The sequence below is a fragment of the Pleurodeles waltl genome, chromosome 12 (genome assembly GCF_031143425.1).
Source record: "Pleurodeles waltl isolate 20211129_DDA chromosome 12, aPleWal1.hap1.20221129, whole genome shotgun sequence".
Classification (NCBI taxonomy): Eukaryota; Metazoa; Chordata; class Amphibia; order Caudata; family Salamandridae; genus Pleurodeles; species Pleurodeles waltl.
This window is the reverse complement of record NC_090451.1, coordinates 630,179,743-630,323,921: the sequence shown is the minus strand read 5'-3', so window position 1 is coordinate 630,323,921 and position 144,179 is coordinate 630,179,743. Positions and strand designations below refer to the sequence as shown.

The window sequence follows — 144,179 nt, the reverse complement described above, 5'->3', positions numbered from 1 at the left end:
TCTTGGATGTTCTTCAGTTGCACTGATTCTCTCCAATCCCCTGGTTCTTTTTGTAAGTCATCCCAGGTTTGTTCCACAGTTTTCTTAAAGTTGCATCCTCTACACCTGAGATTTTGTTTAATGCCTTTCATTTCATCTTCGTTCAGGGCACCTCTGTGATCTCTAACATGACCTCCCTTTTCATCGACCCTTTGGTGTGGAAAGACCCCAATCACTTCAACCCCCAGAACTTCCTAAACGAGCAAGGACAATTTGAGAAGCCAGAATCTATGATCCCTTTTTCTGCAGGTGAGTCAACTCTGGAAGTTTTTGGGTGGGAATTTTATTTTGTAGGCTTCCAGCCTCAGACATTATGTGCTTTAGGTGACTAGGGAACCTAACTGGTTGATGTTGAATGGGAGCATGGACAGTCTACCTATAAGATGTGGGGCATTCTGTACAAATTTAGAGGTGCCTTACGAGGTAGCAAGATCCTCATATGTCCACATTGATAACTTTACCTGCTTCAAGTGCTACACACTTGCAGCAGATCATCTTAGGATTTTTGGCGTTTCTCTTTGTTAAAGCATCTGAGATTTTCTACGTTTCACCTATGCCCTTTTTATTTCTGTGACTGAATTTATTGTTATGCTCATCCACTGCCTCTGTATTTGCTTTCCCTTGTGTAATGTCTGAAATTCTGAATTATTTGTACCTGTCTGCATCTCTTTCTCTGGGGATCTGCATCCTGTATCCTGCTGCCCACATTTGTCTGTAAGGTTTTTAAGATTTCAGAAATATCTTCAGTGACAAAGAATATAGTACATTTTGCTCCACAAAATATTGCCTGATTTAGGTACCCAGGCAGATGAAAGATGCCACCTTTGCTTCACAACTGAACAAGGTTTTGAAGTCCACATATAGCCATATTCTAAGACATTGTGTGCCAGAGTGATAGGTTGAACTGCCTTGGGTCTGGGTATCTCGTGTGGCCTTGAATCTGTGTGAGATCCGTTCTGAGAATAAATGTGCTTGTGGGGGATGATGAACATCTCCAGAAACATGGAGTACCAGGATTGTCAGGCCCTCCTGAGGCCACTAGGATGAGTGTCAGAGATGTTTGTAGCATTTTATGACCACATATGAGAGGAGTGGGAGAGGCTGAAAACTGCAGGCAAAGATCTCTGACCAATTTATTCATAGTACATTGCACATGGACTCTGGGTGTGAGCACCTAGAGGCAAAGTTTGATCATTTTGTGTTTTTGGGGGTGTCTGTTTACGGGTTTCCCCACCACTGGAAGTACACCTTTGCAGAACTTGAGGGCAGAGTTCTCTCTAGTGGACATGTTGATACATCCTGCTGAGCGGGTCTGCAAAAGTTGTTGTCCTCTTCTAGGAATATGTCTTGGCAGATCACACAAAGCCACATCCTCTGTGCTAGTGATGAGAACGGGGAAGGGTGTGTGCCACCCTTCTTCTGTTGGTAGAACATGTCTGTCATGTTGTCCGTCTTGATGAGGACTACATTCCATCTAATGACATAGAAGAAGTCATTGAGGGCTATTTGTATGGTTAGCACTTCTAGCTAATTGATGTGGTAGCTGTATTGTTGAGGAAGCCACATTCCCTGTAGTCATGTCCTCAAGATGTGTTCCCAAGGTTTTGAGAGATGTGTCTGTGGTTGTGGTCACATGTGAAATGATGTATGAGCCAAGGTCTGCCCAGCAACAATTTGTTATTGTTCCCCATTGCAGCACATTGTGAGTGTTGGCCTTTATTAGCACCAGATTTCCCCAGTGACCCTCTGCTTGTGACCACTGAGCCGCAAAGCAGTCTTGTAGGAGGCTCCGAGAGAGCCTTGAATATGGGGTACAATAACGATACATAAGGCCATCATCCCTAGGAGGTACATCATAGTTCAGACAGCGCATCGATGATTGAGCTGGTGAAGAGTCAGCAGCTTCTGAAATGCCAAGAATCTTTGTTGTTTGGGGGTGGACTTTCCCCTGTAACTGTGGTTACCAGATCCCTAGAAGTGTTGAATCTGTTGAGGTTGTAGGTGGAACTTGGTGGCATTTATGATAAACTGCAAGCAGGGAAATTGCTGCCGGAGGGCAGCCTTGGCAGTGCTGCCTGCTGCCGCTCTTGATCAGCCAGTCATTTAGATATGGGAGGATGTGAGTGGCCCATTTTGTAGATGTGCAGCCACCACTGCCAGGCACTTTGAAATACCCATAGCACTGCAGTGACCCAAAAATGGAGCACTTTGAATTGAAAATGATGTCTACTTAACTGAAAGTGAAGATATCACCAATGACAGTGTGAATGGCTATGTGAAAGTAGGCATTTTTGTGGTCAAGCACTGTCATGTAGTTATCCAGTTGGATCAATGGAGAGACATCCTAGAGAGTTGTCATACGCAGGTGTTGCCAAAGTATTTGTTTGTTTAGAGGCCTGAGGTCTAGAATAAGCCCAAAGGAGCACTCCTTTTTGGGAATAAGGAAGTATAGGTGGGGGCACGGTCTCTGCAGCGCTCGTAGCTCTTCCTCTGGGAGGACATGCTGAAGACGTGTGTGGCTATTATTTTGGGAGGGGTAGTGACAGCTACTAGGCTGTAGCTGGAACCTTCTGTGTGATCTGATCTCCTCCCAACTTTGGAGGAAAACTTTTATTCTGCCTCCAACACATGATGTGTGATCAGGAGGATGAAATAAGGCAACTCACTGCAGTGGAAGATATTTACTGGAGCCACCTCTGCCCTCACCTTTGATGTTGATCCTATAGACAACCCTGGTGTAGCCCATACCAGCCTGCAGGTAGAAAGCCTGCTGCTGTCTTTGATAGGATTACTGCTTGTTAGGTGAGGTGGATTTAGCTCTGCCCCTGAGCTGTTGCTTCCAAAGGGAGCCCTTAAGCGGAGGAATTTTCGAGGCATCCATGGATTTTGAAATGTGTCTGTCCTTATTTATCTTTCCAAGCTTCTCATCAACGTTGGGACCAAAGGGATGCTCGCTGTCATATGAGATGTTGAGGAGATGGTGCTGGATTTCAGGTTTGAACCCAGAGATTCAGGAACCAGGTGTATCACCTGAGTATGTCACTGGTATTAATGCCTCAAGAAGCTGTGCTCGCAGTGTCCGAGATGTCCTTGCCCTCAGCACTGATTCTTCCCCCTTCTCCTATAATCTTCTGCGAGATGTTTGGCAAGTTCCTGCATCACCGCTCATTGGGACCTGTGCTATCTGGAGAGGGGTCCAGCAAATTTGCCTACACGTCAGTACATTGCTGCCTGCTATGCAATTACTCTCTTCCTCACAAATTCAAACATTTTGTCTGTCAGTGATGCATGCGTTTAGCATTCAAGTGCAGACCACAGCCACCTAGCTCTGTAAAAAGAAACACAAAGAAACAAATAATATGCTATTTCTTGTTTCTTTTTGCTCGGTGTTATTCCTTATAGACATCTTGTTCTGTTTTCCCTACTCATGCCCTGCTCCTGGTGTCCTTGTTTCTTGGGTTCTGTTGTGAGATGAGATTTTGTATCTGGAATTCTTCTCATGCCCAGTTTCTTGTTGTAGGTCAGCGGGTGTGCCCAGGGGAGCAGCTCGCCCGGATGGAACTCTTCATGTTCTTCACCAGCCTACTCCAGAATCTGGACATCTTTCTTGATGACAAAGAGCACTGTCCTGATTTCTCTTACACAAGCTGCCTGGTGCGTGCCCCCCATCCCTACAAGCTGAGCTGTCGGACACGGCCACAGTCATTTATGCAAAATGCAGAGAAGTAATCCCTTAGCGTGATACCTCAATCTGGCCATCCCAGTTATACAAGAACGTAACTGTAAATATATTTCTAGCGCCAATTGCTTCTCCTTTGCCTCAAGTGTCCTTTGCAGGAATAATTTCCAACATAACTCTAGACCTATCAGTAGCTGAGACACATCTAGGGCCAAGAAGGCCGTATCTGCAAGGCACAATGTATAACCCAGCTGGATGTTATAGAAAAAAGGCAATAGACTGAAAGTCTTGAAAGAAATATTCAAATTGTAACAATAAAAGAAACTAGAAATCATTAAGACCAAGTATATGATGTGATCTTAGGAATACATTAATGACACAGAACTGAGGGACTTGTGCATTACTGGTCAGGGCGCAATGGAGTTGGCGTTTCTGCGCTCTGACTGAACTGCAATATGGCCTTCATTTGCAATGCATATCATGTCCTGATCAGCATCATCTCAAAATATGGAATCCCAGAGGTCAAAAAGCCTCCTACTTAATAAGTAGGAGACAGCAGGCACTTGTGGCACATGATGAATGCTTGTGAATGCTGGAATGAAGGTCTGCAAGCAGCAGCAGTTCTGTATTTCAAGCGTTTCTAGTCATGGTCTAGAGGTGCAGGGATCCCAAGGGGATGGCTTTCCCTTTGCTAACCAGTTATCACCCCAACTCAGAGGCAGGTAACAGACTGGTTTGTGACCACAGTTGACTCATAAAGAGAAGGGCAACGTCTCTTATCTCTTAAAGCATCACTGTGTGTCCCTTGTCTTACCTCATCCCTACAATTTGGTGAAGAGTGTCTCTAAGTATGGTGGAAAAACTTCCAAATGGGTCAGCAGAGAAGACTGTGGCAAGTGCACACAAATTGCAGACCAACCTGTGTATATGACCAAGTACTTCATTGGGCAATGATTAGGTAGTGGCAATTATTGGAGGAACTAGAAGATGGATCTACAATGCATTGCGTGATGACACAGGAGCCATCTAATGCAGTTTAGTAAATACAATTCCAAATACGTGTCGCAGGAAGAAACACTTAAAAGGACGGAGATCACACCAAGAAAAAATAATTTTGGGCGCTGCAGAGAATGGCATTTTTGGAAAGAACAATGATAGTTGAATTCTTTATGTAAATGCCACAAGCTCTACAGAAGCATTTTTAGGTGTGTCAACTCATCATCCAGAAACCTGCAATTTGTCAAATTTACTTTGCATTAGTGATGCAGGGCATCAACAAATGATCACATATTGCATTGTACTGGGGTGGATCTTGGGCAAATCCCACAAAGAGTTGATGTAAGTGGAAACGGTGAGTGAATTTCCACTTCTGGCAATGGTGGATATGGCACAGATACTCTATATGTATTTAGAAATATCTACAAATGGCTGACGATCCCATGATTCCCAAGGGACCTGATCCCAGTAAGGATTGGGTAGGCAGCGGTGACGCGCTCATCCAATCAATTGTTTTTCACTTGAAAATCCACAGAGTGTTCCTGTAGTTGTTCTGGCTCACAAAGGGCCTTATTACGATTTTGGCAGACGGAAAAGCCTGTCCGCCTAAATCCCGACCGGGAGGTTGCCGCCATTGTGGCTGCCTCCCGCCGGGCCCATTACGAGTTTCCAACTGGGTCAGCAGGAAAGGGCCTACAGCATTGTCTCAGGCTCGTAATCGACATAAATAACACCTTAAACTCACATTTCTCATACAACACGCAAAGATGCTATGTGAAGATAGCCCTATCTCTCTCCTGATCACCACACTACACTCAATCCATACTTTACATCTATGAAGGTAACAGCATCCCTCAGGTCATTACTCATGACACCAAAACTCTCCTTTTATAGTCCACACAATATCCTACACCCTTCCCACCAAACATGCCCAAAGGAGCAGTAAGCTACCCTTCTAAGAAAGCTCTTTGTATTGTAAAATACTAATGACCCCGCAGTAGAGAGATTATTATCTCTGTTGCGGTACCATAGATCTGTCTCCTTTGTCAATGCCTAAGGTAACGAGCACACTAAGGACTCAGACACCCCCTCTGTCGCTGTTCCCTTTGAAGGCAAGGTTGCTACTTCCTAATTAAAGGTTATACCTCTTTATGCCATTTACTTGGACATTTCCACCCACAATAGTAATAAATAACACAAGTGTGTGGGGTGGAGCAACTCAAAGAAAAGTGAAAAACTCTGGGCCTTATTGAGATATTGGTAGACGAGTTGCTCCATCACAACGGTGATGGATATCCCATCCGCCCTAAATCTAAATCCCATAGGATTTAAAGGGGTTTAGATTTGGGTGGACTGGATATGAGTCACCGTTGTGACAGAGTAACTTATCCACCAATGTCTAAATCAGGCCCTTTGTTTCTTAAATATCTAGAATACAGGATTTTTCACTGGTAGAGAGGCTAAAAACGTATACAACCGAACCAGCAGAAGGGCGAGCCTTACTTCAAAAAGGTCACAAGAAAAGAGCCAATCAATCTACAAACTATGTACAATTGTATCCATCCTTTGAGATAAACATCCACTTCATGACCTCCCCATCCATCAAAAAGAAATGGAGCAGATTGGAAAAATGCTGCAGTGCGCAGTGTGCACCAGCATCCTTGCAATGTTCACTGTCTGCAAAGCAGACAGTGAACACTGTGACGTTGCTGGCCAGGGGGGCTCCCTACACCCATTCTCCGCCCGCCTTTTCATGGCGGTGCTACCCCCAAGAAATCGCTGGTGGAGAAAGAAGTCGTAATCCCCTGGGCAGCGCTGCCCTGGCAGATTAAGACTGCTTGGACCACCAGACTGCCGGGATGACTAATCCTGGCAGTCCGACCGTGTTGCAACTGCCGTAGTCGTAATGTGGCGGTGGACCGCCGCATTGGTAGCAATCCCACCACCACCGCAAACCTTTGTAATCAGGCCCAAAGTGTTTTGTCTATGTGTGTATGTCCTACCTGTTTACTGGTTTTTACATTGGTGTTGACACTGATCTTTGGATCAGGGTCTTTATTTGGAATGACAGAATTATGATCTTGAGATGTATCAAGGATGTTTTTACAGACATTTTGTCTAAATGTTTATATTTTAGGCCTGGTCTAGGGTGAGAAATCTTCCTACAACATGTAACAGGTATAATTTTATAACTGAGTGCTCTCTGTGTGGGGACACTTTATGGATTTAGCATAGCACCCCACTACTTGTAGATTAGGTTGATCTATCCCTGAAGAATTGTCATAGATCTTTTAAGGCTAATCAGGCAAGAAACATGTCGACCTTTTAGGTGAACATAGGGGGACAATATTTCCCAACATATTCCCGCTTTGTCTTTTATTTTTAACAGGGACCCTCCCAGTAAAGTATCCTCAGAGGGATACCCCAGGCAATTTTATCCTCTTGTTTACCAATCAATGGATTCAGTCAATATTGACTTTCTGATGGATACCTCAGACTCTTGATGGCACACACAGAAAGAAAAGCTTTAAGGCAACAAGCGCCTGTAAAGGGCCCTGCGGGGCATTGCAGTGCCGGCCCAGCGGGGAGCTAGCCCAGTGATAAAGCATGCCACCGCTTTGCGTGGGTGGGTGAGGGCTTTTCCTCCGAAAATGGTGTTACCTGAATCATTTTTAGGAACAGCACACTGTTTTTTTATATTATATGTTTGGAGAGTGTGTGCTGGACTTTAATTACTCCCAGTCCCCCTATTTTATGTTTATGACAACAAAAAGAAATGCCTGAAAATAAGGTTTGCAGTGTCCTCACTAGTCCTTTCATATTGACAGCTTCTAGCAAAATTAAAACAAGCATACTGAACATAGGGTTATGCAACTCTTGCATTTGTACCCTGACAACATATCAAGAAAGTTTAAAGTGGTTTCGTTTTCTCAGTGAATATTACGAACCGCTACAGTGAGTGCTAATAGCTCAATTAATGAAACAACATAAGTCGTCTGCCTTGATTCTGGCCAGGAATAAATTGTTCATCCTTATTTGAGTGTGTACTAAATGTTTTCTACAGCAACAAACTAAGGATTATACTGTTTCAAAGGTCAGAAGGACAACCACCTATTTTGCCTCCCAAAGCTTTATAAGCAGTGTCAAGTCCCATTCAGAAGGCTTCAGGGCTAGCAGGGGCTTCTGAGCCACAGCCAGGGGAGTTTAAGCCTCTTACCACTGCTGTCCTCTGGTGAGCCCTACTGTGGCTCTGCAAACTGGGCGCAGCACAACGGTTTCAGCAACTGACTCTCTGTAGTAGCGCAGGCGAGCAGTCACAGACTTCTCAGGGATGTTAGTGTGGGAGTACTCAGACTCAGAAATCAATATTACCCACCCAGCAGCGCAGTGAAGTTAATGCGCAGCCCAGGGCTTCTCTTTGTTGAAAGTACTTTATTATTTTAAAAAACTGAATTCCTCTACACGTTTAATCATGCATGAATACCCGATTCACGGATACAAGTCTTTGTGCTCTCTGTCTGCTGAGTAGGCCTTTATCTGGCTCTATTGGGACCCTCCCCTCACACTGGGATCCTCCCTGTTGTAGGTTTGGAATCTAACGGTCAGCTATATGGGCACAGCCCATGCCCTCTTTGTTATTAGCAGCACTCCAGTAGTATTCCCTCAGGTCTAGGCCCCTTTCATTTCTCAACTAATTCGTGGTTGCATGGTGGACCTGCTTTCGGGTGTCCTGCAGCAGCAGAATCTCACTAGCAGCAGGTGTGAGTCTTCAAGCAGCACATGGTAGTCCAGCAGCAGTGTGGGAGAAGCTCAGTCCACCTGCGGCAGCAGGATCTTCAGCAGGCAAGCACGAGCCTCCACACGGTACACAACAATCATCCCAGGAGTACGTGTCAGCTACAGCTCAGCACATCGGTCACAGAGGGTAGAGGCAGGTGCTGAGGCATCTGTTGGTGGCCCTCTTCTGGGCGGCTGCACTCTCAGGATACCTTGCTGAATACTAAGGGGGTCATTACGACCTCGGCGGTCTTTTTGCAAGACCGCCGAGGTACCGCCGTGCTGAAGACCGCCAGTGGTGGCGGTCTTCCGCTCGGCGTATTATGACCGTTGGCTGCTCACCGTCCTTGTTCCGACGGAGAGCCGCCAACAGCCATACTGGCGGGAGGCGGGGAAGTGGAGGTTGCTCCACCTCCACCGCCACGCCAACAGAACACCGCCCAGCGAATCACGACCTGTGAGTCACCGTGGCGGTGTTCTGTTGGCGGTGTGGTGTCGGCGGAGCTGTCCCCATGGCTCCTGTCCCCACCCGGAGGATCGTCGGACCAGGTAAGACGATCGTCTGTGAGGGGAGGGGGTGTTGTGTGTTGTGTGGGTGCATGGGGGTGTGTGCGTCTGTGTATGTAGAGGGGGTGTGTGAGTGCATGTATACCTGCGGGTATGTCTGTATGGATGTATGCGTGTATGTGTGTGTGTGTGTATCACTGTGTGTGTGGATGTCGGCGTGTGTGCGTGTAAGTATGTAGGTGGTGTCTGCGTGCGTGTCGTGTGGGTATGGGTGCAGTGATGTTGGGGGTCGGGTGGGGAGGGGGGCCCTGCCACCTTTGGGGGGTGGCAGGGGTGGTGGGGGTGTAGGGGAGGGAGTCGGGGGAGACCCCTATCAGTGCCAGGGAAGGAATTCCCTGACACTGATAGTGCTTACCGCCATGGTTTTCATGGCGGTTCAGAACGCTGGAAAACAGCAGCGGTAAGCCGGGTCCAAATACCGCTGGCGGTATAGTGACGGACGCAGGGCTGGAGACCCAGGTCTCCAGCCCGGCAGGCGAAACAGAAAACCGGCGGATGACCATGGCGGTAACCGCCATGGTCATAATACAGAAAAAAAGACCACCAGTTCTCTGCCTTCCGCCAGGGTCGTAATGACCCCCTAAGTCTTCAGTTCTGATGTATACTTCTCATCGTAGATTTCTCACCTTGTGAATAATCCCCATGCATCACACTGTATTTTAAAACTTGTAGAGCAGTTCCCCTGCACATCGTTAGACGGAGGTGTCTGGCTTCACACCAATGTCATTCCACTCCAGAAGTGAGCTGAGCTGCATATAAGCACCACCCATGCACACTCATGTCTGTTCCTTACTTTCTGTGCCTTTCTGCATGGTCAGACACTGATCTGGAGTTTCTCCCTGGTATTTGAACAGATTAATCAAATAAATTTCCTCCAGTGGGCAAGAAAAATGTCACAACCTAAAACCATAGGGTTTAAACCGTGCAGAGACTGTCAGATGTATCTGGCAGACCCCCATGAAGTGTGTGTGTTTGTGGTGTCTGGGGTCGGACCACGACTCCAAAGTCTATAGCTAATGCTTCCAGATGAACCGGAAAGCCATACAAAAATGTGCAGCCAAACTCTATAATGTCAAACACAATAAGGATCTGCACAGTGCCCTGTTGAATTCAAAAGGAAGATCCTATTCTAGCTCCGTAAGTCATTCCTGTGGCAGATTGTTGTCTCGGTCGAAGGCTTCAGGTAAGTAAAACAACAAAAAAACAGAATCGGCCTCTTTCTGCCACTCTCAAACTCCAGAGAGGGTACAAGGGTGTCACTATGCCTCCAGGTCTTGCTCCTGATCTACATTGGAGCGATTCCTAGGATGGTCATCATGTGTTTCTAGGTCTGTCGGGGACATCGCAACAAGTAGTTTTCAGGGAGGCTAAACTGTGTTTTCTCAAGACTTTATTCGCTCCTTCTGGCATTCCTTCAGGTTTCAAGGATCCACATGGACCTTCAGTCGGACTTCCACTGGAGGATCTGCCCTCGGTGCCATCTGTGCCCTTTGGACCAGTTTCCAAATCAGCACTGGCTCTGGTGCCTGCTTTGGCTCATGTGCCATCTGCTGCTCCAGTCCTACTCGCATCAACACTACTGACACCGGATGAGGATATACACCCTCTTGTGCTAGCTGAAATGAATCGTCCATGACCTCAACCAACATAGCTCTCAGGCTGACCTACAATTGCCAACCATGGAAGTGAAAACTAGTGTATTGACTGAAGTATTTCAACTTGGGCAGGTTCACACTGAGCCATTGTTACCATTTAATAAGGCAATTACTGACATCCTTTTGGGCCCATATGCTAAGCCCTGTTCAGGGCCACTGGTTAAATGAACAGAATGCATGTCGCCATCGCCCTGCACCTGGTGATCCTGCTTTCCTAAGAAGGCCTCCAACTCCAGAAAGTCTAGTGATACAAGCGTCCACCAGCAGGGTCAACACTAATGCCCTCCCAACCGCCCCTCACAATTATTAGTACCAACGAATAGAGACATTTACATGAGAATTTTTTTTCTCCACAAAATTCGTGCTGAGATCCGTAAATGGCAACTGTCTCCTTGGCCATTATGCCGATGCCCTTTGGGATACAGTGGCTCAAGTTTTACCAGCTGTTCCATATGATCTTCGGGTGTCTCTTACACATTTGATTGAGGCAGTCGCAATATGGCAAAATCTGTGATATGCTCAGGAGTGGATGTGACTGATTGTAATGTGTCATGAGTGCCAGTGAGGCCCATTCAGTACCATCCCTGAATGAGGTCTGTGGACTTCTGTGGGGGCGTCCAGGCAACTCTAATGGGTATGCCCTTTGAGGCCTCTAACCTTTTTGGTGACAGAGCAGACTTGGTCTTGCAGCGTTTCATGGAGAGTAGAGCCATGGCAAGTATTGTGGGCCTTTCTTCTCCCACTAGTTAATTCCGTGGCTACAGTAAAGTATTCTTCATCTGTTAACGCTTGACTCCTCCTCCAGACCAACAGCCTTTTCAATTGTTCCATGGAAGACGCTCTCAAAGACAACAGGTACAGCAAGGACAATGCGTTAATCACGCATCCAGAAGCCCCAACCCCAAACCCTCTTTAGTATGTTCTTGCCAGCACAAAGCAACCATGTTGGAGGCAGGACCCAATATGCAGGCCATCACGGCAGGCAAGTGGTTCCTCCAACTGTCCGTTGGTGCTATTCTTTTCTTCCCAGACATGCCTTCTACCATCTTCAAAGCGGCTGACTGAGGAATATATGTCCATCTTATGACAGGAAAGCAGGCCCTTTTGGCCAAAGTGACCATAGAGAAGGTTCCAGCCTCAGAAGTAGAAAGTTACTTTTGCTAATTAATTGTGCCAAAGAAAGACAGAGGCCATTGTCCTGTTTTAGCTCTTCACCCTCACAATTCATCCCTGTGGAAGAACAAATCAAGATGCTTACCCTAGCCCAGGTCCTGTCTACCCTATACCTTGGAGGCTGGATGGTGGCTTTTGGACCTGCAGGACTTTAATTTTCACATCCTCGTTCTGCGGGCCCACAGACACCACCTGCGGTTCATGGTAGGCCAGGAGCATTTTCAGTGTGCAGTGTTCCCCTTAGGCCTCACCAGTGCCCTATAGTGATGGCTGTGGTTTCAGCACACCTTCGGAGGTTAAGGGTACCAGTCTTCCCAGCCTCAATGACTAGCTGGTTAAGGCAAGATGGCCCCAGACAGTCATCAAACACCGCCAGATGGCTGCAAACCTTCTCACATGCTTGGGGTTCATTATCAAGATGTGGTTGTCCTACTCAAGCCCTTTGCAGATGCTGTCATTTATCATAGCTTTTCTATATATCATGGAGCTTCGTGCCTTTCCCCAGGAATGAAGAGCTCTGGACATTGAAGCTATGATTCTGATGTTCTGTGAAGCCCTGGTAAAAAAACGTGTTTGAACGGTGCCGATACAATGGCGCAATTGGCAGTGCTGCGGTCACAAGTGCACTTACAGGACACATGGGGAACCAGCAGGTGCTTATACGAGCTTCAGTCATGTCCACTGTAGGAAGCTGGCCTGGTGTGTGGTACTTACACCTTATAGCAGGTCCAGGAATCCCCTATTAGTGTATTGTAGGCAGTTTAGAAGCCAGGCTCTCTAGAGGTAGCTGTGGATGAGCAGCCAAGGCTTATCTAGGAGAAATGCAAAGCTCATGCATACCACTGTAGTCACACATCACTAACGCACATGAAAGAAAACACTCATTGTTCCAAAAATAAAGTTACTTTATTTTAGTGACACAATTACCAAAATGTACTAGAGAGGCAACCCTCCAATAGGAGGTAAGTAATACACCAGGTATGTACACTAGTAATCAGCAATAGGCATAAAAAGTGATAGAAAACAGTGCAAATGCAAATGGTCAATAGTGACCCTAGGGGGACCCCAAACCATATACTAAAAAAAATGGAATGCGAATGAAGGACTCCCACCTAGGTAAGTGGAATGTGTAGAGGGGAGCTGGGGGAAACTAGGAAACCCAAAGGTAAGTACCACAGTGGCCCCCAGCAACCAGGAAGAAAGGAGTACGTTACTGGATTTTCCCCAAAACACCCAAAAGGAAAGAAAATGCAACACCCAGACAAGACTGCAAGAAACCAGCGGTGGATTCCTGAAGAGGAAGACCTGTGGAACAAGGGGACCAAGTCCAGAAGTCACAGAAGAGTCCAGTGGGGGCAGGAGCCACTACCCACCCAACTGTGGTTGCAGGAGTTGGTTGACGGTAGGACCAAGACAGTCAAGAACCGAGCCCTGGAGCAGATGAAGAGTTCCTGGAGGATGCAGTCGGGGTCCCACACCAGATGGATGATTGCAGGTGGTCAGTGGCGTGCAAAAACCACCAACAAGCCTTGGCAAAGGCAGAAGCCGCGATGAAGCAAAAGTGGAGCTGCCGGGGACCAGCAAGGTACAGGAGGACTCAACCCAAGGGGGGAGTCCTAGAGGGACCCTCAGCAAGGCAGAGAATCCACAGAAGAAGAGGCAGCCCCCAAAAGAAAGAGACCCGCTGGAAGAGGAACCAGGAGTCGCAGAGGAACCCACGCAGCACAACTGGAGAAGGGTCCCACGCCGCAGGAGAAGCATGCAGAGGGCTTTGTGTCGCAGGAAAGAGTTCTGGGGTCTAGGGCTACACAGAACCCGAAGATCCCTTGGGGGAGATGCCAACAAGCCTTTGTAGCTGCAAGAGACATGGCGCACGGGGGTACTGTCCTGCATGGGAAGGCAAGGGCTCAACCAAAGTTGGACAGCTGGCAGAGAGGAGCAAGAGGACTACTCAGGACCACCACCGATGATGCAGGATCCACACAGCTCAGGATGAGAAGAGATCCACGCAGCCCATCGTCATTGCAGTTGGTTCCTGCAGATGCAGGGGAGTGACTCCTTCACTCCAAGGGAGATTCCTTCTTCCTTCTCGTGCAGACTGAAGACTTGCTGTCCTCAAAGGATGCACAGCTGGGGAAAAGTTGCAGAAGCTGGAAGAAACTGTAGAAACAAGGTTGCAAGCAGAGTTTTCGTTGTGGATGCAGATTGTCGGTTCCTGGAGGGTCCAGTCGCGGTTCAAGTGGCTAGAAGTCCACGTAGAGGTTGCAGAAGAGTCCTGCTGGAATCTTGCTAGCCGAATCTGAGGACCCACCCAAGAGGGAGACCCTAAATAGCCCTGAAAGGGGGATAGGTCACCTAGCCAGGTGACCACCTATCAGGAGGGGGCTCTGACGTCACCTGCCTGACCTGGCCACTCTGATGCTCCCAGAGGTCCCTGCCCACCTTGGATATAAGATGGCAGGTCCCAGCGAACTTCTGGAGGAGCTCTGGGCACCACCCCTGGGGCGGTGGTGGACGGGGGAGTGATCACTTTCTTTCCATTGTGCAGTTTCACGCCAGAGTAGGGACTGGGGGTCCCTGAACTGATGTAGACTGGTTTATGCACGGAGGGCACCAAATGTGCCCTGCAAAGCATACCACTGTCTTGGGGTGGCTACCCTTCCCAAGCCATGGAAAACCTATTTCCAAAGGAAGAGGGTGTTACCCCCCTCTCCCACAGGAAATCATTTATTCTGTCTGTCTGTCTGGGCTTGAGCTGTTCAAGCAGCAGGAGGACAGAAATATGTCTGAGGGGTGGCAGCAGCTTGGGCTGCCTAGAAAACCCCAGAAGGCTGGTAGGAGCAATGCTGGCGGTCCCGTAAGGAGCCCCCTGAGTGCACATAATATACTTCCAGTACTGGCAACAGTATTGGGGTATGATTCAGACAACTTTGATACCAAACATGCCCAGGTACGGAGTTAACATTATGTAGCTGGACAGAGGTAGTGACCTATGTCCAGTACACGCATAAAATGGCGTCCCCGCACTCACAAAGTCCAGAAAAATGGAACTGGAGTTCGTGGGGGCACCTCTGCTAGTGCAGGGTGCCCTCACACACAGGTACTTGAGGGCCTGTCATATGGGTGACTTACAGTGACCTGGTGCATTGACCTGAAGTGAAAAGGGTGCATGCACCCTTCCACGCAGGCTGCAATGGCAGGCCTGCAGATACACTTTGCATAGGCTCCCCCAGGGGGGACATAATACATGCTGCAGCCCATAGGGATCCCCTGGTACCCCAATGCCCTGGGTACCATATACTAGGGATGTATATGGGGGCACCAATATGCCAAATGTGGGGTGTATGTGGTTCAAGTAACCAAGTTTAAAGGGAGAGAGCATAGCCAATGAGATCCTGGTTAGCAGGATCCCAGTGAACACAGTCAAATACACTGGCAAAAAGGCAAAAAGTGGGGTTAACCATACTAAAAAGAGGCTACTTTCCTACATCGCCCGCATGGGCATACCACTCCAAGGGCTTAGCAGCTTTAATGGGGCTATTCCAGGAATGCCACAATGCCTGACTTGGCAGTACAGTGATTCGTTTGGTGCACTTACAGAGTCTCTGTCAGACAGACCATACACCAAGGTCAATTACAGCAGTCTCTCCCATGATCGGCTTCTCCTGCAACACTGGCACTTCCTTCCTTTGCTCCAAAGCAGGATATCTTGGCACCCAGGACATTCCTGTAATTCCTCATTCAGCTTGTACTCCAGGTAATGTTCCTTCGCTTCTTGGGGCAGTGACTGTCAGTGGAGCACAAACCCTTGGCTGCGTAGCATTCCCTGAATACTTTCCAGAGTACCCCCCTCTTCCGTGGAATAGACCACTGCAATGAACAACAATGGGTCTCCAGCCACCATCTTTATACAAATTTCACAGACGGTAGCTGTGTATTCCATCACTGCTTCCTTGGAGCCAGTGTGGGTCAGTTCACCTTTCATCTGACTTGACCAGTCCACCTTCCAGGCCTCTCCCTTGTCTGCAAGTGTGTTCTGTCCAGTTGGACGGTCTCTAGGTTGAATGCCCACTACAGAAGTACAAAGAGATGAGAGGAGGCTGCACCCAGCTTTTTATGATGCCTCCTTACAGAGATCAGGAAAATAGACCAGAATCTGTGCCCTTTCAGTGGTCTCCTTTCCATAACAACAGATTCTGCTGGCCTAAGCTTGTACCCCCTGCCGTCTACCTAATCGCAGCTGCAATCAGCCATTAACAGCTTCATGTAGTAGGAAGGGTCCTGGCACAACTAAGTAAAACCTGTCTTCTTTTTCCTTACCATAGCATCTGGTGCTCCCCCTTCCATGTAGGAGATGCCTCCTCTGCTCCATCTTGTTCTCTGGTCCAGGCTGTGGGCTTCCAAAATAGAACACACAAGCCTGTGTCTTTTGGGCACATCATATTACTAACCCTAGCACACATACAGCACGTGGGGTGTCACATTCCATGCTCTAGTTCCATCATGAGAAGCAAAATGTTTTAGATGAATGTGCCAGTTGGCCCGCATTCATGTCTCCTGTGTAAAAAAGCCTGTCACTATAATTCTTTAATACGGTATGCAAAAAATGCGACAAGGACTATAGTTGCTGTCAATATCACAGTGTGCTTGGTGCATGTTAGACCTGCCATCTTTTGGCGTGTTTCCCCTGTCTTTTTGCCTTCTGACCTCCTGTTTTTTTTGGTATGCTGGACTGTGTTTTGGCTGGTTTATTGTCTGCGCACTTTACCAAAGCTGATCAGTGCTAAAGTGAGAGTGCTCCCTATGTAAATTGTAATGGTGATTGGTTACCCATGATTAGCATATGTGATTTACTGATAAGTCCCTAGTAATGTGCACCAGAGGTGCCCAGGGCCTGTAAGTCAAATGCTACTAGTGGGCCTACAGCATTGGTTGTACCACCCAAATGAGTAGCCCTGTAAACATGTCTCAGACCTGCCACTGCAGTGTCTGTGTGTGCAGTTTTAAACTGCCAATTCGACCGGGCAAGTGTACCCACTTGCCAGGCCAAACCTTCCCTTTTAATACATGAAGGCACCCCTAAGGTAGGCCATAAGTAGCACCATGGGCAGGGTACAGTGTATTTAGAAGGTAGGACATGTACTGTTGTGTTTTACATGTCCTAACAGTGAAATACTGCCAAATTCGGTTATCTCTGTTGCAAGGCCTATCTCTCTCTTAGGTTAACATGGGGGCTGCCTTTAAATAATATTTAAGTGCAGTTTCCCTTTGGGAGCAGATAGAGATCTGGAGTTTGGGGTCTCTAAACTCACAATCTAAAAACACATACTTTTTGGAGCAGTACTGCCTCTTTGCTTTGTGTGCTTTGCTGGGTTGGCTTGCAGTTGCTGCTTCTGCCTTAAAGAGAGCAAAGACTGGACTTTGCTGTGTATCCTGCTTGTGAGGTTTCTCCTAAGGCTTGGAGTAGTGCTTGCCTTCTGTTGGAAGTCTCAGGGATATCAAAGACTTCACCTTCATCTGCCTAGAGCACTTGGAACTGTGTGTTCTGTACTGCAACAGAAGAAAAACCACCATGACGCGGTCAACAATGCCGCTGACTGCACCGTGACCTGACAACATCACACGGAGCTGTGCCCCACCTCGAACCACAACCCCGGTCTCACCGACGCCACCACCTGATGCTGTCACTGAGCTGCTGCTAGCAACATGACCTGGGGGCCCGCACTCCGCATCGCCTTGCTCACACCGCAGCCTTGGCCTCCCCGATGCCGCCGCTACTCGCTGACACTGAGGCACATGAAGCACCGTCCCGTTCTGCACCGCAGCCCCGGTCCGCCGAAGCCAGCGACTCCAGTGTTGTCAACAGACGTCCCTGTGTGCACCGTGACTCATGGGTGCCGCACGGAGCCCACACTGCCAACTTGGACCTACTGATGACAACGCTTCAGCAACGACCACATCGCTGCCTGCACCATGACCTGAAGACACCTCACGTCGCACTGCCTCGCTTCACATCGCAGTCCTGGTCTCACTGATGCCATAGGACGCCGTCACCGAGCCGCTGCCTGCACCATGACATGTGGGCACTGCACACCTCACAGTCCCGCTTTGCACTGCAGCCCTGACGCTATCAACGCATCGCTCCTGACTTCGTCATCAGCCCAGAGTTCGATCTGCAACGTGTGTGACTTCAAGGGCCAGATGACCCCTGCACCGACCTTCGGAACTGACACTTGCGACACCAGTGATGCCGCAGTCCAGACCTCATTTCTAGGATCATGCCGCCCTGCATTTCCAAGGCATTGTTTGCAGGTCTTCGTGAAAACCATAGCTAACCCTCGACACCGCAGCTGTCTTGAACTGTTGGATTTGTTCTTCACGAAGCCGTGAGAGCCCCAAACGGAGCTATCGACTTCAAGGAACTGGATTTTTAAGTTAATTCTTGCAAAATTCATATCGTTATTACTGTATGTTGGATTTTTCTTGTTTTGGACTCGTTTAACACAGATAAATATTGGCTATATTTCTAAAACTGGTGTGGTGTCCTTTTGTAGTGTTTTCACTGTATTACTGTGTGTTATGTGCAAATGCTTTACACATTGCTTCTGAGATACGCCTGACAGCTCGTGCCAAGCTACCAAGCGGGTGAGCAGGGTTTATCTGAGCTGGGCATCTCCCTTATCCTGACTAGAGTGAGGGTCCCTACTTGGACAGGGTGCAAACTGACTGCTAACTAGAGACCCCATTTCTAACAGTGCAGCCCTCTTGACTGAGGGCTAGGCTCAGAACGTGACCGGGCCATGGTCTGTGCACACACAGGATTAGTGTGTGGTATGAACAAAAATAAAAAAAACAGGATCATAGGTATCCAGTTCGAGCACACAGGGCAAGGGGCAAGACTGTATATCTTCAGGGGACATTCCTGTACCAATAAGCAGGATTTTACGTGCCCACAGACACCTGGCTGAACAAAGCACACTGATTTTGCTCTGCTTAGCTGTAAAGTTTCTCCTCTCTAGCAATATTCCAGTGGTAAAGCAGTGTTTTACATCAAGATAAGTAGAAATGGCTATTTATAATCGATTTTTTATATATCCCTGTTGGCTAATACAAACACATTTAATAGACAAAACTTTAAAAAGGTAAATAAAAAGGGAAGGTAATTAAGGCCAATTATTTTAATAGCAGTGTTGGGAGTAGAATGTAACATTCATATTAAGAGAAATGGCGGTATAAACCATTAACTGTCTTGGGGTACCAATATAATAAAGAGTATTGCCTGATAAAGGGGAATGAAAATACCTATCTGCAAAAGTATAGGGCATTGTAATATAAATTCATAGTAAGTTACATTTTATTTCAAACCGAACATATCTCCAAATATGTAGACAACAGTTGTCCAGTGTGGCTATACCCCCACATTTTTAGAATGCCATTGGATAACATCAAAGGAAAAATATAGGGGGTTATTACAACTTAGGAGGAGGTGTTAATCCGTCCCAAAAGGGACGGTAAGGTGACGGATATACCACCAGCCGTATTACGAGTTCCATAGGATATAATGGACTCGTAATACGGCTGGTGGTATATCAGTCACTTTTGGGACGGATTAACACCTCCTCCAAAGTTGTAATAACCCCCATAGTCTTAAATTATTTAGAGGTTTAGATACTTGATGTAACAAGACTAGTTAATCAGGGTACTAGGCACAGAGAAAAAAAAGTATTTTCATTTTCTAGGGAAGGAAAGAGATGAAATCAGTAATAGACTCAACATGTATTTGATGAGACATGCAGAGATTAGAAATACACAATAAGAAAGGTGTTAATTTAAAATTCTACAGTAGACCACAAAGACTAGATCATTGCTTAATTTGTACCTGCACCTAAAGAATTTGTTGCATTGTTTGAGTTTGGAGAGTTAACAGAGCATGTAGTCAACTGTACAGTACTGTAATGAAAAAATACAAGATCGGCTACGAGTAAGACGCCACTGGGCCGTGATTATAACCAAACTACAAAATAAATTGAGCAATGCATTAAAGGGACAACAAAAGTGGGAGGTGAAAAACCAGATGGAAATATATTTACTAATTAAAGGAATGATGAGAGAATTAGGAGTAACCAGGAACATAATGTGATTTATTAAATTGCTGTTTGTGTGGCAATAGAAAATACCTTGTATACAGCAAGCCATGTACAGGAATAGAAGAAAATGAGTTACTTACCTGTAACTGTAGTTCTCCAGTATTGTAATCTTTCATAGTTTCACATGCTTGAATCATTCCCCGTCGTCGAAGTGGGAGTCCCCAGTATGGGTGCAAGTTTCTTTGATAGCATCAGATACAAAAACGTTTCCATTTTAGCTAATATGATTTATTGGTGGACTCTGCTCTAGCCTTGGCTAGAATCTCTGTACAATCAGGTGGAATGTCTAGGTCTTTAAATTCATGGTGTTCAGGAGCCATGCTTCGGACTGGGATGCAAGATCTGGCCTTTGTTCATTGTTAGCATTGCCTGACTGGGCAGTAACTGTACGTGCAGCTTTTCCGATAGCAGCAGAAGGTCTGTGTACCAGAACTTCCTGGGCCATTTGGGAGCTATGAGGATGATCCTGCATGGTTCTGTCTTCATTTTGCGAAGTATCCGTGGGATTAGAGGAATCAGGGGAAAAGCTTAGGCAAATATTTTCGACCATCTTATCGAAAAATGCATTTTCCAATGACACTTTTTGATGATGCCAACTTGTGTTGTACTGGCATTTCCTGTTGTTCCTGGTGGCACAGAGGTCTAGTTTTGGCATGCCCCATCAGATGAATATGTTCTGCTGGTCTAACTCCCATTCATGGCAGGTTGAAGTCGATCTGCTCAGAGTGTCTGCCAGCACATTTGATGCTCCTGGCAAATGTTCCGCTCTCAGAGATATTTTGTTCTGTATTTTCCAGTTCCAGATTTCCTGCGCTTCATGCGACAAGGCTTCAGACCTTGTTCCCCCCTGCTTGTTTGGGTACTGTATGCATGATGAGCGTGGATCATTTATTGATTTTGGGAAGGAACAAACGGAGCGCAAGAGCTATGGCTTTGAGTTTGAGATAGTTGATGTGCATTTTCTTGTCGAGATTGGTCCATTTCCCACTGATGGAAAGATCTTGCAAGTTCACGCCCCAACATTGTAGTGACGCATCTGTCGTTATTACGTAATCTGTCACTGGGGACAGAAAAGTTAATCCCTCTGCCAAATTATTTTTCTGCATCCACCACTGCACGGAGGATCTCATTACGTGGGTTATTTGTAAGGTGTTGTCGAAAGAGCCTTGAGATTGTTTACACTACTTGTCTAGCTCCTCTTGCAGTGGCCTCATGTGAAGTCTGCAGTTCGGAATTAAAGAAATGCAAGAAGAAAGCATTCCTAGGAACGATTTGTACATCCAAACTGAAACAGACCTTCTTTTGATTAGATTGCGAGCTAATTGTTGTATTCTTATCTGTCTGTCCAAAGATGCCATAGCTTTGTCAGTGATGGGGTTGATAAATGCACCGAGGAATGCAATTTTTGGTTTTGGAGTGAGAGAAGACTTCTGAAGATCTGCTGTGAGACCCAAGGTTTTGAACAGTTGTAGACACATGTTTGTGTGGGCTGTGTTTGCTTGCAGTGAAGGATATTTGATCAACCAATCGTCCAAGTATGGGACTACTTTAACTTCTTTTTGCCTCAGACGTGATGCTACTGGGGCTAGCATCGTTGTAAATATTCGAGGGGCTGATTTTAAACCGAAGGGGAGCACTTTGAACTGAAAATGAGCGCCGGCTACCTGGAATCATAGGTATTTTCGATGATTTAGATGAATGGGTGTGTGGAAATACGGATCTTTGAGGTCTATAAATGTCATATAGTTGCAGTGGTTTAGAAGTTGTAGAATGTACTGTAAGGTGACCATACGAAAAGATTGTTTTTTCAGATATTTGTTTAGTTTACGAAGATCTTATATCGGACGCCAATCTCCTGATTTATTTCTTGATGAGAAAGAAACAGGAATAAAACCCATTCCCTTTTGAGTAAATGGTACTCTTTCTATTGCTACTTTTGATATCATGAGGGAAATTTCCTTTAGTAGCTGCTTTAGACGTGGAGGAGGTGGACCCTTGGGAGGGCAATTTGGAGGTTTGTTGATAAATTTGCGGGTGTGTCTTCGAGATATGACATCTATGACCCATTTGTCAGTTGTTATAGTGGGCCATTGGTGGAAAAATTGGGAGAAACAACCTCCTAATTTGTGTACTAACTGGGAATGTAGGGTAGCCTGTGCAGATGTTAGGTAATTGCTTCCTTGATGAGTCTCTACCTCTGGTGGGTTGTTTTCCCCTAGCTGGCTGCTTGTAGGCTGCCGTAGGCAGTTGTCTATACTGCTGAGTGTATTGAGAATGGTACTGTCCTTGGAAGGGTTGATATTGCTGTCTATAAGGTTGAAAACCTCCACGAAAGGTAAAAGTACTCCTGCCTCTGGCTCCCCGAAAGGGTTGCCTTTTCGACCTCAACGCACCCAATAATCTGGCAGTGTCAGTATCAGCCTTAATAGTCTGTAATGCTTCGTCTATGTGTTTTCCGAATAGTGATTCGCCATCATAAGGCATGTCCAAAATTTTAAAGAATGTGGCCTCTAACCATGCTTGTCTTCTGAGCACAGCTGCTCCTGCTAGTTGCCGAAAACCTGTTGCAGAGATATCAATAGCGCAGTCTATGATTTCTGAAGACGCCTTCTGATCCTCAAGAAGAATTTTTCTGGCTTCTTCTCTAGGCTCCTCTGGAAGGAGATCCATGTATTGCGACATATCCAACCACATTTGCCTGTCGAACCTTGCCAGAATCACAAGAGAATTAGCTGCACGAACTGTGTCAGCCCTGCCATACTCGAGAATTGTTTTCCGATAGAATCGAGCCGGCGCCCATCTCTATCCGGTGGTGTTGTAATGGGTGCTGATGGGTTTTGGAACACCGCTGGGCAGCTTGACTTATCGCAGAGTCTGGTTTCGGATATCCTAATAAACAAGCTGGTGCATTGTCTGGAAATGTCTATTTTTTAACCAGTCTTGGCATGACTGCTGCAATAGTGGCTGGATTCTTCATAGTACGAATACCCTCTTGCCAGATTCAATCTTTTATGGGTATTGCTTACATTGACTTCTCTCTGGGTTCCTTAAAATCGTACAAAAAACAATCTGTTTAGAGGTTAGACGTACCTGAAACCTATTTGCTGCATGCTCCATTATACTATGAAAACCACCAATGTCGTCCGGTGGAGAGTCAACTGGAGGCAGCTGTGGTGGTGATGGTGGTTGTATGACGTAGTTGTCCCATTCTGAAGACATGGAGGCTTGATCCCTTATTTCCCCTTCTTCTTCCCATTTGTCCTGCAATGTATGTTGATCGTCTGACAGTGGATCTGCTAATGGCATTGTAGACAGCGGAATCCCTGAAAAGGTCAGCGAAGAAGGGTGAGTAGGCGGCATTTGTAGAGGTGATCTTGCTGGTGTTTGAAGCTGCGATGGAGATGCAGATTGTGCAGGTTCGGGAAAGCGTTTATAGTAATCCTGCAGCATTGCTTGCAAGTTAAAAATCAAGTCCTGTGGCATCTGGACTGTTTGATCCTGTATTGGTGTGCTAGGCTTTTAGGTGTGTTGTACATTCTCAGTGAGGTAAACGTTGGAAAGATAGTACTGTTCATCATCCTGGCACTTCACCCGCAATTCGAATGGTCTGTGCGCTACACCAAAAGGTCCTTCATCCTCTGACTCATTGTCAGATTAATGATACAGTGGAAATGGCGTGACTTTACATAGGGATGTGTGCTCCGGACATAATAGTTGGTCTGCAGGGGACAGGCCAGTTACAGGCATCAAGGTTGTTGAAGGCAACATGGTTGTTGGAGGTAACTTCGTAGATGGTGACGACAATAGTATCGTCGATGATGATGTTGTAGACAGGGGCTTCATAGACGATGAGGTTTTCAGCGGTCGTTTCGTCAGTGAAAATGATCTTTTGATAACCCTCGTCAACGGAGGTATCATCGACGGCAGGGGCATTACTGCCATTGTAGTGCTCGTCGACAGTAATACCTTCGTCGACGGAGGTCTCGTTGTAATCCTGCAAGATACAATGGTCTTCGATGACAATGGAGAAGAGGACCTTATCATAGGCGATGTCGCTGTTGGGAAAGTCGGTGTTATGGTCATAGATGTCGTCGAAAAGACTGTCATCGACGGTGAAGGAATTTTTGAAGTTTTTAATTTTTATCAGGAATTATTTTTGCTGTAGAAGGAAGCAATTTCGACATTTTTCTGACAGAACTTTCTTTGGTAGCCGGTGTTGAAGGCTCAGAAGAGACTTTTGAGGAAGATTTCTTATGTGGCACCATCTCTTTTCCATGAGATTTTTTAAGTGCTTTTTTGTGCGGGCCTTGGAGGCTCCGCTTCCAAAGATCTTTCTCTCTTGTGGGATTTCTCAGTTTGCACAGAGTCATCACTCTCTTCGCCAGAGAATGTATGTTCTTTTGATTTACATTTTTGCAACCACAAGAGGAGCCTTCCTTCTCTGTCTTTTAGGGTTTTCTGTGAGAAAGTTCTACAGATTTTGCATTCCACAACCTTATGCTCTGGATAGAGACAATAAATACACTCACTGTGGGGGTCTTCTGAGTAAAGTCTCTTTTTGCCACAGGTGTTACATGGCTTAAAAAGGCCTTTCCTTGGAGATCCTGACATGGTGGGAATGTCCCAGGCTCTAATAAAATATACATTTTTAAAGCTGACCTGAGAAGTATTCAGTTGAAGTAACTTCTGAAGAGAAAAGCTGAGCAGAGCTCAGGGAAACTTCTATCACTTGACGTGCAGTAGAAAATCTGAGGAACTGGAGCCTCTGTGCTGAGGGTTCTAGAGGGGGCTGACGCCTGATTGGTCAATGGATAACTTTGGTGCTTTTTTAAGAAAGGATATAGATAGGCTATTAAATTGAGCTTTGCTTTCCTTTTAAAGCTTAATATTATATTGTACACTACTTATTATGATACCGGGGACTCCCACTATGACGACGGGGAATGATTCAAGCATGTGAATCTATGAAAGATTACAATACTAGAGAACTATAGTTACAGGTGAGTAACTCATTTTCTTCTAGTCCTGTACATGGCTTGCTGATTCAATACTGGATAAATAAAATATGACTTGTGACAGTTGTGGACAGTTTCCAAAAGTTTGCTGAGCTAAAACACAAGAGGTTCTGGAGCAGTGTCTTATGTAAGCAATGATGTATAAGAAATAACCCACGGTTTAAATATTGTGACGGTCTGTGAGGATAATGTGTATGAGGGACAGCAGGAGGAAAATACCAAGATCAGGACAGCTTAACCTCACCCTATGCAGGAAATTGAAGGATTGTTAGTAAATGTAGATTCAGGACTCATATACACAATTCCACTTGGAAAACTAGGAAATTAATGAGTTATTAAATAAATATTTGAAGATAGATGGGTACCATGAAGGATTCATCGAGCTTAAAGTATCCTAGCAGGCAGACATTGCCTTTAATGTAAGAAAATGCATACACAGAATATATGTACCAGATACAGGGCCCTGAATATTGAAGATACAAAAATGATAAGGACATGATGGTAATACGGGTGATTGAGAGAATGTTTTATTTTTGGATGCTGGGCCACATAAAATCTTAAAGTATGAAAAAGTATCACACTGTATTGTTGTTGAAATGTGTCCAAGAAAACACAATTCCAGTTCAACACCCTATGCCATCTGTTCCACTCATGATTAGTCCATAAGTAAAGAAAAACAATGGATGGAATCTTGAATGACAAGGTTGGCTTTCCCCAGTCTTGATTTCACATTACATGGATGTTCAACTAAGATTTTGTGTTGACTTATCTAGTTTGAACACAAATTAATTAATAGTTTTCCACTGCTGACATTTGGGAAAATGTTACTTTTGTTCAATGCAGCTTATCACCAGATCAACTTGCTTTCAACTTCAAAAGTTTTAACAGTGTTTATCACAATGAATAAGGTGCTTCATTTAAAATAAATTCCTTTTGGTTTGGTGTTAGCAGCATCCCTTTTTCATAGAGTGATTGTAGGCAACTGGCTCTATGGGCAGTGTACCTCATTTTGGTATGCTATATAAAGAGTCCAGGGGTTCCCTTACCAGTGGACAGGGTCTTGCTCTAGCAATCCCTTGGTGCTCTCTTAGGGGGTGGTGTGGTTGAACAGCCTTATGCTTATCAGAGAGGAGTGTTAGACATTTACTTTAAGCCCACAGTCAATAACTGAGACCCACAATTCAATAAGGAGATCCACACCAATTTACAAAAATAACAAGCATCTTTATATATATTAAGGCACCAGAATCAATTCAATCAGGTAAGGAAGTTTTGCAAGAGAAATACTTTCACGTTTCAAAAGTCGACAGAACATTTTTCAGAAGTGGCAATGTTATCCTATAGAGGAAAAACAAATACTGCATACAAGTATAGTATAGCAACTTACGGGACCAATCTCCTGGACTTAAGGTAAGTATGGGGCAAGGTCGAAGGCCATACCAACAGGTCACTCAGGGCGTCACTGGGGAGGCTGGATGCAGAATTGCAGTACAGCATCGGGAACCCAATGTTAGTCTGTGTGGATCGGTCCAATTAAAGAGAGGCTGCAGGTTTGGACTGGGAGGCTAACTGGGCTGAATCAGCAAGTGGGTTCAGCTCTCACGATGCTCAGGGACGTGGGGACGCCTTAGGTCCTCTTCTCCATGGGACTGGGGTGACGGGTGCGGAGGTGTCTTGAGGGGTCGGGTTTTCTCCACCAGGAGTACTCGCGGTTGAGGGGGCCTGCAAACAGAGGCTGCAGGTGGCGTTGGTGAGTCCACAGTGGGCAAGTCCAAGGTGGACTTTGTCTCTAGAGGGCCGGGGGAATCATGCCAGCACTGTTGGCCCACTTCAGCTCGGGTAGGCGGCATGGTTGCAGTGGTGCTTTTCATTGTCAGGTTTTGGCAGTCCAGAGTCTTCTCAGGTCTCTTCTAGTGCCTGTAGGATGCAGGGAGCCAGCACTGCTGCTCCACAGGAGTTCCTGGGTCTTTGTTAATGATAGGCAGTCCTTCCAGGCTTTTGGAGGCACGACTGCTTGCAGGACAAGAAGACTTTGGCGCAATTCAGCGGGAACAGCAGACAGGCCGGCAGGGTTGGTGCCAAGTCAATTGCTTTTTCCTCAGTCGTTGCTTTCGTGGCTCTTGAGTGCCCCTTTTTATAGGTCAGCAGGAATCTGATTTCCTGGTGCCAGGGGCTCCCTTAAATACTGAATTTATGGGCATTAGGGAAGTGTAGGGTAGTAATGAATGGGCTACTTATGCCTGGGGTCACTACGCCCTCTGTATGACTACTTGGGCATAACCCTGTCCCAGAGTTCCTAGTTCCGCCACCACCAAAATGGTTGTTTCCATATCAGGCAGCTTGCCATAGTGGTGGGACTGACCTGAGAGGTGGACACACCTCTCTGACTACCAATTTTCCCACCTGTCCTGGACTCGGGGGGAGGGGGGCGGGGGTTGCATCCTCTCCTTTGAGGGAAACCAGATCTACATACCAAGGGCGGTGGGCTTCTATGAAGCCCCCTGCCTTGGAATGCAGATTTGCAGGTCATTTTTTTAGGAGGAGTGTGCTAACACCTCTTCCAGAGCAGGCTTTGTTCCTGTCCATCCAAGAGCAAACACTCACACTTGGGAGTCAGAAACTTGTCTGGTGGTGCCAGGCTAGTTAGAACTAGTCGTCGAGCGCACTGGTAAATGGTAGGTTTTTCAAGTGGCACCTCTAAGGTGTACCAAGTGGGTGCATGCATTAATAGATCCATTACTGGAATCAGTGAGGGCTTATTAAAACAAGATGTTTGATACCAAACATTACTATTTTCAATGAAGACATAATTTAGCTGGAGAACTCATTCTGACAAGTGTCCAGCAAATGTGCCAGGTGAGGCGTCCCTAAGAGTGATAAAATACCTTTAGCAGCCCTTGGAGATCCTCTTTGGCACCCATGCCCTAGGTACCAGGAGTACCATTTACTATGGACTTCTGGGGGGGCAGCAAAGGTACTTCCAATTGGGGAATAACTGCACTGCTTTGGGGAAGAGATCTGGCACTGGGGACCTGAACAGCAGGAATCCAGTGCGTGTTCAGTCAACACTGCATCAATTGCCAGGCAAAAAGTGGGGGTGACCATGTCAAAAAGGGGCAATTTCCTACAGTGATTATTAAATAATTTCTTGTGTTTTAGAAAGAACGTCGAAGAACACAAAAAAGAGTTATACAAAGTTTTAGATACATTGTTAAAGTCTAGCCTAATTCTGTAGAATTTCATAGAAATAGAAAAATAATCCTCGGGCAACTTTATTTTAGAGAACGGCATAAGTTCAAAATTATTTTTAAATAAACATCAAGAATCCACATATCATCACTTCTTTATAGTGTTTGTAGCACATTATGTCAAGTGCATAGCACATTTCAGTAACTTAACTGAACTGTCAGTGAAGTTACTTTAGAAGGGAACAACTTCTAAATGGAAGGAACAAGGTCTAGCTTTATATCCTTTAAGTACAAGTTACTTACCTTCGGTAACAATATATCTGGTAGAGACATATTCTAGTTGCAGGTTCCTTACCTTAGAATGTTCCCCCAGGCATCAGACTAGATCCGGAGATTTTTTCTCCGAGCAGTACCCTTGCGCGTCAGTAGGTGGCGTCGGTCGACTCCGTGGGTGTTGCTAGCGTCGTAGTCGCCGTGATTATGTCGAAAGTAGTACATAGACGCTGCCTCAGCGCAGTGACGTCAGTTTCTTTTCACACAAAGAGCCGCGAAGAACACTGAGATTGGTGTGCCAGAGCTAAGGCCCTGAATGGGGAAGCCCTGTCCCTAGAAACCAGTTTGCAAGCGGGGAGGATGGGTGGGTCGGTAAGGAATCTGCAACTAGAATATGTCTCTACCAGATATATCGTTACCAAAGGTAAGTCATTTGTACATCTGATAGAGACTTCTAGTTGCAGATTCCTTACCTTAGAATAGATACCCAAGCAATGCCATCCTCGGAGGTGGGCTGTGACCAAGATCATACTTGAAAGTCCTGCAGGACCGAACAACCAAAGTAGCTGTCCTGACGGATCTGACTGTCCAGGCAGTAATGTTTAGTAAACGTGTGGAAGGATGCCCACGTAGCTGCCTGGCAGATATCCTGGACAGGAACTCTGTGTGCTAATGCAGTGGAAGCAACAGTCTCTCTGGTGGAATGAGCGTGCAAGCCCTCAGGGGGTTGCTTCGTGGCCAAAGCATAGCACATCTTAATGCAAAGATGTATCCATCGAGAGATGGTATGTTTTTGCACCGCCTTCCCTTTCTTCACACCCACATATTCAACAAAGAGTTGATCGTCCACCCAGAAATCTTTAGTACAATTGAGGTAAAACGCCAATGCTCTTTTTGGTTCCAGACGGTGGAGTCTCTCCTCATGAGATGGATGTGGAGGTGCGTAAAAAGTCGGCAAGGTGCTGGACTGGCCTACATTAACAGGTGTAAGGACCTTGAGAAGGAAGCCTTAGTGCATAACACCACTTTGTCAGGGTGCACAGACAAGTATGGTGGCTTTGAAGAAAGCGCCTGAAGCTCACTCACTCTGCGACAGAAGTGATGACAACAAGAAAAACAGTTTTGAAAGTAAAGAGTCATAATGGACAATTGCGCATCAGTTCAAAGGGAGTACACATTAAGAAAGTAAGTACAAGATTGAGGTCCCACTGAGGCATGATAAATGGAGTGGGAGGAAACCAATGGGTGAGACCCTTAAGTAAGCGATTGACAATAGGAGACTTAAAGAGTGAAGGCTGATCAGGCAACCTAAGAAAGGCCAAAATAACCAATAAGTAACCTTTAATGGTGCCCAAAGCAGAGCCCTGGTGGGCTAAAGAAAGAATGAACAAAAGAACCTCACAAAGAGGAGCAGAGAGGGTGTCAACAGATTTGTTGGCACACCATGCCACAAATTTATGCCTATAACAGGCGCATACTGTTTTTTTGGAGGGACGCCTGGCTACCAAGATAACGTCACAGACTTAGGGTGGAAGGTCAAAAGTCGTCAATTGCTGCCGTTCAATCTCAGAGCATGAAGGCAGAGATTGGACAGGTTCGGGTGAAGAACCGTCCCCAGCTGCTGCGACAGAAGATCCTCCAGAGGAGGCAGTCTGAGTGGAGGATCGATGGCCATGCTCAAAAGCTCTGGGTACAATACTCTCTGTGCCCAGTCCAGAGCCACCAAGATAACTTGCGCCCGGTCGTTTCTGATCTTCTTGAGAACTCTGGGCAGAAGTGGTATAGGCGGAAAGGAGGCCGGAGTTCCAGCCGAGACGAAAAGTGTCTCTGAGCGAGTGCCGCCTTGGAAACTCCAACACGCAAAACAGCTGACATTGAGCGTTCTCTGCAGAGGCAAACAGATCTAACCAAGGCTCTACCTACTGCTGAAAGAGACCTTGTGCCACCTACAGATGGAGATGCCATTTGTGATCGGCTATGCATTGACGGCTGAGTTTGTCTGCTCTGGCATTCAGAGAACCTGCCAGATGTTGAACCACCTGGGTAATGTCCTGATGTGCCAGCCATGTCCAGAGGCACAGTGCCTCCTGACAAAGGGTCCAGGACGCAACCCCATCCTATTTATTGCAGTACCACATGGAGGAAGTGTTGTCCATGAACACTTGCACTACTTTCCCTTTGAGAGAGGGAAGAAATGCTTTCAACGCAATCCTGATTGCCCGAAGCTCCAGAAGATTGATATGGAGCCCAGACTCCGCTGGAGACCAGAGGCCTCTGATCTCCACCGCTCCCATGTGGCCACCCCATCCCAGAAGTAACGCATCCGTCACTATGGAAAAATCTGGCTGGTGAAGGGAGAGGGAGGTGCTCTTGACCCAATGTGGATTTGAAAGCCACCACTGCAGGTCTTTCACAGTCCCCTCCGAGATCTGGACCATGTTGGAGAGATTTCTCTGATGTTGCGCCCACTAGAACTTCAAGTCCCACTACAGAGCCCGCATATGCCATCTGGCATGGGTTACTAGCAGGAGGCAGGAGGCCATCAGGCCCAGCAGCCTCAGAGTCCGCCTCACCTAAACCCAAGACAGAGGCTGAAAGATCAGAATCATCACCTGAATATTTTGGACTTGCTTTATGGGAGGATAGGCCCGAAACTGCACTGTGTCCAGAACAGCTCTGATAAAAGGGAGCATCTGAGAGGGAGTCAGGTGTGACTTTGGCACGTTTATACTGAGCCCCAGTGTGTGCAGGAGGTTCACCCTATTGAGAATAAGGGAGGGATCAGGAGGAATTATGGTCCAGTGTATATCCTCCTTAAGTGAATATAGAAAATCAGCGATACACTGTTCCAAAGAAAACAAAAAAAGAGACAAAAAAAAAATATATATATAGTGACCAGGGTCCTAAATTCTAGGAGCAAGAGGCCTCACACACCCATAGGGTGTCATGCTTCATCATAGGCGCTGCTCCTCGTCAGACTGGCGCTGCAATGTCTGACGGGCACCACCCCTGATGGGGGGGCTCTTTGCCGGAGATCTTAATATATGGTGGTGCCGTGACCCCAAAGGTGACTAAAGAATCAACGGAGATCAGAAAAAAAATTGTGTGGTTAAAATTGACTCTCAAAAACGCCACTGGGACTGTAGATTTTATTGGACCCAATGAGCGGTCAGGGCCAAGATTAAAAATTAGAAACAGAAGAGTGAATCAAGAAGTTAAGATCAATCACTCTTGTAAATTAGAACATATCAAGGAGAGGAGTCTGGGAATTCTCCAAAAACTACCCCCTCATGGGTCAACATGTTTCGCATCCTGGTGGTCCAAACGGATCCAGTGATGCTTCATCAGGACCTTATGTGACTATATGTATCTCCTGAGTAATGAGGGTCACATATATTTGCAAGGAAGTAAATACAGATACCTCTCAACCAACAATTAGTGGGGAGGCGTAATAATCACTTACATGAATATGGAATAAATAATTCCTAACTCGTGCCCGTCCTAAAATTGAAGGCGAGCATCTTAGGAATACACGGACCAATAGTCCAGCGCTAAACAACGTTTGTTGCAGCAATGCTGGCCAGGCAGAGACCTACCCCGGTCCGTGGTTCCGGAAGAATAGAGGTTCACCCTAGTCTGAAGGTGGGAGACGACTTTCTGGGGTGAGTCCGCCTTCAACAGCCAGTCGTCGAGATAGGGGAAGACTGAAACCCCCAACCTGCACAGATGAGCTGCAACCACTGCCATCACTTTCATGAACACCCGAGGGGCCCTGGTAAGGCCGAAGGGGAGCACAGTAAATTGAAAGTGCTTGTGACCTACCACGAATCGTAGGTAATGTCTGGGGGCCGTCAGGTTTGGAATATGGAAATAAGCGTCCTGCAATTCCAACGCTACCATCCAGTCTCCTGGGTCCAAGGCAGACAGGGCCTGAGCCAGGGTGAGCATTTTGAATTTCTCCTTCTTGAGGAAGAGATTGAGGTCCAGAGGATCTAGAAGAGGACATAAGCCCTTGTCTTTATTGGGCACCAGAAAGTAGTGGGAATAACAACCACGGCCTACTTCTGGTGCAGGGACTCTCGCTATAGCTGCCTTGGCCATGAGAGCCACAACTTCCTGGTGGAGAAGTGCCAAATGATCCTCCAGAATACGGCTGACTGATGGAGGAATGGCTGGTGGGGCAGATTGGAAGGGGAGGGAGTAGCCCCTTCGAAAGATCTGTAAAACCCACCTGTCCGTAGTGATGGATTCCCAGTGGGGCAGGTGCTGGCGAATCCTGCTGCCAACTGGACTGGAGTGAGGGGACAGACTAGGAAGGTTTGGAGGCTGCATCAGGGCAAGGGGTGGACTGGGCAGACCTCTGGTTCCCTGTCCCACGCCCATGTGGGATTCCCTGGCCATGCAGCGGCTGAACAGCATGGGTGGCGCGGTGGCTGAGTTGCAGACGCGACAGGGAGGCCCTTCCGTGGCCACGAAAGGGGTGAAAGGTGGACTTTTGGGGGCGAGCGGCAGTAGAAAGGCCGAGGGGCTGAGCCGTAGCCCGGGAGTCCTTGAACCTCTCCAAAGCTGAGTCCGCCTTGTCTCCAAAGAGACGAGGACTGTAGGAAAATGGCTCCCTGTTGCAGTTACCCCCCAGTTTGTGCCTGATATTGATGCTGACTTGACTGAGAAGTGTGCTGGGATCCTGCTTACCAGGCCCCAGCACCAGTGTTCTTTCACTAAAAATGAACCATTGTTTCCACAATTGGCACACCCCTGGCACACAGATAAGTCCCTTGTAAAAGGTACCAGTGGTACCAAAGGCCCTGTGACCAGGGAAGGTCCCTAAGGTTCTGCAGCATGTGTTGTGCCACCCTTAGGGATGCCTCACCTAACACATGCACACTGCCATTGCAGACTATGGTGGTCATTACAACCCTGTCGGACGGTGTTAAGGCGGCGGTAAGACCGCCAACACGCCGGCGGTAAAAAATTTGCAATTACGACCGTGGCGGAAACTGCCAACAAAGACAGCCACTTTAACAATCTGACCACCACGGCAGTACAAACAAACAGCGCAGCGGTCACCACCAACAGACAGGCGGAGGACAATGTACCTCCCACACTATTACAACCCACCAATCCGCCACCTTTTCCGGGGCGGATTCACCGCGGATAAAAACACAGCGGAAACAGGATTCCAAAGGGAAAACGCTCACCTCTACACACCCCACGAGGAACCAGGACACCATGGACCCGGAACTCCAAATTCTCCCTGCGATAGTCTTCCTGCTCCTCTACCAGGAACACGAACGCCAGCGGCGAAGAACACGGTGAGTACTGCACCTACGATACAGGGAAAAAACAGGGACACGCAACACGCAACACCCCCACCCTCACCCACTACAACACACATGCTAATCACAGTTACCCCCCCAACCCCCCTAGAAGAATGCAAAGACAACAAAAAATGAGTGCAACAAGTGTAATATATTCAAATCAAGTACGCAAAAATATATATATACACCATGTACAAAATATTTACCAAGCATAGTAGTCCAGGTAGTGCTCCAATTAAGTCCGTGGAACACTGGGCCCACACGGTATGGGCGAGGCCCACACAAGATCCCCAACTATGACGGAGAGAACACTGCAGGGGCATCAGAGAGCAAGAAAACAGGCACCTCAGGGGGAGGGAAAGGGGGGGCACCTCAGCCGGTTGAGTGCACAACGCCAAATCCACAAGAGGGCCACATGCCCACTTTCAATCCTGCGGAGTGAAAAGCCACAGTCTCTCAAGTCTCTACAGTGGGTGGGTTGCCCACTGTTTTATCCTGGGGAGTGCAAAGCCACAGTGTCTCAAGTCTATACAGTGGGTGGTTTGCCCACTGTTCCATTCCAACCTGGGGAGTGCAAAGCCACAGTCTCTCAAGTCTATACAGTGGGTGGTTTGCCCACTGTTCCATCCTGGGGAGTGCAAAGCCACAGTCTCTCAAGTCTATACAGTGGGTGGTTTGCCCACTGTTCCATCCTGGGGAGTGCCAAGCCACAGTCTCTCTAGTCTATACAGTGGGTGGGTTGCCCACTGCCTTATCCTGGGGAGTGCAAAGCCACAGTCTCTCTAGTCTCTACAGTGGGTGGGTTGCCCACTGCCTTATCCTGGGGAGTGCAAAGCCACAGTCTCTCAAGTGGATAACAGTCTCCACTGGTTCTGGAGGGGGCATGGTGCCCAGAGTGCTTCATCCTGCTGAGGACAGAGAAAGTGGATGGATCTCTCCACTGGTTCTGGAGGGGGCATGGTGCCCAGAGTGCTTCATCCTGCTAAGGACAGAGGTAGTGGATGGATCTCTCCACTGGTTCTGGAGGGGGCATGGTGCCCAGAGTGCTTCATCCTGCCTGTGACGGACTCAGTAGCGTCAGTGTCCTTGGCGCTCATGGGCCAGCGTTGCTTGAGGTGGCGGTGCCCTGTTCAGCGGTTCTTGAGGCGGCGGTGCCCTGTTCATGAGACGGCGGTGCCCTGTTCAGCGATTCGTGAGGCGGCGGTGCCCTGTTCAGCGGTTCTTGAGGCGGCGGTGCCCTGTTCAGCGGTGCTTGGAGCGGCGGTCTCCATTGCAGTGACTCAGCTGCTGGCGGTCCTTCATGTCCCTGCGGGGCTTTTGCTGGCGGTGGCCTCCTGGGCAGCTGGGCTTTTGTTGGCGGTGGCCTCCTGGGCAGCTGGGCTTGGGCAGCTGGGCTTGTGCTGGTGGTGGCCTCCTGGGCAGCTGGGCTTTTGTTGGAGGTGGCCTCCTGGGCAGCTGGGCTTGTGCTGGCTGTGGCCTCCTTGGCAGCTAGGCTTGTGCTGGCGGTGGCCTCCTGGGCAGCTGGGATGATGACGGTCTTCTCCGCTGTGCTGCTCTTCCCAGACTTGCTGACTTTCTTGTGCCCCTTCCCCACCTTGGAAGGTGTCGCAGCTGACTCTACACTCCCACCTGTACCCCTGGAAGCGGCTTTGGTGGCTGGAGTCTTCCCCCTCTCCCGCTGGGCACTGGCCAACTTCTGATGCTTGACAGGTGGGGGACTGTCTGTGCTGTGGCTCCGTGCCACAATGGCTGCCCTGGTGGCCGGTGCACTCCAGATTCCGGTGACTACAGGCACCACTGGTCCCGGAGATGTTGTGGCTGAGGTGCTAGTTCGGGACCTAGGAGACGGACGGGGTGGGGGAGGTGTGGGAAAGAGGTCAAGGTTGGACAGGAAAAGTTTTTTTGACACAATGGGACTGGTAGCTGGAGGGGGTTTGGGAGTGGAGGAAGACGTTGCGGTTGTGGGAGGTGTTCGTTTGCTGACTTTGGGTGCATGCGCTGGAGGCTGTCGTGAGGTGGATGGCTGTTGGGTCGGTGTGTGCCTTCGTTTGTGTATCTTGGGAGGGGGTGTCACAGACACACTGGGAGAGGACACAGGGGACGTGTGAATGGTAGTGGGGGTGTGACTGCGCGTGAGCAGGGTGTGCTGGTTGGTGTGCTGGTGATGGTAGTAGTGGCTGTAGAGGTAGTGCATGCAGGTGTGAGTGTAGATGAGGCTGGGAGGGAGGAGGGAGAGGAGGAGGAGGGGGACACAGTGGAGGCAGTGGATGTTGGTGTGTCTGCATGTGTGTGATGCTTGCGTGAGTGCCTGTGGGATGTGTGGTGCTTATGTTTGCCTGAGCTTCCCTTGTGTGTTGACGTGTGTGTATGCTGGTCTGTAGGTGTGCTTGGGATAGGCTGAGGTACAGGGGATTGGGCCTGGGTGGAGGAAGTTGGAGGGGGGAGGCTAGACACAGGGACAATGGCTGCCATCAGTGCTGAGGCAAGAGTCTGAAAAGCTCGCTGAAGGGCCGCCTGACCAGAATGAATGCCCTCCAGGAATGCATTTGTATGTTGCAACTGCCTTTCTACACCCTGGATGGCATTCAAAATGGTAGACTGCCCAACAGTGAGGTACCTGAGGAGGTCAATGGCCTCCTCACTGAGGGCAGCAGGGGTGACTGGGGCAGGGCCTGAGGTGCCTGGAGCGAAGGTGATGCCCACCCTCCCGGGTGAGCGGGCACGGGGCGAAGGCTGAGGGGCTGCTGGGAGGCCGGTGCTTGTAGGGAGCTCCCATCAGAGGACGAGTCTGTGTCGCTGGTCTCAGCTCCTGTCCCCGCCGTGGAGCTCCCCTCGCCCTCCGTCCCACTGGTGAAGTCCCATTCCATAGTGTCGCCCTCCATGGCCATGTGGGATGCAGCCCCCTCGTGCTCTGGTGCCACTGCTCCTCTGTCTGATGATGCTAATGCACACAAGAACAGGGAAACCACAAAAAGGGGGGGGACAGCAGAAGAAAGACGTGTTGAGTGCATGCATTACCGCTACCGTTGGCGGACACGACAGACACAGAAGTCCCCTGCACTATGCCACGCCCTTGGGCTCCACTGTTCAATTCCTGGGAAATGGCCTACTAGGCTATGGACGACATCTGCACACATGGATGACACAGGGGCATGACTAGGTGTAGTTGGCACTCTACAGAGGTGCGGTGGGGTGCCACATGGCCTGCCTTACGGAGGGACCTTGCCTACGGAACTCCCCCTGGCTTAGGGGAATCCACAGCCCACCTTCCCCACCCAGACACCTCCACTGCACGCTAAATCAGCAGAATGCGAGTGTACTCACCCCCTTGTGGCTGCTGTGATGCCCTCAAGCACCCATCCAACTCTGGGTACGCCACCGCCAGGATCCTGAACATCGGGGGTCATGGTGCGACGGGCACCCCTCCCACGTTGGGAGGCCATCCCCAGTTGAGCCTCTGCCGTCTTCTTGCTCCAGCGGCGAATGTCCTCCCATCTTTTCCGGCAGTGGGTGCTCCGTCTGTGGTAGACCCCCAGGGTCCGGACGTCCTTGGCGATGGCATGCCAAATATGTTTTTTCTGGTGGGCGCTGACCTACATGATTTGTAAAGGGGGAAGAGAAAGTTATTACCAACTGCACCGTCAAAGTGATTGGCCCCCATCCCTACCCTTGCCATGTGGCACATGCACTCACCGTCGTTTCATGCACACCGCACTCTCCCCCCTTCCTTCTTACACCCGCCCCTCTCAACACAGGCATAGCCCATACAGCATGCTCCCAGTGTACTTACCTGTTTGTCTGGAGGACCGTAGAGTAGCGTGTACTGGGGGAGGACCCCATCCACGAGTTTCTCCAACTCCTCCGATGTGAAGGCAGGGGCCCTTTCCCCAGATACTCGAGCCATTGTCTCTTCCAGACCGAGGTCACAGCAGCGCTTGTAGTGTAGGTCCTCTCCTGTCAAAGATCAGGTATTGAGTGATTGAACAGATAGAAAATGGCGGCCACATCCACGGTGGTGCGTACCGTCACCGCCGGCGCACATCGTCACTGGTTAACATTGGACCCATAGGGTCCAATGTTAACCAATGCAGCATTGCACCGCAGTCTTCGACCGCCTACTGCGACGGTGTACAACACCAGCGCAGTTACCTCACATCCCATTGTCCCACTTTTCAGGTCAGGCAGCCGACATTTCAGGGGCCCACATGCCTACAATTTAAACTGCGTCACACATACCTAGGCCTAGACTCAACACACATACGGGCCACTCTTTAGATTATGAATGGTGTTCTGGGTATGATGTGGGTACGTACCTCTGAGGTGTTTGACTCTGTGTTTGCTGTTGTCCTTCATAGGCACCGTCCGCAGGGACATGTGAGGAGATGGCGGCCTCCTCCGGTGTACCGACCGTTGGTGGACCTGTCGACAAAGGAGGAAAGACATGTGATCATCACATACAGGTTTGACCGTGCCACAATCCAGGAACTGTGTACCCAGTTGGAGCCAGACCTGATGTCAGCTATCCGCCATCCCACAGGAAACCCCCTCAAGTGCAGGTGCTGTCAGTGCTCCATTTCCTTGCAAGTGGGTCATTTCAGACAACAGTGGCCATAGCATCAGGGATGTCCCAGCCTATGTTTTCCAACGTGTTGTCTAGAGTGTTGTCTGCCCTGCTGAAACACATGCGGAGCTACATCGTTTTCCCTCAGGTGGAGGATTTGCCTACAGTGAAAGGTGATTTCTATGCCATGGGACATATCCCCAACATCATAGGTGCCATTGATGGGACACATGTGGCTTTGGTACCCCCCCACAGGAGTGAACAGGTGTACAGAAACCGGAAGAGTTATCATTCTATGAGTGTACAGATGGTATGTTTGGCAGACCAGTACATCTCCCATGTGAATGCCATGTTCCCTGGCTCAGTGCATGATGCCTACATCTTGCGGAATAGCAGCATCCCTTATGTGATGGCTTAACTCCAGAGGCACCGTGTGTGGCTATTAGGTGAGCACCTGGAAGCAAGTCAGTGGGGATGGTTGTCTGGGTCTGGGGATATCCCTCCAGGTTAGTGTGTGTCTAACAGTTGTCCCTCGCCATTTGCAGGTGACCCTGGTTACCCCAACCTGTCATGGCTACTGACCCCAGTGAGGAATCCCAGGACAAGGGCAGAGGAATGCTACAAAGACGCCCATGGGCGAACTCAGCAGATTATAGAGCGGACCTTCGGCCTCCTGAAGGCCAGGTTCAGGTGCCTCCATATGACAGGTGGATCCCTATTCTACTCACCAAAGAAGGTGGGCCAGATCATTGTGGCCTGCTGTATGCTGCACAACTTGGCTTTGCGACAACAGGTGCCTTTTCCCCAGGAGGATAGTCCAGATGGCGGTGTTGTGGCAGCTGTGGAGCCTGTGGACAGTGAAGAAGAGGAAGCAGAGGAAGAAGATATGGACAACAGGGACTCAGTGATCCAGCAATATTTCCAGTGACACACAGATAAGAATACAGATCTGCCTACTACATGTACTTAAACACTACTGCCTCTCTACTGTTTGTCGCTTTCACCCAGTGTATGGTCACTGAGTTGTCACTTTCCCTTATGATTTCACAGATGTGGGTCCCACTGTGTGACATCTGCTTCGATTCCTCATGGACTAGAGCTGTGTGACATAGGTATGTTGACATTACCAATGAAAAAGCTTTTTGCCACAGTTATTGCTAATACACTATTTGGAAATCACAGACTGACTCCAGATTGTTTTGTGCTTTAAGGGTGTTTATTTTAGTGCTCAAAATTGGAGGGGGTAGCAAAATGGTGAGGGGTGATGGCGGAGGAATGTCCATGGCAGAGTCCAGTCTATTAGTCTCACAGGTGCTTTGCCCATATGGGCATAGGAAGTGGAGCTGGGGCAGTTTAAGGATGGACAGGGTGACAAAGTGGGACAGTAGGATGACAATCAGGGTGGTCTCATTTCTTGTCGGGGGTCTTGGCATCGTTCTCTGTCTTTGTCCTGGATCTCAGGGACCATTTGCGAGGTGGTTCTCCCTCTGCAGGGGGTGGGGTGGTGGTCCTATGGCAGGGCGTCCTGTCCACTAGCGCCGGCAGAGGTGGTTGGCAGTTCATCGTCCAAGCTAGTGTCAGGGGCCCCTTGTAGTGCCACAAAGGCGTGTCTGGCCTTTACCAGATGATTTAATTTTTTATATGAGTGGGCCCCATTTATGTCTAATCTGGATTATCGTCACACTTACACAATTTTTTGAGCATGATGTAAGATTTCTAACAACTACATTTTGTTTGAAAGGGACCATATAACTCCCCTAAGCTCCAAAACGAGGGGTCCTGTATGCATGATTCAGTGCATTTTAAGATGGCAGCCATTATAGTTAGTCAGAGATTGAGACAGATCGAACTGGTTGGTGGGGTGTAGTCCGTTTTTAGGGTTGACTGCAAAGAGCTCTGTCCCTTGTCCCTGCTTAGCGTTCTTCTCGGGTCTAAACGATGCAACCTTTCTTCCTCTTTCGAAGGATGAGGCGGAGGATAAAAAGAGGAGAGAGTAATAGTCTGACCCAAATGGAAGGGTGAAACAACCTTCGGCAAGAAAGCAGCCTTGGTCCTCAACACCACCTTATCTACATAGAAGGATGTATATGGGGGTTTAACAGAAAGAGCCTGCAGCTCACTCACTCTTCTAGCTGAAGTAATTGCAACAAGGAAAACAGTCTTCAAAACCAATAACCTTATGGGGCAAGAATACATTGGCTCAAATGGGGAGCCCATAAGAAACGTTAAGACTAGATTTAAATCCCACTGAGACATAATGAAAGGAGTGGGAGGAAACTTATTAATGAGGCCTTTTAAAAATCTCAATACTGAAGGAGATTTAAATAAAGAAGGTTGGTCTGGAAGACACAGAAAGGCTGACAGGGACGACAAATAGCCCTTGACTGTAGCCACTGCACAACCCCTCTGTGCCAGGGACAACGCAAAAGACAAAATATCTGATAAGTGGGCACGTAAGGAATCAAATTTGCTTCTCTCCACACCAACAGACAAATTTAGCCCACCTGCTAGCGTAGATAGATGTAGTGGAGTGTCGCCTGGCCGATAAAATAACATCCACTACCTCAGGTGGGAGAGAAAAGGAACTCAGGTTGCCCCGTTCAATCTTCAGGCATGAAGGTGCAGGCTCTGGAGGTGGGGGTGTAAAACCTGCCCCTGCGATTGTGAGAGGAGGTCTGCCCTGTGAGGGAGATGGAGCGGGGGGCACAGCGAGAGTTGGAGAAGATCCGAATACCATACCCTCCTTGGCCAATCCGGAGCTATTAGGATGACTTGAGCCCGGTCTTGGCAAATTTTCCTCAGAACTTGAGGAATCAAAGGTATGGGGGGAAACGCGTAAAGCAACTGGTCGCACCAGGACATCTGAAACGCGCCCCCCAACGTTCCTTGCACCGGATACTGGAGGCTGCAGAACAACGGGCAGTGCGTGTTCTCCTGAGTGGCAAAAAGATCTACCCGAGGGAATCCCCACATCTGGAAGATTTACAGGGCTAGATCTGGATGAAGACGCCACTCGTGATCGGTCGAGAAGTGCCGACTGAGACTGTCCGCACGCACGTTAAACACTCCGGACAGATGGTTTGCTACCAAGCGAATCCGATGGTCCCTTGCCCAGGACCATAGCCGCAGAGCTTCTCTGCAGAGAAGGTACGACCCTACTCCTCCCTGCTTGTTGATATACCACATCGCGGTAGTGTTGTCCGTCAGGACCTGAACTGACTGACCGAAGGGAAGGGAGGAAGGCCTTGAGAGCCAGACGTATTGCCCGCAATTCCAACAGATTTATGTGAAACATCTGTTCCACTGGAGACCAATGACCTTTGACCTCCAGGTCCCCCAGATGAGCTCCCCACCCTAGAGTAGAAGCATCCGTTATCACTGTGGCCACTGGGGGAGGCTGCGAGAACGGCCTTCCTTGGGAAAGATTGCCGTCCGCAACCCCCACCATCTTAGATCCACTGCAGCGTCCCTGGAGATCTTTACCGATCCCACGAGATCTCCTTTGTGCTGAGACCACTGCTTTCAGAGGCACCACTGAAGAGCCCTCATGTGCCAACGAGCATGCGTGACCAACAGAATGCAAGAAGCGAACAGACCGAGCAGACGTAGGACCTTGAGGACTGGAATGACCGCTCCACTTTGAAACATTGGAACCAACGCCTGAATGTCCTGAATCCGCTGAGGCGGAGGAAAGGCATGATTCAATGTTGTATCCAGTACTGCCCCTATTAACAGGAGGCGCTGAGAGGGCTCCAGGTGAGACTTGGGCAAGTTCACCGAAAAACCCAGGTCGAACAACAACTGGGTTGTTGACTGCAGGTGACGTAGCACAAGCTCCAGAGACTTGGCTTTGATCAACCAATCGTCTAGGTAAGGAAATAACGCTATCCCCTTCCTTCTGAGCTCTGCTGCAACCACCACCATCACCTTTGTGAAGACTCGAGGTGCTGAAGTAAGACCAAACGGAAGGACCGCAAACTGATAGTGCTGTGATCCCACCACAAACCGGAGATACTTCCTGTGCGACTTGAGTATCGGGATATGAAAGTAAGCATCCTGCAAGCTGTCAGACACCATCCAATCTCCTTCGTTCAACGCCAAAAGCACCTGAGCTAGGGTCAGCATCTTGAACTTTTCCTGCTTGAGGAACCAATTCAAAATCCTCAGGTCCAGGATTGGTCTCAACCGACCATCCTTCTTGGGGATCAGGAAGTATCTTGAGTAACAACCCTGACCCCTCTCCTGCTCTGGAACCAACTCCACTGCACCCTTTCAAAGGAGGACTAGAACCTCCTGTTCTAGTAACAGGAGACGCTCTTCTGAACAGTAGGATGGGCGGGGTGGGATGGGGGGCGGGAACTCCCGAAAGGGAAGGGCATAGCCTTTCCCCACATACTGGTGACCCAGGAGTTTGATGTTATTTCCTCCCACATGTGGAGAAAGTTCATTAACCTTCCCCCTACAGGAGAGGTATGTAAAGGAATTGGTGGAAGACTAAGGCTGAATCCCACCAAGGAAAACCCAGCTTTCCTTGCTTCCAAAGTAGGTCGACTGAATCCTACAAATTAGGCAATAGAGACATTTGTTGTTCTGCAGCATTATGCAAAGTAAATTAATCGCTACGTAACAGCAGGAGATTATTATTTCCAGTTCTGGATTGATGGGTTTTCAATTTTCATTTCAACTAGATAGTGTTCCATTTTTTAGGATCCAGAGACTGCTAAAGGTGCACTTCGGGCAAGGTAGACGGAGTTATCCTGAGTCTCTACTTTGCTGCTGACTGAGTTCCCTAAATAGACAAGCTGAGTGAGAGTTCCAATGCTTAAAACAGCACAGAAATTCAGTGTGTCCTAGTACTGATGTTACTTAAGGCTCATTAATGCATTTACTGTGTGAAGCCCCAATGCTTGTAACTAGACCCATGTATGGAAGTACTAACTGAGGCCACTGATGCTATGTAGTAGATCTTCGTAGTAGAGTGAGGCCAGCAAAGCTCAATGCTTGGCCCATCGGTGCCTTCACTGTATGAGCTCACCAGTGCTTGCTACTAAATCCAACGATACATTATATTTGCAGCTTGGGCCACTGATTCATGTACTGAGAGGGCCGACACAAACTCGACACTAGGCCCTTTGATTATGTACTCTTTGGCCCAACTATTGATTATTGCTAGGCTCGTTAATGCATTTGTCAAGTGGGGCAGCTGCAGTTCTTAAGTAGGCATATTGATGCATTCACTGTGTGAGCCCACTGATGCTTGTATAGTGTGAGGCCACTGATGCTCCTTAGTTGGCTATTTGATGCTTGTATAGTGTGAGGCCACTGATGCTCCTTAGTTGGCTATTTGATGCTTGTATAGTGTGAGGCCACTGATGCTCCTTAGTTGACTATTTGATGCTTGTAGAGCCTGAGGCCTCTGATGCTCCTTAGTTGACTATTTGATGCTTGTATAGCGTGATACCACTGATGCTCCTTAGTTGGCTATTTGGTGCTTGTATAGAGTGCGGCCACTGATGCTCCTTAGTTGACTATTTGATGCTTATATAGTGTGATACCACTGATGCTCCTTAGATGACTATTTGATGCTTGTATAGTGTGAGGCCAGTGATGCTTGTTACTAGGCCCATTAGCGGAGTTACAGTGTGGGGCTGCTTCTGTTCTTAACAAGGCATGTTGATGCATTCACTAAGTGAGGCCACTGATGCTCATCCCTGGATTCAATGATACTTGTACTGCATGAGGCCACTGACCCACATAAAGTATGTGATTATGTTGATCAATGTATTTTTGTGTGTGTGGCCATAGTTTTACTAATAGGCACATTCATGCATGTGATCTGTGCAGCCACTGATGTTCATTACTGTGCCCGTTTATACATGTACTGGGAGGACACAGATATCCATTACGAGGCACTGCTGCGCTCATCTTCCTCCTCTCCAGAACTGCACAAAGTGAGCAAGCACCGGTGATTATCAAGAGACTGATTCTGGTTTGTGCACATCGTTGTAGTTATTTCACATCTGGCAAAGTGGAAGAAACCTTTGGGCTGGTGTTTATTGGGCGGCTGTTGTTGTAGGATATAGATTAAAATGCCCACAGCACAAATAAAAGCAGAACACATTCAGTTCAGCATCTGGACCTTACTGAGTGATCTGCTCTACCATGCACAACCACCTCTTCTACCATTCACAACCACCTCTTCTACCATTCACAACCACCTCTTTTACCACAACCACCTCTTGTACCACGCACAACCACCTCTTCTACCACAACCACCTATTTTACCATGCACAACCACCTCTTCTACAATGTACAACCATCTCTTCTACCATGAACAACCACCTCCTCTAGCATGCACAACCACCTCTTCTACCATGCACAACCATCTCTTCTACCATGCACAACCACCTCTTCTACCACAACCACCTCCTCTAGCATGCACAACCACCTCTTCTACCATGCACAACCACCTCTTCTACCATGCACAACCACCTCTTCTGCCACAACCACCTCCTCTAGCATGCACAACCACCTCTTCTACCATGCACAACCACCTCTTCTACCACAACCACCTCCTCTAGCATGCACAACCACCTCTTCTACCACAACCTCCTCTTCTACCATGCACAACCACCTCTTCGGTTCTATAGCAATAGTGATTTGATCACTTTAGTAGTGAGCGCTGCCTGTAAAGGGAAGTCCTTCCTGACCTTCACTGTCTTTTCAAACATTTCCAAAACCCTTCCCGTACCTTCTCCAGTGCTCACCATGACACTCGGCAGGAACAAATGCATAAAAGCAATATGTCCAGTTTTTTTTCTTTACCACCAGTACAGTATTGTTTTGCACTTTCTACTGTGAATACTTATTGAAGAGCTTATAAAATGAAACCAATGGATACCCATCATTGCATCCAGGCCCTTTCACAGGCTTCACTATTGATTAGTCTTTTGTAAGTTTGGGAGCTGTTGGCTTTGTTGGTGCTGGTTCATCTGCAAAACACCGACTTTATGTGTAGCGTGGTATCTGCGGCATTGTGTACAATCAGTGACGGCAAGGTGGAGAAAGACTTACTGAATATACCAAGCGTGTACTGTCTCACTTCTCTTTCCGTTGTGTCGTCCTTCTTGTACACTTCCACGCTGTACTCTCCTCCGTCTTCCATTGTCAGGTCCCAGATGTGTAAAGAAGCGTTTTGTCCGTTTACAGACACTCTTCCTTTGAACGCTTTCTCTTTCACGACTGGTTTATTGGGTGGTATTAATTGAACTAAAAGTCTGCCTTTGAAAAGCCATGTAATGTCTCCAATCTCGAACCCATCCGGGATCTGAACAGGGAACCTCACCTCAGCGCCCACAGCAGCATTAATTACAACTGGTGGCTGCTCAGCTCCCGCGAGGCTTCTGCACCGAGAGAGAAGACACAAAAAGGATGTCAGGAAATGTCATCCCTGTCAGTGTCATGAGCAACACTGGAGCACGTATTTCTAAAAAAATAAATATGAATTTGTGAAGATGAGTACATTTGTTTAAAAAAAAAAAAAACGTTGTGTGCTTTTTAAATCAATTAAATGGTTTAATTGAATGATCTGGTTAGAAAGTGTGACTGCTCCCAAACCACAAGACCCATGTGTTTCGAAAAGAAAGTGCAGATGCAGGGGCGGAGCTTGGTCAGTAACACTGGAGGGGTGTGAGCTTCAAATTTCCACACAATCAATGTTAAAATACATTAACTGACAAGCTGGGGTTTAGGAGCAGTGCTTAATTTGTGCTTGTTGTTTCCGGTGCTGATCACCGTCACTTATTTTTTAGGGCCGGCGCTTAGTCTTCTGCCTCAAGCATTTACTACGAGCAAAAGACGCATATGGGAAAGACGGAGGAAGAGAAAAACGAAAAAGCGTCACGATGAGAGAAAGCATAAAGCTGCCAGAGTGAGCTGAAGGGGCAGGGAGTGGCTTTATATGGATTAGGGTGACCACCCGTCCGTAAATTTCACGGACTGTCCGTAATTTCGACCTGCTGTCCGTTGTCCGTGATGAAAGCTTTAACGGACGGCATTTGTCCGTAATTTTAGCCTTTCACATAAAGGGCAACGGAGGCAGGGCGAAATTAGGGGCAGAGGAGTTTCCCCAGCTGGGCTGGAAGGCAGGGGGTCTCCTGTGCTCTAAGGGAGGGAGGGGCAGACAGATAAGAAAAGGCCTTCTTGCCAGGGGGTCTCCTTCCCTAACCACATGCAAATGTGGGCAACTGGTAAATCTGCAAATACAAAGGGGCTTGAAAAACTGCATTGACTTTACTAAAAGGAGTCACTTGAAGTTTTCTGGTGGCAAAGATATTTCTTTCAGAGTGTTCCAAGGTGAGCTGTGGAGTGTGTGGTTTTAATGGAATGTTATAAATTTTTTTATCACTAGGTATAAACTGTATATTATTCAAATCTGTATTTGAGAAGCACTTTTTTTTAATTTAACTGAAATGTATTTGCGCATTTTGTAGCAGCCTTTATTATGATGTAATTGTATTTTTCACTGTTCTTTCAGGTACCTCAGTACCTCATAGTACTAACAAACATTGGAAAAGCCAATAGGTCTCATCTACGAAAGAGTTATTGGCTTTGCTAATGTGTTTTAGTCATTAGCCATGTTATACACCAGAGTAGCTGCTGTTCAGCATGGCTTAAAGCTAGTGGCATAGTGGTGTGGAGTGGAGTAGAGTAGCATAGGAACAGTGGTGTAGAGCCCAGTGGTGCAAAGTACAGTGCAGTGGGGTACAGTGCAGTTGTTTAGAGTGCGTTAGCGTAGAGTGCAGTGGTTTAGAGTGCAGTGGCATGGAGTGGCATGGGACAGAGTAGAGTGGCATAGAGTGCAGTGGAGTAGAGTGGCATACAATAGAGTAGCAGAGAGAGCAGTAGTGTAGAGTGGTGCAGTGGCATAGATTGCAGAGTAGACTCACATTGCAGGGAGTGCAGTGGTGTAGTGTAGAGTGGTGCAGAGTAGGGCAAAGTGCTGTGGAGTGATGCAGAGTAGAGTGGCATAGAGTGCAGTGGCATAGAATGCAGTAGTACATATTACATTGGTGTATAGTATGGTGGTGGAGAGTGCAACACTGCAGAGTAGAGTGTCAGTGCAGTGATGTAGAGTGGAGTAGAGTGGCACAGAGCAGTGGCGTAGAGTACAGTGGTACAGAGTAGAGGGCAGTGGCGTACAGTGCAGTTGTTTAGAGTGCATTGGCGCAGAGTGCAGTGGCATAGAGTGGCATGGGGTAGAGTTACATAGAGTGCAGTGGAGTACAGGGCATACAATAGAGTAGCAGAGAGTGCAGTAATGCAGAGTGGTGCAGTGTCATAGAGTGAAGAGTAGACTCATGTGGCATAGAGTGTAGTGGTGTAGAGTGGTGCAGAGTGGAGTATTGTAGAGTTGAGTATAGTGCCTAGAGTGCAGTGGCATAGAGTAGAGTGGTGTAGAGTGCAGAGTTGCAGAGTAGAGTGTCAGTGCAGTGGTATAGAGTGGTACAGAGAACAGTGGTATAGAGTACAGTGGTGCAGAGTAAAGGGCAGTGCAGTTGTTTAGAGTGCACTGGTGTGGAGTGCAGTTGCATAGAGTGGCATTGGGCAGAGTAGAGTGGCATAGAATGCAGTGGAATAGAGTATATTGGTGCAAAATGCAGTAGTACAGGGCAGAGTGGTGTAGAGTATAGTGGCGGCCAGAGCAGTGTTGCAGAGTGTCAGCTTGCAGTGGTGTAGAGTGCACTGAACTAGAGTGCAGTGGTCAGAGTGGTATAGAGTACAGTGGCGTAGAATAGATTGTTTCAGAGTAGAGTGCAGTTGCATAGAGTGGAGAGGTGCAGGGTAGAGTGCAGTGGCATAGAATGCAGTGGCACAGAGTGCAGTGGCATAAAGTTTATTATTTCACAGTAGAGTGAGGTGGCTTAGAGTGGAGAAGTGCAGGTTAGAGTGGAGTTGCATAAAGTGGCATAGAGTGTGATGGCATAGAGTAAAGTAGTGTAGAGTGCCGTGGCATAGAGTGCAGAGGTGCAGAGTAGATTAGAATGATGTACAGTGTATTGATGTAGAGTGCAGGGGCACAGAGTTGAGTGTTACAGAGTAAAGTGCATTAGCATAGAGTGTATTAGCTTAGAGTGCAGTGGCGTACAGTGCAGCGTTGCAGAGTGGCAGAGAGTGGAGTTGTGCGGATTAGATTGGTGTTGCCTAGACTGGAGTGATATGGTGTGCAGACGAGCAGAGCGCAGTGGTGTAGAGAGGCGCAAAGTGCGGCGGCTTAGAGTAGAGTAGAACAGAGTAGAGTAGAGAGGCATAGTGTGAAGTAGCATAGAGAGCAGTGGCATAATGTGAAGTGGTTCCGAATGGAGAAGAGAACAGTGGCATGGAGTGGCGTAAAGTGGAGTGATACAGAGTAGGGTGAAATTCTGATATATTCTGAAGTCTATTTAAATGTTGTCATGTGATAGAAAACTCTTTCCTAACCCCAGTATCCAGCAAGATTGTTGCATAAATCCTCTCACTTTGAAGTCAGAGAAAGGAAAGTAAACACTAAGGTCCCACCGAAGACAGAGCCTCACATTTGACTTTGTTCTTTGAATGCACAGCAAATATGATAAGAAAAGAACAAGATTTACAGGCCTGTTTACAGAAAGGGAGAACTCGGCAGGATACTGCAAATAAGGTTTTGGCAAGGGAAGGGACGGATTCAAGCTGCATAGCCTAGAACAAATAAAGCCAGCAAATTGAAAGCAACAAATTGTGAGTTACAAACCACAAGGCCAATGGCAAGCAACGGGCAGAATGCATTCACAAGGAAGCACTATGAATTTACTTAAAGTGACAGCTGTGGGTACTTTGTGGGGAAAGTCCAGTATTTTAGTCCATATCTTGCAGAGGTTTGGCTACATCAATCACCCAGGTAGTATGACAAGAAGACCTGGAGTGGTTTCCATGTTGCAGGATAGGTCTGTACACCCATTCTATCAGTTTGCCACCATTTCCTATGGTACAGAGCTTCTGGCACACCTCTTGTAGGGTTATTGCTAGGTAGCAGACATGAAATAGGGCATTTAATGATTATTTAAGGTGGTTGTAAGTAAGGAGTTGACCGTGGTGAAGATGGTAGTCTGCCACAAGGGTTTGGAAATTTAGTAGCTCACTGTTCAGAAACAAAGTCCCCAATTTTAAGACACCTGCAACATGCCACTGATGGAGTTGCTCTGAGCACAGCCATCCTGTGCGAGTGGGAAGGCTTAGCAAAGGTGGTGCAGGAGCATAGGGTTTCTTCGTGAAAGTGAGTTTACAGGTTCTGGCAAGGCAAGAGAAAGCCATGCATGATAACCCCAGATGGTGATCCATAGAATGGTCAGTAGGAAACGATGAGCAGTGCATTAAGCCTTCCTTAAAATTCTTTACTGGTAAACCCCATCTCATGCAGGGAGATGGGCAGAAAGCCAGTGAGCCACCCATTGGACATCTGCAGCTGAATAAAAGCATTCTAAGTCTAGAAGATCTAATCCACCTGCAGTCACAGTTAGCTTTAGAGTGGAAAGAGCTCCTGATGGCACTGCAGCGACCAAATCAGATGTGTGGCCTGTCTGAAGAAGGAATGAAGGACGAGCAGGGGAAGGTTTGCAAAATAATACTATCATTGGGGTAGCACCCCATCTTCGCTAGTGCCACATGGCCTCTACAGAAAGCAGAAGAGAAGACCAAAAAGCAAACTGGGCTTGGAGGGACCGTTCGCTCTGCCGAGATTTTCATCCTGGAAATCAGTGTAAGAATGGTAGATATTAATCACTAGGTATCAAAAGGTAACTGGTTCCCAGTTTAATCTGAGATCTAATTGTGTATGAAGGCGAAAACAGTGCCATATGTTAAAGAAACACTAATTCAATTTTAAAATTTGTAAATTTTGTTTGTGCAATTTACATCCCAAATATTTTGAAGATTCTATGTGTACTTGACACTTAGGGATAACCCAGATCTCTAGTTTGGCTTTTGCTCAATTTCAAAACCATATAAAGACATGGACTAAGCGGGCAATTGCCTTGCACAACCTTGCAAGGGGTCTGGCCCCTGCTCACCCTTCACAAGCACTAACAGCGAACCATTGCACCAGAAGAGTTTGCCAAGGTGGATGGGTGTTGATTGTTCAACCACTTGACAGTGCCCCTTCTGTTTCGCCCCTGTGTGCAGACAACTCCCCAGGTACCCAATACCTTCAAATAGTCTTGGTGGACCCATCTTGTCTGATTTTAGGAATTGTCCCACCTTGTTCTTCTCTTCTTTATTTATCCAGTTGTTAGCAACAACCCTTTAAATTACTTGCCGCGGATCTCCCATTTGATCTCGATTTCATCCTACTCTTTTGTTATCTTTGATTGGTAGTCCGGGCTCCAATTTCTGAGATAAATGTAGAGTCCCAAACATACACTCTCGTGCAGTGAGACTACAGACAAGTTATGGGTACATCACATCCTGACATTAGATGTGAGACTGTCACCAACACCATCTGCCCTACCTCTTAAAAAAAAATTAGGTTGAAAGTCCATGGGCGGTTGGGGTAAGCCAGATGTTTTTGTTCACTTTGTTTAAACTAGCATAAGGTTAATTACCTTAATGTTTCCCAAACTGTTTGCCAGGGGTTTTGAAATGTTCAGAAACTTAATCAAAATGTTGCTGTTACTTTCTCTTCAGGAAAGATCGGGTAGATTTGGGTAGGGGTGATGGCCTTGCCGTGAAGGGCATTAATTTACTACTGAACAAGGACGTATTGTGACCCCTGAATGTAGCACACAAGGAGGCAATCACAAAAGGTCCACAGTAAATAAATAGTGCTATGTTAAAAAAGAGTACATAAATGCACTGACAACATAGTGAGGCATGGCCTCTCTTGCATGTGTCTGTAAAACTGACGTTTGTTCTTGAATTTTTGTCCTGAATTTTGACCCTTTGTCCAGAATTTTTGTCCTGAATTTTGACCCTTTGTCCTGAATTTTTTACATTCCTGTCCAGAATTTGCCTCAATGCCAGGTGGTCACCCTAATATGGATTGAAGAGGCCCGAGATGGCAGCGGGTTACGCTGCCTCAGTATTCCATGTTCGCACATTTAATTGCAGCAACCGTGAGTTTGAGGAGCAGTCTGTAATTCTGCCACAAGGTGGCGCCAGTGGAGTTACAGAAGCATATTTGCCAGTTCTGATTACTGCTAATCCTTGACGGCAACATATAAACTGCCCGGGTCTCCTAAAATAAATGTACTACCTATGCGGTAAGTGTTGCAAGTGCACCAGTACTGATATGCATCTTCCAACTGCAGGTTGTGGAGTCCATGGCGGTCATGGAGGGGGTATGACTACTGATCACTGTCCGTCAGGGTCACAATTTGGTTCACGGATGGGCCAAGCACCTTCTTGTTTCTCCTGTATGTCCCTGATCACTTTTAAGATTGTTGTGTTCAGCCATTCTCCATAAGGGCCGTGGCAGCCTCGCTCACTGGAATGTGGTAATGTAACCGAGGTGACCCCGGTTATGATGAGAATGGTGAGGCGGTTTGATCCCTGTTGGCTGCACTGAAGGTCGCGCTGATAAACACCTCTACACACAGCATGTGGCATCTCCCTACTATCGGAAGAAATATAAGATCTATGTTTGAGTTTCATGTTAAGAAGATATGTCAGCTTGGCAAAGTTGTGCGAGAGAACGACAATGTGAGTGGGTGCCTGTCAGTGGTTGTTTGTGAATGAGGTTTGTGTGAGTAAGAGTGTACAAGAGTGAGTGTGCGTGTAAGTTAGTGTGTCACTGTCATGAATCCAAACACACAAGATGCTAGCCAGTGTACACTCTGCTTTCAACCATCTATATTTGTTGGGAGAAGGTAAGTAAAGTTCCCTGCATTGAGCAACCTCTCTTCCTGCTTCCCGTCGCCTTCTTTTGGCATTCACCCCATGCCTGGCGGATTCATCGCCTGCCTGGCGGTGTTACCCCCTGCCTGGCGGTGTTACCCCCTGCCTGGCGGTGTAATCGCCTGCCTGCCGGTGTCCCCGCCGGCCTGGCGGTGTTACCGCCGGCCTGGCGGTGTTACCGCCGGCCTGGCGGATTCATTGCCTGCCTGGTGGAGTTATCGCGGGCCTGGCGGTGTTACCGCCGGCCTGGCGGTGATACCGCCTGCCTGCCGGAGTCCCCACCGGCTTGTAAGTCATACCGCTGGCCTGGCGGTGTTACCGCCGGCCTGGCGGATTCATTGCCTGCCTGGTGGAGTTATAGCGGGACTGGCGGTGTTACCGCCGGCCTGGCGGTGGGGTGTCCCCGCCGGCCTGTAAGTGATACCGCCGGCCTGGCGGTGTTACCGCCGGCCTGGCGGATTCATTGCCTGCCTGGTGGAGTTATCGCGGGCCTGGCGGTGATATCGGCGGCCTGCCTGGCGCATTCACCGACTGCCTTGTGGATTCACCCCCTGCTGGCGGACTCACCACCTGTCTGGCGCATTCCACCTGCCTGTCCCTGGTTGCATGAATATGCAGGGATAAAGTCCACATCCAAATACTACTGTAATGTGCCCGTTACAAAATGACCTTAACAGGGCTTAGACTGACCTGTAAACTCAAGCACACTCCGTCGCTCCAGTATATCGCCGCATATAGCTCAGTGCTTAATTTGTGCTTGTTGTTTCCGGTGCGGGGCACAGGCACTTTTTTGTTTACAAATTAAGCACTGATTTTGGGGTACCTTACATCACCTTATGCACTGGTGTGGGTCACTTCCACAACCGGCCCAGGCTGTTAACTCATAGGAAGAACCTCCCATATATTGTGAATGAAGCGGTTCTTTAGTTGTGACTGACTTCAAGGCACTAAGTACAATCTGCCTCAATACCGTTTCGGTAAAAATATATGCAGTTTCCCATGGATGCTGAATGGTCAATCTTGCATCAGTGACACTACTGGCTGCAGTCTGTAATTCTGCCACAAGGTGGAGCCAGTGGAGTTACAGAAGCATATTTGCCAGTTCTGATTACTGTTAACCCTTGACAGCCACATATAAACTGTCCGGGTCTCCTAAAATAAGTGTACTACCTATGCGGTTAGTATCATTAAGTGTTGCAAGTGCTCCAGTACTGATATGCATCTTCCAACTGCAGGTTGTGGAGTCCATGGCGGTCATGGAGGGGGTATGACTGCTGATCACTGTCCATCAGGGTCACAATTTGGTTCACGGATGGGCCAAGCACCTTCTTGATTCTCATGTATGTCCCTGATCACTTTTAAGATTGTTGTGTTCAGCCATTCTCCATAAGTGCCATGGCAGCCTCGCTCACTGGAATGTGATAACGTAACCGAGGTGACCCCCGTTATGATGAGAATGACGAGGCGCCTTGATCCCTGTTGGCTGCACTGAAGGTCGCGCTGATAAACACCTCTACACATAGCATGAGGCAGTGGCATTCCCCCCCCTATCGGAAGAAATGAAACTCAAACATAGATCTTATATGTTAAGGAGATACGTCATCTTGGCAAAGTTGTGCGAGAGAATGACAATGTGAGTGGGTGCCTGTCAGTGGTTGTTTGTGAGGTTTGTGTGAGTAAGAGTGTACAAGAGTGAGTGTGCGTGTAAGTTAGTGTGTCACTGTCATGAATCCAAACACACAAGATGCTAGCCAGTGTAAGAGAGAGTGAGCGTGTAAGAGAGAGAGAGAGTGAGCGTGTAAGAGAGAGAGAGAGTGAGCGTGTAAGAGAGAGAGAGAGTGAGCGTGTAAGAGAGAGAGAGAGTGAGCGTGTAAGAGAGAGAGAGAGTGAGCGTGTAAGAGAGAGAGAGAGTGAGCGTGTAAGAGAGAGAGAGAGTGAGCGTGTAAGAGAGAGAGAGTGAGCGTGTAAGAGAGAGAGAGTGAGCGTGTAAGAGAGAGAGAGTGAGCGTGTAAGAGAGAGAGAGTGAGCGTGTAAGAGAGAGAGAGTGAGCGTGTAAGAGAGCGAGCGTGTAACAGAGAGCGAGCGTGTAACAGAGAGCGAGCGTGTAACAGAGAGCGAGCGTGTAACAGAGAGCGAGCGTGTAACAGAGAGCGAGCGTGTAACAGAGAGCGAGCGTGTAACAGAGAGCGAGCGTGTAACAGAGAGCGAGCGTGTAACAGAGAGCGAGCGTGTAACAGAGAGCGAGCGTGTAACAGAGAGCGAGCGTGTAACAGAGAGCGAGCGTGTAACAGAGAGCGAGCGTGTAACAGAGAGCGAGCGTGTAACAGAGAGCGAGCGTGTAACAGAGAGCGAGCGTGTAACAGAGAGCGAGCGTGTAACAGAGAGCGAGCGTGTAACAGAGAGCGAGCGTGTAACAGAGAGCGAGCGTGTAACAGAGAGCGAGCGTGTAACAGAGAGCGAGCGTGTAACAGAGAGCGAGCGTGTAACAGAGAGCGAGCGTGTAACAGAGAGCGAGCGTGTAACAGAGAGCGAGCGTGTAACAGAGAGCGAGCGTGTAACAGAGAGCGAGCGTGTAACAGAGAGCGAGCGTGTAACAGAGAGCGAGCGTGTAACAGAGAGCGAGCGTGTAACAGAGAGCGAGCGTGTAACAGAGAGCGAGCGTGTAACAGAGAGCGAGCGTGTAACAGAGAGCGCGCGTGTAACAGAGAGCGCGCGTGTAACAGAGAGCGCGCGTGTAACAGAGAGCGCGCGTGTAACAGAGAGCGCGCGTGTAACAGAGAGCGCGCGTGTAACAGAGAGCGCGCGTGTAACAGAGAGCGCGCGTGTAACAGAGAGCGCGCGTGTAACAGAGAGCGCGCGTGTAACAGAGAGCGCGCGTGTAACAGAGAGCGCGCGTGTAACAGAGAGCGAGCGTGTAACAGAGAGCGCGCGTGTAACAGAGAGCGCGCGTGTAACAGAGAGCGAGCGCGCGTGTAACAGAGAGCGAGCGCGCGTGTAACAGAGAGCGAGCGCGCGTGTAACAGAGAGCGAGCGCGCGTGTAACAGAGAGCGAGCGCGCGTGTAACAGAGAGCGAGCGCGCGTGTAACAGAGAGCGAGCGCGCGTGTAACAGAGAGCGAGCGCGCGTGTAACAGAGAGCGAGCGCGCGTGTAACAGAGAGCGAGCGCGCGTGTAACAGAGAGCGAGCGCGCGTGCGCGTGTAACAGAGAGTGTGTGTGTCATCAATCCAAACACACACAATCCTAGCCAGTGTTGTACTCTGCTTTCAACTATCTATATTCGTTGCGAGATGGGGAATAAAGTTCCCTGCATTGAGCAAGCTCTCTTCCTGCTTCCCGTCGCCTTCTTTTGGCATTCACCCCATGCTTGGTGGACTCACCACCCACCTGGCGCATTCACCGCCCACCTGGCGGTAAAAGGCGCTTACCGCCATGCAGAAGACCGCCAATACACCGGCGGCGGCAGTCCACCACTGCTATTATGACACACATCCCAGAATCCACCGAAATTCAGACACCCACACAACTCCACCACACCAAAGGTCAGTCTTAAACTGGCGGAGCGGAAAAAAAAAAAAAAAAAAAACTCCACGCCAACAGAAACACGCCCATGCTATTACGACCCACGAATCCACGCAGCGGTCTTTCAACCGTGGTATTCCATTGGCAGTACACACCGCTGCGCTCAAAATACACACATCTCCAAAACACCGCCACATTGGACAATTCAAAATACACACACCTGACATACATACACACCACTCCCACACACCGTATACACATACCACTCCCAAAACAATATAAAACACACACACCCACAAACCCCTACGACCACAATTTCGAGGCAAAGGCCAGAGAGTCTACACACTCACACCTACACACTCACCACCCCATGTCACACCAAAGACACCCCCGCTTCTCCGAGGAGGAGCTCAGGGTCATGGTGGAGGAAATCATCCGGGTAGCGCCACAGCTATTTGGCTCACAGGTACAGCCCACCTCCATAGCCAGGAAGACTGCGCTATGGCAAAGAATCGTGGACAGGGTCAACGCCGTGGGACAGCACCCAAGAAATAGGGAGGACATCAGGAAGAGGTGGAATGACCTACAGGGGAGAGGTACGTTCAACGGTTTCCAGGCACAACAACGCGGTTCAGCGGACTGGCAGCAGACCCCCACCTCCTCCCCCACAACTAACAACATGGGAGGAGCAAGTCTTGACCATCATGCATCCTGAAGGCCTCAGATGAGTCAGTGGAGAATGGGACCAGGTAAGTCAAATCTTAACTATCATATCCCCCCACCCTAGCTGCATGCTCTCACAAACCCCCTCCCCTATCACTACAACTCCTCACTAATGTACTCATAAAACAAACCACCCATCCCAACACCAAGCCCCGCATGACACAACTAAGCATGGACACCCAGCACAGCACCCACCCAGCCAGCCAGCAGGCAGGCCCAAACCTCAGAACAACAAAGAAGGAAGAGGTGGGCAGATGACCCCGAGAGAACAACAAAGAAGGAAGAGGTGGGCAGATGACCCCGAGAGAACAACAAAGAAGGAAGAGGTGGGCAGATGACCCCCGAGAGAACAACAAAGAAGGAAGAGGTGGGCAGATGACTGACAAAGGCAGGAGTGAGCGGTGGGTGCAGGGCATGCAAGACAAGCAGACTTACCCATGGAGAGTGAAGACATGACTGCAACTGAAATGACATAAGTACTACAATAATACATTACTTTTTTCTAACATTCATTTTTTGTCTAGCCCAGAAGGGCCAGACCAGGAGTACTTTAGAAAACACTGTCTCTTGCATGCAACCAAGAAAATATGAGACCATCCTCACAAATGTTAATAAATATTAACCATTCACCCTTTTCCAAGCAAGTTTAAGTACAAAGAAGTATGAAACAACTAAATATGGTTTTTTTCCTGCAGCAGGATATCAAGGAAACCAGTTTCACAATAGTTTAAAAACTTAAGCATTGTAATTCTGATTCATAAAACAATTACATGACTAAATTACTTGCCAAGTAAAAACCTGGCAATGGTTTCAAAAACAAACACCACCATGCTTTAAGCCAAAATATATTCTTTATTCTTCCCTCCCCAAAGAAAACCTATTGATTTTTAAAGCAAATGGCTACCCAGAGACCTCCCCTACAGGAGGATTATACAATAATATATTGCTTGGTTCTCACTATCATTCTTTGTCTAGAACAGAGGGGTCAGGTGAGAAGTACTTTAAAAAATACATTTTCTTTGGCATAAGCAGGCAACAATGAGACAGTCCTCACAGCCTTTCATAAACATTTAATGGCCCTCTTGGCTTTGGCAAACAAGTTTAAGTACAAACAAAATTTTTTAAATGCTGTAACTTGACAACCTTTTATTTTGTTGAAGGTGATGAACTGTATACATTGATGGCTCCAAACCTGCAAAAATACCAGTTCCCCAATTTGGTTGGGTGTGCGTTTGAAACGCAGCAAGTCATTGTTACACATCATCTGTGCAGTTATCTTGGCCTCTGTACCTCCTCCCAAATCTTGTAGTTCTGACTGCATATGTTCTATGGTCCTGGAACTCTGATTCAGCATCTGGTTGTCAAGATCAATTGGGTCAAAGTGCATATGGGATTCCTCACGTCCATCAGCCTGGATATCTGAGAAAAATGATTCATTATGATTATCTGACCTATAATGAAGCAGGCTACTAATAAATTTATTGTACTCACTAGAGTTTACTATATCTACTGAGATGAACTGCATTATGTAACACTATTAAACTGATTTCCTTCCCTATTTATATACACACACACACGACATATCAAGTTTGTCTACTGTGACTGTTATAACCAAGCCAAACCACATTTTGTAACAATGCTATATTACACTTATCTTGGGGTACCTGGAACATCAGATGTATCAGCTGTAATGAATCCCATGACAGATGCTGGCTCTAGCCTAGTTTTTACTAGTTCTTGGTCCTCCAGCAGCTCTGGCCGCACTGAACCCATTTACAAACTTCTCTTGTCTGATCTGAGTTCACACCAGCATTTCCTAAATTCCTCAAAGAATGTCACTATTCATTTTATCCTCTTCAGATTCAGGCACGGTGAGGGAGGAGTCCCCAAAAATTCACAGTCTCCCTTAAGATCAACTGCCACCTTGTATGTAAGCAATATTTGAGTGACATTGCTGGGACACAACCTGCAACAAATAGATGCTTCAAACTACAGGTTGCTCAACAAGATTTAATAAGCCACATTCCAATATTGACGCCAACATTTAGAGGCCAAATGTCATTCTAAACTAATTGCACTGCATCTTGGCAAATGATAAAGTAGCATGATTACCTAGCTTTAAACTAACCAGTACACTGGCTATCATGGCCCTTTCTTACCTTGTCCACTACACCCTGAAAACAAGTACATCACTACATTTCATCTTCATTGGATCTGTAACAAAATACTAGCTAACTGGCCTCAAAGGTATGCGCTTCTTCCACTTATCTGCACTTGCTCCTTAATTGGCTTTAGAACCATCTTAAAATACCTAATACTGGTAACCCCAGGTCACTAAAGATTCCCAATACCTCACACTCCTACAGAAGGATGCATTATATTACTTGATATACCCCTGCTGTATTTTTTATGATTCTCACACATAGCAAGTGAGCACAGAAGCAATTTTAATTACATGTGATGCTTAGTACAAGTTCCCCAGCTAATTGATAGCTTCACTGAAGATTTTTGGTGTCAAACACCTATTGGCCTCTGCAAAACCAACTGGGTAACCCACTACACTTTGCACTGTATAGAAAGCCTGTTTCCTACAGTGATGGTAGAGCAGTGGGGTCTGACACTTGACATTTGCTGATACGACTTGGTCAATATAGGTGGCTACATTAATAAATGTAACTGCCCTAATTAAAAAAACTAGTTACATTTCTGTAGTTTAATAGTTTCATTATTTAAAATAAAAGACTTTAGAACAATAAAATGTTATGATATTTTTTATAACACAAGTAGCTCTGCAGGTGTAGCTAATAAGCTCAACCTTACCTCCAGCTTTCTCAAGCAGTTAAAGACCCCCTGCAAAAGGTACTAAATCAACTGGCTCAAGCTGTATCACTAGAACACACCTGCCAGAGTATGGGCAGGCCCAGCCTACCAATGAGGACCCTGAGCAGCTGCTACCTAATGGCTGAATGGAACTGGCCAAAAGTTGCTGTGTATGTGTTTAAGTATTTATCTGGGTTTGAGTGTGAGAAGACATGGTCTCTTATCAAATAGCTAAATGTGTCTGACAGCAATACTTAAAATACTTTTGGCATTCCCAAAAGCAGACATTTTTAAATCCTAAGAGCAGAGACAAAAAGGGGCAATAGGCTTATGTGCTTACCTGGAGCAGACATTTCAAATTAGGTCACCAGACACTTAAGCACTCTAGTATTTGCAAGTCTGGACGCCACTGTGCTTTCATGCCTAAACAAAAACATGAAGATTGGGTGAACTACTGTGAGCTGATCCTAGGCATCAACAAAGTTCTATTTACCAATATACAAATCAGGAGTTTTAACATTAAATGCTCTAAATACCCTTAAAAAGTTAATGATATGCAACGATCACAAAGTAGTCTGTGGGGCTCATTAATACAGTAAAGGATCTCAGCTTGGCCAGCCTGTGTTTTTGTATATTTCTACTGCACCAATTTCACCATCCTTAACTAGAAAGTTATTGCAGATCTGCCTGGAGAAATTCAATAAATGAGCATCTGCCTTAGGCACCATCTCTGGGGGTTTGTAACCTGAATACTAAACATCAGCTTCAGACCAAAAGTAACTAACTCCAGGACTAACCTACAGCCCAATGTCACCCATGCCCAGGGCTCAACAAGTACTTATAAAGTACTATTTATATATTTCATACAGTTTGAATTAACTGTGCCAGTTAAGTTTCATTTATTGCTGTTGATCAAGGTTGTAATGAGGGCCTATGTCTATTGATTCATTTAGATTTCACAATTGAACAAATTTATGTCTAGTTTCCAATGCAAAAAAGTTCCTGTACTCAACTACAGCCTGTGTTTTATGTGCATGCACCGCAGACTAAGCTTTCACTAAAAACAACCCAAACATTAAGGGAAATGCAGATGAATGGTATACCCACAACTCAAAAGGTATTAAAAAAGATAGGACAGTTGACCCATAGTACCACAATACAAAATCACAAGAAGTTGAACTGGAATTGCTGAAAGTTATTTGTTTTTTCAAAGATGATGTAATTGAAGGAAGTCATTGCAACAGCCCCCTTTTACACATCTTAAAATTAACTCAACGTGGCACTCCACAATCCGTGCCATGCCCAAAAACTACTACCTTTGGCATAGTTAAGACACCCCTCTAGCAGACCTTACAGCCCTAAGGCAGGGTGCTCTATTCCACAGGTGAGGGCATAGCTGCATGAGCACTATGCCCATACAGTGTCTAAGCAAAACCTTAGAGAAGGTCTAGTAGTTTGTCAAACAACAACTCCACAGTTCCATAATGGCTACACTGAATACTGGGAAGTTTGGTATTAAACTTAAGCACAACAAACCCACACTGATACCAGTGTGGGATTTATGGAAAAATACATCTGTATGCTAGCCCTACTGCTAGGCTGACTGGTCTCGGCCAGCCTGCCATACCCACAGGTTCCTGGCCACATGGGGTGAGTGCCTTTGTGCACTCTGGTCAGACACAAAGCCCGTCCTGGGTGAGGTGCTACACACTTCTCCCTGCAGGAACTGTAACACCTACCAGTAAGCCTCAAAGAATCAAACCTCTATTTATAGTGCCCCACAACTGACTTGTCCCAAGCACTGCTAACCCCTCTCCTGCTTCAAAAAGCTGCAAAGACAAAGCAAGGCGTTCTAGCAGGACCAACAACCCCCAAAAAGCATACAGAGGACTGCCTGCATCACTGAGGACAAACTCCTGTGGACAGCAGATGTGTCCAACAAGAAAATAAATCTTTACAGGGACTCACTTCACTCCAGAAGCGTGAGTCCAAACTACTCTTCACCCAATGCCCTTGGCCCGAGTCCACATGAATCAATAACTCAGAAAGGACTCCGAGGTGATTCAGACCACATGTCAGACCTGGACTGAACTCTCAACCCCCAACAACACCTACGGAGGGAATCCTAAGGGCCCCCCTGACAATGACTAACAAGCAGCCCCCCTGTACCATGAGAAACTGACCACTGGTGCACCAACAACCAGTAGGTGGCCCTCACCCTTGCCCAGTCAGTGGCATGGCAAAAAACAACCCCTGTGCCCTGCCTGCAGCACCTAATTGACCCCAGGGGCCCCTCCATAGTTCTATTGAGAACCTGACACCTTGTTTACACACTGCACCTGACCACTCCCGAGTAGTTTGTGCCTACATGGGGCTCCCCAGTACTGTACCCCCCCCCCCCCCCCCCCCAAAAAAAAAAATCTACCCTGACACCATGAGCACTTACCGGCAAGTAGACCCGACCCAGAGTACCCCCAGTCTCCATAGGTGCCCTTGTTATGGACTCCCATTTGACCTCTGCACCTGACCAGCCCTATGTTGCTGGTGTTCGGGGTTAGCTTGAACCCAAAGAATGGGGGACCTATGCCCCAGAGACTAAGTCTAAGTCAATTAGTTACTGCCAATACTTTACTATATTTTCCTCTCCCAGGTACTGCAAAATTGCAGTGTCCACTTTTAAAATAGCTTTGACATTTTAAATAAAATGGTATGTACTGTCAATTGAATTCAAAGTGTTGAACTTATGCAAAGAACCTTTCATTTAATGTACTTATCTGCTAATTGAATCGTGCGGTTCTATAAATAAAGATATTTTTCTATATAAAAACCTATTGGCCCAGAGTTAAGTCATTGAGTGTGTACAACAAATGCTTTGCACTACCCTCTGATAAGCCTAACTGCTTAACACTACCACAAAAGCAGTAGTATTATCTATTATTGCTTCCTTCAAGCCTCTTAAGAACCCCTGAACACTGCACATCATCTCATTTTGATATAGTATCAACAGAGCCAGCTTTTTACAACCAACCTTGACAAATCAGATCCTTCTCCGGTTCCGGGACATCTTGTTTGGGGTCAAGGGCAACAAGTTTTTATGTTTACTTTGTCCTTGGGACAAGTAGGCCCAACCCCCTGCAGCACAAACCCTTTGGCTGCCTGTTTACAGAGAGTGGAACTCTCTGCAGTTGAGGTAATGTGTTTCCAAAAGATAATGCTGTTCGAACTTGTATTTATGGTTCATTATTTGAAAGCCTTCATTATTAGGGTGCGTGCTGTAAATAAATGTTTTAAGGTCACACTTCACTACTGACGGTTCCAGTACAAAAAAAAAAAAAAAAAACGTGTACACACATGTTTGAAAAGTTTAGGCTAAGAGGCTAAGTATAATGCTCCCAGAATGCTCTCTGATTATATGCAAATGAAGTGTCATTTAGTAAAATGTGTTGATGCATGCTAGTATTTCCCAAAAATATTTCTAATGGAAAATCAGTGTAACCATTTTCAACAAGATTATGGGAAGCATGAAAATAAACAAACACTGACAAAGCCAACTGATCTGACATATTTGTATAAGTCTTTTAGTTTCATCAATGCGTGTCTTGTTTTGACATGGCTTTTGTAACACTTTATTGTTGTGGGAGCTACCAGGCCCTCAACATTGTAACAAACATTGGCAAAACCCCCCCAAAAAGTTTTTGAACTCTTAAAGCACACGTTGCCACCAGCGGCATAACAAAGGCCCGCAGCCGCCCTCCAGGGGGCCCCTTCAGCACAGCACCTGCCCTGAGTGAGTCTGGAGAGGGGGCTCCTCGATGTTCTTTGCAAAGGGGCACCCTCCAGTTTCATTACGTCACTGATTGCCACTGTAGTTCCTGACACTGAACAAAACTACTTTGTGTGCCAATATGCTCCTTGTGGAAGAGCAGAATGCGATCACTCACAGTAAAGCCAGCCGAAAGAGAGAGAAATAGAAGTTTAATAAAACAAAATGTCTTTGTTAACACCAGACCTAATTAGGGACAAAGACCCACATGTAGGTAGCTTTTTGCATGTCGCAAACAGCAACTTTCGCTGTTTGCGACGTGCAAAAAGCACATTGCGATGCACAAACCCAGTTTTGCGATTCAGTAACCTGGTTACCGAATCACAAAACTGGTTTCGACTCGCAATTAGTAAGGGGTGTTCCATTCCTAATTGCGACTCGCAGTGCAATGTAGGATTGTTTTGTGACCGCGGGCGCAAACCAATCGCAGTTTGCACCCATTTCAAATGGGTGCTAACACTTTTGCAAAAGGGAAGGGATCCCCATGGGACCCCTTCCCCCATTGTGAATGTCACTGTAAACATATTTTCAGAGCAGGCAGTGGTCCACAGGACCACTGCCTGCTCTGAAAAAATGAAACGAAAACGTTTCATTTTTGTTATGCATCTCGTTTTCCTTTTAAGGAAAACGGGCTGCATTACAAAAAAAAAAACCAAAAAACCTGCTTTATTGAAAAGCAGTCACAGACATGGTGGTCTGCTGTCTCTAGCAGGCCACCATTCGCGAGGGGGTCGCAAATTGCGACCCACCTCATGATTATTCATGATGTGGGCATTTGCGAAGCCCTTGCGAATCACAGATGGTGTCAAGGACACCATCCTACATTCGGATTTGCGACTCGCAATTTGCAGGTCACAAATCTGAACCTACCTACTTGTGGCCCCAAATTCTTAAAGAAAGTCACAAAAGTGCACCCATGGTATATGTCGTACCCCTATAAAATATTTGTGAACTGTATTTTAGCATGGGTAAATACGATGTGTAGATTTGCTCATGTGAAAATCTATTGAGCATTTGCAAGTTCATTTTCCCTCCAGCCACTTTCTTCCCAACCCTGGAAGAAGTTCTAATTCTGCCATTGTCAGGAGTAAATGTCCAACCTTGCTTATTATGGGAAAATATTAGAGAGAAGCTGGTAAAAATCTTTAAAACATGCAGGTTAGTAGGTTTGCAGACTCAAAGGCATTCCAGCCCTGGAACTATTGCTTACTGCTTCCTACAGCCCCAGTATGTAGATCTGCAGAAATGTGGCAAAATAAGGAAATTGCTACAGTAGGGATTGAAACTCCAAGTATTCAAGCCCTACTATGGTAGCAGCCCTGGGATAATCAGAGAGGCTATTAATTGCTGCCATAATTTGTCACCACACTACATGGCACCAAAGGGACAAGTAGATCTTTTTACAGGACAAGTAGATTTGAGAAGCAACCTGTCCCCTGGACAAGAAGATATTTTAATAAATTCCACACCCCTGCAGCCACTACCTGGGAAGGGACTATGGAGGCTTTAACAGTCAACATGGAGGTTGTGGATATAGACGTGACCAGGAGGTCACTGGATCTGCAGTGTGATCATCAACAGAACAGATGAGCCATCTGACATTGTGAAATGCTGCAAGCTCTTCATGTGCATTCTGACAGCTGCAGATTGCTTTGCAAAGCACTCTGCTCCCAACCCTCAACCTTTTTAGGCCCTGGCCTGAAACAGAAGTGGGTGATAAGTTGCCTTTCAAACTCCCATATAGCAACTTAAAATGAGAATGCATGGTTTAACAAAGCCTGTGTATTTGATAAAAGCCTGGCTAATGTGTGCACTTTGATTATCCATTGATAGGATAACCTGGTCCCAGAACTTTCAGAACTGCAGATACTCTGCCCTGTCCTTGCTATGCTCAAAGTGACCTGATAGAACAGCCCTTAATTGTACATGATTTCAGAAAAATATATCTGTGGCCACTTTGAAGGAAAGCAATCCTTTCCTCTTGTACCTGTTGTCTGTCAATCTCTAGTTATGGTGTATTAAGCATAACTTCTGGTTCAAATATTGTAAAAATACAACACATAGGCTTCTGGTGCCCAGGGAAGCCTTGAAGTTAAAAAGGCTTCACCGTGGGAGCAGCTGCCATTTGACATTTATGTTCAAGAGTGCCATGCGTTATTCTTTTCCTCCTTATACAAGTATGTACCCACTCCAGCAGAGTGGACTCAAGGTAGTATTCTCATTTAGAAGTTAAGCTTGTAATTGTACAAAAAGGCTGGGATGAAAAGGATCCTTGTGCACTTCAGAGAACTCCTTGGAAGTCTACCCCCATATCAGACCCCAAACCCCTGTAAATCACAACTCTACTGGGAAAAGTACTTTGTCAGGAAGGATTGCTGTGTTGCCAGAAGGAACTACTACTCTGCACCACGTTGCAGTACTGCCCTACTTTGCCTGTGTAGGGAACAGTAGGGAGGACTGCTGCCTTACTGTTGCCCTGTTAGCCTGCTGCCTTCTTTCCGTCCCTATCCCCAGTTCTAGTGCAGGGTCGCCAGGACAACAAAGACCTCCCCTGCTCATTCATCTGGCTCTATACACCTTCCACTACCAGAACACCTCTCCCTTTCTGGGATCAGGTGCAAGTGAACTTGGAATGTAAACCACATACTCTCCCCTGGGCCACTGAAACAGGCCAATCTACATTGTGCTGCAGCCCACCTACAGCAGAGAATGCAGGCCGTGTGCAAGTCTGACATGACCATGATTGGAGAGTTTGGCATCACACCACGATGTAGCACCCTTTTCTCCTGCCAATGGTGTAGGCCCAGGGAGTGAGGCTTCAACTGCCAAACACCAATGCAGTGTTGCACCTACAAAGATCATCCTCACTGGCAGCAGATTAAGTGGAGGGGCAAAGACTTCACCTGTGTGTAGCTGCAGCACTCTAACCTACAATGCACATCCCTTGGTGTGCTTCTCCTGCAACATAGTGATGCTTTCTAGGTGTGGTACAAAGGCCTCCCCACAACTCCTGTGCTTGCTGCCTGTCGAAAATCTGTGGGGGCTGCTTCTGATCACCAAGGGTCACCTGGAACTTCATTCTATGAGTGGAGTTTCCATGGACCTTGCTGGTCCCTCCACTTCCCTTTGTTTGCAGTATTTGCCTTTGCCAAAACTTGTTGGTGGTTTTTCCACACAAGACCCACTGCAATTCTTCATCTAGGAGGGATGGTGAATGCACTCAAGATCTCTTCAGCTGCTCCAGTGATGCATTGCTGAGCTTTGTCTCACTGAACAAATCCTGCATCCAGGCAGTTAAGAGGTGTGTCCTGCCACTCAGCTTAGTCCCCTACTTCTCCAGGATCTGCCTTTGGTTTCTTGCTGTCTTGCTATATTCCCCTGAAGTCATTTTGCCAGGTTGTGGGAAAAACAGTTACTTACCTCTTCTCTCCTGGTCACTGAGAGGGCACTCTTGTACTTACCTTGTGGGATTTAGTTCCTCCAACTCCTCTATCAAATCCACTTCCTTGGGTGGGAATGAGACTTCTGCGTTCCACTTTTAATATATGTGGTCTCCCAGCCCTTCAATATTGTCTATTGCCTGGGTCATAGTGGAAAGGTAAGTGCACTAAGCAGAACCACAATTGATATGAGGACCAAGTACAATAGGGGGCGGGGGGGGGTGATAGGGGTGCTGGTTGGTACTTTTGACAAAAATAGACCTTTGTTTCACCTTTGACCTTACAATAAGGTGAAGCTATGAAACGAGACGAGGTTTGGCCACCAAATATTTCCAGTGGAAGGAAAGTCACCTACAAGAAAACATTAATGTGAGTGAGGCCAGCTACAGCCACCTGAGAGGGTTAAGACTCCTAAATTTACAAGACTACGTTTCTTTACGAGTTTCCTCCACTCTGATCTAAACTAAAATACAATTCCCCTTCAACCTACGGTGGAGAGAAGGCCCTCCCAAGCATGCAAGTATATTAAAGCTAATTAGAAAATTAAGTATGCACAGGTCACTGCCTTGTGAGCAGTTTAGTTATGTACCAAGTACACATGTATACATAGATCCTCTGTCAGACACCTGGTGCAGCACATCCGTTAGTTCTTGGATGTTCTCATATCAGAAAAAGAGCTCTTGAAACACTTTCTAGTCTCAGAAGTCCTTCATACCCAGTCCTAACAGCAATCTAGTCTTACTAGTGCCATTCCGCCACCACCTCAAAATATTCACCGATATAAACTACTATACACTTTATGAACCCACAAAGTACCTTTCATAGTGCAGGCAATGCCATATGGAGAAGCAGGCTTCACCGAGCCGAGGGGATAACTGAGCAACACCAGGTCAACTGGTCAAATTAGTATGCCAACATAAAGATCAAGACGTCAGTCTTGAAGGCTCCAGCTTTTGCCCCACTGCAAGGGTGTCTTCTGCTTACACGGAGTAAATTGTATTGTGCATTAGCGAGAAAGGCTCTCAGGGGGTTCTCTTGGATGCCTTAACTCGAGAGTTTGGAGCAGTCACTTGACAATTACCTACAGCTAGGGCACCCCTATGGACATTGTAAGGGGGAACAGGGAGCCATGTGGCAAAATAGTCAGCCCCTGCTGTAGTGCCGGTTAGGCTAATAGGTTTCATTTTGTCATTTGTATTTTAATAAATTAAAGCGGAATCTAATAAAAGGAGACATAAATAAGACAAGTAAAAGGCAGGACAAAGGCGTGTTGGCTAATATGTAAACAAATTACACAGCTTAAATAGTTCAGTGGATGTTAAAAGCACTCAGCACCAAAGAGGTTTTCATCCAACATGTGATGGAAACTGTCTATCAGCCATACACTGTATAAATCCATGACTCACCCTTATAAGTGCAGTTTGATAGGTTCCAAGCAGATATGCAGGCAACTTTACCACTATGTGCTTTCGGAACTGGTGCAGCACGGAGACACCAAAGGCTCTTCTTAAGCTGTGGGTATCTGTAATATAGCAAGGAGATTTGTACAAAGCTCAAGTGGAGATATCAATATCTTCAGGTGAAAAAGTAGCAGGTATATGCATACAATAGCAACAATAAACCCTTCCAGTGTCAAAGCTAGCAGCTCTTCCTCTGCCATGAGGGTTTCTCATCTAGAAACCTGATATTTCACTGTGAGATGCCTGAATAGATGTGTTCTGAGCGTGCCTTGGGTGCCAGAATTCAGGCTCTTGAGAAAGGTGACCGTTCAGAGCCAATCTCCCCCCTCAGTTGATGGCAGCACTGCAGCATGTTCAGCCAGTGGACATCCAAAAACTGGAGTGCTCAGGCTTAAATAAAAACCTTTTGCTTTAATTTAGTCAGAACATAAGACATTTTTTTAATAGATAAGTAGAGAAAGTGGAGATAAAGACATGAGTCGAGAGGAACAGTTACTAGTCGATCTACAAGAGCATGGGATGGCAGGAGGCTAGTGTCTTGCAACCCGTCACACAAACACCTACTAAATTGACCATTCATCAAAACATCTTCCAACTTAAGGCACATGGGTATCCAACATTCTGCCCTCATTGGACATGAACAGGCTTGCTTTTGGTATCAACCTGCATTACTAATTGAACCTTGGAAGTCAAATACAGAACAGTCATTTCTGGAGACCTGCACATTCTGGAAAAACCACAAAGAAGTGTCCTTTCTAGTATACAGTTTGTATCTTTCCACTGGTTAGGAGGTCCGCTTCAGCTGGTGAAGTTCAGAGCCTGTATGTAGGGTAAGGCAGAAGAAATTAACAAGTTAACTGAACTGCACAACCTTCAGGGCCCTCAACAACACTCATGCAAGTTGGAAGTTGTAACCACCAGAATTGAGAAATGTGGGGTGCCGCAAAGAATAAAGGCCCGGCATCACCAACTGCACCCAGGATTTCAAAAGTGACTCCAAGAGCTAATTTAGCTGGTCTCCTGTTGTGAGACCCCACTTCTTTGACATAAATACTTTACACATTGCCTTTAAGTTGCGTGACTGCTTTGTACCAAACTACTCAGGGTTAAGCACGGGTTAAATTAGTGACACAACCCTGCAAGTGATTGTGACTTCTTGGTAGGGCTCACTACAGTCAACCAACAACCGAATTTCTCATAAAAGGTTTGCAGAAAGAGCCAAAGAATTTATTTATGAACAATAACTACTGACAAGACCCGAGATGGTGGAATCCATACCATGAACTGTCACATCAAAGGGGTATGGGGGAAAACTACTACTTTCCCTACCTCCTACTACTGTGATGAGGTGCACCAACAACAAGGCGGTTTATGTAGTTAGGATTTGTTTTCCAGATTTAAGCCTTCCAAGTCCCATTGTGTCGCTCTTTGTGCAGGGTACTATGATGATTTCTGCATGCGTTCTCCGAGTTCACGGTGTGGTTACAAAGTCAGACTATAGCCTGGAACAGAAGAAGCCTTCTCGAGTGTCGGCTTTGACCCCACAGTACCATTTTTGGCAGATTCAGGGCTACACTACATTTTAATGCAGTCAGCTTTCCTGAAATCGCACTGCAAGGACAACCCCAAGTAGAGCACTTCAACAAAGCTTACTAGAGACCTGAGGATTCACATCCCAGGAGTGGAGAAATTGTCTACGGCAATCGCCAGGTTTCACTGAACCATTTCATTTGGATTAGTGAAAGTCAGGAGCGCACTCATTTTGCGAATACTCCACAAAAGACAGGGTCACCAACGGAAACTATTTGCAAAGACGAAACAGCTAGCGAATTCATCACCAGCTGCGGAGGAGAGATCACTAGTGGAATAATGAGTACAGACGAGACCCACTCGAGAACCAGGTAAGTACTCCAGGAGGTGAATACACAAGCAAACCAAGACAGGAATTTCACTTCTGGTTAAGTCTGAAAACATGCAACTGCACATCAGGCGGTCAAAGCCACAGCTGCGCCCACCACACTGAAGACCACCTTGGAGTGGTTCACACAGGTTATTGGGCATGACACCCCCCCCCCCCCCCCCACTTGCAAAAGGTAATCCGTACTCACCCATTTTAAGTTCCGAAAAGTTACAGGAAGCGATGAACCAGCTGCACGAAAAACAAACCTACATACTGTAATACAGGCTTATCCGTAAACTAGATACGTAACCTAAAAACCAAGACTACCTTTCAAATACATAGAAGTGTACCCCACCTCCACAAACACCCTGCCAACTGCGGCACCTTATAACGGTCCAAACGGGAACAGAACCTGCAATAAATGTTGTTACTAAATTCTTAAAACTGAGCTAATGAGTCGCAGTGCACTGTGGACAATCTCAGCTGCTGCCGAAAACTGAAGGCACCATTTCCCCAAATTCATAAACGGCCCCACACTTGAAGCGCCCCTCCCACGTCCTGTTACTGCAGTCCGGACACAAATTATCTTGGAGGAGGACGACCCCCTGTTCACCCACCTCCCCGTGCACATGGGCTTAAGGAATCACCTAGAGACAGACACCGAACAGCATAAAGGCACAAAATCTGGATACATTATCTATTTCAAGGTCCAGCAGCCCCACAAAGTGCCCCCACCCAGATTGTAAAGCCCAAATTCTATAAAAAACTATCCCTCTTACCCCTTTAAGACCGGCTGTAACAAGCACTGAAAACCCAAAGTCCCCATCGTCTGCATTGCAGGTCATCGCAGGGACTCACTCCTCGAGAAAGGACAACAGCTGTGGATCAGTAAAATGCTAAACCGTTATAGAGTTTGGAGCACTCGAACACCCCTAGGCGGAACTTCCGCCGGTAGCTACTCTTTCACCGGGGTTAACCCAGTTAGTTACCCTGAACTACAACTCCCAGAATGCAGTGTGGGAACTAAAAGAAAATCCCTCAAGTCAAGTGGCGGAAGCAGCTAGCAGTTAAAACACTTTTCTTAGTAAACACCTCGATACAAACATGTAAAGTTTGTCATTAAACCTGGAAATGTCCAAGGCTGAAGAAGTTAAAAACTAAATACCAGTGTAAGCGTTTTGTTCAGGACAAGTTAACGTTTACTTGAAATATTAAATTAAGAGAAATAAAATAAACAAGGACTACTCAATGATTTCGGAGCGACTTGTGAGCCCCTGGAAGGAATCACCTTGTGACGAAACATCTTCCAAGGAGATAAAATCTGAAGGGAAGGTTAACTAAGAACATAAAATAACGATCCCACCGACATTCGTCCACCCACCTCCATCTTAAACCTTCATCCGAGCTCCGAGGGAAAGTGGCCCTCAAAATCAGAAACTAGAAAACAAGGAAATCACAGAAAGCATTTGGTAAGAGATAAAACCAATTACTGGTGTTAATAACTTAACTACACAGACAGGTGAAAATTTACAGGAGAAAACCACAAGAACAACCTCCTTACTAAACAGACACACAACCAACTAACCTGAAGAAGAATAAACGATGTCAGTCCACCGCTTACCCTTTTTAAATCCACAGTCTGGGAGTCATCCGGTCACGTGGCCACCTCTGGACCAATCAGAGACTCTCCCATAATTACAAGCCACGCCTATTCAGGTCATGTGTCAGTGCTTGTGGCAAGAAGAAAGCAGGTGGGAACTGGATAGGAGACAGCCAGGTGAGGGTGTCATTGATTGGCTCCTGAGTGAGAGTGAAGAGCTGTGATTGGTCAGATGGTGATAAGCGGCATCCAGGTGAGATTGTGATTGATTGGCTCCTGAGAGAGAGAGAGAGAGAGAGAGAGCTGTGATTGGACAGGTGGTGATAGGGTGCAGCCTGGTGAACAATCTGGTGTCATTGATTGGCTCCTGAGTGAGCGCGAGGGTTGTGATTGGACAGGTGGTGATAGGAGGCAGCCATGCGAGGGTTTCATTGATGGGCTCCTGAGGGAGAGCTAGCACATTGAATTTCACATAGCCATTTCCTTTTCCTGAAAATCATTTCTTAATCCATAGTTCTTTATTGGTTCTGTCCCTGTTTATTTTGGGGCGGGTCAATTGCTGTCACACGCTCCTTCAAATATAACTCACCAGAGGATGGAGGACAGTTCTTTCATCAAAGTGGAAATGGCTTTTTGTTTTCTAGTAGATCTTTCCACTTTGTGTATATGTCCATCCCCTGACATGGTGCATTACTTATGTCCTACTGCTCATTTTTGTAAGGCTCTACGTTGATCACGTTATCACCTCCCTCCCACCCATGTCTTCCACCTCTCACCCACCCTCCTGCTATTGTTGTCCTTCTTCCCATCCGTGGCTTCGTCATACCCCTTTTAAGGTCAATCATCTGGCTTGTTAAAGACATCAGGGCCATTCAGAAAGCTTTCCGAGAATGTATTCCACCAGTTGCTTACGTTGGCTTTGTAGTTTGTAGTTCACATTTAGTGGCTTTTTTACTTGCTGAGTTTGTCTTAGGCTGTCCAGTTCAGTTCGTTCCTCCCAAGGAGTAAAACCTTTTCAAACCACCTCTCCATCTATTTTTCCACAAGTGCCCCTTTTCTGTACTCAGGGCTGTAAATCTTGTTTTTAACACATCTGCTGTGCATACAAAGACAGAGGTCAAATCTCAGACTGTCTTCCAAGGGAGCTTGGTCTTTACTTTTCGATCTGGGACTTCCACATGAGCGGAGTTATTTGACAATCTTGCTGGATACAAGGATGGGTGAGTAGGAAATGTTTTCTGTTTATAACACAACATTTATGAACTGTGCAAGTATGTCAGAATATATCAAAATTAGCAAATCACTAATGAAGCACATTTCTTATTAATTCTGAAGTGTGTTAGAAATAAATACTTTAATATGATCAGAATAAATCAATACACTAGGTGATACCATTTTCACACTAACATTTGTGTGTGTATGTCTGTGCAAATGTAATGGTAATTTCATTTGATAATGCATTGTTTGCATTGTGTATGGGATGAAGCTGCTCGGATAATTGGGTCTTGGGACACATAGCACTGTCATGATGAGACCCTGACAGTATGGGAATGCCATTAGCTACAAGACTGGCGCATATGTCTGGGAGATGTTCACCACATCAGATCACAATATACATAAACAGGGCATGGACGTCATTTAGGTGTCCCAGGTGAGACCCCTCGCTTGCCCTTTGCCACCCCTGGCACTGCCTTTGTGACCCCTGGCCTCAGAGGTTGCAGATTCAATGCCACGTACAAAGTGGCTGCTCGTCCCTAAGGACTTCCATTGGGGCTCCACTCTGTGTTTTGACAATTTTGTTTTACACTAATAGTGATTATTAATATTTTATTCTCTGTTAGTGTTCTAAAAATGAAGTACAATTAGCTCGAATATGTCTTTCCATGGCAGCTGAGGTAAGTAAAAATTGTTTTTAAATGTATGTTGACTTCGTGCTTGCCAGTGAGTGTTTGTGTGAGAGAGTGTATGTAAGTGTGGATGCACAAGCTTGTGTGTGAGTGAAAGTGTAGTTCAAAGGGCATGTGATGTCACTTCAGCTACCCCCTGGCATTTTGGTGAATTGACGTCCATTGGTGCTGGACATGCTAAAGACATCAGTGACCTTCTGGAGCACACCTCTATTTGACGTGTAGGCTGACCATATCCAAGACAGTGCTACAACCGTGATGTCTGTATGTCCTGGAGAACTCACAATGACCCCTTTTGACGAGGGTGTTCAAACAACCGGACTCATTCCTCATCTCCTTGCTGTGGGCAGGCAGACACAGTATAGTGGCCCCGTCCACACTGACCACACTGTACAAAGAGGGTGGATTGGAGGTGCCACAACTTGACATGTAATACCATGCCACACATCTGCACCACAGAGTACAAAGACTAGACATTGGAGACTATTAGCAAAAGCGTTTGGTAGCAGAGATGGTGGAATCAGGCCTACTGCCAGATTTATTAATGGAGAGTGCAGGTATCTCGAAAGACATCCTATACATAGTTTGACAGACATCAAGAATATGGCAACACGTCGTTGCGTTAGGGCTGAAACTGGCCCCATTCCACAGAGAGCTCCCAGTTTGGACGCTGATGCAGATTAGACAAATGATGGACAACATATCCTTCCAAGCATGAAAGGAGGGCGGTGTGCTGCACTTTGGGACTTCTACCCAGGAGAGACTTTTGTAACCTTCAAGGAGACTTGCGAATAATTTACTCTTTTTGACATTGCCACTTCTTATATGATGTTGACTTAGACAAGATAGCCAAGTTGACCTGGCCGCCTTACCATGCCATGCCCAAACCTAGACACCCCCTTGGGGTCCTAGTGTCCTGAAGGACAGGCAGGCATTTGATTACACTTATACATAAAGCTATGTGAGCTGATGCAGTGGGTCAGACACCGTGGGCACGTATGACCTGAGACTGGTACCTGGTAGAATACACACCACAGAGCTGCCTACTGGGTAACATTAAAAGGAGGGCCACAAAATATCATTACATTTTTGCACTCAATGCTGGAGCTGGCGAGACATGGAATCGCCATTACTTGGATGGGTCAAAGAGCTACCAAGATAGAGCGCTGGCACAGGGACATACTAGAGTGGTCACCAGCAGAGGAGATCCTTATGAAGGTCAGCAGAAGGGACAAAAACGTAGATGAGGACTTCACAGTCTAGCTAAATTTATGTAAAACACATCTAGACCCAGGGGCATATTTATGAGAAGTGCCTTTGCACCTAGGGCAGCGCCCCTTTTCTTGCGCCACTTAGCACCTCCCTAACGCCACCATGGTTGCACCATATTGATAATAGGCACACCATGGCGGTAGTTAGGGTGAATAGCGTCATAATGTTTTAGGCTAGCGCTTTGCAGGACTAGTGTCAAAAATGATAATGCTAATCCTGCAAAGCACCCAGAGGCCCATTGTAATCAATGGGAGCCTCTTTTAAATGCCTGCACTTATTAGGCATTAAAAATTCAGATAAAAATGACGCAAATTAATCCCATAGAGTCCCTTGCACCATTTTTTTGTCCCCCCTTACACACATTATGCCTGGGCTGCCATAATGTGGCTCAAGGGGTTACAAAGTGGCACGATGCATGCATTTCACCACTTTATAAATATGGCTCAGACTTTTTTTCTCTTCCAGCGTCACATAACTGTAAACAAATGGCACTAATGTGGTATTGAAATGCCGCAAGGGCTCCATAAATCTGGTCCCCGATGTGGGAGACCCAGATTCAGTGGGAGGTGGGGGAGGGGGTCTTACTTAGCACCAGCAAAGGAAACAGATTACAAGTGTGGGTTGATGTGTTGAATCTGGAAGGAACTCTGATGACACTAGTGTGTGATGGACAGTTGGAGTTGCAACTTCTCATGTTAAACCCACCATGCCATGTACCTCATACTCAAATAACTGCTGTGTTGTTTGATAAAACGGATAAATACAGGTTTAAAAATGATGTTGGATCTGCACTTTTAGTATGCAGAGCAGTTCCTTGTGTCAGGACTGAAGGGATTCTGAAGTGATATACTGATACCTGTCAGGAGGTTTCAAATTATCATGATTTCTAAGATTGTATCGTTTTTCTGAGGTCTGTAACTGTAGAGATTCTCCTCATTTGTTTTTACTTTATTACATTTGTGTGTGTGGTCCAGCATTTTCTAGAACCCTCCTGCGGTTTGCTTGTTATCATCCTTTTCAGTATTACTTTTAAGTCATGGTTTGCTTGGTCTGTCCCCCCAAATATTCCAATCTATACTAGTATAAGCCTCCAGGATAATTTTGGAAACTCCACATTCCTGGTCGATTTGTAGAACAATGCAATTGTGTTTTGCGGAAGAGAGAATCTTACTTTGATGCTAGTGTGTTTTGTAAAGGAGGGAAGCTTGCTCTGATGGAATATGACCTAGGAGAAGCGTAAATTTGACTCCACCCCTACACATCACAAATACGCAATATATATGCACGCTCAGCACCACGTACTCTGTCTGATCTATCATTATAAATGTAAAGTGTTGCACTTGAACTCTATACTGACAGGACGGGGAGTGTTTGCATTGAAAAAGTTTGAACTCCTCTGCTCTATTACTGTACAGTCCAAACCACAAATACGACCTCAATATCCAATAAAGCGTGATGCTAAAGCTCCAGTGAGGGAAATTCTCTCACAAATCAAGTAGCAGGGAGTAATTGAACCCTGTGTATCAGCTATGACTAATGCTTTTTTCCTGTAGCTAAGCAGGACCATTCTTACAGATTAGCCTTAGATTACAGACATTCAAACAGTCACACATGTACATTTGTCATTCAAAATTCACATATTATAGCTCTCATGAACAATATTGTGCACAAAAAATACAAACAAAATGCAGGGTATTTCCAACGGGCGTTCCTGCCAAAATCTAGTGCCTGAAAGTAGGGATCTAAGTGCATTTTCACTGTTATGCACTCAACATTATTTTCGTCGACTTCCCTAAGAGTATCAGAACAGTTCAGGCTTGTTCTCAGCCTGTGTGACATCAGTATTACACAATATTGATCCTGAGGCTTTGTCCTATGTAGATGACTTTTATCTGACAGATAACGATCCTAATTAGGATTCTTTAATTTTGGCAGAACATACATTCCTAACTATGCTGACTATGCTTACCACATAAAACCACCTTAGATGTAGCCATCCAAATTTGTCAAACAAACACTGAATACCACACCATACACAATTTCTCAGATCATTACAGACTGACATGCTTGAATCAAAGCACTCACATAAGTGTAAACAAACCAAACCTGGTGAACCAGGTTATCCCGGGGCAATCAATTTCACATCAATTTCACATGTGTCACATTCAATTGAGTCAACACAGTACCAATAGCGTACATACCACACTTATACTCCAATGCTGAAATGTGTTCTGCACCAATAGAACAAATATTGACTGCAGTTCAAATGGCGGCCATCGAGGAGAGGCCACTAAACCAGGGATATCACATTATTACGTTACCCCAGTTCCAGCCCTTGAGGCTGTCACCTAAGCCAGTGTTCCAAACACAAAAGCATTACATCAGAGATGGATACAGTGGGCTCCCTCCTTGACTGACACTAACACTGATTATATTTTTTATCAAAAACTATTGACCCACAAATATCTCTAGCATGAGCTTGATTGCCCCATGCCCACTAATGTCATGTCTCTTGACCATTACAGATTCATCATTTATACTGATGGTTCAGCTCAACCAGCTTTGGGTACCAAACAACTCCTCAAACGGCTGTGCAAGCCATGGAGTACTGATATGAGGGAGTGCAAGTCTTGCCCTCAGAAGTCCCTAGGGGTTTGCCTAGCACAACCTGCCTTCAGCAGAGCAACATGCAGTCCCTAGGGGATTGCACAACACAACTTGCTGAGCTCATAGCATTTGACTCTGGAGCATACGGATCCTGAAAGTTCAACATTTATTGTGCGCAATTCGTATTATCTGTTCAGCTCTTCAATGAACACTGACTCACACTACTGGCACATCAGTGCACGCAGAGATTCCAAAAGAAACTCCTCCACAAAAAGTATTGTTTTATTTACATTTACATAGAGTTTGTTCCACCAGACATCATCTCTGGGGTATGGGCACTGTGGACTCTCCCCTCTGCCTTCGATGTGGGAGGGAGGAAGGCACCTGTATAGAGTTGTGTGTCATTCCAACTCTTCTGGAAACGTGTGACATCATGCCTCACTAAAGTACTCTCTTGGGACATCCACCTAGACCCTAAATTAAACCTTCCTAATGTCACAGGCGGACTAGGGGAAACTGCTATAAATGACATTTATTGTTTTAGGACTTACTGTGGCAAAGCGGGATATCGCTCAACTATGGAAGGCTGAAACTCCACCACTGGTGGGCACTTGGAAAATAGGGATTGACCATTATATGGGCCTGGAAATTGCTGTGTTCCAGGCTCAGGCTGCTTTCATAAACACCGGAAGATGTGGCAACGCTAGGACAACTACAGGGGGCTAGTTCTGCTCTGATAAGCACATCAGAGCCCCACCTAGACACTGAAATCCAATTATTCAGTGTCCCACCAAAAGCGACTCAGTAAAAAGCCCTTCACTCTGGTAATGATACCCTGTGTTTACATTGCACTTCTTGGCCCTCTTCTAGCTTCTTTAAACATTAAAAATACAAGTGTTACTATTACCAAATGTAATGGTACCCATTTTATCCACCTCGAAAGGACAGAATGCTGAGTTGCCCTAGATTGTTTTTCAAACTCAAAACCTGCAAATCAAAGCAGATGTCAGCGATAAGTGTTTAAGTGGCAGTGGCATCTTGATGCCCTTGTGAAATGATGGCTTTTGCTCGTTGGCTGATTATAAGCTGCTCTCATTACAGATGCTAATGTATTGATCTGTGCCTGGCGTGCCCTGATGTGCACAGTGAAATCTCCTTTTTGTATCTGAAAACCAGACTTTCACACGGGTGCAGTGAGATAAAGACCATTCAAAGGGGGTAGGCGAGCAGATCTGATGGCAATGGAAGAACTAGAACTAGGCCTAGATTTATCAAGTGTTTTCCTTGTGGCATGCAACGCAACGCAAGCCCTTAAGTAAGATTTACTTTGCCATGCAAAGCCATAGTAGATCTGGAGTAACACAAGGCAGCACAAGACTCAATACTACCCATTGGGAAGGTGTTCCATGGGTGAAACATCGGTGTTCTCGCGCACCCACCCATGGTTTTTGGCACATTCTCATTTTCACTAAGACTAGTCATCCTAGGAATGCGTCAAAACAATATGCCTTCCCAGGTGAGGTGTAACAAGTAGAAATATTTCTGTATTCTGCAGCACACATAGAAAGAGGAAATGCCTCTAGGGATTGCTTTCGTGTGTGTCTCTTCCTGCACAAAAACTGTTCTGGCTGTAACGCAGGCACCCTTGCTCCCTACCATAGTGCCTGGCAGCCGCAAGTGCGCCAGCACACAGGGAGATCAGGAATGCAGCTCAATTATTGCTTTATCCCTGTCACGTACAGCAGCAAGTTGTCTTGCTGCATGACTTTTTAGAACATTTGGGCCAACTAGAGTCTAGATACGATGCCCTGCATCAGAGACTCCATTTCCAAAATAGCAATATAGCAAATTGTCATGTTCTACTCGTGCACTACTCCTAGTTTAAACACTCTGCCTTTAATGAGAACTGGTACAGCATCACCTCTTGTGGCCAGGAATGAGTAACTCCATCTCTAAGATGTGAAGCATCCATTTCACTAATGCAAAATCACTATGCCATGTTCACATCGATGAGAAATGCAGCATCCTACAGGGCAATAAAGCAGTGGAAAACCTTTGGAAGCACCCATACTTCTCATCCACCAGTGCAACAAGTCACCCTTTGTAAGGTATAAGCAAAACCTAAAAACAGAGACCGGTCTACTGACACAATGGCAAGGGAAGGGTTTAGAGTCCAAAAGTGGCAAGACAGGCCAATTTGGTGTACCAGCCTTATTCCAATTAATTCAAACTCAGTGTTACAAAAATTGTAATCCGTAAAAGGGCAGAACTGCATCAACTAGGCAGAAGGTGATCACTGAGATTGAAGTGCATTTAGCAAAATACAAAACGGATTTTCCCAATATTACTTGGAGTAAATGTGCTTTGTATCCTTTCAGTGAACCATGTGCCGTGCCCAAAAATACTGTCTTTGCCACTGACTGGATCCATTCGAGGGCATGCAAATATTTCCTCATAGCCACAATCCGTTCAATATAACCATGTGGTGTGCCCTTGCTTAGAGGGTCAAGGCATCTAAATGGATGGGTTCCGGTACTGTGCGCCCATTTAAATGGGACCAGAGATGCAGCATGAGGTTGGCTAATGCGTCTCTGTCGCCGGCTGGCTGAGCAAAAAGGGAGTACAACCAGTGCTTGAAATGTAAAAATAGAAGTGAAGGTACTCAGTACCAGAGTACCTACTCATTTCTAAGAAGTGACGGTACTCTCCAATTAAAAGTATAATGTTTTTCTTGAGAAGTGTAGATAATCTCCCTCTAAAAATTTAAAAGTGATCGAGAGATGCGTCAGCCTCTACACTAAGGCAAATTACCAAGGTTAGAGAAGAAATCAAACACCCGGCCCTAGAGTCCGCAAAGCACATTTGGAGAGCAAAGGCAGCCCGAATATACGGTTGGGGAGACAAGAATGGAAAGCTCCTGCACTGGTTGTCCACACAACTACTAGCTGACAGGGTCATTTTGGAGGTCGCGGACGAGTCTGGGGCGCTCACCAGGTCCCCAAGTGATATTGCCGACAGCTTTGCCTCCTATTACACACGATTATACGTGGAGCACCCCAGACCTCCTGCCGAAAGAGAATCCCCTCTTCTGGAAGACATTGTGCTTCCCAGGATCTCGCATACATCCAAGGAGATCCTGGATGCAGAACTAACCCTGGCAGAGATCGCAGGGGCGATAAACCGCCTTCCATCTGGTAAAACCCCTGGCCCAGACGGTTTCCCTATGGAACTCTACCACCGATGTAATGATATCCTAAGCCCTCACCTCCTTAAAATGTACGAAGAGGCTGAGAGGGTTCGACCAAGCCACTATTGTAGTAATCCCCAAGATCCAACCCCCGTTGCGCTGCTGCTGCTCAGCATACCGACCCATTTCCCTTTTAAATACCGAAATCGAGGTGCTGTCAACCGTTCTAGCCACCAGATTGAAGCCTGTGCTTCCCACACTGGTACACTTAGACCAGTGCGGGTTTATGCCCTCATGCAGTACTAGACACTGCATTAGGCGACTGAACGTTGCCTTGGAACACCGTGAGGTCTTGTCCCGGTCACCTCTGGCTCTTCTTCTCCTCGATTTTGAAGAAACCGTTGACACCGTGGACTGGTCCTACTTGGATCAAGTCCTCCAGGGCAATGGGATTGGCCCGAAGTTCCAGGGCCTTGTAAAATTACATTACTCAAACTCGAAGGCACGTGTCCAGATAAACGGGGTGGTCTCAGATCCGTTCCTCATACGCCGCTGAACACGTCAGGGATTCCCTCTATCCCCATTGCTGTTCGCACCAGCGATAGAGTCCTTGACAAAACTACTGAGAGAGGACCCCCAATAGAAGGTTGGACATGGCCAGAAGGTCCTGAGGATAGAGTGGCATTATATGCAGACGATGTCCTCGTTTATTTCTCCAATCCTGCCATAAGTGCCCCGCGGATCTTGCAGCTCCTTGATCTCTTTTCCCAGGCCTCAGGCCTAACTCTAAACCCTGGCAAATCCCTCCTGGTCCCCCTGCACCCTTCCAGAGATTGCATTGACTGGCAGTGAAACATTTGGATCCGGCGAAACAATTTTAAGTACCTAGGCATACACGTAGCCTTGTTACCCGAGCTAGCATGGGAGTTAAACTTCTCACCACTTACTAAAAAAAACAAAGAATACCTCCAAAAATGGAGGAACTTACCCCTCAACCTGCTGGGCAGAATATCACTTTACAAAATTATGATATTCCCCAGAGTTCGATACCTCCTGCAGAGCTTTCCACACCCAGACCTTAGGAAGTGCTTCGCTGAGATGGAAACGGTGGCGCGTCGGTTTTTGTGGCAAGGCTCTCGCCCTAAATTGGCCCTTGCCACATGCCAGAGAGATACATATGATGGAGGTCTGGGCATGTCTAAAATCTATTTTGATTACCTTGCAACCTACCTACTAGTGATTAACGACTGATTGGGTGAGGGTTGGTCAGACCCCGCTTACAGGCTCGAGCTTCAGACAGTTGGCTACTCCGGAGTCTTTGATGCCCTGTATGGGGGCAGGATCCCTTGAGACACCCCGGAAGTGACGAAGGTAGTGCTACTGGGTTGGCACGCAGCCCAGAAAGTGACAGGTTGGTGGGATCGTCTCACCCGGCAGACCCCCTTGTGGCAGGGGAGTCATCTGCGGGAGGTCTCAGCATTAGAGGGATTCCGGAAATGGCATAACATTGGAATATCCAACCGAAGAGACGTCTGGGGAGAGTCACACATGCGGTCCTTTGAGTAGATCCAAGAAAGCTACTCTCTAAATAAAACCCAATTCCACAAGTATTTACAGCTCAGACACGCACTTCTGGTACATATCTCACCAGGGGACAGTATCCCTGACTGCAGCCCCATGGAGGCGAGGAGCTTGATGTGAGACCCGGGCAAGGGAGGAATCTCCCAGCTTTACCGCTCCTTGCCCTTCAACACCACCCCCTCCCTTGAGAATCTTTGCCGGAAATGGGAGGGTTGGGTGGCCCCAATTGAGGAGGCAGACTGGAGAGATGTGTTAATGGCCCCTAGGACCCTGTCCATGACATCCCGGTTTCAAGTACTCCAGACTCCCTACCTCCACACAGCATACCTCATCCCTGAAAGACTCTTTAGTGCAGGCCTGCGACAGACAGACGACTGTCCTCGATGCTCCAGTCCGGACGCTGATTTTTTCCACATGGTCTGGGCATGCCCCGTCATAACGACTTACTGGAAGGCGATTGTAGGGAGGTCTCGAGGGTCTTGCACTCAGAGGTGGAAATGGCCCCCATTACCCTCCTCCTGGGGGCGATGGGACTGAGAAGAGCAGACTGTATCTTTTTGGGAGTGGTATGCCTGGTAGCTAAAAGGGATATCATAACAGAATGGAAGGCAAAGGCAGTTCCCACACTGATCAAGTGGAGGCGAGGTGTGGATTGGTGTGCGCTATGTGAAAAGCCTGTATATGAGGCCAGAGGATGCCCAAACAAATACAGGAAGATGGGGGAGCTTGTGGAGTGCCTGGACAGCCACGGGATGGGCCCCTTCCTTAGCATATTGGTACAGAGGGGCCCGCCAGTTGGTCAGGACCCGCCTGGCTCCCTCACAACAAATGACCAGGGCCCTCACGGCACAATAGTGAGACCCAACTATCACCCAGTAGGAAAAATCCATATGTATTGTGTACTAGTGACTAGTGTTCTTGAAATATACAGACCTAAGGTCATGTTACGGTCATCCCAAGATTATATTTGTTGTCATGATGTTTCTGTTTTTTCTTTTTCCCATATGTTCGTATGTTTACGTTGTATTTTCTATTCATCTTTTCTCCATAAAACCAATAATAAATATTTATTAAAAAAAATATATATTAAAAAGTGCCGATACTCCGTACGGGACAGTACCGGCCCATTTAAAGCACAGAGTACAACTAAAAATACAAAAAATCCAGTTTGTTCACTCGGTGATATAGGTACTAACATTTGCGGCTGTTTGTCTCTGATAATACTGAGTATTACACAAAAACTGACTTGAAATTGCAGATTTTAAATGATAAACTGCATGCACTTGCAACTTCTAGAGGCTACATTGGGTTCAAATGAAGGTCAATGCATTGACAATTTAAACTGCTTTGCTGATACATCACTAAACTAGTGATGCAGATTTTATAAAGTCTAGTCTGCAATTTTCTCTTTCTTTCATGACTCGGTGACACTGGCCACCATTAATGATACTTTAAGATGTATTTCAATTGTCCTAAATTTTTATGCGACTACAAATGTATAACAGTTAAAGAGCACACAAGCTTGTTTTATTCAACCGAAGAATCATTAGAACATACAGAATGAATACTCAGATAAGTCTACTGCAGGATTTAAGCTTGTCATCACTAACAACATTGTACATTATGCTATCTGATTTACATGCAACCTTTACATGCCGTCTACACAAGTGAATCATTAACAAAGTTTAATTTCACACATGATTTTTAAGTTACTTTAATATTGTTTTGTTTTCCTTTCATTTCTTTGCCCATCAAATGTTACTTTGTATTCACTTCAGGCTTTAAGAGGATCACGTAACATGTTATGATAAATTTACAGAAAAACAATGCAAAAGCTGAAGACAAAATAGCAAATATCTCCATGGCCACCATGTACTTTCCGTTGGTGCTGAGGTAGGCTGGAATAAATGAGATCCAAACGCTTAGGAATGCAAGCACGCTGAATGTGATAAATTTAGCATCATTGAAGTTGCTTGGCAGGTTTCTAGGTAGGAAGGCCACTAGGAAACTTATAGATGCGAGAAGTGCGAGATATCCCAGCATGCACCAGAAAGCAATAGGTGATCCTTCATTGCACTGAACTACTATCTGTCCTGGGTGAACATTGATGTTGTATTCTGAGAATGGAGGGGTGAAAAATGTCCAAGTGACACAAAGGAAAACCTGAATGAGCGTGCAGGCACTAATGATGGAAAATTATACCAAATGTAGCCTGGCGAAGGAGGCACTTCTCTGGAGTGGGATAACCGATGAATGTCAATGAGCAGAGAAAGCAGAGGGTGAGCGACAAGAGCAGGAGGTAGCTGAGGGAGCGGCTGTTGGCCTTCACAATTGGAGTGTGCCGCTGATGGATGAAGAGGGCCAAAACTGCTACAGGGAAAATTGAGGAGAAAATAGTGGTTGCTGCTAGAGTGAGGCCTAAAGGTTCTTCATAGGACAGAACCTCAATAGTTCTTGGTATACACTGGTCTTATTTCGTATTCGGCCACTGATTCCAAGGACATTTGATACACTCAGTAGAATCTGAAAGGAAAAAACAAAATGCACTTCTTAAAGCAGTACCGCAACATGACTTTCAACGTGCATTACAAAATACATTTAGATTTATATACCAGTTTGGTTTGAAATTTCTCCCTGGGGGCATGGCACACAGAGGAAGCAGCATGCAGGTTCTCCTTCGCTTGCCATTTTTCTGGACCCAGGGGCACAGCTAGGAGTACACACAGAGAGTGGTACCTTTAAATAGTATTCAGACAATCTTCATGTAATACACTTATTTCACAGATCGCACTGTATTATATAATATTATAATGGACACGCCATGTAGACATTTGAGAAGAATACGTTAACATTTTCATCTGTGTGCAAACGTCTTTGAGAATGTGAGGAGTATCTCAGGACCAATTTCCAAAACATCACCACTCAAAGGCACCGACAGCGCGGACCTGCAGTGGATGTGTGCTGTTGGTGTGCCCCGTGCGTGCCAAAGGCAAGACTGTTGGTGCCAGTCCACACCTGGACTGTACCCAGGACCAGGAAACATCATCCCCTTCCCACTGATACCCTGCAGCTACCCCCCACATCTTCAACCCCAGCTGCCACTCCTTATGCTGTTGACATGTCCCACCAACACTGAGGGAGCATTCTATTGCACTTCCCTCAGATTTTCATGTACTTATACACACACACACACATACATCATGGCACCTTCACCAACGTCACCCAAATCCCTCACGCTCACAGTGTTGCAACCACCCCCACAACACTCCACATTCACATGTATGCTCCTCAACAAATGCTTACTCACCAAACACACCACTGAGACATGGGACCTGCTGCACAACAGTGCCTCAGATCTACTTTTCCTCACAGAAAACTAGTTATTCACTGTATCCGCACCTGACATCACCACACCCCCACCACCCTAGGTTACAAGATTCGCAGGAAGGGCAGACTTCACAATCACAGAAGGGAATTGCATTCTTCCACAAGAATGCCATCAGTTGCACCAACACCACTGACTTATCATCTTCTAGCTTCAAACCCGTTTTTCAAGCTCCACGTCACAGCCAACTTCAACCTATGTACCACCTGAACCACAGAACTACTTCACTGCAACCATCACAGAGTTTGTCACCCTTCACACTAGCAATTACATAGAGATCTCTCACCTGGAACACACCAACCCCGAAATCAAAAGCACTGATCCTAAACATTGGAAGTCTGGGCCTCACCCAATGAGTAAATGGACCTACCTGCATCACTGGACACCTCCTGCTCACCCTTTTCACCATCTTTGACAACATTCAAGACAAAGAGCCCTAATCAGTTAACTGGACTGACCACATCCTCATCAAGTTCAGCATCCCCGTCCGGGGCAAATGCACATGTACTATTACCAGAACAACCTGCAAAAACTGGAGCAGCATCCCTCGCCCACCAATCCAAACACACCAACAGCCTCACCGCCATCAAGAAATTCAGCTATTGAATAACCTCTTTGTTGACTCTCTGGACCCCTTCAAACTCAGCAATGCAACAAGATCTATACCACAAGACAGTTGGTACACAGAGAAACTCAGACAGATTAAATGCCACTACTAATAACTGGAGTGCAAATGGAGAATAAGCCACAATAATGCTGAAGAAGGCACCTTCAGAACCACTCTGGGATGCTACTGCCATATGACCCAGACCAGCAAATATGCTGCTCTGGCCAGACCATAGTGATTCCAGCACCAACAGAAGTAGGGGTGTGTGAAAAAATCTGCTCTGCTGACAGAGTTCCTGGAGCTTTGACCACTCTGCACTTCATTTGGAGAGCAGAATTCTGCCAAAACTCTGCCAACTGCCATATGGCAGAAACTTTCTCACGCGCAGCTCGACATTGTCGAGTTGGTAAGCACAAGTGAGAATTTGCATCCCGAGTGTGATTTTTGGGTGCTAGAATGCCTCCTTTCAAGATTTGTCAATGCAGGTATTCGCACAGGTCACAACCGTTCATGTGACAAAGCTGTTGCTAGAGTAGAAAATCTACTTGAGCTGCAGAAAAAGGTGCACCCTTGGGCACCCTGTGTGGTGCCATTTGCACTGATTGTACAGCGCAGAAGAAGTTCCCGTCACTAAATATCAGCTTGAGCAGTGCGATGTGTCCAAATTCCGCCCCTGGAGGAACTCCAGAGAACCTTGCTGAGTTTTTATGTAACTCCATTGAATTCTGCAAAGTGAAACTTCATGTGTTGTGCCCAGTCCTGAACAAAAGCAAAGAACTCTTTGCCATTGTGAAATAATTCACTTCACTGGTGACTTCTTCTAACTCAATCACCCCCTTGCATGACCTCTGTAACAATCTCTTTCATTTCTTCAGCAACAAATCACCACAAATGACAGCAACTTCAATTTAAAACTGGACCCAAAAGACCTCGCCAAACACCTCTCGATCATATGCAAAAACAACACTAACCACATGGCTCATCATCACCCTAGAAGAAATCACCACCACCAGAAAGCCCATCCACTTAGTACCCTATTGAACCCCTGTCCCCACCACACCTACTCCAGAGGACCACAATATATGAGTGCCATGCTCACAACCATTCTGAATGCCTCCACCTCTTCTGTGACCTTTCCAGATGTTTGGAAACATGTAACTGTCCTCTAATGGCTGAAGAAACCCTCTGTGGGCCCACTCAATGCTTGCCACTATAAACAGAACTCAGACTCCAAGGACATGCTCTCAGATAGATCAACTTCTTCTTGATTTGAAGGACCCACTCAGTTAGCCTGCCACTGTACACAGTGGAAAACTGCAACTTCATCTGAGGAGTTCCACAAGGATCCACCCTGAGCCTAGCCCTCTTCAATGCACAGCTCATTCCCTCTCTTACAGACAAGATTACCAGTGCCTAGATCACATTTGTTGATTTTATGGCTAGAATCACCCACTGGAGGAAGAATAACTGCTTGAAGCTGGATACCAATATGACCAAAATTGTGATCTTTGGGAACAGCACTTCATTGTGTGATTCCACCTGGTGCTAATGGAGCTAGGACTGACAGCAATCCCCACAACCCATGCCAAAAAGCTCTGGAAAATCACACATTACCTTGTCACAAGTAAGCGGGGCTACGGAAATACCTTTTGTGCTGTTGTTAAAAATTGGATTGTTAGCTGACTGGGGTATAAGCTCTGGTCAGGCAGCAACCACCATCCTAATTATGGCAAGGCACAAGCAAACTGCAAAGTAACCTGTGCTGAACCCTCCAGTAGTGTGGCAATCTCTAAAGTATTTGTGCAACACTTCAAACAGTAAAACAGTGAAAACACCACACATGAAGATCCCAAACCCGGTTAGAACAATAAACCTTAATTTAATAAATGAAACAAGAGTAAAATGATACAAATCCAATCAGGAGAACGAGAGCTAGGAATGAAAAAACTTTTTTAGAGAAAATAGCGCCAAAAAGCATAAAGCATCAACTGTGTAAATCTGATCACGCTGGACCGGGATGAAGTCACAAGTTCAGGTCCACCACAAAGAAGCACGGGCCGGCTACTGAGACCCAGTTAGGTCTGCTGAACAGAGTACCTTAAATCCTGGGATACTGAGTGCTGAGTGGATCTTTGTCGAAGATGTGTTATGCATTCGAGGCAATGCATGGGTTCAAGATGCGGTGAGGCTGTGATGCGATGTCCTGTTGTGTCGACTTCAAGGATCACATTGATGAGGGCTTGGGATGCTAAGCCCGGAGTCAGGGTTGCAGTGCATAGTCAAGGAAGTGGCGCTCAGTCAGGATGATGCACTGGATATGGAGCTGTGAGGCGGAATGCAGAGTCCATCATCACTGCCATCAACGATAGATTTAAGGGCATGTGCTGAGAATGGATCGTGCAGTGGCAGGTGATGCAGGCTGCGGCAGCGCAGGTCTTCTGCTACAGTCCTGTTCATTGCAGTGCGGTGATGCTTCGATATTGCTTGTTTGCATTGCGCAGCAGAGGAGATGCACCTCTCCTGCTGGTTCCGTAGCGGCTGGCAGAGCACCTTAGACCTACTTCCAAAGGTCCAGGACAGGTGTGGCACCGCTTGGCAGGGTAGACTCACAGTTGGCAGAGTCTGGGTGCAGATACAATGTTGTTGGAAGCCTGTTATCGCCAGACAACTTGAACATTGGAAACAAGCCAACTAGCCTGTGGAGTAAATCTGGCTTCTGAAGTCAAGAGATGCAGGTCCAGTCCTTCTCACCAAGGCAAGAGGGCAGCAGGCAGCAGGACAGCCCAGCAAAGCAGGACAGCCCAGCAAAGCAGGACAGCCCAGCAGAGTGTAGTCCAGCAGAGTGTAGTCCAGCAGAGTGGCAGTCCTTCAGCAGCACAGCAGTCCTTCTTCCAGGCAGAATATCCACAGGTTTTGAAGGGTACTGGAGTAGGGGTGTCTGAGGTCCTTCTTTTCTACACAGCTGTGCCTTTGAAATAGGCAAAGACTTCTAGAGGAAAGCCTGCGAAGTGCACTGTTTCCCTGCTTTCCCTGTGTGGCTCCAGACTAATTATAGGGGATATGCAGTCCTTTGTTTGGAGACAGGACACAGTCTATTCGGGTGTAGGAAAATGCCACTGCTGGCATGGTTACCCCCTAACATTTTGACTTTCGTTGATGCCAGCTTTGATTGAAAGTGTGCTGGGACCCTGCTAAACAGGCCCCAGCACCAATGTTCTTTCCCTAAAACTGTACCTTTGTCTCCACAATTGGCACAGCCCTGGCACACAGATAAGCTGAGCACTATGCCCCTACAGTGGCTAAGCCAATTCTTAGACATTGTAAGTGCAGGGTAGCCATGTAGAGTATATGGTCTGGGAGTTTGTCAAACACAAACTCCACAGTTCCATAATAACTACACTGAATACTGGGTAGTTTGGTGTCAAACATCTCAACACAATAAATCCACACTGATGCCAGTGTGGGATTGATTGAGAAATACACACTGAGGGCATCTTAGAGATGCCCTCTGCATGCCAGTCCAACTGCTAGTGCTAGGCTGACCGGTCTCTGCCAGCCTGCCACTTTCAAACCAGATTCTGGCCACATGGGGTGAGTTCCTTTGTGCACTCTGTGACCAGGAACAAAGCCTGTCCTGGGTGGAGGAGCTTCACACCCCCCCCTGCAGGAACTGTAACACCTGCCGGTGAGCCTGAAAGGCTCAAGCCTGGAGTTACAGTGCCCCAGGGCACTCCAGCTAGTGGAGATGCCCGCCCCCCCGGACACAGCTCCCACTTTTGGCGACAAGTCCAGGGCGATAATGAGAAAAACTAGGAGGAGTCACCCCCTCAACCAGGTCCACCCCGAAGGTGACCAGAGCTGAATTGACTCTCTCCTTAGAAAATCCTCCATCTTGTTTTGGAGGATTTAGCCCAATGTGAATAGGGATGTGCCCCCCACCCACAAAGGGAGGAGGCACAAGGAGGGTGTAGCCACCCCCCGGGACAGTAGCCATTGGCTACTGCCCCCCATCCCTAACACACCCGTAAATTTAGTATATAGGGGCAACCCTGAACCCAGGACATCAGATTCCTGACAACCTACAAAGAAGAAGGACAGCCTAGCTGAAAAACCCCGCAGAGAAGAAGGAAGAATACAACTGCTTTGGCCCAGCCCTACCGGTCTGTCTCCAACTCCAAAGAACCTGCACCAGCGACGCATCCTGCTGGCCCACCGACCACTGCCAACTCAGAGGACTGCCCTGCACTACAAAGGACAAAAAAAACTCCAGTGGACAGTAGACCTGTCCAACCAAGCAAGAAGAAACCATCTTTAAAGGGACTCTCACTTCACTCCAGAAACAATAGTCCCCACCACTCTGCACCGAACACCCCTGGCCCGTGTCCATAGAAATCAATGACTCAGAGAGGATCCCCAGGTGACTCCGACGACGTGCCCACTCTGGGCTAACCGTTCTGCTCCCCCACAGCAACGCCTGCAGAGGGAATACCGAAGACACCCCTGACCGCGACTGCCCGGGAAGAAGAAACCTGATGCCTGGAAGAAGCACTGCACCCGTAGCCCCCAGGCCCATAAAGAACCAACCACCGGTGGAGCAGTGACCAGCAGGCGGCCCTCACCCTTGCCCAGTTGGTGGCTGGCCCCAGAAGACCCCCTCTGCCCCGCCTGCAACATCTGAGTGACCCATGGGTCCAATGAAATATATTACAAAACAGACACCTTGTTTGTCCACTGCACCTGGCCGCCCCTGTGCTGCTGAGGGTGTGCTTTGTGTGCCTACTTGGGACCCCCCCAGTGCTCTACTAAACGCCCCTGGTCTGCGCCCCGAGGATGCAGGTACTTACCTGCCAGCAGACTAGAACCGGAGCACTCCCTGTCTCTATAGGCACCTATGTTATTTGGGCCCCTCTTTGACCTCTGCACCTGACCAGCCCTGTGTTTCTGGTGCTGGGTGTTAGGGGTTGACTTGAACCCCCAACGGTGGGCTACCTATGCCCCGGAGACTGAACTTGTAAGTGCTTTACTTACCACGTTAACCTAACTAACTATACTTACCTCGCCCAGGAACTGTTGAATTGTGCAGTGTCCACTTTTAAAATACCTTATTGCCATTTTAGGCCAAACTGTGTACATTACTGTTTTGATTCAAAGTCCTATCTACACCTATGCAAAGTACCTTACATTTAATGTACTTACCTGCAATTTGAATAGTGTGGTTCTAAAATAAATTAAGAACATAATATTTTTGTATATAAAAACCTATTGGCCTGGAGTTAAGTCATTGAGTGTGTGTTCTCCTTTATTGCCTGGGTGTGTACAACAAGTGCTTAACACTACCCTCTGATAAACCTAACTGCTCGTCCACACTACCACAAATACAGCATTGGTATTATCTATTACTGCCCCTGTCAAGCCTCTTGGGGAACCCCCGCACCCTGTACACACTTTCTCTCACTTTGAGATAGTATAAACTGAGCCAGCTTCCTACATTGGTGGATCAGCGGTGGGGTCTAAGACTTTGCATTTGCTGGACTAATCAGCCAATACCTAATCACACAACTAAATTCCAAAATTGTCATTAGAAAATAGATTTTTGACTATTTTTCCAAATTTTTTAAAGTCCTGCTAGGACCTTGTGTAAGTCCCTGTTAGCATCTCTTTTTAAGTTTAAAAGTTTTGTAAAAGTTAGGATTTAAGTACTAGAAGTAGTTTTTAGTTTCTTAAAAAGTAATTCCAACTTTTAGAGACATAGGCCCTCATTACAACCCTGTCGGTCGGTGATAAAGCAGCGGTAATATCGCCAACAGGCCAGTGGTAAAAAAAAAAAAATGGAATTATGACCATGGCGGAAACCGCCAACACAGACAGCCACTTTAACACTCCGACCGCCACGGCGGTAGCAACAAGCACCTTGGCAGTAACCGCCAACAGCCAGGCGGAAGACAGTGTACCGCCCACTGTATTACAATATGCCAATCTCCCAGCTTTTCCGGGGCGGTACCAATGCCATCAAAAGCACAGCGGAAACAGTACACTGAAGGGAAATGACTCATCTCTTGACACTCAAGGAAGAACCACAACGCCATGAATCCCGAGCTGCACATTTTCCATTTTCCCAATGCTGGTGTAACTCCTCATACACCAGGAACACGAACGTCGGTGAAGACAACCACGGTGAGTACTACACCTAGCACACAAGGGAGGGGGGAGGAAAAAGAGAGTGACACACACAAGCAACACCTCCACCCTCACCCCCAACACCATACAAACAAACGGATGCAACAACATTACAGATACACTCCGTAACCCTCAGGAATAACGCAAAGACAAAAGAAATGGATTAAAATGAGTGTAATAGTACAATTTTAGATAAATACGTCCTTAAATCAATAAACAGTATGTACAATATATACAAAAGAAGGGACAATGCCCACTCCAAAATGTCCGTGGACCATGGGGTCATAACACATAGGCCAAGGCCACACTTGACTCTTGCCTCAATACGGAGAGAACACTGCAGGGGCATCAGGTCGCAAACACACAGGCACCTCAGGGGGACGGGAAATGGGGGGCACCTCAGCCGGAAGATGGTACAACGCCACTGCTCCTGGAGGGGGCTATATGCCAACTGCTTGTTTCTGGGGAGTGCAAAGCCACAGTCTCTTTAGTGGGTGGGTTGCCCACTGCTTGGTCCTGGGGAGTGCAAAGCCACAGTCTCTCTAGTGGGTGGGTTACCCACTACTTGGGCCTGGGGAGTGCAAAAACACAGTCTCTCTAGTGGGTGGGTTGCCCAAGACTTGGTACTGGGGAGTGCAAAACCACAGTCTCTCTAGTGGGTGGGTTGTCCCCTGCTTGGTCCTGGGGAGTGCAAGGCCACAGTCTCTGGAGTGGATGCCTTCTTCCACTGGTTCTGTAGGGGGCTTTGTGCCCAGTGTGCTTTATCCTGCCAAGCAGGGGGTGAGTGGATGCCTTCTTCCACTGGTTCTGGAGGGGGCTTTGTGCCCAGTGTGCTTCATCCTGTATGGTGCAAGGTTACAGTCTCTCACCTGGGTGTCACACCTACAGGTGTTGCAGGGGCCAGGACGCACTGCAGCCCATGTATTCACGACTACACACTGCTCGCCAGCGGTGATGGCTGCTCAGTGGATGGCAGTTGCGGTGCACATGGCGGTGCTGTCAGTGGTGGGGGGGAGGCTCCAGCCCTTCCCCTGCAGCCTCGGACGGCTGCCCACTGGGGCTGCTGCTGCTGGCAGTGGTGCTGCTGGCGGTGCAGGTGGCGGTGCTGTCAGTGGTGGGGGGGAGGCTCCAGCCCTTCCCCTGCAGCCTCAAACCCTGACCACTGGGGCTGCTGCTGCTGGTGGTGCAGGTGACAGTGCAGGTGCTGGCTGTGGTGCAGGTGTCGATTCTGTCAGTGGTGGGGTGAGGCTCCAGCCTTTCCCCTGCAGCCTCGGACGGATGCAGTGCCATGGCTGGTGTTGTGTGCCCCTTCCTGCCCTTGGCAGATGGTGGTGCCTCCTTGCTTCTGCCAGCAGGTGTTCCTTTCCTGCCCTTGCTGGCTGGTGGTGCCTCCTACTTCCCCTTGCTGGCTGGTGGTGCCTCCTTCCCCTTGCTGGCTGGTGGTGCCTTCTTCCCCTTGCTGGCTGGTGTCCTCTTCTTGTCCTTGCTAGGTAGTGGCCCCTTCTTACCCTTGGCAGGTGGTGCAGGCACACGGACTGTGCTGACGGGTGCCTCCTTGGAGCCTCTCACACCTACAGTAGCTGCAGAAACCACAGTGGCCATGGACTAGGTGGCTGAGGTGCTGGGGGGGGTTCTGGCCTCCCTGGCCCAAAGTGAAGGACGGGGGGAGGGGTGACGAAGAAAAGCTTCTTAGAGACACGGGCGGGAAGAGGGTGAAGGTTTGGGAGTGGAGGAAGGGGGAGTGGTTGTAGGAGGTGTCTGTGCTGTTTTTCGGTGCATGGGCTGGATGCTGTTGTGAGGTGGATGTCTGTTGGGTGTCTGAGTGCTTCTGTTTGTGTACTTTAGGAGATGGGGTCACAGACACAGTGGTGGAGGACAAATGGGACGTGTGCATGGATGTGGGGGGTGATAAATGCCAGTGATGGAGGTAGTGAATGAGGATGTAATGCATACAGGTGTGAGTGGAGATGCTACTGGGAGGGAGGTGGACGAGGAGGAGGAGGGGGACACAGTGGAGGCAGTGGATGTTGGTGTGTCTGCATCTGGATGGTGCTTGTTTGAGTGCCTGGTGGATGAAGTGTGGTGCTTGTGTTTGCCTGAGCCACTTCTCTGTGTTGATTTGGGTGAATGCAGGTCTGAAGTTGTGCTTGGGATAGTCTGGGGTTGAGGGGATTGGGACTGGGTAGAGGAAGTTTGAGGGGGGAGGCTGGAGACAGGGACAATGGCTGCCATAAGTGAGTTGGCCAGAGCCTGGGATGCTCTCTGTTGGGCCGCCACACCAGAGTCAGTGCCCTCCAGGTATGCATATGTTTATGGCAAATGCCCTGCTAGAACCTGGATGGCATTCAGTATGGTTGACTGCCCAACAGTGAGGGATCTCAGGAGGTCAATAGGCTCCTCACTGAGGGCAGCAGGGCTGACTCGGGCAGGGCACGAGGTGCCTGGGGCGAAGGAGATGCCCACCCTCCTGGGTGAGAGGGCACGGGAAACACGCTGAGGGGCTGCTGGGAGGGCGTTGCTGGTGGCGGTTGTACCTGTAGTTGGGGTGGCCACAGAGGTTTCCGCCACCACCAGAGATCTCCCATCGGAGGAGTCGCCGCTGTCGGTACTGTCCCATCTGTCTCCATCATGGTGCTCCCCTCACCCTCTGCCCCACTGGTGCCCTCACCGTCAGTGGATTCGACTTCCAGGCCCACGTGGGATGCAGCTCCCTCCATCATCGGTGCCTCTGCCAGATGATGCTGATGCACACAAGGGCAGGGTGACAAAAAGGGGGGAGGGGGAGACAGAGGATACACTTGGTCAATGCAAGCAACAACACTACCGTTGGCGTACACAACTCACAGGGAACAGCCCTATGCACTAGGCCATGCACTACCAGTTACAATGCTAGTCACCAGCCCATAGGGTACAATACCTAACGCCATTAGCTGCACACTTGAAACCACAGGACCATGCCCAGTAATAGATGCCCACTAACATTATTGGGGTTGGAGTGCACCTGAGCTTGCCCATCATGGAACCTAGTAACACCTTAACATGCGCAAAGTCATTAATCTGAATCTGTACTCACCCCCCTGTGGCTGCTGTAATGCCTTCAAGCGCCCATCCAACTCCGGATAGGCCACTGCCAGGATACGGAACATCAGGGGGGTCAGGGTACAACAGGCACCCCTTCCTCATTGGGAGGCTCCTTGCCCTGAGGCTCAGGTCCTCCCACCGTTTGCAGCAGTGGGTCCTCTGCCTGTCAAAGACCCCAGGGTCCGCACCTCCTTGGCGATGGCATGCCAAATACCCTTTTTCTGATGGGCGCTGACCTGCAGAAAAAAAAATACATCAGAAAAGGTATTATTCATACCGTCCGGATTGTCATACTCATGGCCCAACATATTCCTCCCATCCCCTTACGCACATACATTGACCACCACACATGCAGCAATCTGCCCTGGAACCCTCAGCCTCCCCGACACAAGGCTTACACATACAGCACTTCATACATTCATGCCCCACGCATCGTGCTCACAGTGTACTCACCTGTTGGTCTGGAGGACCATAAAGTAAGCGGTACTGGGGTAGGACCCCATCAACCAGTCTCTCCAACTCCTCTGAAGTGAAGGCAGGGTGACTTTCCTGAGACACTCGAGCCATGGTCGCTTCCAGACACAGGTCACAGCAGCACTTGCAGTGTAGGTCCTCTCCTGTTGAAGGTCAGGTAGCAAGTGAGTGAACAGATAGAAAATGACGGTCAAGACAGCGGCGGTGTATATCGTCACTGCCGGCGTACATCACCATTGGCTCCTGGAACACGTAGGCCCAAATGACCACCAGACCATAATGGCGCACAACACCAGTGAAATTACCTCATTTCCACTTGTCCCTCCTCACAGGTCAGACGGCCGCCATTTCAGGGGAGCACCTAACTGCATCACACCAGACATAGGCACATCAACTGACTTACAAGTTCACATACTGTTTCTGTAAAACAAAAATAGTATATTAATCTGAGTATATGTTTGAATATGACCTTCTGCTCACTGCTTTTCACCCTAAAGTTCAACCGCTGAGGATGAATAGGAGATGGAGACATTTTCCTGTGTACAGACCCCTGGTGGACCTGGCAACAATGGGGGACAGGCACATTATCCTCACCTACAGACTTAACAGGGCCACATTCCAAGAGCTGTGTGACCAATTGGAGACAGACCTGATTTCAGCTATCCGACACCCCACAGGTATCCCCCCTGCAGTGCTCCATTTCTTGGCAAGTGGTTCCTTCCAAGCGACAGTGGCCATGGCATCAGGGATATCACAGCCTATGTTCTCAAACGTGCTGACCAGAGTGTTGTCTCCCCTGATGAAACACATGCGCAGCTACATCATATTCCCCCAGGTGGATGATTTGGCCACAGTGAAGGCTGACTTCTATGCAATGGGACATATCTCCAACATCATTAGTGCCATTGATGGTACACATATTGCCTTTATCCCCCACTCCCCCTCCCCCCAACGGATAAATGAACAGGTGTTCAAAAATTGAAAGAGCTTTCACTCTCTGAATGTGCAGATGGTGTGTTTGGCGGACCAGTACATCTCCCATGTCAATGCAAAGTATCCTGGCTCTCTGCATGATGCCTTTATCTTGAGGAATAGCAGCATCCCATATGTGATGTCTCAACTCCAGAGGCACAGGGTGTGGCTAATAGGTGAGCCCATGGTCCCCACCCAGTTGATGTAGGTATATGGGTTGGCCCTAAGAGTGAGTGTGTGGCTAACAGGTATCTTTCGATATTTATAGGTGACTCTGGTTACCCTAACCTCTCATGGCTACTGACCCCAGTGAGGAATGCCAGGACAAGGGCAGAGGAACGTTACAATGAGGCACATGGGTGAACAAGAAGGATCAATGAGCGCACCTTTGGCCTCCTGAAGGCCAGATTCCAGTGCCTCCATCTGGCAGGTGGATCCCTGTACTACTTACCCAATAAGGTGTGCCAGGTCATCGTTGCATGTTGCACAACCTGGCCTTGAGACGCCAGATGCCTTTTCTGCAAGAGGATGAGCCTGGAGATGGTCTTGTGGCAGTGGTGGAGCCTGTGGACAGTGACGCAGAGGAGGCAGAGGAAGAGGATGTGGACAACAGAAATACTATAATTCAACAGTACTTCCAGTGACACACAGGTAAGACACTGTTACTTCACCTTCCATTGCAGTTTTGTGTTGAACATTGTACATGGCAGCCTGGTTTCCCTATTTCTATGGCCACTTACTGTACCCTTTGGCATATCTGTTTCAGATATCTGTGCCCCACTCTGGCTCCTGGTGTGTTTACTGCTGCCCACTACAGGTCATACCTATGTAAATATAACTGTACATTTGAATTTAATGTTTACAGTTTGTTAAATGAATACATATTTCAATCAATTGACAGACTCCATACTTTTATTAGTTCCAAGGGTGTTTATTTCTGTGATAATAAGTGTAGGGGGTATTACAGTGGGCTGGGTTGATGGTGGAGAAATGTCCAGGATAGAGTCCAGTCTATTGGTATCACAGATGCCTTGTCCAAGGGGGCATAAGAAGTGGAGCAATGTCAGTTCACGGTGGACAGGGTGACAGAGTGGGACACAAGGGTGACATTCAGGGGAGTCTTATTTCCTGGCGGGGATCTTGGCAATGTTCTCTGGCTTCTGCCTGGATTGTAGGGACCTTTTGCATGGTGGTCCTCCTTCTGCAGGGGGAGGGGTGCTGGTGGCGTGTTGTTTCTGTGGTGGGGCCTCCTGTCCACTAGCATTGGCAAAGGTGGAGGGCTGTTCTTCGGTGTGGCTAGTGTCAGGGGCCTGTTGATGTGCCACTGCCTCCCTCATGGTGTTGGCCATGTCTGCCAGCACCCCTGCAATAGTGACCAGGGTGGTGTTGATGTCTCTTAGGTCCTCCCTGATCCCAAGGTACTGGCCCTCCTGCAGCTGCTGGGTCTCCTGCAGCTTAGCCAGTATCTGGCCCATGGTCTCCTGGGAATGGTGGTATGCTCCCAGGATGTTGGTGAGTGCCTTGTGGAGAGTCGGTTCCCTGGGCCTGTCCTCCCTCTGTCACACAGCAGTCCTCCCACCTTACCTTGTCGTGTGCCTCTGTCCCCTTAACCGTGTGCCCACTGACCCCAGGTCCCTGATCGCCCTGTGTTTGGGAGGTTGCCTGGGGTCCCTGTAGTGGTGGACACACTGCTGATTGACGTGTCCTGGGGACAGAAGGATGGGCCTGCTGGGTGGGTGCTGTGGTGGTGTTTCCTGAGGGCGGAGGCTATGTGGTGGTTTGGGAATGTGGCTGGGTCACTGACTGTCCAGAGGTCCCTGATTGGCCAGGTTGGTCATCCTGGTCCAGGAGTGCAGAACTGCTGTCATCACTGTGGGCCTCTTCTGGGGGGGGGGTGGTGGGGGGGCTGGATGTGGCTGGCACCTCCTCTCCGGTGAGGTTGTGTGGAGGTCTAGTGGGGATGTAAATGCAGTGTTATTGTTTCTGCGTGTGACATCTTGTGCATAGGTATGGCTGAACTTTGCCTAGCTGAGGATTTCACAGTCCTGTGGGTGTGACCTCATCAGCCAGGCAAAGGTGTCTTGAGGTCCTCCCTCTCATGATGATGTGGAGTGCCATGGGTCAAGTGTCAATCAGTGACACCTAGTCATAGAATGTGGTGGGGTCAGCAGTCTCACTGACCCCATCCCACTCTGTGATGAGTGAAGAACTTCTCCCTTCCCTCACTGACCGACCTTAGGTCAGCCAATGACAGAAAGCAGCATTCCCAACCCTCTCGGAGAGCTGCAGCGAAGATAAGTTTTGTTTTTTGATGTATAGTGTGTGCGTGTATGTATGAATTTATGTATGTGTGTGCATTTGAGTGTTTTTGCATGTGTGTGAATGCATGGGTGTGAGTGAGTGTGTAAGTGGGTGTTTATGCCCCGTGCCCCATTCCTACTAAAATTACTGGCCACCACTGCCCAAACAGTCGGGACAACTTCAGAATCGGAACAATAAAGTGCACAAAGGAACTGAACACATCTTGGATTCTCCTTTGTACTCAGAACTGCTCCAACCCTTCTCTAGTTTAGTAGCAATCGAGTCTGCGGCCACAACCCAGCTCTTTCTCCAATTGTTTGTTGATTGTGCCTTTGCATAATGTAGCAATCAGAAACATTTTGGATATACAAAGGACAATTATTCATTCTCATTCTCTCTCTCTCTCATCACAAACATCCATCTGCCAGATATGCTCAGCACCCCAGGCTACTTCATGGCAGAGGGGTAGCTGCTCAATATCGACTATAGAATACCATAGGACACAAAAAACATTGATGGATTATTGAAATACAAAATATTGAAAGAGAGTATGTATGATTTTCAATGCCTTACTCCACATGTGTAACTTGCCAATATATGTATCTTCAAGGTACATCGATGTGGCGCTAAGAATAGAAACTATATAGTTCCCTATATGCAAATATCTATCCATATTTTGTCCCTTGGTATTTTGTCTATGATATTAGTATGCCATGATATTCTAGTCCTCTTAAATGCTTGATTTGTCTCACAACTGGGTCAATCATTTCACACTGTCTGTTATCACTCGCCAGCCACATAACATTCTATTTGTTTTATGTTTTAACTCCTGGGTGCTTTTACTGCAGCACAAATAGTTTGAGTTATTAATATAACTTTGACAACCGATTGCACTCTAAACCTGCAATATATTTTCCTTATTTTTACATTCTCAAAGACCACATCTAAAAAGGGCACAGACTCCTACTGTACTAGTTATATCTCTGCCATGCAGTCCCTTTATTCATTTGCCTTCCTATTCCTTTATCCGGTGCTTGAGGTGGCCATGTTGGATTGGGGAAGATTGGATTCTCCCTAAGAATTTCATGGTTTTCTGTGGCTTGCAGTCAAGACGCAAGAGACGAACTTAGATTTCTAGACTCGGTCCAATGATTTCAAATGACTGAGATTATCAAGTAAATGCTTTTATTGACCACCGACCAAGATGGCCATGCGGTCTTGAAGCTCTGGGGATGCCACCAGCCACGATGCGCTGTCCGACCCCATCCTGCTAGTGATTTCTGCCCCGGGGGTGGCTCCTGCAGATACTGGGATCCTGCTGGAGGAGCATTGACGGAGTTCTAGTGGCAACTGGGGCCGCGTGTAAGCCTGGGGACGGGGGCTGCGTGCGGATGGCATTTCAGACCGGGAGCTGCTGCTCACCCTTATTTGATGGCAGATGAGGGGGACCGAATGCCTGGAAGGTACTGAACTCCTTTCCTGCCCGCACACCTTGCTTGGTCAGGTGCGCACTGCTGGATTGGGCCGTCGGTCCTCATGCCTGGCGGGCTGCCCGGCGATCGGGACTGGGTGCAGCCCAAGTGGTGTTTGGCCTGGGCCTGCCGTGATCTCCTTGGGCCCAAGTGGGCCCCCCGAGGTGACGATGCTGCCCCTGACCCAGAGCACTGAGGGGAGTGTACTGGTGAGTGCACCCCATTATTCAACTTATGGGAACCCTGATGGTTGGCTTAAGAACTGGAGTGCATCAGTGATATTGCCCGCTTTTGTGGCTTCCTGCTTACACAGGTGAGCTGGAACTGACATTTGACATTCACTTAGCCTATTACACCACTATATTTACCTCCTGCACTCTGCGTGTGAAGCAGATTGTTACCTGGATCGCATGGCAGGTTGCCGCGCTCCACATTTCATTTGGGCCTGGTTGTGCGGTCCCACCTTCTGCAGGTCTCCTATATCCTCCTGCTGTTATTACTTCACGCTACTCACTGACACCTAGGGTGGAATGGGGCACAGCGACCCCAAACAGCAACACATTTCCTTTGATCCGGCCGGGACCCCAAGACACCACAGGAGGTGGGGGACTGCCTGGCTCTGATCCAGTCCAGGGTCTGTTCTCCGCCCCGCCACTGGAGGGAGCTGTGGAAATAATGGCTGAATTAAAGGTGGGCTTCATCGGCTTATACGCTTTGATGCCCTTACAGCGCGGCTGGATGGGATGCACGAGCACACCACCAGGCTTGGCAGAACTGAACAGTGAATATCGGACATTGAAGACAGCGCCACGGCCATGTCCAAGCGCATGGAAAGGGCGGAGAGGTTATTAAAGACTGTGGTGGTGAAAAACGAGGCCTGCTCACGCTGCAGTAACATTCAGATTACGGGAACACTGGCCCCATGAACATTTGCATTGAGCACCTTCTGACAGAGCTATTTGGTAGAGACTCACTTACATCCTCTTTTGTGGTGCAGAGGGCACACAGATCCCTGGGCCCCCATCCCATCCCCGGGGCTCCTCCCCGCCCGATCATTGCTCAATTATTAAATTATCAGAAACAGGACCCTGCCCTTCGCCTGGCCCGTGATAAGGCCCCGCTACAGTTTCAGGGAATTACTCTGTCACTCTATCATGACTTCACTCTATAATCCAGGAGGCTCAGTAAAATATGCTGAAGTTAAGAACTTGTTACAGCGAGCTGGTTTGCACTATGGGATGCTATACCCAACACATTTGTGCATAGAACTGAATGTCAAGCAGCATGTCTTTAACACCCCAATGGATGCAGCACTTTTCTGTAAGCAGCAGAGGCTTGATTGCTCTGCGACTGAGTGCCGCTCCTCTAAGTACGCCCCATGCCGCTTACCGGTGGAGTCATGTGGTACCTCCCCAGAGTGAGGCCTTCTCCTTCATGCACCATTGATGGTTCCCAGCTGTTCTGCCTGCCCCCCCTCCTCGAGTTGCTCTGAGCTCATACCTATGGACATTATCTGATCCCGGTGAACTGCATTTTGCTCACCTCCCACAACCTCTGGCGGACTTGCAATGATGGTTGATACGTATCTCTCCTTACATATGGAAATATTGTTTTTCCCCTTGATGGAGGGTTGCTACTCCCCCATGGTGTACTCCGCCTTGTTGAATGTTGTATTATTGAAGGGTTTTGGGACTTCGCAGGAAATATTTTTTCTTTCTGGTATGGGGGGGTGGGTGGGTGTTGCTTTTGCATTGTTTGCTGTTTTTCCTTGTTCTTGTTCTGTCAACAGCACATCTATTGCAGGACAACACGGATTGGCCTCCGTTTTCATAGATGCTTTACTACATTGATCATGCACCGCTCCGCCGTCACCACTGCCCTTGATATTTCTTGCACAACATGGAACGTCAGGGTGTTGAACAATCTGTGGAAAGGCAAACAGGTTCTCACATATCTAAATAGGCATGGGATTAAGCTTGCCTTTTTTCAGGAAACTCACCTAGCGCCTTCTGCGACCTGCACCTTTGCCTCGCAATGGGGCAGGAATTGCTTTTTTTTTAAATCACTATCGCTCCTATTCCAGGGAGGGTGCATTCTTATCCAAGAAGAGCCTACCTTTTGTGTGCCATGAATCACTGCCTCAGAGGTCTGATACACAATTGTTTGAGGCTCCTTGGCAGGCATACCCCTCATCCTAGTTAACGTCTGTGCGCTGAACATGGACTCCCCTGAGTTTTTCCTGGGCCTATTTGCACAGTTGGAACGGCTCCAACCTGAACACATCCTATTGGCTGGGGACTTTAATCTTACTCTGTTACCACGACTTGAGACCACCGGTAATACCAGAAATACTAAACACCATTCCACTCAGGTTTTACACACATTGCTTGACACATTTCAGATTTCTGATGCATGGCGCACCTGCTACCCTACTGATACTGCCTACACCTTCTACTCCAGCCAACATAATGTATGGTCCCGGATCGATCACTGGCACACTACCCTCCATTTTCTGACCCAGACTACTCCATTCCTTACATGGTGGTTCCCCTCCAATGCAATATTGGATGAGATGTTCTGTTCTGAAGTCTGAGATGCTATATTGGAGTATTTTGCACTCAATGCGGGCACCGTCCAAAAATAGGCAATGCTCTGGGATGTCTTTAAATCTTACATCGGGTGGGTATTCATTGCGAAGCATTGAAGGTTACTCCGTGCTATTAGGGGTGACCTTGTGCAAATAGAGAGAAAACTACTGGCATCAGAGCAGTGGACGATATAGGTTTCTATCCCTTCATCTCCTTAGCTGACATCCTCCTTGATATAGGACTTTCATGAGGCTGCTGATCATGAGGTGCTATACCTTGGCAAAGCGCTATCGGGAGGGTGAGTAGTCTGGTCATATGCGTGCATGTATGCTGCACCCATCATTCCTGTCCTCATATGTCACCATGCTTCAAAGAGACGATGTGGAAGTGGTGACGAGCACTCCCGACATCCTGACAAATTTCATATCATATTACCACTTTTTATATACGACTCGCACTTCTACAACCACAGAGGAACTTACTGATTATTTGGCTGAGGTTGCTATGGTGTATCTAAAAACTGGTCAGCAACAATTCCCGGCCTCGCCCATTAATGCCAAGGAAGTTTCTCAGGCCATCGATTCTCCTGGCAGTACTGAGGCCCCTGGGTCAGATGGCTTTACAGGAGCCTTTTATAAGGTGTATACAGAGGATCTCATCCGACATTTACTTGAGGTTAAGGCTGAATCTCTTGACCAGGGCATGCTCACCCATCTATGTACGAAACGGTGATCGAACTTCTACTTAAACTTGGGCAGTCCCCTCAGAGTTGCACCTCATATCGCCCGTTGTCATTACTCAATCAGTTGTCCTTATCAATGGAGAGTGTAATTGCCCCTATTCAGTCAGGATTTGTACCCCATCAATCCACCTCAACTAACCTGCTCACGGTGTTTGCTGTCCTTAATCAAATATCCCTGGATCTTCCCACAGCCGCTATTCTGGCCCTTTCTCTATGCCTCCTATACAAATTAGGTATACCCCGAGGCTTTTGGGACCTCATAGCCTTGTTGTATTCATCCCCATCGGCCTGGATAAGGGTGATGGGGCTCTATCTGGCTCATTTCCTTTAACTCTTGACACCCAACAGGGATGCCCGCTGTCCACTCTATTTATCATATGTATGGACGCACTGGTGTGCCGGTTTCAGGAGTGGGACTCACATAGGAGGGCTTTGATTCCGCCACGGCCCCCTCTTAGCCTCACTTTATGCAGATGACATTCTGCTTTTTGTCCGGGACCCAATCACCAATCTTGGCCTGCTGGTTGAGGAGGTTGTCCGCTTTGGCACTTTTTCTGGCTTGTCGACTAATTGGAATAAGTCTGAAATATTTCCCCTCACTGACACCATGGTACTCCGTCAGCTCCCTTACTCACTAATTTGGAAGGAGGGGTACTACTAAATACCTCTGTATACATCTACATAGGAGCAGTGTTGAAGTCATCCGGCAGAATTGTGGGCAGGCGGTCGACAGGCTCGGATCTGAGGTCGAGCGATGGATAACTCTCCCACTGATCCTTGCCGGGAAAGTTGCCATTATTAAAATGGTGGTTCTCCCATGTTTCTTGTATTTGTTTTTAAACATACCTGTTGTCTTGACCAAGCATTTTTTTGACTACCCGCATAGTGTCCTTACGTGGTTAGTTTGGTTGGGAGGGCTCCCTCGCATACACTGGTCCACACTAACGCTTCCGTTTGAACATAGGGATTTTGGTGATCCTGACTTTTATATTATATTGTTGTCCAAGCGCATTTTGCCTACTATTGGTACCATCCTGACAACAGGTTCCAATATCTCACACCTGAGCATTCGCAGACTCCTACTACATCCTCTTCCGTTCTGCTGCCCAAAGGCTTCCCAAGAAATCCGGCAGAAATACAGACACTCCCAACAACTTGCTGGGCATGGAACAAGCTACGCTGCTATCCAGTTTTTGAAGCCCTATATTCACCACACATTCCCCTTGCTAATAATCTGTGGCTCCCACTCACATGCGAGTGGCTTACTCAGCATACTCTTACTACTCGTCAATTATACACAATTGGCGACGTGTTTGCAGACTCAGCGCTTCGCTCGTTCACAAATGTAACCGAGGGGCAACAATTGTCAGTAATGGGAAGATTAATTTAACACAGACTCTATGGTACAATGGGCACACTATTGCCTACATACCCAGCAGAGCCAAGAGATTTCCCCTCTTTGCCCCATACCATTACATCTTCTGGCAACGAGCATCTTATCTCCCGCCTTTGTCATTTTTCTCTACAAATTAGACACACCGGACCTAAGAGGTCGAGGGCCGCCTGGGAGAAGGATGTGGGGCGCTTCTTGCCAGACAAGATCTGGTATTACTGCTGCACACAGGTGGAATTAGTATCTGACACCTTTTGTCATAAATTGCTACATTTTAACATCATACACCGAGCATGTGCCACCCCACTGGCTCTCTTTAAGATTAGATCCTGCACATTTCCATCTTTATTTGAAGTGCAGGCCGAGTAGGCTAACTTAGCAACATATAACATGGTCCTGTCCTGATATTATTGCATACTGAGGTGCCATCTACTCTGTTCTCTCACGCATGATCGGCAAGGAACTTACCCCTGATCCTCTTCAGGCCCTGTTGGGATATGTGACACTTTGCAGCGCTGGCACTCCTGCTCGCTAAACGGAGAATCGCCTTGCATTGGGGCAGTGCTGTCCGTCCCATGGAGCTACTTGGTTGCGGGACCTCCTTTACTGTGATCCTATGAGCGAACTATTTGCATCTTTACAACTCCCATCTGCTCGCCTGAAGGATATATGGCAACCTCTAAGGCAGACGTCTCCAAACTTTTTAATGCCCTGTTGAAAAATAAAAATCATTAGACCCCCCTCAGAATGTTTTACAATTACTTTATCAAGATGGCAATCTTTAAATATGTCTAGACCTATTTAAACATTGCGCCCTCCTTTTCCAATGATTGCCCCCAGTGCCCTATAGTGTGCTTTTGTAATGCAGATGGTCCTGTTTTCTTTGTTTGCTTAAAGCATATCCATAATTTATTAAAAAGGTAATGGACATAGGCTGTTTAAAAATATAAAAATGAATTATGTTAATAATGGTTTGAAAACTGGACTGTAAACCACACCTCTTATCATTCCCGGTTCACCAATGTTTTAAAGACTTCTACACTAAAGGTTCTTTAGGCAGTGGCAGCGGTTAAAAAGCATATAAGATCATGTACCAAGAGCCTATTGGGCATGGTGAGAGTCCATTCACAACAGTCTCTGTCGACATGCGCACGAAGCAGGGGGACAGGGCATGGAAATGGTTATGGATGTAGTAGATGGTATCACAAATGGCATCATTTGCAATTCCAACTGTTGACATGTGCCACATGACCACTACTATCAACAATAAAATTGTGGAAATCGGAAACATTTGTTTTTACAAGAATAAGTGGAAATGCAGTATCAATGCCATCCTGTTTGAATATGCATCACTTGGAAGGTAATCTGTATTTTAAAAGGCTAAAACGTAAAGGTTTCTACAGTAGGTTTGCATGCTTAGGTAGTATTTCAATGTCAATCTTGGTTACATACTCATAGATTGGGAACACATGTAGAAAGTTGAAAACTGAAGGCTTTACAACGTAGGCTGTAGGGGTGAGGACCACTGTGTTGTGGGCTGACCAAATGCCAAGTTTTGGGGAAATGGGGATGAGCAGGAGGCGCAGTCATAGACCAGGCCCTGCGCCCAGCATGTGACTGGCATAGACAAACGACGACAACAGTGGCTTAAGGCAAAATGGGTGATATGCTTAATATGGTCAAAGTCAATGCCCAGTAACTTTTTCTGGGAGTGACCATCAGCCCAACAAATAATGGACGGCTTGGGGGAGAAGTTATGAATCGTTGCTGCCCAGAGTGTGAGAGTAGAAGTGCATTGCCAGGATAAACTTAAGGCTCACACCCACAGACTGCAAAGCATGGCTAACTATTTCTTTCAGCGTGCTCTGAGAAAGGTTGGATGAGGTGTGGGCAGGCCTTGCTTCTCAAGTTTGTAAGGTACAGTCACATGTTGGGCCCATGGGACTTGTGAATGTGGGCGGCTGAGCGACTTCAATGATTCTGCTACTAAATATGTGATGTATTATTTCCTCAGTAATATCATTGGTGATGTAATTTGTGATGTTAGATGTGACGCTGCTGGAGTTCCGTAAACATGATAAACTAGTAATCAAAAGTCGTCATTGTAATCTCCCAGATACATGATTATACATTAAACTTAAACAATAAATCTGATCATTATTCACTATGGTGTCTCCCTCACTGAATCAGTCGAGTGTGTCTGCTTAAGTCACTGCATCTTGTGCAACTAGTGAGCCGACATCACACACAGGTGTACATCCGACTGCAGTGGTTCGAAACCTGTGGTCGGGGGGGCATGTGGGTATATGCGCAGTCTACCCAGGGGGTTTGTGACTGCATAGAAAGTTATGTAATATCAACAGAATATTAGAATGTATATAAATATAAAGCAAAATGTGGAACTGAAATTGTAAACATACTGTAAATGTGAAGACATTTGAAATCAGAGGCTAAAAATTAAGTTAGCATCCTCAGAGTGATCAGAGCAGTGCAAGTGCATCAAACAGGATATAGGCACTTATTATGAACATGGCGGTTCAGACCACCATGCCGCGGTGGCAGAAATCAAAACCACCGGCATGGCAGTCTGGACCGCCACATTCTGAACAAGGGAGGGCTGCCACAGGCGGCCCTCCGCCACCGCCGACTGGCAGCCTGACGATGGCGGTTTAATTTATCCGACAGGGCAGCGCAAAGAACCCTTGTTCCTCCAGCCTTTCCCTGGCGGGGAAAGTCTGGCTGAAGGGGTGCTCTGGCCCCCCTGGGGGCCCCTGCACTGCCCATGCACTTGGCATGGGCACTGCAGGGGTCCCCGTGCAGTGCCCTGTCACGCAGGTAACTGCCCGATTTACGGTCAGTGATCTGTGCGACGGGTGCTGCTGCACCCCCGCACAGCGGCATTGACGACGGCTCCATGTGAAGCCGTCGGCAATGTTTTCGGCCCAGCAGAATGTATATTATTCGGCCGGTGGGTTCTCAAGGGGGCTGTCGCTCTGTGATAAGACCGCCAACATAAACACAGCAGGGATTCCCGCCATGTTCATAATGACCCCCATAGTCTGGACAATGAGTCACCTCAACTGAATTTAGAAAAGCTCCAACCTTTCCATTAAAACTAAAAACATTTTTTATATATTTGTTGGTGAATTGAATAAAATATTTTACCATTTGTGTATTTGTTTAATGAATGCTTGTATTTGCTAGCGGTTCAAATCATCAAAAATGCTTAGGCTGCTATCCCTAGATTCCAATAATGATTCTGTGGGGGTTTCCCAGGCTCCAGTAATAATTAAGTGGGGTCCTCAGAGGTTAAAAGTTTGAGAACCACAGCCCTACAATGTCACTCGATTGCAGGGTCAGCTTTGTTCCCAGCACAGTGTCCGATGAGCTCATGTGGCAGGTTAGTGTGTGGGCATGTTTTATGAGATTTTGGGCCAGTTTTAACTGCTGATTGATAGTAAAACAAGCATTGCCCGTAGCAAGCTCAAATTCACAGAGTCTGCCATACCATGCAAAACACTTACACATCGTGTCTTTAAAAGTTTTAAATTGCTCAAATGTACAAACAGGGGACACATTTTTACCTTTGTAATTCTCTATTGGAGCTCCATTCCCGCCTGGCCAAATGCCTGAGACCGACTTTGCCTTCTTCCCTGAGGCTCTCATGACTCTTGCTCTTCTTGAAAGCCTTGTTATCATCTGGGAACATATTAAGTTTTAGGTATGCATTTGCAATTTCCAGTCTAACCAGTTGCTGTGTGTGTTCTATTTGCTTTCTATTAAATGTCATTTTAAATCAAAGTTCTCTGAGGATACCAAGGGTGGTAAATAGTGTTTTACTAACCTCACAATAAAATTTAAAAAAACAAAAAACGAATTAATGTCCACCAAACAGACAACATGTCCCCATCCAAGATACCGTAAAGACACTGTGAAACCCCCCCACAGCTTCAGCAGATGTGAATGCAGGACCATGCTCTGCTCATCACAACTGCTGTAGTCTTTGTCATTGAAAGTGCCCACTCTCAGTTCAGTGGCCACCATGTGCCCTCTACTCACAGACAAACTCAGGGCACCAAACAGCAAATGGATCCAGGAAAGAGATGCTGACCTGCCCTCACGCCTTCTGTAACTGACTTGTCAGGTTATTGCTGCACTCGTGCAACATCGATCCCCTTTGTCCATGTCCTGTAGTGCAGAAGTTGCCCCATCCTCGGTCCTGATCACTCGGGGTAAAACCCTGACCACACGTACAACATGGGTAGCTGTTCTTTGAAACTATTGTTGCATCTATGTACTGTTTCATGGTAGGATATGATTTCTATATTATGTGTGAGTAGCAGTAACATAAACCATTTAATATGAACCTCTTATAGAGCTATACATTCAAATTTCATCCAAATTCCGACCATTTTGCTCATAGTGCGCGCCTACAGCTAACCTTGCTACTCTGCCTTACAAAGATGGTATCCATTGTTGTACTGTGGTAATTACAGATAACACATAACCCATTAGCCTCAGGGATTCAACACCAGGTTTATTTTGCTACTTTTATTTGACAAATGCAAACCAGACAGCCAGGTGTGTCATTTTTACAAATCCTGATTTATAAGGCACAGTGGCTCCAGACAGGCCTACGTCATGTCATGGTACATGCAACAGTATTTTTCTGGTGTGTACGTCATTACATATCAGAGCTCCTGAGAGTTTAAAGACACTTTAATGAGAGAAAAGTGAATCAAACTCTAGTCAATTCCTCTCTGCTTGTGAACGCAAATGTCCTTCTTAATGTACCCTGTTGTCTTCCCCATTAAATATTCCTAAGTGTTCATTTCAGGCCTCAACAGGATGATGTAACATTTAGGAATAAAGATGCATGAGACCAAAGCAGAGCTGGAAGTCAGTATGGCAAAGACCTCCATGGCCACCATGTACTTGCCCTTGGTGCTGAAATAAATGAGAGCCAGACACTGAGGAAGGCCAGCATGCTGAAGGTGATAAATTTGGCCTAGTTGAAGCTGTCAGACAGTTTTCTGGCAAGAAAGGCGACTATGAAACTGTTGGTGGCCAGAAGCCCAAGATATCCCAGCATGCACCAGAAGGCAATCTGAGATCCCTCGTTACATTCAATTATTATCTTTCCAGGCAGGATGTGGATGTTGTTTTCAGAGAAAGGAGGTGAGAGAATTAACCAAGACAAACACAGGAGAACCTGAATAAGGGTACAGACACAGATGACCAGATAGGACAACCTGGGTCCCACCCATCGCTTCAAATCACTGTTGGGTTTGGTAGCGTTGAAGGCAATGACCACCATGATAGTTTTGGACAAGATGCAAGAGACGCAAAGAGCAAAAATGATTCCAAAGGCAGCTTGACGAAGGAGACATTTCTCTGATGTTGGATGTCCAATGAAAGCCAATGAACACAGAAAGCAAAGAGAAAGGGAAAGAAGTAGGAGGTAGCTGAGGGAGCGGTTGTTGGCTTTGACGATGGGGGTGTTCCTATACAGAACAAATAGCTCCAGAATTCCACATGGTATCAAAGAGCAGAAAATGCAGATGGCTGTTAAGCAGCTTCCTAAAGGCTCATTATACGATAAGAACTCTATTGTCTTTAGGATGCATTCGTCCTGTCTGGCATTGGGCCACTGATCCCAGGGACATCTGAAGCATTCTGTAGATCCTGGAAGAGATTTAGCAACTCATTTACTCATCACAGTTATCTAATATTTGTAATTTTGATATTAGTAATACGCCAATTCACACAGAGCACCTGCTCCCATATTATAAAAGGACTCTTAAATATATCTGATGTCTGATTTCTGGTCACCAGTTGCTAGAGGTATTGATCACTCACCTGTCTGATTGGAGATTTCCCCTGGAGGACGTGGGATACACAGGAAACAGCAAACGGGCTTCCCTTCCTTAGCTGCTTTTCTAAATCCAGGCATACAGCTTTTACTGCATACAGAAACAGGGATCTGTAATGAGAGAAACTAACTTACTCACACAGCTTGATAATCACTCTCTCCTCAAACTACCTAGCATGCTGGTTTTTGTCAATGTGGAAAAGGCAGCAGTGACCTGGCCAAAGAACTCTCAATGAACTCCATATTATTTTTCATAGATACCACTCTGACTGATTATTGAGTTTATTGTTTGTAATTGCTTACGTCAAGCTGTATCTCAGTTACAAACTCCACCTTTATCAACATCTGGGGTAATCGTTGATGGCTTTAAATTTGTGCCCCTTAAGAGTTCAGTGCAAAGGCAGTTAGCTAGTTATCCAATTACAATACATTACTACTTCTGGCCCTTGGACACTTATAGACAACAACTGCACTAAATATGGAGTTAGACCAGTAACCCCTGGGTCAAGAGATAAGACACATAAACATGAAACTCTTTAGTTTATTTTCCAGTGGATCACTTAAGTCTTGTAGACAGAGGGCCCAATTCACAAAGAGCCTCTGCAGGCATGGCAGAGACTCTCCAGTCATGGTGAATCTCCACACTTGCAGGTGAATCTCCACAATAAGAATTGCAGTTCAGAGATTACTCTCCTCCTGACTGAGAAGGCTCTTTGTGAACTGGGCCCTTTGATTTTGGACCCTACAAGCAACCCAGATACATATTATGTTTGGAGTTTTCTGGAGACACCAATAAGCAGTTTAATGATACACATAGAGATAACATCCTAGACTGTATTGTAAACAGATCAGCTGCCTCAGAGCAGAGCTGACCACCTGTTTTTGCATATGCAATGTCTAAAGCACCAACCTGTAACTCAAGAAAATTCTCTGAGTTAGTGCATTAGCTGGAGAAAGCCCAGCTTGTAAACAGTGAAAAGAGATTGCCTTTCTCTCTTTCCAAGCTTGGCTCTTTAAGGCCATCATCTTACTCAAGGTCATTACAAACAATATCTCCAGGCTCGAACATTGCACCTATAGATTTTGTTTTCAGGGGTGTTGGTCAAATAAATTCCAAGGGAGCAAAACAAGACTGCAACATCCAGAATGCATTAGGTCAACACAAAGGTCCATGGCTGGAAACTGGCCGGAGTGACCAGGAACCTTATGGTCACCCAATTATTGTCTGAAGCTCATGCATTAACTTGTAGAAATTATGAGTTAAATGCATAAGCCAGCACAGCTGTTCATAAAGTAGCCCAATGTATAGAGTCAGTTTGCTGTCGGACGCTTTAAAGGTAGGTTCAAAGGAGATATTTTGAGTGTCTACAATCTCTTTCTTCCTCTCTATCTCTCACTCTATTCCTCCCCCCTCAGTCCCTCTTTTCCTAATTTGCTCTCTTGTTCTCTCTCCTTTTCTCTCCCTCCATATCATCCATATCACATTCTCTGTATATCTAGCCCTTTTTTCTCTGCTCTTTCTCCTTTGTTCTACCATAGTGAGAAGTGGATTAAAAGTTGGGGTGAATTCTAGTGCACCACAAATAATAATGTCACTATTCTTATAAGGCCTTTTTAGAAGGTCCATTAAAGGTTTCAATATTTAAAACCCAAGCTCAACCTCCAGTAACTGTGGAATAGAGCAGACTGGCTTAATTTAGTTAAACCGTTTAGAAGTACCAAAACAGATAAAAAGTTGAAAACACAAAACAATAAAAATCCCATGGCAATTTATGGAAATATAGAATGATTTAAAAAAGAATATTGGAAAAATGCAAAAAGGGGAACTGAAAACTAAAGATATCAATAGTTGAAATTTTAGATAAAAATAGCACAAAATGTGCAAAGTGTCAACCTCGGGCAAATCCTCAAGCAAGACTGGGGCTAAATCAGAAGTTAAGTCCGACCAGCTGAGACCAGTCGCATGTCAGGTACAAGGATTACATTTGTCCCAGTCAGAGAGTTATCTTCTTTGCTTAAAAAGAGTTCTGAACATTGACTGGCCGTCAATGGGTTTGTCGGTATTGAAGGAAACAGGCAGAAGCCAGAACAGGGTGCAACAAGTTACAGGAGTATGTGGCCCCCAATGTAGTCACTGACGGGAGTGGAAGAAGTTCAGGTTTTTGGGGCCTGGAGGTCTTCCGCACTGATCAGGTCCTCATCGACGGTGCTGTTGAGGAAGCTGTAGGATGAAGTTGAAATGGCTTCATCTTTGTCTAATTCTGATGTTGAATAGAGAAAGTAGAGGGAGGTACGGTGAAGTCAGGCTCTCCTGTAATGCACCCTTGTTTGATTGACTGGAAGGTTGGTACTGGTACTTCAGGCAAAACCTTTATTTGTGGTTGGGAGTCCACTTCTTTGTCCTAGGTACAAGTGAGAGCAAGCTCAGCCTGTCGTGGGGTTATTTTAGCGCTTTGCATGGACACATTTATTTTAGCTATGGACCTGAGGCCTGTGCCCTTTCACCTAGTTCATTACATTCATTGCTTTTTATTATTTTAGTAAGGCTTCATTTTAGTGGAGATTTTGTATTATTTTTATCAGTTGCCCTTCCATGCAGAATTTGTTATTATTTCTTTTGCACATTTCATCTTGTGCTCAGCCCAAAACTGTTCGCAGCTGTACATGATTATTTACTGAGTATTGCCGTTTGCAGGTCCAACAAAGACAATGTCTGCCTTCCACAGAAAAGACACACTATCACGTCAGGACAGTTCTCAGAACAACAAATTATAAAACAACAAGCTTCCTCAAGCCGCCCAAAACCAGCAGTCTCACCCACATGACGAGAGACCAAGGACAAGCTGTGGTTCTTCTCACAGGTCTCAACAGCAGATGCAGTCTGTCTTCTGTCTTTTACAGGTCCATTAGTGTTCTGAAGAAGGTGCCTTGTGTGAGAAACGTATGCCTGCCACTAGCCTGTGGGGACTCCTAGCCTCACCCTAACCAAAAAGGAAAAAGGTCCGATGGGTAACTCTACCCACTTTTACAGCAGTTTCTGTGTACTCTACTGCAACAGTCCGACAGTGCAGCTCTCTACCTAAAACCAAGCTGGCAGAACATTTTTCCCCTGCACAGAGCTCCTTTGCCCACTCTAGAGGTGTGGCCCAGGATATAATCAACATCTCCTCTGTAAACACTGAAAACCACTTTTGGGGGCAGCTTCCCCCCCCCCTGGGATGGGTGCCTGGATGGCTAACAGAATGAAAAAAGGAGGTATGCCCAGGTGTTAGCAACATCTTCCTGTTACAGGCTTGGCTCTTTCAGGATAATTAAGTTCCTGGGCACTATCCATATGACCATCTTGTCAAAGGAACAGAGCACCTCCCCATGCAAAAGGCATTGGTCTCTGATCTGGAAGACAGTTCACATCTCATCAAGGAGGTATTCAGTTCCTGCTTGAAAGTTGGAAGGTCATGCAGTTTGGATTCTAGAGAGTTTCGGGAGGCAGACTGGGACATTTTGAAGGTACCTTTTGGAAAATATTTAGTACAAATCTGACTTTACCAATGAATTGAGTTTGTAATAAACATTTTAAAAAGTCTAAGAATGCACTTTTCACTTGGCTCCTAGGTGGCGATAACAGCTAACTCTTCTACAGTTAAAATAACTTTTGGTCCATTTTCACTTTAAGGACATGTTTTACATTAAACATTTAAATATCATTCATCTTGCCTTAATGGGTATGAAGGTTAACTAACTGATATTTAAAAGGAGGGTTCAAACCTGTCAAAAGGGGTTATTTGGAGAAGTTGAAGCTGATGATTAAAAACTGAACAGCCAGGTGACCGGTGGCCGGAATGCAGTCATGTTTTGCATTGTCACTTTAGTAGTGGCACAATATGTGTTATATTCTGCTAATGGCATTTAACTTATGGGTCCTGGGTACTCCTTGTAGCATACACTAGGGACTTAAAAGTAAGTTAAATCTAACAGTTAGGAATATAGCCATGTCAACATATTCTTTAGGGGTCACAGCAAATGCAGTGGGGCCTAGTTAGTAGAGTCCTGGTGCAGAAAGTAAAAAAAAACAACAAAAAAAACAGCAGCATCACTCCTAAAAACAACAGGGGGATTATACAAAAAGTTTTTTTTTCCCAACAATCATGAGTAGGTGCCATGCAACATGAAACCATGAGTCAGTATTGGCTTTTTAGAAAACAACTTTTGCATGCTGAGATTTGTGAGCCTGCATACGGATGAATGCTACAGTAATTGCCCGTAATTATAGCAAAATGTCATTTGCCTCTGGAGAAATGTCATTTGCCTCTGGAGAGCTCCACATACATATAGAAAAAGGTACATTCCTGGCCTATTACTGTGATTTTCACCACCATAAGGCCATAGCAGTTTTATGGAAACAATGGTTCTCTATACTTACAAAGGTAAAGAAAAATCAACAAGAACCCGAATGCAAATTGATCATGGCTAGTAAAAACATATCTGCCAGAAATTGTCACACATGACATAGCACTAGCACCACTTCATAAATATGATTATTGCATCTAAGAGACTAAAGCACCTTCTGGGTTCAGGGTGTCTGTTAGCATCTCCACAGCAGGTGAATTGTCAGGATAATTAATACTATACCTGAGAGTACCCGGAAGGCCACTGGATGGCGCTAGTGTGATTGATGAGTCTTTGGCCCTGAGGAGAGGTTGAATCATAGGTTCCAATTCTCACACTCTGGACACCTCCATTAGCAGTCCTGTGCCAGTTCACAACGTCATACTGTGCGGGGACTTTACCGGTCTGGCTGAAAAACAGCGCCGCTCCTGCTTTATTTTTGAATCGCACATTCTTAACATAGTGCAAGAGCTGAAAGAGAGAAGCAAGTAAAGAGCTCTTAGGCCAATGCATTTCCATGATTTATAGTTTCTGTACTACTTAATTACTTGATGGTCTCCCCCAATGAGGAGAAGATGAGCTCTTTGACATTCTCCTTCATTACATGAAATCCCAGCTAAATGACTTCTCTGTGACACAGCCAACTGGTGGGAAGGTGAGAGCTGCACAAATAATGATGGACAGCGGTGCAGATGCTCTGAACCCTGACCAGGACATGTGCCAAGCTGCATATGGCAGCTCCTCGGATTGGTGTAGACCACTAGAGGCTGGGATGAGACTGAGGTAGGTTCACGAAGACAAGACCTTAAAGAACATCTGAGCAGCTTTGGAAGCTAATTTGTTAAACTAATGTTGAACCCTATAGTCACGACAGAACTGATATTTGAATGGGGTTAGCAGGAGTGTATACCAGAGTCTGACTCCCACTGCAGTGATGGTTCTCTTTCCAACCTTCCGCTTTTGTAGTAATGCAACAGTCCATTTATGAAGCTGCGCATGAATAGCTCTATGCTTGCCTTTGAGGTGAGCTTAAGCAAGGTGCACTGAAGTTAGAGTAGCCTTTACAGTACATACTTAGCTGGAATAAATTGACCCATGAGGGACACCCTACTTTATTCACTGTATGACTAGTAAACCTGAGTTCAGCATTGCTTTATAAATATTGTAGGAAACTGGGTTATTAATTGAAGGGGGTGAAATGCTACTCAAGCAGCAACCACAGTTCCTGTTAGGGTGAAACACAAGAAAGCCCAAATTAACCTGCATTCAACACTATGGAAGATTGGCACAAAAAAAAAAAAACAGGTGTATCTTTAGAGGCAAGGTGTAAAGTATTTGTGCAGCACAAAACCATTAATAAAGTAAAGATACAACATAAGAAAAATCTCAAAGTAATTTAGGAAACAGAGTCAATTTTAACAAATTATTTGATACTAAAACAACCAAAATACAATCAGCAGAACCGGAGATATGCAATTATAAAGATTTAGGTAAAAAATACTGCTTGAAAGCACAAAGCACCAACTGTGGTTATCTCTCTGCGCCTGCGTGGAGGATGTGTAGTGCAGCAGCAGTCTAGAGGAGCTGAGTGGCTAGGATGTGAGGTCGTGCGTTGAGGATGCATCACATAGCAGCAGGTCAAAGAAGCTACGGGCTCCGATGTGAGGCCCTGTATTGAGAATGCATTGCGCAGCAGCGATTCTGAGGGGCAGAGAGGTCTTATGTCAGGTATGTGTCACACAGCAGTGTGCAGGGTTGAAGGTGGTTGGAAACTTTTCTGTTCCTGAGGCCTCTAATCAGAAGGCCAGTCAACTAGCCCTTAGAGTCACTCTGATGGTCCTGTGTTCAAGATGTAGGTTCAGTCATTCTCATTCAGACGGAAGGTCAGGAGGGCAGCCAAATAGCAAGGCAGCAGTGTAGCAGCCCTTCTTCTGAGTCTTTCACAGATCCAGATGAGTACTGGAATGTTGGGCTTGAGGGTCCACTATTTTTCCATGGTGCCAGCTTTGAAGCAAGAGAAGTTTCTAGAAGTTTCCACCTCCAAAGGGGTTTGAAATTTCATTCTTGCCTTTCCTGGCTCCAGGTTGTTTGGGGGCACAAAAACTACTGTGACAATCTTTGTGAGTGTGCTGAGGCAGAATCTTTGTGATGTGCAAGCGTGGTAGGTGACAGCTCCATCCTATCAAGTCAGAGATGGCCCATACTGCCAACACCTATTCCCCCTTTGTCTTACTGTTGGGGAGCGAACCTCAAAGACCAACTGCAAGCTACATGTGACCCAGGATAGAGGCTGCAGGTACCAAATGTTTAGGACAAGAGAAACTGGCAACTTTAATAGTAGCATTTTCAGAATAGTAACTTAAAATCAAACTTTAGCATTAAGTATGATTTTAAATTACAATTTTTTAGAGACCAAACTCGACTTTCCTACCTGCTCCCAGTAGAACGTTATCATTTACTAAATACAATAGGTAGGCCTCGCAATAGTGGAAAATAGTTTAAGAGTTAGAGTTTTCCACTACCAGGAAATGTATAAGCCAAAAGTACATCTTCAACTTTTTAAATACACTGCACCTTGCCATAAAGGTTGTTCAGGGCGGCCTACCCTAGGGGTAACATATGTAATAAATAGGATGGTTTAGGCTTGGCAAAGGGTTTACTTTGCTAGGTTGAGGTGCCAAAACTGCGTACAGGCTGCAATGGCAGGCCTGAGACATGTTTAAAGGGTTACTTTAGTGGATGGTACAATGAGTGTTGCAGGCCCGCTAATCAAATGTAATTTACAGGCCCTGGGTACATTTAGTACCACTTTACTAGGGACTTACAAGTAAATTAAATGTGCCAATTGAGTGGATACCAATGTTACCATGCTTACGGACAGAGCACAAGCACTTTAGCAACTGGTTAGCAGTGGTAAGGTGTGCAGAGTCTTAAGGCCAGCAAAAAATGAAGACAACGAAAACAAGAAGTTTGAGGGCAAAACATTGGGGGGAAAACCACATCAAGGAGATCAGATCCAACAAATATAATTTGATTTATTTTCATTTTAGGGTTTTAAGCTGGTTAAGTATCATCAGGGCAGGCTGCTCATGGTAGTAAGCAGTAACAACATGGTGTTCATTGATGAGTAGTGGGTCTTGCAGAGCTGGTCAGAGTGGAGCTAAGATCAGTGTTACGTGAAATCATTGTAAGTTGCAGACATGTATAATCCTGGCCAGTTGGAGGAACATTAATGTCACTATGTCATCTGCTGGGTAAAGGATAGAAATGCTGGCTCTAGTCATGTCAGTTGTATTAAGCCTACCTAGATACTGTTCTACCATCGAGCTAGGAGGGGAAAGCACCCTGTTCAGTGTATGATGCACTGCAGTTGAATGAAGGTAAAAACAGTCTCCTCATTTCCAGTTGTAAGTCATTAGTTTTAATAACTTCGTAGATTTAGAGTACAAGGTTCTTGTTCCTGCCAATTCCAAGCAGCATGCCCTTTCGGCAGGTTGGTAAGCACAGTTGATTGAACAGCTAGTCTTAGTTATTGTGCCATTAAGAGAGTGATGTATATTTTTGAAACTTCACTAGCACCATAAACTTGATGGCATTTTTTTTTTTTAAAACAGGCGAAAAAGCAGGCTTTGCTGCAGAGACAATGAAAATAGGAGGGAAAATTCTGTGTTGTAAATTTTTTTGAGGGAAAAATCTTTCGCTTTCTTTAAATTATTTTATGTGAAACTTTGCTTGCAGAAGATGTTCAGAGTTCGCAAAATCAACATTAACACTACTTGCCTTTAGTTAGCCTAGTCTCTAATGTGATTATCTTGACTAAAGACAAGTGGACATTTTCTCTCCAGTGGAAGCCCATTGCTTGGTGAAAGATGTAATCACATTTCTAGAAGAAGCCCTATATGATTAGGTGTCCACCTCGAACACTGTAATGCAACTTGGCAATAAGCCCTTAAGGTCAGTGGCAGGCTGCTTCCAAGATCAGCTATACCGGTATCATGGCACTTCATTCCAGTTGGAGCAGTGGCTCTGCATCAGGGCCATGGATTCATTTGATTATGCCACCCACGTCTTCTGCACCCACTCCACAGCTACTAAATAGGACTGGTGAATGTAGTGGTACCAGCTTCGTGCATTGTTACCATTGCTGACATTTTTGAAGGATGTAGGGTGACCATCTTGCATGGAGTCAAATTCTGGGCCATTATGTTTCAAATTCAGGACAAAAGGTCAATTCTATGAACATACAAGAAGGTCAAGCAATAAAATAAAATTCAGTAAATAGATGGTCAACACAAGTGCAAGTCAATGTAGGTTTATTTTCTTTGGTTTGTCTATTACATAGCAGTATTGAACAAACATTAATATGTTACTGGATATATGTAAAGAATAAAAAACATAGCAAACATATGCACATAAAGCAAAATATATCAGCCAACAAAATTGACAGTTGGCATCTGATTCTGCCCCTTACAATTGGTATGTCGACGAAAACGGACTTGCAGCTCATGGGCATTAGAACTATTGCTAGTATACAGAAAAAGTGAAATGTAAAGTTAGTGGTTAGGGCCAGTTTGAGGGAACTAGTGCATTTGTGAGTGTGTGAATTTCATTGTGATTGCTTCTGATAAAACTAGTGAAGTTTCAGCTGACCACTCTTTGTTGCTGTTTGCTCTACCCCTTCCTCCACCAACATAGGGAGGACTCCATCTCAGGTGGGACCTTCAAGAACCCAAGTAAATGGTGGGCTTCTCCTCCTGGACAGTTTCTCCTGCAGGGCCCGGCAGACCCCTTCCTTTTCTCTGGAGGCACATAGGTGTCCAGGCAATCAGCACCTCTGCCTGAATGGGCAGACTTAAAGTAAGGTGCCCTTATCTCTTTGAGACCGGCGGCCAGGCATGCACCAGCTGTGATCACAGAGCTGTCCTTTGAGTACTCCACAGAGCATTCCCTTCCCCGGTTCAATCAGGACTTGAAATTAGAACAAAGTGGGGGGGGGGGGGGGGGGGGGTGGCTGTTTTATACACATTTTTTGAACAAGGGATGTGTATCCACTGTCTCAAACTTCAGAATGAGTTTGGGGTGGTTCTCGTTTCAAGTATCTTTTTCAGCCTGCTCTCAAGAATCAGTCTTTGTGTAGAGAGATGTTTCTCACAGCTATTACCACTCTGGTTCACTCCAGAGTAGAGGATTTGCAAACAGAGGCACAATGAAGCATGTTGTTTCTGAACCTGACGCCAGCAGCCTCTTTGTAAGAGTAATCAGGAATAGATAAAAGAGCAGGAATGATATAGAAACTTCCTCACACAGCACAACAGACGCAGCAACCCTTCATCTACCACCAACCAAATGTTAGCACGGAGTAAAAACTAATCTGCAGTCCCTTGCTAAGAAAGTTCTACTGTAATTTCTAAGAGTAGCTTAGTCTCCAACCTCCCCACATCACTGTCTGTCCCTCCATCCTACAGCTAAAATAATTCAGGCAGTACTTATACTGTGTAAGTCATCATCCTACATCTTGTGCAATGCCAAACCGGGGTGCTGGAAATTGGCCCTTCCTGCAGGGTCACCTGTGATTTTTTTTTTTTTTTTACTTTCAACAGGACACTTTTTTGTTGGCTATAGAACTCTGTGTACTTTACCCTTGCTAGCCAGTGGTAACATGCTTTTCTTCTCCATTTCAAATGTATTAAGATTGGTATACACATTTAATTTACTTTTATGTCCCTAGTATATGGTTCAACCTATACCTAGGGCATGTAAATTAAATGATACCTAGTGTGTCACCCACCTACAGTGGCACTGCAAAACATTTCTCCAGAACTGACTCTGCAGCTTGTCTGGGCACCTTAAAAACACTGCCAACCTGGCAAAATTACCCTTTTTCCCTACCAAAAATGTAATTTTTAATGCTTATAACTTAGCCCTAAGGTAGGCCATGAAAACTAATAGGGCAGGGTTCATGGTCTCTAAAGACAGGACATGTATTTAATGTTTTACATGTCCTGACAAGAAGAAAAGCCCTCCCAAATAATTTTTCAGTTTGGTAAGGCAGGCTTTCCCATAGGTTAACACTGGTTTACACTATTTCATTTAATAAGTCCTACATTGAGTTTGGGCATGCCTAGAAAAATATTTCAAGGACTCATTTTAATAGTAGTTTAAAATCCAGCTCAAAGGTCAAGTCAGGTTTTACATTACTATTTAGGAAATTGCACTTTTAGGAAGTTGTAATTTTCTTGCCTCAAACCAAAAGGCTTTTCTGGCAGTGTCACTTGACCCCTGATGGCTCCCCTGTGTTAAAATGCGTACTGATTTCAGCGAGCGGATGAAGAGGCTCTTGGTTTGGGGAGGAGGTGTCCTCCTGAGGTTCAAAGGATGTTACCCTGTCACTGGCAGGTAAAGCTCAAACCTACGCCTGCCTCTCTTTTGTCTCTATAGTCATCCTGGCTTCAAACCCAGAGAGAGGGGATGAATTGACCAAAGGTTTAGGGGATGGACCAAGAATTGTCCTCTACTCACAAGCTGGTACTATGCATACAATTGGACCCCACAAACCTTTCCTCACAATACTGCTGAACCTGCTCTGATTTCTGAAGAAACTGAAGGAAGACTGGACCTACAATTCCTTGATTCCAGGACCCCAGAACGGACTCTAAGGGTCAGTTGGCTTGCCTCTTGTTTTTCTACAGGGTCACAATAAGCTTCCAGAGTCTTCTATTTCTCTGCAACTGCCCCGCTGACTGGTTCCAAATGGAACTGTACTGGAATCTGCTGCTGGTACCTTTTGGAGTGAATCCTAACTCACATGTGGTGTCCACAAGGCCCTGGACTCTTGATGATAGAGTGTAAACCTCCAGTTCCCAAACTGCAAGAAGGCAGACTCAAAAGCTTTTTGCCAACAGCAGTCGATGTTGAAATACTGGTCAGCCTCAACATAATAGTTTGCCCTGCTGATGAAGATCTGACTTCCAGAATTTTTTTCCTCATTTCTGTGCTTCCCACCTGCTTTCAGTATGTTGTCAAAACTGGTGTGAAACCGATGGGTGATCCTGGCAATCTATACATTTCTAAAAAGTTGATAACATTTTAAATTCATCAAGGAGTCATTTCTGTATATCTCTTAGGATTTCCCTAAAGAAAGTCACTTTTAAAATATTAAATTAGTAAATATGACAAAGTTTTCATCTGTAACTTTGCAACGGCCAATTTACAAAAGCAGTATACCATTACATCTACTATAACCTTCTGCTGCCTGGATAAATAGTCTTGATAGGTTATCCAATCACCCGAGGTACCCAAAGATAACAATTGAGCTGCACCTTACAATGGTGTTTCATTTTGTAACGAGTATACACCAACTACTGTGGTAAAATATAAAGAGTGAAAAATGGATATCAACAACAAAACCTATGGATTTCTGAAATTTAGAGTTTAGAAGCAGTGGCATTTGTGAATTTCCTAATATGTGGGTACCCATGCTAGCACATGATTCAGAGGGCAGTTGAGGAAGGAACCTGGCTGGTCCAGTCTGTATGGTTTGGATTAATCTGCTTAGTTGAGTGAGAGAGTCACTGAGTGTCGGGTTGAGTGCGGCACTGTAGGGGTTGAGTCCTTTGATGACGATTATGTGATAGCATGCCTATCTCTCCTAACTGCACTATCTACCTTCTACCCATCCGATGTCCCTGTGAAAGCACATCTAGTGGTGCTTTCTGAAAGTTAGGAGATCCTGGTCCTTGCGTAGTTTGGTGGGGAGGGAGTTCCAGGTCTTAGAGGCGAGATGGGAGAAGGATCTGCATCCGGAGGTGGTGCATTGGATGCGGGGGACTGTGGCGAGGGCGAGGTCAGCGGAGAAGTCGAGTAGGTGTGTGGAAGTGTACTCGTTCGTTAAGGTAGGCTGGTCCAGTGTTGTGGAGGGATTTGTGAGCGTGGATAAGGACTTTGAAGATGATCCTTTTGCTGATGGGCAGCCAGTGAAGGGATCTGAGGTGAGCGGAGATGTGTTTGTTGCGGGGGAGGTTGAGGATGAGACGTGCGGCTGTGTTCTGGATTCACTGGAGTTTTTGCTGAAGCTTGGCTGTGGTACCAGCGTATAGGGCGTTGCTGTAGTCCAGTGACAGTTTTTCATGTTTCTAAGGGTATCCATTTGAAGGTCTTCCGTAGCATGCGAAGGGTGTTGATACAGGAGTACGATATGGTGTTGATTTGCTGGGCCATGGAGAGAGATGAGTCTAAGTGTAGGGGGTGGTCCGAGGGCGGTGGGCCACCAGGAGTCATCCCATACTGTCTTGTTGGGGCCGAAGATGACGATTTCTGTTTTGTTTGAGTTGAATTTGAGGTGGCTTGCTGTCATCCATTTGGCGATGTAGAGGAGTCCGGCGTGTAGGTTTGTCTTGACGGTGGAAGGGTTTCTGGTGAGGGAGCTGATGAGCTGGGTGTCGTCTGCCTACGAGATTATGGTGATTCCGTGGGGGTGGAGGATGTTCGCGAGGGGGACCATGTATATGTTGAAAAGGGTAGGGCTGAGGGAGGATCCTTGGGGGACCCCGCAGATGATCTTGGTGGCTGGGGACTGGAAGGGAGGGAGGCAAACTCTTTGGGTTCTTTCGGCGAGGAAGGTGGTGGGCCAGTCTAGGGCCTTGTGTCGGATTCCTGCGTCGAAAAGGCGTGCGTGGTGGATTTGGTGGCATACAGTGTCCAAAGCTGCGGAGAGGTCCAGAAGGATGAGAGCAACGCTCTTGCCCTTGTCCACTCTGGTTCTGATGTCGTCTGTGCAGGAGATGAGGGCGGTCTCAGTGCTGTGGTTCTTGCGGAATCCAGACTGGGAGGCGTTGAGTACGTTGTTTTCCTCTAGGAAGTGAGACAGTTGGGCGTTCACTATCTCCTCAGCGACCTTGGCAGGGAAGGGGAGAAGAGAGATGGGGCAGTAGTTCGTGAGGTCTTCCGGGTCTGCTTTGGGTTTTTTGAGGAGCGCGTTGACTTCGGCGTGCTTCCAGGTGTCTGGGAAGGTTGCGGCGTCAAAGGAGCTGTTGATTACGGCGCGGAGCTGGGGAGCGATGACCTTGTTGAATATGTAGTGGGGGCAGCGGTCTGTGGGAGAGCCTGAGTGGATGGAGTTCATGTTTTTTTCGGTTTCTTCATCGTTGGTTGGGGTCCAGGTGTGTAATTTGTTGGTGTAGGGGGTGCGTTGTGTTGTCGGTCGTGTCAGTGGTGGTGACGGTGGGTGCTGATGCTGTGAAACTGTTGTGTATGTCTATGATTTAGAGGTGAAAGTAGTTGAGAGGGAGTTGCAAAGGTTTTGGGAGTGAGGGGGTTGATGGTACTGGATTTGGGTTTGATGAGCTCTTTGACGATGGTAAAGAGTTCCTTGCTGTTGTGTGAGTTATTATCTATGCGTTCTTTGTAGAATGGCCGTTTGGTGGTCCGGATGAGTTGGTGTTGTTTGCGTATGGTTGTTTTGAGGGCGGAGAAATTGCTCATTGAGGGCTCTTGGCGCCATGCTTTCTCAATTTTGTGGCAATCCCGTTTGGAGGGTTGGAGTTCTATGGTAAACCAGGGGGCGGTCTTGATGGTGTGGGTGTTGTTTCTTTTTAGTGGGGCGAGGGATTCTGCACAAGTTGTTAACCATTGCGTGAGGTAGGGGGTAGCAATGTTTTGGGGTCGCTGGTGATGGTGGGTGGAGCTTGTGCGAGTTTGGCGTTCAGGTGTTCTTTGGAGACCTTTTCGCACATTCGGTAGGGTGCGGTGTTTTTTCGGTGGTGGGTGGGGGGTTTCATGAAGGAGAAGTGGACGCAGTGGTGGTCAGTCCAGTGGAGTTCGGTGGTGTGGGTAAAGGTGACGTGGTTGCTGGAGGTGAAAATTGTGTCAAGCATGTGTCCTGCGGAGTGAGTGGGTGAGGTGACCAGTTGCTTGAGCCCGAGGTTCATGAGGTTGTCTAGCAAGGTTGTGGAGTTGCGGTTGTGGGTGCTTTCCAGGTGAAAGTTGAGGTCACCAAGGAGTATGTAGTCTGTGGAGGTGAGGGCGTGGGAGCTGATAGTATCAGCGATGGCGTCGCAAAAAGGGGGGTGGGGTCCTGGTGGTCTGTAAATGAGGGTTCCTCTGAGGGTGGTGTTGGCGTTGATGTGAATTAAAAAGTGTAGGTGTTCTGCGCCAGGCTTGGCTGTGCACAAAGGAAATCCTTGAAGAGTGCACAGGAGCTGGAGCAGCTGCAAATCACGCGGTACCCAGCAATGCAGTCTAGCTTGGGGAGGCAAGGACTTACCTCCACCAAACTTGGACTGAAGAGTCACTGGACTGTGGGAGTCACTTGGACAGAGTTGCTGAGTTCCAGGGACCACGCTCGTCGTGCTGAGAGGGGACCCAGAGGACCGGTGATGCAGTTCTTTTGGTGCCTGCGGTTGCAGGGGGAGGATTCCGTCGTCCCACAGGAGATTTCTTCGGAGCTTCTAGTGCAGAGAGGAGGCAGACTACCCCCACAGCATGCACCACCAGGAAAACAGTCGAGAAGGCGGCAGGATCAGCGATACAAGGTTGCAGTAGTCATCTTTGCTACTTTGTTGCGGTTTTGCAGGCTTCCTGAGCAGTCAGCGGTCGATTCCTTGGCAGAAGGTGAAGAGAGAGATGCAGAGGAACTCTGATGAGCTCTTGCATTCGTTATCTAAAGAATTCCCCAAAGCAGAGACCCTAAATAGCCAGAAAAGGAGGCTTGGCTACCTAGGAAGGAGGATAGGCTAGCAACACAGGTAAGAGCCTATCAGAAGGAGTCTCCAACGTCACCTGCTGGCACTGGCCACTCAGAGCAGTCCAGTGTTCCAGCAGCACCTCTGTTTCCAAGATGGCAGAGGTCTGGAGAACACTGGAGGAGCTCTGGGAACCTCCCCTGGGAGGTGCAGGTCAGGGGAGTGGTCACTCCCCTTTCCTTTGTCCAGTTTCGCGCCAGAGCAGGGCTGGAGGATCCCTGAACCGGTGTAGACTGGCTTATGCAGAGATGGGCACCATCTGTGCCCATCAAAGCATTTCCAGAGGCTGGGGGAGTCTACTCCTCCCCAGCCCTGACACCTTTTTTCAAACGGAGAAGGTGTAACACCCTCTCTCTGAGGAAGTCCTTTGTTCTGCCTTCCTGGGCCAAGCCTGGCTGGACCCCAGGAGGGCAGAAACCTGTCTGAGGGGTTGGCAGAGCAGTAGCTGCAGTGAAACCCCGGGAAAGGCAGTTTGGCAGTACCCGGGTCTGTGCTAGAGACTCGGGGGATCATGGAATTGTCTCCCCAATGCCAGAATGGCATTGGGGTGACAATTCCATGATCTTAGACATGTTACATGGCCATGTTTGGAGTTACCATTGTGACGCTATACATAGGTAGTGACCTATGTATAATGCACGCGTCTAATGGTGTCCCCGCACTCACAAAGTCTGGGGAATTTGCCCTGAGCGATGTGGGGGCACCTTGGCTAGTGCCAGGGTGCCCACACACTAAGTAACTTAGCATCCAACCTTTGCCAGGTAAAGGTTAGACATATAGGTGACTTATAAGTTACTTAAGTGCAGTGGTAAATGGCTGTGAAATAACGTGGACGTTATTTCACTCAGGCTGCAGTGGCAGGCCTGTGTAAGAATTGTCAGAGCTCCCTATGGGTGGCAAAAGAAATGCTGCAGCCCATAGGGATCTCCTGGAACCCCAATACCCTGGGTACCTCAGTACCATATACTAGGGAATTATAAGGGTGTTCCAGTATGCCCATGTGAATTGGTGAAATTGGTCACTAGCCTGTTAGTGACAATTTGGAAAGCAAAGAGAGAGCATAACCACTGAGGTTCTGGTTAGCAGAGCCTCAGTGAGACAGTTAGTCATCACACAGGGAACACATACAGGGCACACTTATGAGCACTGGGGCCCTGGCTGGCAGGGTCCCAGTGACACATACAACTAAAACAACATATATACAGTGAAATATGGGGGTAACGTGCCAGGCAAGATGGTACTTTCCTACATCATGTGTCCTCCATATGTAACCAAGGCATGTAGAGGTGAAGGGCAGCATTTTTTCATTGATTCCTGCATCCCACAGTGTGCCAGAGTTGCCCAACCTTAGGCCAAGAATTACCTCTAACATACCAGCAGCTACATATCAACATCCCTTTGCCATTGTGTTGCCATATTCCAAAAATTACCTGCATTATGCCAGGGCCTGCATTTTGCGACTGGTGCTCTTTCTTGTAAGAATTACCTCTGACTGTTGAGTGATAGTAGGTGGTCCTAGGTAATTTCAGAAGCCAATAATTACCTTGGGTATGCCATGACTATTGGCAGACTTGCAAACACAACACACACACACACACACACCCACACACTTCCCAGGAGTACTCCTGACTCTTGCTCACTTAAACTCATCCTCCTCACACACTTATAGTAACTCACACATATTCACACTCCCTCGCTCTAAGCCATACTCCAAATCACTCACAGAAATATACTGACCCATACTCACTCTCACTGTCTCTCGTACTGCTGCACATTGATTCTCACTCTCCCTTACTCACTCACTCAGTTACAAGGTCACTCACATACCTTCGCTCTCACTATTTCACCCATTCATCATTGCTAGTCTCCACTGAAACTCCACCTTGGGGAGACCCTCTGCCCAGTTTTTGACCTACAAGCAGGGACCCCACTTTGAAGCCCTCTTGAACATCCCTCAGTCCATCCGGCTAAGTCCTTGTACTTAAATGTCTGTTACAATACGTTCAAGATAGGGCCATTTACGTCTCAGTGGAATTTGGACGGGGCAGCTGTTGATGCTGCCCTAAAACAAATCTTTATAAGAGCAATAACTGTTTGACATTACCATAACGAAGTGCTTTTGCAAATGGTGGCCAATTATGGTCTCTCCGGCCCTTTTGTTTATTAAGTGCACTTACTTACAAATCTTACATGATATCAAGCACAATTAAACAGCATTTATTCACTAGCACTCTAAAAAGGTATATTACTGACCTCAAGGCTGCTAGACACTCCCCTTTCTCCTCCTTTTATTGTTTTTACATAGTAATATGAACTATTCCCTATGTGTAATCCAAGATCACAGTATCATGATTATGTATACATTCTGCTTTTACATGAAATCCAATAAGTACATTGAAAGGCCTATTGTTTTAGCTTCATTTTAAAGTAATTTATTTTTAAATAAATATATTCATAACAGAAATGTTTTACCTGTAGATTTTTAGGAATGCTATTTTCCGAAATAAACAATTTCTCTGTCTAAAACTTGAAGACCTACAAAATTAAATTACATATATTTCCAAGACAATAATTACTTACAATACTAGAATTAATGAGAGCTAACACGAAAAGAATTCGGAGTGATTATTGTGACGTCTACATTCGAAACCGTGTATTTTTAACTAAAATAATTACATACTTTTCGTTTTTTTACCACACTGAAACTGCCTTATCCCAAGTTTCTCTGTTGCTTTCAATAATCATTTCCCTGTTAAAAAAGACAAACATTTTTCAAGTTAAACGCTCCAAAATAAACATGTAATATAAAACTTTTTTATAGGTAAATGGGTAATATCACTCCATTTCCCCATCTCGGGGTTCAGTTGAAATGTAAAATGTCACTTGATGTGCCTCTCCAGCCACTCGGCAGTCTTCTGTGTGTTCCCTATTTCCCCCTATTCCTGCCAAATTCCCGTTGCCCAAGTGTCTTGTGCCCCCCCTTACAGTCAATCAGTGGTGGCTCGTCGGAGGGAAAAGGAGCGGGGGGGGGTGGGGGTGACACGTGGCGGGCGGGGCACGATAAACAAAACATATATATGCAATAATACTTTTTTTTAAGTTACTTTTTGTGCCGCACCTCGCCGCTCTGATCTGCTCCTCGACTGGACTGCACGCACAGGCTCCCAGCCTGCCCTTCATCCATTCCTAACGTTTCTTTCATGCTGCTGGCAGCATGAAAGCAGCATTAGGATTGGACGGAGCTCCCAGCCAGGGCACTCCAAGACAGAGTGGAAGTCTCTGCCTGCTGTTTCCAACCCAGCAACGCAGTGCCGGCGTTGCTGGGTTGGAGAGGGCCCAATGTGCATGTGTGTTTGGCCGGGCTGAGACAGCCGGCCAAGCATACATGCGCACTGAGGGAGAGTGCTGTGCACTCCCCTCATCCTGTCACAGCCCCATGGCCCCACTCCTTTTACTATAAAACAATAATAAATGTAGTTTATTATCATTTTATAGTAAACATTTTGCAGCTGCTGCTGTTGGCGTGGGGGTTAGGGGGGGACTGGTAGAACGATGCTCCTCCGCAATAGCAGAGGAGCCACCCCTGCTGTCACTGCCTCATATACTACATCTGATAGCTGACTGGCTCCTCCATGTCATGCAGGACGCTCAGAGGAGTTAGTGTGAGGCAGTTGTCACTCAACCCTGCACCCTGTTCTCAACTGAAGAGCAGGAAATGGGCCAGATACCAATAAGCTGATCGTTCCTGTCCTACAGCACTCAGTCGGGCAAAGGGAGGTTTGACACCGTGGCCTGCTACCCACCCCAATACCCAGTTCTCCACTGCAAACAGGGCACAGGAGTGGGTAACATAGTCTGTGTCATGTGCAATATGCAGGCCATAGAGGAACAGAAACCAGCGGCTCGTAGTGATCAGCTACTCAATGTCCAACCCATTGTGTTACCACAGAGGGCAGGTCAGGGTCACCTGTCGCCCACCCCTGCACCCTCTACTCAGTTGGGATCATTATGCTTGTACAGGCATTAGAAATTTAGGCCCATATTTATGCGCTGCCCTGTGTAAAAGGGAAAGGGAGAAATGCACCCTATCTATGGCATATGGAGCATCCTTGTCCTTCTCCAGTGTGCTGGGGCCTTTTTGACAGCCTAGTGCTAAAGCAGGCATCCTTGCACCATGGTGCCGGGGTGTCTGCTTTCTAGAGGGGCACCTTTCTGTACAAATACAATCCTGGTAGGTTTTTTCTCTTTCTATGTGTGCTGCAAAATGCATCACACAGAAAGAGGAACAAAATAGCCGAAATAAAGATATTTTTCCTCCTTACGCCTCACCTGGGGAGGTGAAAAGTTTTGGCGAAATCCCAGGTTTACAAAGTCTTGCAAATTCGGAGATGTGTAAAAATCCAACTGCGTTGCTGAGGAGCACCCACCACAATGCCCATGGAATGCCTCCATTGCGCAGAGTATGGCAAAGCAGCGATTTGCACTGATGCCTTACTCCATATCTAGGAGGCCATTCAAAGCCAAGCAAAGTGGCTTTGCATTGCCTATGTATCCTGTCAGTTACACGCCATAAATTAACCAGTGTTCACTCTCTGGTAGCTTGGTACAAAGCAGGCAGGCTTAACGCAGGAGGCAATGTGTAATTATTTGTGCAACACTTAAAATAATAAAACATTGAAAAAGACAGACAAAAGTAATCCACACCAGGTTTTAAAAATAGATTTTAATTTGATGAACAAAACGAAGACCAAAACAACAAATATGCAATATGGAGATATCAAAATATGATTTTTTTAAGAATATCTACAATTGTACTTCTTAAAAGATTAAGTGTCAACCAGGGCTATCGGGTCACGCTAGACCGGGGTAAATCCAAAGTTTAGGCTGACCATGAGGGAGTGTGGGCTGGCTACAAGGACCAACCCTGTGCCACTGACACAGTACCTTGTGTGGAGGATTGCGTCGACATTGAAGATCCGATGAGAGGACCAGAGGAGGCGATGTGAAGGTGTTGAGCCAGTTTTGATTCACTCAATCAAAGATGCGTCCTGTTGGGCCATGCAGCAGGTGATGCATCGGGGCTATTGGTGATGCGTCGATCCTGAGCAACGCAATCAAGGTTGCAAAGTCCTCATCATCAGCAGCAATGTGTTGTCGTTGAAGTGAGATGAGGCGGTTCAGATCGGCATAGTCACAGCTATGCGCAGATTCTGCTGGATCAACAAAGGGAAACACACTTCCAAGGGCATAGGCCTGGACTGGCACCACCTGGCAGGGTAGGACTCACAGTTGCCAGAGTCCAGCAGCTGTAGTAGAGGTGAGTGAAGTCTATGATATCCCTGAGACTTCAGAAAAAGGCAAGCCAGAAAGCCCTTGCAGTCACTTTCATTGTGAGGATATAAAGATACAGGTCCAGTTCTTTTCACTCCCAGGAAAGGAAGGCACCAGGGCAGGTACAGCAAAGCAGGAGTCCAGCAAAGTCTAGTAGAGTTCCAGCAGAATTACAGTCCCTTTAGCAGCACACCAGTCTTTCTTCCTGGCAGAATGCCCTATGGTCCAGACGTGTACTGATTTGGTAGGGTCAGAAGTACAGTTCTTATACCTAGTGGTGCCTTTGAAGTGGGAGAAACTTCAAAAAGAGGCCTTCGAAGTGCACAAAGTCCTTGTCCGTCCTGCTGTGACCTCACACAAACTAGAGTGGGTTAGGCAGATCTTTGTGAGGGCTCAGCACCCACTCCCTTCAGTTGTCACCTCTTCCCTCCTATCCTGACCGGGATGGGCCATCAACATGCAGATATCTATTCAGTCACACCTAAGCTCCCTTTGTGTGTGGCTGTCTGGAAGGAATGCACAAGAGCCCACCCGTCACCACCCAGACGTGTATTCAGAGACAGGCAGAAGGCACTAGATAACTTAACCCCTTGGTCACCACGGACGTAATGAATACGTCCCTGGCTGCAGGGCTGAGGCGACAAGGAAGGAACAATTACATCCTGTGACTGGCTCATGGGGGGAGCGCAAGCGCACACCACACGAGCCTCCCACTCACCCCCACAGGGCAGGGATGGAAGGGGAATAGCTTACCCTTCCAGCCCTGACCGCCCCCTGTGATGTCAGAGGTTGCCTCCCAGCTCAGCTCCCAGTGCAACTGAGGAGAAATAGATTAGTTTCACCCCGATACGGGGTCAGGGGAGGTCAGGGAGGCATGAAAAGGCAAGAAAAGGCTTTTCCTTTTCTTTTCATGTTGCTCTGAGCATTCCTGCAGCCCGATCGCATAGTGATCGGGCCGCAGGAATGGCACTAGACCCCAGGGATTTTATTTTTTATATGACATTGGCAGGGGGAGCAAAGCTTTTGGCAAGAGTCGCTCCCCAAGGGGGGCATTTTTATAAGGCCATTTCTGCCCCCCTTGGGGGCAGATCAGCCTATATTAATTAGGCCAATCTGCCCCTAGGGAAGCCAGAAGCTACTAGACACCAGGGATAGTTATTGTTTTTATTTTTTACAAGTGGAGAAGGGGTCGCTCCCCTGAGGGGGTAAATTGTTTTTAAGTCATTTATGCCCCCATGGGGGCAGATTGGCCTATTTTTATTAGGAAAACCTGCCCAAGAGGGGCAGAAACCACAAGACTCCAGGGATTTCTTTTTGCAACAATTTTCAAAAACAGTAGAGACCCCTTAGGCAGGGGTCGTACCCCTGGGGAACAAACATATTTAAGGGCATTTCGACCTCCCTTGGGGCAGATCAGACTATTTTAATAAGGCCGATCAGGTTGCTCCCCTGGGGGGGGGGGAATTTATTATAGGCCGTTTACGCCCACCTTGGGGGCAGATCGGCCTATTTTGCTTAGGCCAATCTGCCCCCAAGGGGAGTAGATACCACTAGACACCAGAGATTTGTTTTTTGTGCCAATTTCACGCAAGGGAAGCGACCCCTTAAGCAAGGGTCGCTCCCCTGGGGCGGATTTTTTTTTAATGCAGATCTGCCTATTTTTGTAAGGCTCATCTGCCCCCCCCGGCGGGGCAGAAAGCCCACCAGACACCAGGGAAGATTTATTTTTACAAAAAAAGAGGGTGGGGGTATGGCCATACCCCCACCCCCAAGAAATGGGGGCAAAGCTGTTGGGGCAATTACACCTGATTCACTCTCTGGGGGCAAAAAGCCTACTAGATGCTAGAGAATTAAAAAAATATACAAAATAGTGGGGTGGTGGCTACCAACCAGTATGGGCATGGTTATGTCCCAACCACAACTAAAGGGGGTAACAGTCTTTCAGCCCTCCCCTCACACTAAAAGATCTTATCACAATGGCAAGCAAAAGGACATTTGATTATTTTGGGTTTTGGTTTTACATTCGAGCCATGAGAGCTTACCTAACTGTCAAAATCGTCCCACTTGGAATGACGAGGGCTGTACTTTTTGGACTTTGGGATGCTACCATGTAGAAAAATCTACGAGACCTAGACACATCTGAAAACTAAACATCCGAGTAAGTCCAGGGTGGTGGGCTTCACATGCACCCAGCACCATTTTCTTATCCACAAATGCCGTGCAAACCTCCAACTTTGCTAGAAATCAAACATTTTTGTGATGGACCCTTTCGGAATCTGCAGGAATACAGAAAATTCCTACAAAACAGCATTGTCACATCTATACTGATAACAATTCTGCCCCAGTTGTCGGCTTAAAACATTTTTTTCCAAACTGGCCTTTTGGACCTGCTCTGGTTCCCCCTCAATATCGACATATTTACAGCTCTTCCCTGTCACCGGCACTTGGCCCACCTATACAAATGAGTTACCATGTTTATCGGGTGACTGAGGGGAAGGTTGAGTGGTAGGAAATTTGTGCCAGTGCAGTGATTCCACACAGAAATGTGGGACAATGTGATTTTTTTTTTTTAGGTTTGCCCCCGCAAAAACAGATAGTTTTGAATTAGATCATTTTGATGTGTCCACGTAGTGTTTTGTGGCATTTCCTGTCACAGGCACCAGGCCTACCCATACAAGTGACATACCATTTTTATCGGGAGGCTTGAGGGAATGCTGGGTGAAAGGAAATCTGTGGCTCCTCTTAGATTACAGAACTTTCTATCACTGAAATGTGAGGAAAAAGTGTTTTTTGCCACATTTTGAGGTTTGCTAAGGATTCTGGGTAACAGAACCTGGTGAGAGTGCCACAAGTTACCCCATCCTAGATTCTCTCAGGTGTCTAGTTTTAAAAAAATGCACAGGTTTGATAGGTTTCCTTAGGTGCCGGATGAGCTAGAGGCCAAAATCCACATCTAGGCACTTTCCAAAAAACACATCAGATTTCAATGTAAAAATGTGATGCGTCAATGTTGCATTTCCTGTCGCGGGCATTAGGCCTACCCACGCAAGTGAGGTACCTTTTTTATCGGGAGACTTGGGGGAACACAGAATAGCAGAACAAATATTATTGCCCCTTGTCTTTCTCTACATTTTTTCCTTCCAAATGTAAGACAGTGTGTAAAAAAGACGACTATTTGGGAAATGCCCTGTTATTCACATGCTAGTATGGGGACCTCGGAATTCAGAGTTGTGCAAAAAAAAAACACTGCTTCTCAACACCTTACCTTGTGCCCATTTTAGAAATGCAAAGGTCTCCTTGATACCTATTTTTCAATCTTTATATTTCACCAAATTAATTGCTTTATACCCAGTATACAAGGAAAACCCATTGCAAGGTGCAGCTCCACTATTGGTTCTGGGAACCTAGGGTTCTCGATGAACCTATAAGCCCTAATATATCCCTGCAACCAGAAGAGTCCAGGAGACGTAACGGTATATTGCTTTAAAAAATCTGCCATAGCTGGAAAAAATTACAGAAGAAAACGTGGACAGAAATTGCTCTTTTTTTTCACCTCAATTTCAATATTTTTTTATTTTAGCTGTTACTTTCTGTAGGAAAACCTTGAAGGGTCTACAGAAATGACCGCTTGCTGATTTCAATGTTATCTACTTTTCAGAAATGTTTGGCTGTCCAAGATCCAGCATTAGTTTCACACCTATTTCTGTCACTAACTGGAAGGAAGCTGAAAGCACAAAAAATAGTAAAATGGGGTATGTCCCAGTAAAATGACAAAAATTGTGTTGAAAAATTAGGTTTTCTGATTCTAGTCTGCATGTTCCTGAAAGCTGGGAAGATGGTGATTTTAGCACCGCAAACCTTTTGTTGATGCCATTTCTAGGGGGAAAAAACAAGCTTTCTTCTGCAGCCCTTTACCCCCATTTAAAAAAAAAAAAACGTTTGTTGTATTTTGGCTACTTACTTGCTTTCCTCCAGGGGAAACCCCAAACTCTGAGTACCTCTAGAATCCCTAGGATGTTGGGAAAAAAGGATGCAAATTTGGTGTGGGTAGCTTGTGTGGACAAAATGTTATGAGGGCCTAAGCGCAATCTGCCCCAAATAGCCAAAAAAAAGGCCTGTCATTTGAGGGGGAAAACTCCAGACAGAGAAGGGGTTAAAGTAAGAAAATGCCAACTTTCTAAACAAGGCATTTTCCAATTTGCAATTTAAAATCTGACTTCACCATGAGCTGTGATTTGAAATTGTGATTCAAGAGATGCTGAACTTGGGGATCCTATCTCTTCCCTTTGGAAATTACACTTATAAAATGTAATAAGGCTATCCCAGTGTTAACCTGTGGGACAGATAAGCCTTGAAAGAGTGAAAGACAAATTGAATAGTTTTTCACTACCTGCACATGTAAAACTTAAAAGTACATGACCAACTTTCGAAATACACTGCACCCTGCTCTTGGGGCTGTCCAGGCCCTACCTTAGGGGTGACATACATATTCAAAAGTAAGCTTTGGGCCTGGCAAGAGGGTTAACTTGCCAGGTGAACATGGCAGTTTAAAACTGCACACACAGGCTGTGCAATGGCAGGCCTGAGCCATGTTTACAATGCTACTGAAGGGGTGGCACAATCAGAACTGCAGGCCCACCAGTAGTATTTAATTTACAGGTGCTGTGCACAGTAGTGCACTTTATTAGGGACTTATAAGTTAAATTAAATATGTCAATTGTGGATGTTGCAATCAAACCATATTTAGAGAGAGAACATACACTTTAGCACTGGTCAGCAGTGGCAAAAGTGCTAAGAGCCCTAAGACCAACAAAAATAAAATCAGCAAAAAGTGGAGGGAAAAACGCAAAATCTTTGGGGTGACCCTGCAGAATAGGCCAGGTCCAACAACAGATGACATCTAGCCAACTCATCCATGACTTGCAGCATTGTGCAGATTTGCAGTTTATGGAGGAGTGGATTGACTCGCATCAGTTCCTTGTTCTTTTTCTAAATTCCTGTCTTTCCCGCAACCAAGCTGATGGGGGAGGTGTTAACCACCCCTCACCCTTGACAAGGGGAGGGATATTCAATAAGTAAAAACAACAAGTGATGGACGGAATGCTGAACATTGTCAAACACTCACCCCCAGTCATAGATCTGGGTTTAATCCATCGTTCTTTTGCTCACCATGCCACCCCAGTTTGGACCCAGCCATATGCAAATCAGTCTTGACCCTGTTCCTCATGGGAACAGTCCAGACCGAACTGCCAAGCCAGGTCCTCACTGGACCGGAAACAAGCATCCTGGGACCGAACAAGTGCTGAACATTGTCAAACACTCACCCCCAGTCATAGATCTGGGTTTAATCCATCGTTCTTTTGCTCACCATGCCACCCCAGTTTGGACCCAGCCATATGCAAATCAGTCTTGACCCTGTTCCTCATGGGAACAGTCCAGACCGAACTGCCAAGCCAGGTCCTCACTGGACCGGAAACAAGCATCCTGGGACCGGTTTCAGGGTTTCACCCCTCATCAGCCAAGGCTAGCTTAAATCCAGTGGCATGGGAAGCACGGGACCCACGTCTGGGCATACCCTTCCCACTTAGGGTGACAAAGCAAAAACAACAAGTGATGGACGGAATGCTGAACATTGTCAAACACTCACCCCCAGTCATAGATCTGGGTTTAATCCATTGTTCTTTTGCTCACCATGCCACCCCAGTTTGGACCCAGCCATATGCAAATCAGTCTTGACCCTGTTCCTCATGGGAACAGTCCAGACCGAACTGCCAAGCCAGGTCCTCACTGGACCGGAAACAAGCATCCTGGGACCGGTTTCAGGGTTTCACCCCTCATCAGCCAGGCTAGCTTGAATCCAGTGGCATGGGAAGCACAGGACCCACGTCTGGGCATACCCTTCCCACTTAGGGTGACAAAGCAAAAACAACAAGTGATGGACGGAATGCTGAACATTGTCAAACACTCACCCCCAGTCATAGATCTGGGTTTAATCCATCGTTCTTTTGCTCACCATGCCACCCCAGTTTGGACCCAGCCATATGCAAATCAGTCTTGACCCTGTTCCTCATGGGAACAGTCCAGACCGAACTGCCAAGCCAGGTCCTCACTGGACCGGAAACAAGCATCCTGGGACCGGTTTCAGGGTTTCACCCCTCATCAGCCAGGCTAGCTTGAATCCAGTGGCATGGGAAGCACGGGACCCACGTCTGGGCATACCCTTCCCACTTAGGGTGACAAAGCAAAAACAACAAGTGATGGACGGAATGCTGAACATTGTCAAACACTCACCCCCAGTCATAGATCTGGGTTTAATCCATTGTTCTTTTGCTCACCATGCCACCCCAGTTTGGACCCAGCCATATGCAAATCAGTCTTGACCCTGTTCCTCATGGGAACAGTCCAGACCGAACTGCCAAGCCAGGTCCTCACTGGACCGGAAACAAGCATCCTGGGACCGGTTTCAGGGTTTCACCCCTCATCAACCTTTTATAGTAGTCCTTCAACATATATTGTAGATCTGTCACTAATGTGCTAGGCATAGCAAGGGGCGATGGTTGTTCTGTCTGTGGATAAGATGTTGAGGCATAACTAGGCTGGTAATGTTGATCCTCTTCTTCATCAAACTCTTGGCATTTGACATTGAGTTGGGACGGGCTACTAGCTGCCCCAAACATTCCGTCGTTTTGAGAGTATGCATCATCGTCATCATCGTCTAAAAGATGTTGCGGTGGGTATGGCAACACTTTACTTGGTGAGGTATGCATCGGCAGAATATCAGACGCCTTGTCCCCTATATTAATAAGTGAAAGGGGTAAGAATCTGGTGGAGTCGTCCTGATGGTATGAGGAATGGTGTGGCGAAGTATCCAGGTAGGTGGATGGTTTGTAAACTGTTAGTGCTGTGGAAGATATAATCGTCGACGGTTCCCTCGTCGACGGCTCTCTCGTCGACGGCTCTCTCGTCGACGGTTCCCTCGTCGACGGTTCCCTGGTCGATGGATCTCTCGTCGACGGTTCCGTCATTGACGGCGTCTCCTTTGTCAACGAAACCTTCGTCGATGGTCCCTTCGTCGACGGGTACTTTATAGACGACGGTCGTTTCGCCGACGTATCTTGTGTAGATGCCGTCGTCGGCAGTGCCTTTTTAAACCTCATTGAGAGGTGCTTCGTAGATGGGAGTGCCCTGGTTGATTGGTGAACCCAGGAGGCCTCCGCTGTCGACGATGTGGTTGCCGACGAAGCTTTCTTGAAATTTTTTGCTGCAATTATCGTCGTCGATGACAACGGTGACGTCATAATCATCGGTGAGGCTGGTGTTGTGAACGTCGACGATACTGTGGTCGCTGTTACCGTCGACACAGTCGTCGACGGGGTGGTCGTCGACGGTTGTTTTTTCACCGAAAAGAGTTTTTCTGGCTCTTTTTGTGGTGACAGAGACAGGGACGGCTTTTTTGAGGTGCTTTTTCGGTGCAAAGGCGTAGTAGGTTCTGAATTAACCTTTTTTGGCCCATGTTTAAATGTCTCTGCGTGGAAAACATCCTTTTTCGCTTCAGTAGAGACTTGTTTTGTCTTTTTGGGCACCTTCCTTGGTGGTTCATCCGACCCTCTACTTCTCTCACCTGTTCTTTTCTGAGGGCGAGAAGTCTGTGATGACGCTTCGCTGTCGTCTGAGGAAGGATGTTCAAAGGCTTTCTGTTTTTGCAGCCATAAGAGAAGTCTACCCTCACGGTCTTTGAGGGTTTTTTGACTAAAGGTGCAACAGATTTTGCAGTCTCTCACCTTGTGGTCTGGATGAAGGCAGTAGATACACTTCTTGTGGGGGTCATCAACATGCAGTTTCTTCTTCCCACAGTTGTCACAGTCTCTGAACAGACCCTTCTTTGCCTTTTCAGACATAGTAAAGCTGTAACTAGTTTCCTGAGAGAAAAAACAATCTTCAGTCAGAGAATAGGAAAAAACTGAGCAGAGCTCAGGGAGACTCCCTTCACACGACGTGCGGTAGAAAATCTGAGGGAATTCAGCCTCTGTTGGGAGTGTTTGGGAGGGGCTGAATCCTGATTGGTTGATACTGAAGTTTGGGTCTTTTTCACAAAACAAGGTGGATAGACTGTAAAATACCCTATGAGGCCTACTAGGGCCTACTGGTTTTACTTTTACTGACTTACTGCTTTATGTATTTAAGTTTACCGTCAGGCTCCCACCTCGACGACGGGGATGATTCAAGCATGTGAATCTATGAAAGATCCAATACTGGAGAAATATATATATATATATATATATATATATACACAAAGAGTAACATGTGGCTTTCAACGTTTTACAGTGATTCCATACTATAACACCAGGAATCTGAAATGTCATAAATCCTCTACAATGTTTTTAGTAACAGTCCACATTAAATTCTGTGTCGACGTTTCGACCCAATCAGTAGATAAATTACCAGCGGGTTATCATCAGGACTAATACGTAATAATGTACAAGTTACTTGCCTTCGGTAACGATATTTCTGGTACAGACATATTCCAGTTGCAGATTCCTTACCTTAGAATTTTCCCCCCGGCATCAGACTGGATCCAGAGTTTTTCCTTCAAGCAATACCCTTGCGTGTTGGTAGGTGGAGTCAGTAAACTCCGTGGGCATCGCTGGTGTCGTAGTCGCCGTGATGATGTCGGGAGTAGTACAAAGACGCCACCTCAGCGCAGTAACTTAAGTTTCTTTTCATGACTTTCCACGCCAAAGCGTAGGGCCGCGAAGAACACTGAGATTGGTGCGCCAGAGCTAAGGTCCTGAAAGGAGAATCCCTGTCCCTAGAAATCAGTTTGCAAGCAGCAAGGATGGCTGGGCTGGTAAGGAATCTGCAACTAGAATATGTCTCTACCATATATATCGTTACCAAAGGTAAGTAGCTTGTAAATCTGATAGAGACTTCTAGTTGCAGATTCCTTACCTCAGAATAGATACCCAAGCAATGCCATCCTTGGAGGTGGGCTGCGAACCAAGACCATACTAGGAAGTCCTGCAGGACCGAACGACCAAAGTAGCCGCCCCGACTGACCTGACTGTCCAGGCAGTAATGTTTAGCAAACGTGTGCAAGGATGCCCACGTAGCTGCCTGGCAGCTATCCAGGACAGGAACTCAGCGTGTTAACGCAGTAGAAGCAGCAATTGCTCTGGTGGAATGAGTGTGCAAGCCCTCAGGGAGTTGCTTCTTGGCCAAAGCGTAGCACATCTTGATGCAAAGAAGTACCCATCAAGAGATTGTACGTTTTTGCACCGCCTTTCCTTTCTTCGCACCCACATATCCAACAAAGAGTTGAGCGTCCACCTGGAAATCTTTGGTACGATTCAGATAGAACGGCAACGCTCTTTTTAGGTCCAGACAGAGGAGTCTCTCCTCCTTATGAGAAGTATGTGGGGGGTGTAAAAAAGTAGGCTAGGTGATGGACTGGCCTACATGAAAAGGCGTAACAACCTTGGGGAGGAAGGAAGCCTTAGTGCGCAACACCACTTTGTCAGGCTGCACAGACAAATATGGGGGCTTTGAAGAAAGAGCCTGAAGCTCACTCACTCTACAAGCAGACGTGATAGCAACAAGAAAAACAGTCTTGAAAGTAAAGAGCCGTAATGGACAATTGTGCATCAGCTCGAATGGAGTACACATTAAAAAAGTAAGAACAAGATTGAGGTCCCACTGAGGCATGATCAATGGAGTGGGAGGAAAGAAATGGGTGAGACCTTTAAGGAAGTGATTGACAATAGGAGACTTAAAGAGTGAAGGCCGATCAGGTAACATAAGAAAGGCCAGATAAATACCCTTTAAGGGTGCCCAAAGCAGAGCCCTGCTGGGCTAAAGAAATAATGAACAAAAGAACCTCAGAAAGAGGAGCAGAAAGGGGGTCATACAGATTTGTTGGTACACCATGACACAAATTTATGTGAACGACAGGGGCATACCATTTTGGTGGAGGGACGCCTGGCTGCAAGATAATGTTACAGACTTCGGGTGGAAGGTCAAAAGCCGTCAATTGCTGCCGCTCAATCTCCGCGCATGAAGGCGGAGACTGGACAGGTTCGGGTGGAGAACCGCCCCCTGCTGCTGCAACAGGAGATCCTCCCAAAGAGGCAGTCTGAGTGGAGAATCCGTGGCCATTCTCAATAGCTCGGGATACGATACTCTCTGTGCCCAGTCCAGAGCCACCAAGATAACTTGAGCCCAATCGTTCCTGATCTTTTTGAGAACTCTGGGCAGAAGTAGTATAGGCAGAAAGGCATAAAGGAGGCCGGAGTTCCACTCGAGACGAAAAGCGTCTCCGAGCGACTGCTGCCTTGGAAACTCCAACACGCAAAACAGATGACATTGTGAGTTCTCTGCAGAGGCAAACAGATCTAACAAAGGCTCTCCCCACTGCAGAAAGAGTCCTTGTGCCACCTCCCGATGAAGACACCTTTCGTGGTAAGCTATGCATCGACGGCTGAGTTTGTCTGTTCTGGCGTTCAGAGAGCCCGCCAGGTGTTGAACCACCAGGGCAATGCCCTGATGTTCCAGCCATGTCCAGAGGAGTAGTGCCTCCTGACAAAGGGTCCAGGACCCTACACCGCATTGTTTGTTGGAGTACCACATGGTGGTAGTGTTGTCTGTGAACACTTGCACTACCTTTCCATTGAGAGAGGGAAGAAATGCTTTCAACGCAAGCCTGATCACCCGGAGCTCCAGAAGATTGATATGGAGCACAGACTCCACCGGAGACCAGAGCCTCTGAGATTGGCCTCTCCCATGTGGTCGCCCCATCCCAGAAGTGACGCATCTGTCACTATGGAGAGATCTGGTTCAGGAAGGGAGAGGGTTCTGCTGTGGACCCAATGCAGATTCGTAAGCCACCACTGCAGATCTGGACCATGTCGGAGAGATTTCCCTGATGCTGCGCCCACTGGAACTTCAAGTCCCACTGCAGAACCCGCATATGCCACTTAGCATGTGTCACTAGCAGGATGCAGGAGGCCATGAGGCCCAGCAGCCTCAGAGTCAGTGTCACCGAAACCCAAGACAGAGGCTGAAAGATCGGAATCATAGCCTGATTATCTTGGACTCGCTTTTCGGAAGGATATGCCATAAACGGCATTGGGTCCAGAACAGCTCAGATGAAAGGGAGCGTCTGAGAAGGAGTCAGGTGTGACTTCTGCATATTTATAGTGAACCCCATTGTGTGAGGGAAGTTTGCTGTAGTCTGCAGGTGGGAGACAAATTTCTGGGGTGAGTCCACCTTCAACAGCCAGTAGGGGAAAACTGAAACCCCCAACATGCGCAGATGAGCTGCAACCACCGCCATCACTTTCGTGAACACCCAAGGGGAGGTGGTAAGGGCTAAGGGGAGCACGGTAAATTGAAAGTGCTTGTGACCTACCACGAATCGTAGGTAACGTCTGTGGGCAGGCAGGATGGGAATGTGGAAATAAGCGTTCAGAGCTACCATCCAGTCGCCTGAGTCTAAGACAGACAAGACCTGAGCCAGGGTGAGCATTTTGAATTTCTCCTTCTTGAGGAAGAGATTGAGGTCCCGAAAGTCTAGGATAGGGCGTAAGCCCTTGTCTTTTTTGGGCACCAAAAAAGTAGCGGGAATAACAGCCACGACCTACTTCTGGCGCAGCGACCTTCTCTATGGCTCCCTTGGCCAAGAGAGCTGCAACTTCCTGGTGGATAAATACCAATTGATCCTCCGGAATATGGCAGACTGATGGAGGCATGGCCGGTGGGGCAGATTTGAAGGGGAGGGAGTAGCCCCTTCGAACGGTATGCAAAACCCACCTGTAGTGATGGATTCCCAGTGGGGCAGGTGATGGAGAATCCTGCGCCAACTGGGCCAAGGTGGAGGCTGCAGCGGGGGCAGGGGTAGACTAGGCATACCTCTGGTTCCCTATCCCACGCCCATGTGGGATTCCGCGTCCCTGGCCATGCAGCGGCTGAACAGCATGGGTGGCACTGTGGCTGGGATAGGGACACAACAGGGAGCCCCTTCCATGGCCACGAAAAGGACGAAAGGCGGTTGGTGGCGAGGGGCAGTGGAAAGGCCGAGGGACCATACCCAGGGAGTCCTTGAACCTCTTCAAAGCCGAGTCCGCCTTGTCTCCACAGAGACGGGAGCCATCAAATGGCATGTCCATAAGAGTCTGTTGGACCTCCAATGAAAAACCAGATGTACCCAAACAGGCGTGGTGCCTCAAGGCTACCGTCGTTGCAACCGATCTACCTAGAGAGAGTCGGTCGTGTCCAGCCCACATCTAATCGTTAACTTGGCCGCAACTCTCCCATTGGTGACAGCCTGGGCGACGATAGCACAGGCCTCCTCCGGTATCTGCGGCAGAACCTGCGTGACCGTATCCCACAGAGAGTGGGTATAGCGGCCCAAAAGGCATGCGGTGTTCACGGACCGCAGCGCAAGACTGGAGGAAGAAAACATCTTCTTCCTAAATTGTTCCAGCCTTTTTGATTCCCTATCCGGGTGTGCGGAAGGGAAGGCGCCCGAGGA

The 144,179-nt window shown here is 46.9% G+C and overlaps 1 protein-coding gene and 1 long non-coding RNA gene across 5 annotated transcripts; both read right to left on the bottom strand.

Moving 5' to 3' along the window:
• Positions 1–57,830: 57,830 nt before the first annotated feature.
• On the bottom strand, positions 57,831–71,608 carry LOC138267652 (uncharacterized). 4 transcript variants are annotated; one of them, XR_011199841.1, is made up of 6 exons: positions 71,565–71,608; positions 71,361–71,416; positions 70,759–70,857; positions 68,026–68,141; positions 59,697–59,779; positions 57,831–57,955 (listed from the first exon to the last, which is right to left on the bottom strand). It is a non-coding gene; the product is annotated as an uncharacterized lncRNA (long non-coding RNA). The 4 variants fall into 4 exon arrangements; XR_011199839.1 differs by lacking the exon at positions 70,759–70,857; XR_011199840.1 differs by lacking the exon at positions 71,565–71,608 and having other exon boundaries at positions 71,361–71,541.
• A 12,041-nt stretch (positions 71,609–83,649) lies between these two features.
• Positions 83,650–143,931, bottom strand: LOC138267163 (uncharacterized). Its single transcript, XM_069216014.1, has 7 exons — positions 143,736–143,931; positions 143,058–143,242; positions 115,827–116,054; positions 111,185–111,308; positions 108,910–109,024; positions 105,794–106,036; positions 83,650–84,656 (listed from the first exon to the last, which is right to left on the bottom strand). The coding sequence occupies exons 1-6, from the start codon at positions 143,929–143,931 to the stop codon at positions 105,940–105,942; spliced, it is 945 nt and encodes a 314-aa protein (XP_069072115.1). The 3' UTR covers positions 83,650–84,656; positions 105,794–105,939.
• Positions 143,932–144,179: the final 248 nt, after the last annotated feature.

Excerpts from the sequence above, each read along its gene's own strand:
- LOC138267163 (XM_069216014.1), bottom strand. The coding sequence starts at position 143,931 with ATGTGGGCTGGACACGACCGACTCTCTCTAGGTAGATCGGTTGCAACG. Across the intron at positions 111,309-115,826 it reads GGCCTTCCGGGTACTCTCAG|ATCCCTGTTTCTGTATGCAG; the intron begins GTATAGTATTAA and ends CTCTCATTACAG. Across the intron at positions 109,025-111,184 it reads GGAAATCTCCAATCAGACAG|ATGATAACAAGGCTTTCAAG; the intron begins GTGAGTGATCAA and ends ATATGTTCCCAG.